The 144,179-nt window shown below is 31.2% G+C and overlaps 1 protein-coding gene across 1 annotated transcript; it reads right to left on the bottom strand.

Moving 5' to 3' along the window:
- Positions 1-91,702: 91,702 nt before the first annotated feature.
- On the bottom strand, positions 91,703-93,078 carry LOC140442317 (uncharacterized). Its single transcript, XM_072533392.1, has 2 exons — positions 91,846-93,078; positions 91,703-91,798 (listed from the first exon to the last, which is right to left on the bottom strand). Exons 1-2 carry the CDS (start codon positions 93,076-93,078, stop codon positions 91,703-91,705), a joined length of 1,329 nt encoding a protein of 442 aa, XP_072389493.1.
- Between the last annotated feature and the right edge of the window lie 51,101 nt (positions 93,079-144,179).

Below are 144,179 nucleotides of genomic sequence, written 5' to 3'. Positions count from 1 at the left end.
TTCTCGAACAGTATTTCCAATTCCAGAATGGAAAGGTAATTTACCAACATGCAAATTATTAGAACCGGAATCCCCTCTACATTATTTTAAAAAGATGATATCTACCAATATGCTGGAAAACATAGTAGAACAAAGTAATTTGTATGCACTGCAAAAGAATATAAATAAACCATTGAATATGACACTAGCAGAATTAAACCAATTTATTGGATCTGTTCTACTGATGTCAATATATGGCTTGCCAAGGACAAGATCATTTTGGCAGAAGGAAACACGTATTGCTCAAATAGTCGATACTATATCTAGGAATCGCTGGGAAGAAATAAAAACTAAAATGCATTTCAATAATAACGAAAATATGGTCAACAATAATGATAAGTTATACAAAATTAGACCATTCATCAACGGTCTATTTTAAAATTTTCAAAGTATTCCAATGAGTTAAAAATTGTGTATTGATGAACAAATGATACTCTCCCCAAACGAAATTTAAAAAATCTAAAAAAATTACTAGTTGTTGTAAATGGATATTTGAGCACATATACAAATTAAAACATTTTATAAACAAACAAGTTTACAAAAAAGTCGGCCAATAGAGGGCTAAGATATTTATATTTCACTATATGCTATTTGGTTTTCATTTATAATTTGCACCTATGACGAAATTTATAATATCTAAGATCTGGTGCTTTCATATGAAACTGGAATAAAACACTTGTTAGATAATATTTATTCGTTTTGAGTACACTTTTCTTAGAACCTAGTATATAAAAAAATAAATATTTGTCTGTCAACAAATTTCTTTATAAAAGTACGAGGCACTATTCTCATACTGTGAGCTTTGCTGCTCTGTTACTTTTATAACGCTTAAGCTATTTTTAATTTATTGTCAATATTTTTGAGGTGTGTTATCTTAAATGATCATTTTTAAGGTTAGTACGTTTGATTAAATGAAATTGACATTAATTTGATAGTTTCCATTTTATTAGTGCTGATGGTATATGACTAGCATCTGTTGGTACTATATATCAATTTCAACATGTGGAAGTGAGAGCACTCTCTTGTTAGTAATTTCAGCGTAAATTTTGACGAAACCAGAAATAACCCATATTATTCTCCCCGTGTGATCTTAGTATTTCCGTTGATAGTATAGGGTATCCAATATCAATATCTAATGTTGATTTTTAAATGCACACTTTAGATACTCTGTTTTTGTTTACCTTATTTTTAGACCTTTTTGCTCAAGCGCCCATCTCCATTGTCTCAATCATTAATTCAATTATCTCTCCTTATCTCTTACTAACACCACATCGTTAGCATACATAAGGCACCAAGGGATATCTCCTTAACATGTTTTCGTTAATTTTTCCAACACTAATTAGAAGAGATAAGGGATTAGCACTGACCCCTGATGCAATACTATTCTCAAATGAAATTTATCAGTCTTACCCTCACTTGTTCTAACATTAGTTTTCCATTGCTTGCCTTATGATAAAAATTGCATCCGTTGTTGATATGCCTTGCATGAATTTAAACTGATTTCCTAATATTTCTGTTTCTTCCTCTATCCTACTATCAATTATTCTCTCCCACAGTTTCATGGTGTGACAGAGTAGTTTTAGGGCTCTATAGTTTGTACAGAGTTTAACATCTACTTTGTTTTTGTATACAGGTACTAAAATGCTACTTCTCCATTCATCCGGTATTCGCCTTACTTTCAAAATTCTATTAAATAGTCCTGTTTGTGAGATGTAAAAGTAGTCCAGAGATGGAAGCCCCAAGGAAACAGAACAAGAGGAAGGCCCCGTAAAAGATGGATAGACGACGTAGAGAGGGATCTTAAAACCATGAACATCAGGCAGTGGCGAAGGAAAGTATCCGACAGGGCAGAATGGAAGAACATTGTTAAGCAGGCCAAGACTCACAAAGGGTTGTAGCGCCATTAGAAGAAGAAGAAGAAGAATAAATAGTCCTGTTAGCCAACTTGTTCCTGATCTTCCTAATGCTGATCATATATATCCAGGGATGCCATCAGGACCTATGCCTTTTCTTTTTTCATCTTATGTAGCTCTTGAATTACTTCCGCGGTCGTCATTTTCGGCACCATTGCTATTACTGTCTCTGTTGCCTCTATAGATGCTTTCTCAAACTCTTAGTTTAATTGGTCGTTAAAGAACTCCTTGTAGCTATTTTTTAGATCCTTTCCTTGCATAAATAGTTTAATGTATTTATCTCGTATACATTTAATCTGATTAAAATCTTTGGTTTTCTTTGCTCCACTTTTAACAATTTTGTATATGTTTTTTTCTTAGTACTCAGTTCATTGTACAGCTTTTCATGCGCTGCTACCTTAGATTGTGCTACCGCACATTTGCTTCCTCTTTATCTATTTGATACTTTTGATAATCTTATTCTGATATGTTTTTTTGTCCCTCCTTATATAATCTTCTCTTGTCTTTTATATTGTCTTAAACATCGTCTGACTATCTATATTTACCAATTTTTAAGTAAATTTTCTGAGATTTTTTCAAGTATTTTAGTTACACCCTCTTTAATAATTTTTGACACATTTCTCCAAATTTCATTATGACCTTTTTCCATATTCCAACACATTCTTTTTTTATTTCTGTTCTAAATTGAACTACTTTGTCGCTTGTTAACGTCAATTAATTGTTTTTGTGACTCTCCTCGATATTTTGGTTTTATTTCATATTTTACTTGTATATCTAGTACCAGCACTTTATGCTGTTGGCTTACAGTTTCACTAATTATTACTTTATAGTCTTTACATAAGGGATTGGCTTACGATCCATATTTGGAATTGATTTTGTCTGCTTTTAAATTGGATAAGTTGGCTTTCTCTTTTCTAAAAGCATGTACTAACAGTGGACTAGGTATGGCCACTGTTAGTACATGCTACTGCTAATTCCAGCATATTATCTGCCAGATTATTTGCTGCTAATAGCATTCTAATATTTCATCTATAGATTAAATCCGTATAACAAATAGATATTTTTCACTTTCTCGGAGTAATAATATTCTAACATACAAAATCCTATTAAATTGCCAAAACCTTCCTTGCATATTTTATTCACTTATAAGGGACAGCAGCAATATTAGTACCATAATAAGGGTATAGTCCTGGACTGGCTAATCGTTGGATAATAGGAAGCATGAGTGTAGCAGTTTTAATGTTTTCGGGACTGCTACCTGGTATGGGGGAGCAGAGATATCAGTACCAAGTTATTGCATATATGAATTGTTGCTTGAACTTTATTATTATTAAACAGCACTATATAAACAGCACTATATTCTATAACACAAGAAACACTGTTATAAAACAGTCGAATAATATACAGATTCTCAATTCAAATATTCAAAAAATTAAAGAACAGCTTACTAAAATAGAAATCGCCTATTTAAAATGCAATCCATTAATGGCCCAAAGTACCAAGCACTTCTAGCATATGGTAATGATATTGATCTCATAAGAAACTCTCTCCCGTCTGCGACATCTTCAACAAAGTGAAGAGAACACGAAAAATGTTTTACTTAAAATCAACAAAATGAAAAACAAATACAAGCGAATCAACAGAAGAGAGCAATTCAATCTAGATTGTGAATAAAACAAGTGATGTTTTTATCTAAGGGGACGTCATAGAATTTTTTTAGAAATTTTCTCTAATTTAATATGTCGTAAGCGGCATTTCGATTGACAAATACTACCCCTAATACCTGATATCTTTCGTACCCGTTGTTGATTTTTGCAACAACGGGTACGTTATTACATACTTTATAAGTATTACGAATAAAAATAAATAAGCAAGAAGAATGTAAGTGTACTATATTTAAACCAAGTGACAGAAAAAAGAATATTATACATACATGTACTTCTAAATTAAAAATTATATGCCTGACAACGCAAGATACAAAAAACAATGATTTAACATTGAAAACAATGATAGCTTGCACAAGCGACAAAGTATTTAAAACGATAAGGCCGAACATATTATATGTAATTGTAATAGATATGTTGGCTAAAATTATACCATAAGACACCGAAATATTATATCTATATGTTTATGTGTATCTAAAGTATAGTAGTATATTGAATTCCCTACATTAAAAAATCGAAATATTTAAATTAGACAGTAAAAAATTATAATTTTAAGATTGATTTATAAATTATTATAATTTAAATTTTACTGCTTGATGAAACAAATATTGTAAGTCATACACTATAGCAATCGAAACATCGGAAAGTACATTTATAATATAATAAATATTTCAGTGCCAATGTATTAAAAAAAATTCTAGTACATAAAAATGGACACTTGCCTATTCAAAGTTTATAATAGACACTAATTTCAGTTTATCTATAATTAAAGCAAGTAATATAAATTATAATTATTAAAATATTTAACTACATTAACCAAGTACGTATTTGTGAAATTTCTCGATGACTAAATTGATTGATATTTAAATAAATTTGAAGTTCCAAAACGTACCTGCTGTACAATTTAAAAATCTACGACTAATCAAATTATTGGCAACATCGGAGGAGTTTAGTTGGGTACGCAAAGAAATGTATACGGATCCCAAAAGTGTTTTAACCTATTACAGAGTCCACTTAATCCGACGTGTTGGTCGGAGTCCACATAAAGCGCTACCCAAATAATAATATACATGGTGTAGATTCGCCTGGAGTTAGTATAATACCGTTTTAGTACGGAGCTCTCATTAACCGCTAGATCTATATATAAATATATATATATATATATATATATATATATATATATATATATATATATATATATATATATATATATATATATATATATATATATATATATATATATATATATATATATATATATGTGTGGATATCTCTCAAAATACTTAATCGGAAATGATAGAACAAGGTTTGAACTTGAATTTAGGTTCTTGGTAAAATTAAAAATAAAGTTTTTTACTGGTGTTGAGCCTTAAAAATCGTAATTTTGCGTTTTTCTGTTATTCTGTCAGAATTATCTGAAAAATTAAAAAAAAGGCTGGGCCGACAAACTTGATTGTTAAAATTTGTTTAAAAAAAAATTGAACAAATTTTCACATGGGCAACCTCTTGAACCTTATTTTGGTGTATCTCATGAAAGTGATTATGCAAAAAAATCTTATGTGAACGTTTTTTCGAACGAGTCCGAGCTGTTCGCCTTGTCTAGTAAATATTTTTGTAAAACTAATTTTAAATACTTAACAACTGATAGTACAATAATTAATTTTAGATTCGAATGTAACATTGTTTTCAATCAATTTACTTTTTTTTATTCGGAAACAGCAAAAACACAACTTTGTTTTATTTGCAGTGGCAGTCCTTAGTGTAACTTAGTTTAGCGAATGAATATTTATTGTAATTCCATTTTACTTAATTATGATCCTAATTTTAGTAAAATCTGTGTAATATTCGTAATGTAAAGACAATTAAGAAACTTTTCAAATAAGTTGTCCCTTGACCTCGAGTTGTATTTAAACAAATCGTCAATTACGTCATTACTCCAACAATTACGACGTAATGTCCAACACTTATACCTACAGCAATGGATGGCCATTCAAACAAATTAAAATCAAAGTGTTTTAAGATTTTTTTTTAAAGTCGTCTATTTCTGAAATAATGATTTGTATATATTGAATTGTATATATATATATATATATATATATAAATATATATATATATATATATATATATATATATATATATATATATATATATATATATATATATATATATATATATATATATATATATATATATATATATATATATATATATATATATATATATATATATATATATCGTCGGTATACTGCGAAAACTAGGTAAATGACAAATTTTAAAATATTGAGTTAAGTATACCAAAATTCTCAGCTTTTTCCGCTCTACATACAGGTAAAACCAAATAAATGATACGACTTACCATTCAGCAGATAATTTGTGTAATAAACAAATAAGTTACACCTAATCAACTTTTCGTTTTCAAATAAAACAATATATCGCTACTTACTTCCATAAAATTAAAGTTCTGTTGCATGTAAAACAAAGTAAGCCCACATATTATATTATTATGCCGGACAACAATATATTTCTACTACTGCAAACCATATTCAGTAGAAAGGTGATAAGTGTCTTTAATACATTTTACGTGTATGATTTATTAAAATTTCTCTTTCATATCGACTAGTAAAAACCTTTAAGTACACTTACTTCATTCTACCTGAAAACGGGTTGAGTTAAAATTTAGAAATGGTTACTAAGCTAAACCCATAACTTACTTAATCAGTAGACCCATTTGTACCTTTCGGTGTTGGGCCGTTTAAAATAAAAATCATTAAATTACACTATTTGACGGTCTTCTGAGGTGTCCTAGCTCTTAACGAACTTTCTCCATTCCTTCCTATTGGATGCCATCTGTGTTGCTTCCTGCCAAGTCTTACCCTTACTCTGTAGTATCTGCGAGATGTCACTGTTCCATTCTTTAATGGGTCTTCCTCTTCTGTTCTTCCCTATTGGTTTGGCGTCCCACACTCTTTTAACTTGTCTATTATTGTCCATCCGGGTGAGATGTCCGAACCATGCCAATTTTTTCTCTTTGATTGACTCGAGTATCGGTTTGCTTTTGAGTCTTTCTCTTATTTCTTCATTTCTGATTCTATCAGTTCTTTTTACTCCTATCGTTCTTCTGAGGTATTTCATCTCTGCTGCCTGAATTCTGCTCTGATGTCTTTTGTTTAATATCCAATTTTCTGCTCCATATGTCACTGTAGGTCTATATATTGTTTTGTATATTGTCATCTTAGTCTTTGTTGATATTTCTTTGTTATTAAGAAATCCTCTATTTCGTGCTTGGAATAGTTTTCCTGTGTTTTCCATTCTGTTGTTAAGGTCATCCTCGATGTCTCCTTTGTTGTTGATTACTGTTCCTAAGTATTTGTATGAATTTGTCTGTATTATTTTTTGTTGGTCTATCATTACTTCTATTTGATCTTCCCTCCCTTGTTTCTTTGATATTTTCATTATTTGAGTCTTCTCTTTGTTTACGTTTAAGTTGTATTTGCTTGCTTCTAGGTTCCGTTTCTCTAAATTGTATTTCAGTTTTTCTGCAGTTTCCGCAATTAATACTATGTCGTCTGCAAATATACACATCTCAGCATTTATCATTTGCATTCTGTTGCAGCCAACGGATGCAGTATTCCTTGAATGTTTTCTTACATTCTTTCACTATCTCATCTATTACATTTATGAATAATACTGGGCTGAGACTTCCCCCTTGTCTAACTCCTTGGGTTGTTTCAAATGGTTCTGACTGTATATTTAACATTCTTACTGTAATTGTAGTTTTCATGTATATACTCTTTGTTGCTTCTATCAGTTCTTCACTTACTTGTTTCTTCTTTAGGCTTTCCCATATATCTTTTCTTTTGACTGAGTTGAATGCTTTTTCCATGTCTATAAAACTCAGATGTATTTCTTTATCTTTCTTTAAGGCTTTTTCTATTACTTGTTGCATGGTGAATATATGGTCTTGTGTGTTGTGTCCTTTCCTGAATCCACTTTGTACATCCTCTAATTTATGTTCTATTTCTTTTCTAATTTTCCTTTCTATTATGGTTTCGTATACTTTTGCTGCTACACATAGTAGTGATATACCTCTATAGTTCCTACAGTCTCTTGTGTTTCCTTTCTTGTATATAGGTATAATTACTACATTTGTCCTTTCTCTGGGTATTACTTTTCTCTTCCATATTAGGTTATATATGTATAACAATTTTTCTTTTGCTTTTACTCCTATATATTTCATCATTTCTGGTTCTACTTCATCGCTTCCTGGTGCTTTTCCAATCTTTATCTTTCTTATTGCTTCTTCCAGTTCTTCTTTTTCTATAGTTTCTGTATTTTCCGTGTTTTTCATGGATACTCTCCTGTTGTGGCTTTCCTTCTCCATTGTATTCGCCTGATTTGCATTCAGTAGCAGCTGAAAATGTTCCCTCCATCTTTCCATTATTGTCTTATCGTCGTTTATTATTGTTCCTTCCTTGTTCATTATTTGTATCAGTTTCGTTTCTTTGTTGCTTCTTAGGTTTTTCAGTGTTCTGTAAAATAATTTTACGTTTTCTGTGCTGTTTTCTTTCATTTTTTCCCCGAATTTTTCCCAACTTTTCTTTTTCTCTTTTTTAACTATCTCTTTAACTTTTGTTCTTTGTCTCTTATAATTTTCATATTTTTGTTGTGTTTTGTCTTGGATGTATTCTTTCCATAATTTCTTCTTTTCTTTTATTTCTCTTTTCACTTCATCGTTCCACCAATATGTTCATTTTCCTCTGTTGTTATTTCTTGTGGTTCCACATATTGATTTAGCTGTTTTTATCATCGCATTTTTAAATTTTCCCTATTCTTCTTCTATTGTTTCTGTTATTTCATGTTCATTATCCATCTCTTTCTCTAGTCCTTCTGAGTATCTTATTCTTGTTGTTTCTTCCCTTAGTTTATAAATTTTTATTATTTCTTTGTGTTTTCTGTTTATGTTCTCATTTCTTTTTATTTCTTTTCTTTTGCTTTTGAATGTGGTTTCTAGTAGATAGTGGTCACTACAAATTTCATAACTTCTTTTTACCCTTACGTCTCTTATCCAGTTCTTCTCTGTTTTTTGCACTATAGTATAGTCTATAATTGATTGTTCGTCTCTTGATTTGACTTCTCTTGTGATCTTGTGTATCCTTTTATGTTGGAAGTGTGTGTTCATAATCACCAGGTTATTGTCTAGACAGAATTCGAGTAGTAATTTTCCATTTTTGTTTAGTTTGTCCTCCCCATAAGGTCCGATGACATTGTTCCATTTTTCTGTTTCTTTCCCAACTCTACTGTTCATGTCTCCTGTGATCACAATTTTCTCTGTACAATCATTTATCACTTCTTGTAATTTGTCCCAGAATTCATTCTTTTCGTTTTTTGTTGCGTCTTCATCTGGTCCATAACATATGATTAGGTTTGTATTGGTTTCCTCTGTATCCATATCTATGTCTACTCTTAGTATACGTTCGTTGTAATATATCCAATTTTTTATTTTGTTGATACTCTCCTTCTTTATCATGCACGCTACTCCTGCCTGAGCTCTCTTCGTTTCTTCCACTCCACTGTATATTAGTAACATTCCGTTTTCTAATATTATTGATCCTTTTCCTTTTTTCTTTGTCTCTGTTATAGCTACTATTTCACTGTTCTTATCTCTAATTTTATTCCCCCAGTTCTATTTCCTTCCCATTTATACCTCTCACATTCCATGATGCCATTTTCCAAATTGTTTTGTAAACCCATAAATGATCTTTATAACACATACACAGATAGAATAACTGAAGACAACAGTTCAATTGTTGATGATTCTGAGAACAATAGAGTCTCAATGATGGAATCCATTTTTGATATTGACTTTTCAGATGTAGACCCCACATATCAGCCAAGTGAAGAGGGATCGCTCTCTCTAGGAAGTCTATATGATTTACACACTTTGATAGCCTAAATAATGAGAAAAAAGATACTGAAATAGGTGCACCCACGAACAATTTAGTGTCAACTGAAATAGCTAGTTGGATATTAAATCTACTTCTTGACAAAATATGGAAGGACCTACGTCCACTAAAACGTTGGAGAAAAGCTAACCCCAAAGATTGGGTAATAAATAAAGGAGGCGTGCTGAGGGTTTGCCTTATAGGATAAAAAAAAGACCATAGACCAGCAATGCCAAAACCAGTTAATTGTTCAGAGTGCTTTTACAAATGTGCCAGTTATTTCAGCGAAGATTACAGACAAAGACTATGTCGTGATTATTGAAAGTTAGAATATATAGGCCAGAAACATTTTCTTATTGCACGTATTAAAACGGAGCCACCAAAGAGAGTCGTTGCAGTCCGTTGAAATTTAAAAAACCACGTGCATTTTCCAAAAAGTGTTACTTTTCTTTGAATGGTCAAGACATACAGGTATGTGAGAAATTTCTTTGTAAGACACTTTGTATATCAGAGTCGTTAATACAAGATGTTGTAAGAAAAACTGATATTCTAGGCTGTTATGCAGATGCGGATAAAAGAGGCAAGCATACACCGCCAAATAAAACAAGCAGTAAAACCCGAAAAATCGTAAAGGCTCATATTGAGTCTTTTCCAACCATGGGCCCACATTATATTCGCCAAAGTTCAAAGCGTAGATATTTGGACAAAAATTTAAGTATAAGAAAAATGTACCAACTTTTTATAAATGACTATGTGCAGAAGAAACTGGAAGGTGTTAGCGAAATTACATATCGAAGAATATTTTCTAACGACTATAATTTAAACTTTTTGTTGCTAAAAAAGATCAATGTTTAGTTTGTAATAAATATGATAGGGCTAATCCAACTGACAAATCGGATTTAGAAGACAGTTACAGAGAACATCAGAAAAGAAAAGAAGTATGTAATCTTAAAAAACAAAATGATAAGAAAAGATCTAATGAACAAAGGGATTTTGTTTCAGTTACTTTCGATCTACAGGCCGTACTACAGATTCCAAGTGGATTGACTGGAAAACTATATTATTCTCGAAAATTATGTGTCTACAATTTGTGTGTATATGAAGCCGCATTACCAAATGCAGCTTACTGTTTTGACTAGTCAGAAATTAACGGTAGATAAGGAAGTTCTGAAATAGAAAGCATTATACTCCACTACTTATCAAAATGTGTTCCAGAATATGTAAGTGAAATAAGTTTATTTTCTAATACCTGCAGAGGACAGAATCCATTTAAATATTATTGAACACAAATTTTTAGATTCTGGACATTCCTATATGGAAGTTGACTCTATGCAGAGTAGTAACAAAACCGCTAAAAAACACAGATCTATCTATGGGATGCCAGATTACTTGTCTGTTTTTCAAAATGCAAGAGGAAATAGAAATATCAAGGTTGATGATAAAAAAGTATGTATAGAACCATACAAATGTAAAGAATTTAAATACTACGACTTTTATGATTTAAAAAATGTGTCACACACTTTAATTAAAAACCGGACAAAAGACCAAAACGGCGAAAAAATAATGTGGTTGAAGATAAAAAGAATGAGATTCGTGAAAGGAGAGACAAACAGAATCTATTTTAATTATGACATGTCAACAAGCTTCAATTATTTCCTTACTGATACTGCACGGCAGTCAACAAGAAAAAAGCACGCCAAGTTATCAACTAATTCAAGCAATCTTGAAGAACTTAAGCGACTTTATGATGCACATTTGAAAATTAGCATAGCAAAAAAGAGAGATTTGCTACAGCTATAAGCTAGTAAGGGAGTGATACCGGAGGAATATCACGGGTGGTATCGTAATTTGAAAACGGGAAATGATGTAACAAACATCTTGCCAGAGCCTGCTTTCAGTGACGAATCGGACGAGGAAGCCTCATAATAATAATATTGTTATTATTATATTCGAAATAAATTTGATTTTTTCTATAAAACTGCCTGTCATTCATATAAACAATAACTATAACTACACACAGCTGTTAATAAAATTTTCAGGGAAAACCAGTTAAATGTCATAAATATCGACTAATACCTTAAAACATTGCTATTACCTAGTAAAAGCCTCATATCTCGATCACAAAACTGGACATGATTATACTTGGTTTATTATATTTGTGTTAAATATGTTATTTGAAGAGTAATTGATTTATCTAGATTTACACGTAAAACCAGTTAAGTGATAGCATTTCCAACTTAAATTTAGGATTAGTCAGATAGGTGTCCCAACTTTTTCAAACTAATGATAGAATATCATTTCAGATATATGCATCTTTCACTAGAATACCTAATATCAAAAACAAGCTGACTGCTTAATTCACAATATGAAACTAAACTTTAAAAACGTTTTTTCTCGATTTCGGTATTCCGACATTTACCTGGTTTTCGCAGTATACCGACGATATATATATATATATATATATATATATATATATATATATATATATATATATATATATATATATATATATAGATATATATATTTATATATATATATATATATATATATATATATATATATATATATATATATATATATAAATATATATATATATATATATATAAATATATATATATATATATATATATTTATATATATAGATATATATATATATATATATAAATATGTATACATATATATAAATATATATACAGATATATATATATAGATATATATTAATATGTATATATATATATATATATATATATATATATATAAATATATACATATATATATATAGATATATATTAATATATATATATATATGTATATATATATATATATATATATATATATATATATATATATGGAATGAATAATAGATTTGCTAACATCTTTAAGATTCCCCAATGTTTTTTTTTCCTGTAATTATAGTCATAGACTATACGGAATGAATTGTCAAACCAATGCAAATGTTTCTATTTAAAATTCGCACAGCCATTTAGAATTCTGCACGTGCCTCTTGCACATTTGTATACTTTATTGGCCCCATTAGACTCGAGGACAAATTTCAATTGAGCTGACGTGTACAGACTTTGGCCTTTTAAGTATATCCATATATATATATATATATATATATATATATATATATGTATATATATATATATATATATATATATATATATATATATATAAAAAATGTGCACTCGTAAGTGAATGTGATGTTTTCGGTCAATTTGGAGATAAAAAAGACAAGAGTTGTGCTACTTTATCTATTTATTGAAGACGTTTCGCCTATTGTTCAATAAGCATCATCAGTTCATCTAAAAGAGTGTTATTAGCGATACATCTAATATGAAAAAACAATTAAGTAAATGATCTTACCTTTAAAAGATCTGTAGCATTACAAAGTTGTTATTGCAAAGAAACATCAAAAAATTAATATAATAAATATAACAGCAAAAAATATAGAAACACAGAACGTTGGAAGATTCCCAATTTAACTAATTTGTTTTAAATTTCACTTTTGAAAACATTGATATATATATATATATATATATATATATATATATATATATATATATATATATATATATGTATATATATATATATATATATATATATATATATATATATATATATATATATATATATATATATAGATCTAGCGGTTAATGTGGGCTCCGTACTAAAACGGTATTATACTAACTCCAGGCGAATATACACCGTGTATATTATTATCTGGGTAGCGCTTGATGTAGACTCCGACCAACACGTAGGATTTAATGGACTCCGTAATAGGTTAAAATACTTTTGGGATCCGTATATATTTTTCCGCGTACACAACTAAACTCCTCCGATGTTGCCAATAATTTGATTAGTCGTAGATTTTTAAATTTTACAGCAGGTACGTTTTGGAACTTGAAATTTATTTAAATATCAATCAATTTAGTCATCCCGAAATTTCACAAATACTTGGTTAATTTAGATAAATATTTTATGGTGGTAATTTACATTACTTGCTTTAATTATTTTTAAACTTAAGTTAGTGTCTGTTATAAGCTTGGAAAAGGCAAGTGTCCATTTTTATTTATTAGTATTCTTTTTAAGCATTGACACTGAAAAATTTATTATATAAGTATACGTTCCGATGTTTCGATTGCTACAGTTTATGATGTACAATATTTGTTTCATAAAGTAGTAAAAATTAAATTATAATAATTTATAAATCAATCTTAAAATTATAATTTTTTACTGTCTAATTTCAATATTTAGATTTTTAAATGTAGGGAATTCAATATCCTACTATACTTTAGATACACATATACACATGGATACACTTATAAAAGATACTAAAATAATAAGGAGGCATAACACCTAATTTTGCTTTTAACTATAAATGTATCGTATAACGTTACGTAGCAATCAGTAGTGAATCATTACTCAGATAAAATATTTCGGTGACTTTGTGGTAATTTGATTCTAGCCAACATATCTATTACAATTATTACATATAATATGTTCGGTCTTATTGTTTTAAAAAATACTTTGTCGCTTGTACAAGATATTATTATTTTCAACTTTAAATATTTATTTTGTTTTGGTATCTTTCGTTGTCAGGCATACGAGTATTTTATTTTTAATTTAGAAGTAAATATATATACAATATTCTTTTTTCTGTCACTTATTTTAAATATGGTTCACTTATATTCTTCTTGCTTATTTATTTTTATTCGTAATACTTATAACGTACGTAATAACGTACCCGTTGTTGCAAAAAGCAACAACGGGTACAAAAGATATCAGGTATCAGGGGTGATATTTCTCAATCTAAATGCCGTCTACGAAACATTAAATTAGAGGACATTTCTCCAAAAACTGTATGGCAAACTGTAAACATCCTTTTATCCGCGTATATCTACAGAACAGAAGATTTTTCGTATCATTCAATGGTAAGATGGAGAACGCAGACAAACGGTCTCGCTTGGGGTAGCGTAATGGCACCTACACTGTATTACATTTACACAAATGATCAACAGATACCAATAGATACTAGGATTTTCATGTACATTGCACAACCAAAAACTTTTGTTGCTGCAGTGGAAAAAAATCTAATAGATGCCTTAAATATAATAAAAATAAACTACGATTTAATTTTAAGCCAAACCCCGAAAATCTTAGGAGCGCTCCTTTAATTTTCCCAACACAGGCGCTTTCACAAAACTGAACATCCAATAGTGTGATGAAAACCTTGAACTCTAAATTTCCTATAAATACCTTGTAGATAGTTTATGTTGCACGTTGTCAATCATAGAATCTTGTTTAAAACTAAAAGGCAAACTAAGGACCAGAAATAGTATGCTCCGCAAGCTTGTCAGCTAAAAATTGGGCGCACATCCTTTCACCCTTAAAACGTAAATGCTTGCAGTCTTCTTCTTGCTTAACTGTCTTTTTCCTTTTATTCCGATATACTCTGTACGAGTACTAGAAACCAGTTCGTTAAGGATTTTTGCATAGTTGAGGAGATATGTTGTGGAATGCAATTTTTAGATTCCCCATGTCTCTAATAACATCTTTATCAACGTCTGTTTTTCCTTGAAATTCTTCGAAGGCACATATTAAAGCAAAATACTGAATTTGGTTTCAAAAATTACTTTACGTTTTTTAACCAAGTTTGACATCTTGGCGTCTATGCATGTGTCCGATCTACCTTAAGCGATTTATTTTCCTAAACAATATATTTATAAAAGCTTTCTTTATTTAGTATGTGTTCTTATTCTATACGGATTTGTAGCAATATGATAATGAGGTTAAAAAAGATTTCTTATTATTTTTCTTTCAAATATTCGGAGTTCTTCCTTATTTGTTTTAGTCATTGTCCATGATTCGCATCCATGTATTAAAATAGGTCTGAAGTGAATTACGCTCTGTATTTCTTTAGTGACATTATAATTAACCGTGATTATTAATCTAAGATATTTAAAGTGTTCCATACTTTCGAAATTATAGTTGTTGACTTTAATATTTTATCTAGATGTATTGAATTGCTTTCTTCTGTTGATTCGCTTGTATTTGGTTTTTATTTTGTTGATTTTAAGTGAAACATTTTTCGTGCTCTCTTCACTTTGTTGAAGATGTCGTTTGCGGACGGGAGAGAGTTTCTTATAAGATCAATATCATTAGCAGATGCTAGGACTGCTTTGTACCTTGAACCATTAATGGATTGCATTTTAAATAGACGTTATTTCTATTTTAGTAAGCTGTTCATTAAATTTTTGAATATTTGAATCGAGAATCTGTATAAGTAAGTGTTTTATAACACACAGTTTCTTAGAGCCTATCTTCATCTCTGTTTTTTTTCTTGTTTAGCGTATCATTCTTCTTCTTCCTATGCCGACTTTATATTCCTTAGTATGTGTCCCAGGTATGCAGTCCTGCGTACTTTTATTGTTCTCAACAATTTTTTGTCTCGACCCATCCTTCTCAGCACTTCCTTATTGGTGACCCTGGCAGTCCATGGAATTCTCAACATTCTCCGGTATATCCAAAATTCAAATGCTTGAAGCTTCTTAACTATTTGCGCTTTTACCGTCCATATTTCTACTCCGTACAATAGTTGAGACCAGACGTACCATTCAACAAACTTCAGTCTCAGCGCAGTATTCAGATTTTTGTCACAGAACAATTGCTTGAATTTTAAGAACGCTGCCCTTGCCATTTCTATTCGTACCCTGATTTCTTAGTCTGGATCTAATTCTTTGTTGATGTAAGCTCCCAGATATTTATATTTTTACTCCCGTATCATTATTAACCATTATTAACTCATGACCGTCAAAACTAAAAAGTTGAAATATCTAGGACATATAATGAGAAATCCAGAACGTTACGGCCTTCTCCAGCTAATTCTCCAAGGGAAAGTGAATGGTAAGAGAGGACCGGGAAGAAGACGCATTTCCTGGCTTCAAAATTTGAGAAAGTGGTATAACACGACTACCACTGAACTGTTCCGCGCTGCAATAAATAAAGTAAAGATAGCCGTGATGATCGCCAACATCCGGAACGGATAGGCACTTTAAGAAGAAGAAGATCATTATTAAAAGGATTTTGCTGAATGTCGACCTAGGGAATCCGGTGGTATGTACATGATGTTTCCATAACCAAAACGTTCGAAAATTTGTCTTACTGTACAGTCATGACGATTTTACTAGGAAATAAAGTGCTGTTTAATAATAATAAAATTCAAGCAACAATTCCTATTTGCACTTACTTGGTACTGATATCTCTGCTCCCCGATACCAGGTAGCAGTCCCGAAAACATTAAAACTGCTACACTCATGCTTCCAATTATCCAACGATTAGCCAGTCCAGGACTATACTCCTTATTATGGTACTAATATTGCTGCTGTCCCTCATAAGTAAATATAATATGCAAGAAAGGTTTTGGCAATTTAATAGGATTTTGTATGTTAGAATATTATTTCTCCGAGAAAGTGAAAAATATCTATTTGCTATCCGGATTTGATCTATAGATTCAATATAAGAATGCTATAAAATAATGCTATTAGCAGCAAAAAACGGTCTGATAGTAAGTAATGAGAAAACTAAATAAATTTTGAATAATTGATGGATTCGACCGTTACTTGATGGAAATTCATTTTATGTAATAATAAAACACTGAAAACTTTGTTTTCAAAACTTCCACAAGATTTATTTTAAATTCTTATCACTACAGCTATTTCGGCTGATTGCCTTTCTCAAGTGATCTGTTTTTAGCATGGGTTTAGACTTTATAGTCTCTAATGAAACAGGTTGAGGAGGGGAGAACTGTTTGTCTCAAGCTGGTCATTCAGAATTATATCTGTGTTTTTTAATTTGTTGATTTCCATAGATTCTAACAAAGATAGGTTAAGGCCTTTATTTTGAATGTGGAGAATTTTAAATTCGTCATTAAAAGAATGATTATGATCTAGAAGGTGAAGTGCGTATGTAGAATCTGTTTTTCTATTATTGAAAGCCCTTTTATATTCTGCTATTCATTTATTAAAATTTCTACCCGTTTGACCAATGTAAGTTTTTGAGCAGTCGCCACATTTGTACACACCACTGTGTAAGTATTTTTTATGTTGACCCTTGTTGTTTTTAATATATTTGCCTAGGTTGTTATTTGTTCTGAAAGCTGGTGTTATTCCTTTCTTTTTTATGTGTTTGGCTATTTTTGTTGATATTTTCCCTGTATATGTAATCGAGCAGAAGGTACTGGGTTTTTTCTCTAGTGGTGGAAATACTAAGTTCAGGGCTTTCTTGTGTAGTTTTTGATTTAACATTTTATTAATTGTTTGTTCGTTGTATCCATTGTTTACTGCTATTTGCTTAATGATATTTAATTCTGTCTCAAAATTGTATTTTGACATCGGAATTTCTGTTAATCTATGTAACATACTATGATAGGCTGCTAGTTTATGTTGTGTGAAATGGGATGATGAATTGTGAATAGTCGTGTCAGTATGGGTAGGTTTATGAAATATAAATATATATATATATATATATATATATATATATATATGTTAGTTTTGATATTTCCGCGGGAGCTGTATGTTATATCAATGGTATTCCGGGTTTGACTCCGCGTTAAATGTTGTTGGTTTTGATGAAAACCATTTTGACGACGTTTCGGCAAGATCTCACTTGCCATTTTCAAGTCTCTCTGGATGGTCTGCTTCTTGTCGATGTTCGAGTGGAAGTGACGCTACGGGTGTTAGGCAGCTGGCTTTTATAGTTACTGCGTGTTGCGCGCGCTCTTGTAATTGGTCCGGTGCGCAGGTCAGTGGGAGGGGTCTTGGTCGATTCCGTTCTTGCGTTATTCTTCGGGATAATTGTTTTCCATGTTTTTGGCAATCTTTGGGCATCGTCTCGAGAATTTAAATTATTTTCTTGTTTTTCTATTTCTATTGCTTCTCTGATAATTCGTTTTCTCTTGTTTTCGACATTCGCTAACATTACCGTATGTTTGAGGTCAATTTTGTGTCCTGTAGCTAAGGAATGCTGGGCTAGGGATGACGTCGTTTCTTTTCGTTCGATGGCATTGCGATGTTCTTCTTGTCTTACTTGGATCCTTCTATTTGTCTGTCCAATATAGGCTCTATCGCATTCTCCACAGGGAATTTTGTATACTCCTTGGTTTTCTAGGGGAATCTTTGTCTTGGCAGATGGTAATATGTTTGCGATTTTTCTGTCGGTGTTGAAGACAGTCTCTATTTTGTGTTTTCTCAGGACCCTGCTTATCTTCTCTGTTGTGCCTTTAATATACGGTAGAGTGGTTTTGGCAATCGGTTTTTCGTCTTCTTTTATTTCTTTTGTTGTTTTTTGTGGTCTTCGTGCCTTTTCGATTCTGTGTGTGGAAAAGCCGTTGTTTTTTAACGCTTTTGTAACTTTCTGCATTTCTTCTTTCTTGTGTTCTTCGTCTGTTAGTCGTTCAGATCTTATAGTCAGAGTTTTTATGACCGAATTCAATTGTGCAGGATGGTGGTGTGAATCTGCATGTAGGTATCTGTCAGTGTGAGTTGGTTTTCGATACACTGTATATCCAATGTTGCCGTTTTCTTTCTTTATTATTAAGACGTCTAGGAAAGGTAGTTGTTGATTACTTTCTAATTCCATCGTAAACTTGATCTTGGGATGGATACTGTTAATGTATTCTAGAAATGCAGTAAGTTTGTCTACTCCATGTGTCCATATGATGAAAGTGTCGTCCACATATCTAAGCCATAGTTTGGGTTTATATTCTGCTGTTCTTATTGCCCGTTCCTCTATGTCTTGCATAAAAAGATTTGCTATCACGGGAGATAGCGGTGAACCCATCGGTGCCCCTTCAACTTGTTTGTACCGTTGATCACCATATATAAAATAAGTGTTGTTTAAGCAGTGCCTCGTCAAATTTAGGGTATCTTGCGGTACTGGGTATTTTCTGCTTATAATTTCCAAGGATTCATTGATGGGAACGTTGGTGAAAAGTGAAACAACATCGAAACTTACTAACAAGTGTCCCGGCCCAAGAGTAACATCTTTTATACGCTCGATGAAGTGGCCTGCGTTCTTAACGTAGGAATCAGCTTCTTCTGCGTAAGGCTGTAGCTTTTCAGCCAGGAACCTTGCCAGTGGTTGTAACGGTGATCCGATGGAGCTCACTATTGGTCGTAGTGGTAATCCATCCTTGTGAACTTTTGGTAGACCGTACAGTTTTGGACATCTCGATGATTTTTCCCGTGGAATAAGTTGAAAATGATGTTCTTTATTAATATTGGATGTTTGTATGGAACATTTTAGATACGCTCAGCAACTTTCGAGCAGAGACAAACGCCGACTTAACAAAAACAAAACAAATTAAGAAGTTCGAGAGACTATCATTAGAACAACAACCGAGAGAAATGCCACAACAAGATACCTGTAAACTAGTTTATAATTTTTCGAACTTCACACTAGATGAAGCCACAAAGAGTGTTCTTTCGAAAGGTTTTAATTTCGCAGTAGCTCCTGCACGCATACCGATTGAAAATATTATATGCGAAGTGGAAAGTTCAATAACCAATATACCATCCGACACGGCCGAGACTATACGCCAAGACGTGTCACGCATATTACGAACAGCCAAACCGCCAAAACGAAACTTAACACACGAGGAAAAAGAGGCATTAAATTCATTGCGCAAAAATAAAGAAATCATTGTACTTCCAGCTGATAAAGGCAATGCTACGGTGGTTATGAATGTCACAGACTACGATCAAAAGATGAAAGATATTCTAGACGATCCATCATACGAGAAGATATCGACTGACCCGACAACATATCTAGAAAAAACAACAAAAGCAAAAATACAAACATCCAATATTAATAAAGAACATCATTTTCAACTTATTCCACGGGAAAAATCATCGAGATGTCCAAAACTGTACGGTCTACCAAAAGTTCACAAGGATGGATTACCACTACGACCAATAGTGAGCTCCATCGGATCACCGTTACAACCACTGGCAAGGTTCCTGGCTGAAAAGCTACAGCCTTACGCAGAAGAAGCTGATTCCTACGTTAAGAACGCAGGCCACTTCATCGAGCGTATAAAAGATGTTACTCTTGGGCCGGGACACTTGTTAGTAAGTTTCGATGTTGTTTCACTTTTCACCAACGTTCCCATCAATGAATCCTTGGAAATTATAAGCAGAAAATACCCAGTACCGCAAGATACCCTAAATTTGACGAGGCACTGCTTAAACAACACTTATTTTATATATGGTGATCAACGGTACAAACAAGTTGAAGGGGCACCGATGGGTTCACCGCTATCTCCCGTGATAGCAAATCTTTTTATGCAAGACATAGAGGAACGGGCAATAAGAACAGCAGAATATAAACCCAAACTATGGCTTAGATATGTGGACGACACTTTCATCATATGGACACATGGAGTAGACAAACTTACTGCATTTCTAGAATACATTAACAGTATCCATCCCAAGATCAAGTTTACGATGGAATTAGAAAGTAATCAACAACTACCTTTCCTAGACGTCTTAATAATAAAGAAAGAAAACGGCAACATTGGATATACAGTGTATCGAAAACCAACTCACACTGACAGATACCTACATGCAGATTCACACCACCATCCTGCACAATTGAATTCGGTCATAAAAACTCTGACTATAAGATCTGAACGACTAACAGACGAAGAACACAAGAAAGAAGAAATGCAGAAAGTTACAAAAGCGTTAAAAAACAACGGCTTTTCCACACACAGAATCGAAAAGGCACGAAGACCACAAAAAACAACAAAAGAAATAAAAGAAGACGAAAAACCGATTGCCAAAACCACTCTACCGTATATTAAAGGCACAACAGAGAAGATAAGCAGGGTCCTGAGAAAACACAAAATAGAGACTGTCTTCAACACCGACAGAAAAATCGCAAACATATTACCATCTGCCAAGACAAAGATTCCCCTAGAAAACCAAGGAGTATACAAAATTCCCTGTGGAGAATGCGATAGAGCCTATATTGGACAGACAAATAGAAGGATCCAAGTAAGACAAGAAGAACATCGCAATGCCATCGAACGAAAAGAAACGACGTCATCCCTAGCCCAGCATTCCTTAGCTACAGGACACAAAATTGACCTCAAACATACGGTAATGTTAGCGAATGTCGAAAACAAGAGAAAACGAATTATCAGAGAAGCAATAGAAATAGAAAAACAAGAAAATAATTTAAATTCTCGAGACGATGCCCAAAGATTGCCAAAAACATGGAAAACAATTATCCCGAAGAATAACGCAAGAACGGAATCGACCAAGACCCCTCCCACTGACCTGCGCACCGGACCAATTACAAGAGCGCGCGCAACACGCAGTAACTATAAAAGCCAGCTGCCTAACACCCGTAGCGTCACTTCCACTCGAACATCGACAAGAAGCAGACCATCCAGAGAGACTTGAAAATGGCAAGTGAGATCTTGCCGAAACGTCGTCAAAATGGTTTTCATCAAAACCAACAACATTTAACGCGGAGTCAAACCCGGAATACCATTGATATAATATATATATATATATATATATATATATATATATATATATATATATATATATATATATATATATATATATATATATCTACGGTATAAAGTAGACTCCGCCCATGTTAAAATTAAGGTTCAAGTGAGCTCCGTGGTGAAGTGGACACCGATATACGGAGCTCACTTGACCATTCCGTAATATTGGATCTGTCGATTCGTTAACATGTATATAGTTTCATAATTTTTAAAAATTTTGTATAGTCCATAAGTACCCCTGTATCATAAATGTATATCGCTTAGTTCACGTGTATATATTATAGGGGTCGTTCAGATCTTTTTCACTGTATATTGGAACCATAAGTATATCGGTACTTATAGAATCACTTACAGAACCATATAAGCTCTTATAGTTTGGCAACTATGCGATTAAGCCGTATATTTTTAGCGTCTATTCTAAACGGTTTATACGGACTCCTTAATCATTATTTTTGTTATCATTCATACGCATTATAGTATGTAATAGATATGTATACTACCAAATACCTGTTTTTGGTAGGTACGTGCTTTTCTAAAAATGGCTTTATAGATACAAAAGGATTTCGTTACCAAGTTGGATGTTTTTTTTATATGCGGAAATTTCCTAATGCATTTTGTTAACGTTAGTATGTCTTTATACGTTTTATTTAAGAATCCGATTAATATGAACTTGTTTTATTTCATCCATCTATTGTTTTACGATATCTTGTAGCTTCTTTATTATTTTATTTCTGGTTTTGTTTTTATACTACATATAATTCTGAATCGGTTATCTTAAAATAAATATTTAAGTGCTAAAGTAGATATTTTAGTAGTTATATATTTGCAATGATCTATATAAGCAATAGCTTACTGACTATACTTTACATGTTCAGTTTAAATAATTAAATCGTCTCCCTTCAGAAAAGAGCAATTTAAATGGCAAAGTCAACTAAGAAGGTGTGAAGAATCTTTTACCACCCCACATTCACACAAGTTAACCGGTGTTTGCAGGTAAGAGTCCTCCCGAGGGTTCAGATGGCGAGGATTAGCTTATTTTTTTTTTGGTATATCTTTCACATGTGTTGATCTGGCCAGTTTTTTCTCGATTTTAGTCGTAAAATGGGCTTGTATTCGTGAAGTACATGTTGCGAATCTAATTTTGTTTCTTTCGTTCTTTAGCTACTTATCTTCGGATATTAGGTGTCTTGGTCTCTACGATATTGTAGAGCTTATGTATGGATGTGAGTCTTAATATCCGCTGAATTTGGATGACTAATTTATAGCTAAATCTACGTGTTAAGTACGTGTTGGTGTCATTCATACTGGCAAGGTATATTCGGCAGCAGAAACATAGAATGCAAGCGTTTACGTTTTAAGGGTGGAAGGATGTGCTTCTCATTTTTAGCTGACAAGTTGGCGGAGAATATTACTTCTGGTCCTCAGTGTGCCTTTTAGTTTTAAACAAAGTTCTGTGAATGACTAAGTGTAATACAAACTATCTTCAAGGTATTTATAGCAAATCCAGAGTATAAGGATTTCACGACACTATTGGATGTTCAGATTTGTGAAAACGTCTGTGTTGGGGACATTAAAGTAACACACACCCGTTTTTCCGGGGTTTAGCTTAAAAATGATTTATAGTCTATTTTTATTGTGTTTAAGGCATGATTTAGATTTTTCTTCACTTCAGCAACAAAAGTTTTTGGTTGTGCAATAATAGATGTGTCGTATACATAATAAAAGTCCTAGTTTTTACTGGTATGGGTTGATGGTTTGTGTACATGTTATACAGTGTAGGTGCCATTACGCTACCCCAAAGGAGACCGTTCTTCTGCGTTCTCCATCTGCTATTCTTACCATTGAGAAATACCAAAAATCTTCTGTTGTGTAGGCATACGCTAGTAAAACAAGTAAGTTTATTACCTAAGGAGATATCATATAGATTTTGAAAAAATGCCCTCTTATTTAAGGTGTCGTAAGCTGCAAATTGCTGCTTAGATTGACAAATACCACTCCTCATACCTGATATCTTTCGTACCCATCTCTGCTGTGTTGGGCAAGATTTAGTATTTGTGACGTACATGATCTTCCCTGTCTATAGCAACTTTTGTCTTTTAATTTGAGTTTTTCTTCTGTTTTACCTCTTGAGAAATATTTTGTAAAGCTGACAAAATAAATATATTGACCGATAGCTTTTGGGTCGTTGGAGTTTTTGCCAGGTTTAAGCAAGGCAACAACTTTGTCTTTGCTTTGTTTGTCTGCAGACTTTGGATATCAGTAACTGTTGTATTTTTGGTCCAAATTTTATAATAAGCTTTGTGCTCAGTTCTTCAGTCAGTGCAGTACTATTTTTTATTATATACGTAGATAGTGGATCCAAGCTCAACATCGTTAAAAGGTTCCTTCAGCTGACTGGTTTTGTCCTCTCTCATTTTAAGTTTTTCTTTGCTTCTTTGCCGGCAGAGATAGCACTTTCACATTTATTATGTGATTTTCAGCGATCAGCTTAATACCGAATACACTATTTTTTGCCCTCTATGTATTTTCTGCACTAGAAATACGTCACATTTGTGCTAAGCGCAACTTAGGGGTTGTCACTCCCGAAGGTACTTTTTAAAAAGCCCCTTTTAAAAGTACAACTGACAGAGTAACAGCACTTTATGTAATATAATTACAACTGGTTTTAGAATAAAAATTTACAGTATTTATATGAAATTAATTGATGACGACCTGTCTGCAATATGTGTCGAAACTGCTGATCGGCTGGGCTATTGAACTGCAATACTGCTGACAATCGGGGTTAATGTATCGTAATTTCTCCATCCCCTGGGGAAGTTTTGTGAGGAATGAACAAAACTCTGTGAACTGTTTCTGAGGACTCTTGGCTTTGGTCAGGGATGTCTTCTGCTGTGGTTGGATTCTGCTCATCTTTTTCTTTTTACAGTTTGCGTAGCTTGAGAAAACCAAAAATTAAAAGGATTGCTGCCAGGATATATATCGGTGGTGTCCATATGTAGCTGTGGTCCATTTGTGTTGGAAGGATGGATTGGAACCTTTCTTCTTCCTGTGATAACTTGTGTAGTGCGTCTAAAGGAATTCTGTCCAATTTTAGGGGTTTGACTATTGGGTGGTTCTTCAGAATAGTGGTGGTCTTGACTTTTGGTAATGTTAGTGGTTCTTCCTTAATTGTTGTTTTGGAATTCATGTAAACTTCATTATTGGTTCGTAGTTCACATCCTGGCGGTAACTCAATTAGATAGGTCCCTTCGAGTACTTCTATTTCAGTGGTGGTGCAATGGGTAGATACTTTCGTAGCCTTTGGAAAAACGGCAATGTAGTGTGCATCGGATACTTTTTGAATGATCGTTGTAGTGACAGTGACGGGAACACTTTGGCATTGGGCAGCATCATTGATTAACTGGAGAATTTGGATGATGCAGTCATTAGTCTGGTCATTCTCTTGTGGAAATTTCTCAGGACAGATGAATGATTTGGATTCGCTTCTTTTGCATGGTACATCCATATATTGAAAAAGGTCTGAGTTGTGGCCTAGGTATGGACCAGGTGGAATGATTATTGTGTGATTATTAGTTGGAAGGGAGTATAAATGAAAGTATGTGAACGACTTGGAATGAAGAATAGGAAAATGTAAAATGAAAACAAGGGTGTGATTCGTGTAGTAACCATCAATGTCTATGATTTCATAGTATTTGGTTAAGTCTTCTTCCTGAATATAGGGAATCTGTGATGCAGGGTGGTGTTCAAGCATCTTTTGCACGGTCCATTTTATTTCTTCAGGTTTAATGAGACCGTTGTGTAAAGTTTTAATTCTTGCAAATGTAATTGCGGTTTGTAGATCATCCAGTATTTGTATAATTGTTTGTAAATTTAGATTTATCTGGTCAAGGATATTTCGAACTTGCATATAATCATTAAAATCGAAAACGAATTGGTTCATCTCTAAGCTAATTTTGCTTGTCTCTTCAGCTATGATTTCTTGATTGTGTGTAAGTAATGAAATTGTTTGGTTAAAATTTGTCATTATTCTCTTATTGAGACTGAGTTGGCTATTGATGTTGGTAATAATGTTCTGTTGGTTATTTTCAAGTGATTTAATGGCAGCGTTGTATCTTTCAGCATCTTCTTGATCTAGATTACCAGAAATAGATTTTATTACACTTCCCAATCCGTTTATAAGTCCTCTTTTGCTTCTGGATTTTGTATATATTGTGTCTAGTTTCTCTTTTGCTGTTTGGAGTAGGTACTGTACAGTTTTATCAAAGTTTTGTAGGCTGTCAAAATATGGTTGACTAAGTCCATTTTCTATTGCTCTGTTGGTGGTGATATACTGAGATTCTATGGATTCAATCTCTTCTGCGGTGGGTTCTAGATGGAAATAGTGGATGAAGTCATGAGTGCTGGTCTGTATCCTCGCTTGTCCAAGTTTAACTGGGAGGATTCCTGGATTGTCCTTTAGGTTTTGAATTTGAACTTGTTGGGCTGCTACTAAGGTACATCTGTAAAGCAGTTTTAGCGTTAGTCTTTGGCTGGTGTTTGATGTTCTTTTTGTGTATTGACGTATCTTGAGTGTCTATTGTTACGGGATTATTATTTTTCACAATGCGGGAAGAAAATCTCGGAAGAAGTTTGTTTCTTTTTACTGTTTTTCTAGTGTAAACTTTTGTGCTGGGTTTATAAGTTATTGGTGTTTATCTTTTTTGATTTATTTTTTCAATATTTTTCTGTTTGGTTTCTTGTAGCTTTTTGTTTATTTCACTGTAGATTTCTTTTGTCTTTAATCTGTGGCTCTGTGTAAAGTTATTTATTAGAGTTCTGTTAATATCGATGTCAAATGGATCCTGAGGATCGATGAATGGAATTGTTGTATCCTAAAATAGCATACAACATATGTTCTTTAATACCCAGAGTCTTCCTTTTTTCTCTAAGTATTCTTAGGTGTTCCAAAATTGTAGAGTGAAAACGTTCTATCATTCCGTTCGATTGTGGATTATCTGGTGTTGTGTAGTGAATCGAAATTTTGTGTGTATCGACAAATTCCTGAACAAGGCCGTTTTTGAATTCGGTTCCACTATCTGCGATTATCATGTGTGGAAGTCCATGGTGGGTTATAAATAGCATGAAGGCATTAAGGACATTTATTGCGTTGGATCCTTCTATGGGATATGCTTGGCCATATTTCGAGAATGCATCAATTATTGTAAGGAATTTTTGTCCGTTAGCTTGGAAGGTGTCCATATGAATGATTTCTAACGGTTTTGTTGGAGTTGGTGTTACCATAAATTTCGGCTTAATTGGATTTCTGTCATACTTGTTAGCTTGGCACGTATCACAAAGGTTGATAACTTCTTCGATGTCTTTCTTTAGCGTAGGCCAGTAGTAGCGTTTTCTTATTTGAGCTTCGGTTTCGTTAATTTCTCTGTGGTTAGTCTTCCCTTGATGGTAGTTCTCTATAATTTCTTTCTGTCTCTCTGTGCTGTTTATATCTTCTAGGAGGCTGTTGCATTTGACAAGATCGAATGCGGAATTTTTAAAAGTTTCTCGTAGAATATTGCATAGGGATTTGTAAAGTTCATCATTCTTAAACAGAATGGCGTACTTCTTTTTCGGATCTATATAGTTCTTGAAAAACTGGAAAATATCGTTGTGAAGATCATTTTTTCCCAATTGGACATACATTCTCTTCTTTGTTACAAAACACTGCTCTATGATTGGTTTCGCCGGGCTATAGTTTACTATCTTGAGAATTATTTGATTATTGTAACAATTTAGTGGTTTCTCGCTAATTGGAATTCCCATTATTGGATTTTCTGCCGTGGAATGTTTGGTTACATCTGTATCGTTATCTTCTTCTAAGTATTTGGAGTTTGATAGCTGAGCTTTAGATTTTTGTTGTTTGCTGTCTTCATGTAGGATTTCGTCTATTATCTTTATTTCTTCGGGAGTTAACGTTGCAGTTTAATTTTTTTGGATGATTTTATCTAAGTCACCTAAAGGGGTTGACGGATTAAAAGTTTTTTGAGACTCTTCGGCTGGGTCGGTTAGAAATTCTTCCAGATCGGATAAGGAACTGGGGTGGTTAATCATGGAGATATCATTGTCATCTTTTGAGAGGAGTTTCATTATTTCTTCCATATTCTCGTCTACACTGTTTAATTCTTTCGTGTGAATTTTGACACGGGATAAAGCATCTGCATTGGTGTTGGATTTGCCTTTTTTATATATTACTTCGTAATCAAATTCCTCCAGCTTTAATCTCCATCTGACAAGCTTTGAGTTTGGATCTTTAAGTGAAAATAGCCATTGTAGAGGTCGATGGTCAGATAAAATTTTGAATTTTCGTCCGAAAAGGTATGGGCGGAAGTATTTAGTGGCCCACACAATTGCTAACATCTCCTTTTTGATAGTCAAATGTTTCAGTTCTGTTTCATTTAAAGTTCTGGATGCATAGGCGATAGGTTTATCATTTCCTATTGGACCTTGTGATAGTATGTCTCCTATAGCGAAGTTGCTTGCATCAGTCGTGAGGTTAAAGGGTTTAGTGAAGTCTGGATATTGCAGAAGTGGTTCATTAATCAATAAGCTTTTACAGGTTTTGATACAGTTTAAGAATTCTTCGGTGTGTTCAATTTTTGCATCCTTTTTAAGACATATGGTAAGTGGTTTTGTAATTTTGGCAAAGTCCTTTATGAATTTTCTATAGTAACCAAATAATCCTAAAAATCCTCGAATTTCTTTTGTTGTTTTTGGTACAGGATAGTCTATGATGGCTTTAATCTTAGTCGGGTTTGGTTCAATTCGCTCGCAGGTTATGACGTGACCTAGAAAATCGACTTTTTTCTAAAGGAATTCACATTTGTTAACTTGTATCTTAAATCTTGTTTCTCTTAATCTTTCAAAAATTTTCTTAAGATTTACCATATGTTCTTGAAGAGAGGTTGAAAATACAATAATGTCGTCCATGTAGACCAGACATATTTTTCCTATTAGTCCTTTTAGTACGTTCTTCATTACTCTCTGGAATGTTGAGGGTGCATTTTTGAGTCCGAACGGCATTCTCATGTATTCATAGTGGCCATTTTCAACGTTAAATGCAGTCTTCTGGATATCTTCTTCGGCCATTTCAATTTGATGGAATCCGCTAGCTAGATCTAGGGTTGAGAAGTATTGGCAGCGTCCTAGTTTGTCCAGAATGTCTGTTATATTTGGAATTGGATATCGGTCATCGATGGTTTTCTCGTTCACCTTCCGGTAGTCGACAACTATTCTCCATTTAATTTTTCCTGGGGCATCTGGTTTCTTTGGAACGACCTAGATTGGAGATGACCAGGGTGATTGACTCGGTCTAAGCCGGTATAAGCAATCCCCCCACTTACTGACCAACGGCTTCGGGCGGATGAGTTGGTAAGTGGCAGGGCACTCTTTTGTCCTGGGGTTGATAAATCGGCCCCGAAGGCGAATGAACCAAAATTTGGCCAACGGCATAAGGATTTAGAAGGTAAGGGGAAGCCACTAAATTAAAGATCCACATGGATATCCCTGGAATAATTATCTTATATGTCGGACAAAAGTGAACCAAAGGCCCTCAGTTCCGGGCAGACCTTAGATGGTCCGAGGGTGCCAAGAATCCCCCGGGTTCGACTTAAAGATGTTATTCGTAAAGTAGCGACATGGAACATCAATAGTTTGTGCATCCCAGGAAAGATAGATAACTTGCTCAAAGAAATGCGGCGCCTAGAAGTGAAGATAATGGGTGTAAGTGAATCGAGGTGGTCTGGCTCAGCTATTTCCCATAAAGACAACTTTACAATGTACTATTCCGGTAGCGACACCAGAGATAACTACCACAGACACGGAGTTGCAATAGTACTTGATAGTGGAATTGCGATGTCTGTTATAGATTACATACCCATTTCAAACAGAGTAATAATAGTAAAGTTAGCAGGCCAACCTATTAATATCAACCTAATCCAGGTTTACGCGCCTACAGCTGATAAACCTGAAACTGAAATTTTAGCTTTCTATAAAGACATACATGAAGCATTAAAGGTTACAAAGAAAAACGACATTAATATCATAATGGGCGATTTCAACGCCAAAGTTGGTAAGGGTAGATGTGGCGATGCGGTAGGTAATTTCGGTCTGGGTAATAAAAATGAGCGGGGAGACTTATTAATTGAATTTTGCGAAGAACATGATTTTGTCATATCCAATACATCGTATTAGCTCCCACCAAGAAGATTGTATACATGGCGAGCACCTGGAGACAGGCCAGGTCATATTATACGAAATCAAATTGATTACATCTTGATAAACAAAAGATTCCGCAACTATATAAATAGAGTGGCTGCTTACCCTGGTGCAGACATTTCATCTGACCACAACCCCCTAATCGCAAATGTAAGGCTTCGACTGGCGAAGGTTAAAAAACCATCAAATAAAAAATATATAAACATGAGAGAACTAATGAGCGATGAAGAGCTTAGAACTACATACGGCAACCACATCAACGAGAACCTGAGAAATATACAAGTAAATTGCATAAAGGAAACCTGCGAGAAAATAAAAATGGCTGTAGCCAATGCGGATGAATCAATCGCAAGTAAAATAAAAAGAAATCACAAAAACGAATGGATGACGGAAGAGATACTTGAGCTAATGGAGCAGCGCCGACAGTACAAAATACATCAGAACCAACGTAAATACAATGAAACTCAACGTACGATAAGAGCAAACATTAAAACCGCAAAGGAAATCTGGATGAAAGAGCGTTGTGAAGAATTGGAATCACTACAAGAAAAGGGGGACAGCTTTGGACTACACAAAAAGGTTAAAGAAATTTCGAATATATACAAGAAACATCACGAGACAAACCTGCAAAATGATCAAGGCGACTACGTACATACCCAGGAAGAACTAGCCAAAATCTGGACAGATTATGCTTCGTCCCTCTTTGCAGACAACAGACCGATTCTGCCAACTACTAACCTATCTACAGAAACTTTGTCCGGTCCTCCGATTATTCGCGCCGAGGTGGAGTACGCTATAAAAATAGCAAAACTGGGCAAGGCCCCTGGACCGGATGGCATTACTACGGAAGCCCTAAAACTGTTGGATGATGACAACATCGACACTCTGGTAACAATCTTCAATGCCATATATGACACCGGCCACATTCCAACGGATTGGCTTTGTTCAACCTTCATAATGATCCCTAAATCACAAAGAGCGACAAGGTGCAAGGACCACAGACTGATTAGCTTGATGAGTCATTTACTTAAAATATTTCTTCGCATACTCCACACAAGAATGTTCAGAAAACTAGAAGAGCTGAGCGGCGAGACACAATTTGGTTTCAAGAAGGGACTCGGGACGCGCGAAGCATCATTCTGCTTGAATACCCTGGTACAAAACTGTATGGACCAACGAAAAGATATAGTCATCAAATTCCTCGACTACGAAAAAGCTTTTGACACCGTAAAACACGATGAAATAATAAAAATGCTACCCAATGCTGATATTGATGAGAAAGATATAAGAGTTATCCAGAATCTCTATTGGAATCAAAAGGCACGTGTGAGGCTGAACAAATCAACAAACACAGAGGAATTCGAAATTTTACGAGGGGTGCGACAGGGGTGTATTTTGTCTCCTATGCTGTTCAACCTCTATGTGGAGAATGTTTTTGCAGAGGCACTTGAAGGCACTGATTGTGGTGTAAAGGTCAACGGGTACCCGATAAATAACATTCGTTACGCTGACGACACCGCAATAATCACAGATAACGAACATGATATGCAGTTGATACTAAATAAAATAAACACCACAGGAAAAATATATGGCCTGAAGATAAATGCTGGAAAAACAAAATGCATGACAATAAGAAAGGGCGCATTTTTCAGAGTACAACTGCACGTAGATAATGCTCCAATCGAGCAAGTGAAAACATTCAAATACTTGGGAATGATGGTGAATGACCAATGGGATCCTCAACAAGAAATAAAATGCCGTACCGAACAAGCAAGACAAGCTTTTCTTAAATTTAAACCGCTACTTTGTAACCGCAATCTTTCCTTCAATCTCCGTTACAGAATGGTTAAGTGCTATGTATGGTCCATATTGTTATACGGCATGGAGACATGGACGTTGAAAATATCTTCCATTAACAAGTTGGAAGCCTTCGAAATGTGGACCTTGCGAAGAATGTTCCGCATACCATGGACAGATATGGTGAGAAACGAGGAAGTCCTAAGAAGAGCAAATACTGAGAGAGAATTGCTCAGATTAATCAAGGCACGAAATATTGGATACCTGGGCCACATCCTGAGAGGGGAAAAATACGCAATCCCTCAACTAATTATCCAAGGAAAGATTGAGGGCAAGAGAGGAGTAGGTCGCAAACAAATGTCGTGGCTGCGAAATATAAAGAACTGGACATGCGTAACTAACACTGGCGAACTTTTGCATGCCGCAAAAGACAGACGTCTGACCTTAAGATAATTCGCCAACGCACTATAGGTGCACGGCACCATAAGAAGAAGATAATTCCTTGATCAAGCATTGAAGTGATCTGCTTACGTACTTCTTCTTTATGGATGTGTGGATGCTTTATATGCATATGTATATGGTGCTTTATTTGGTTAGTAAATGTTAAAGGATTGTCTGGATGATGAAATATCTCTGCAAACTTCCTGCACAGTCGTCTAAGGTGAGATTCTTCTTCTGTATTAAGATGATCGGTTCTAAGGAGAGGATCGACATCTTTTAGATTACTGTCTTCGGTAGGTATGATATCTGACGTATATATATGATATTGATATATACAGGCAATGGTGAGAGTTTCTCTTAGGATGGCACCTTCGACTTCTTGTCTTGGGATGACGATTGTACCTGATGTTTCCTTTACTGGCAAGCGGACTTGAGTAATTGATTGGGGCTCTAGCTGGACTGTATATAATTGGGCTTTGTTTGTGACGTAGTAATTAATAGGAAGGATAGAATGCTCTGTAGTAAGAGTAGCTTGGGTAAAATAGAGATTTGCTTTTAGAAGTTTAAGATTATCGAGGCCGATAAGACCGTCAAATGTCTTGTGAAATTTGAAAAGATAAAGTTTTAGGTTAATATCGGAGTTAAATTCGGGAAAAATTGGGATTTCTACACAATAATCCTGTGAATGATTTTGAAAAATTGATAACGATAAATGGTTCATATTTAATATTATTCTTGTAGAATTTATTGGCTATAACAGGATTAAGGAAAGATTTAGTGGCTCCTGTATCAATAAGAAGTTTAAAAGGGGGATTTTGAATTTTAATGTAAGGAAGCTCTCTTTTGTCGGCATAGGAATGCAATTCTACTACGTTTCTTCTTTTTGTCTTGAAACGTTTGAAAATTTACATCTTCCTCATATTCTTGGCTTTCTTACTCATAATAAGTGTAATCTCTGTATGTGTCATTGTCTATACCTTCATCGTAATTATTTTCCTCTTGTTCGATATTAAAGAGTTCTTCTACGGTGAATCGGGGGCTGGCTGTTTGTTGAAAGCGGAAGTTTCTTTGAGATTGGGGTCTATTAAAGCCGGCTTGGCGTGTAGATACGCTTATAGGTGTTGGCTTATATGATTGAGATGGAACTGATTTATCAAAATTGGCTTGATTAGCCTTAGAATTTTGTGCATATAGAGTGAGTTGATGATTTTGTTGGAATCTAGGGGGTTGAAATGTCCCTCTTGGACTATTATTGAATGATTGTTGTTACACAGGAGTTTGATTTGGTCTAAAGAATGGCTGTGGCTATTGGGGCTTAGGCACCTCAGGCTGCCATCGTGTAGGAGCAGGTGTATGAGTTAAATTAGATCTCTGTGTTTGTGAAGTCGCAGATGGTTTATTAGAAGATGGCAAGGAATAATTATAAGTTTTTTGGAGATATCTAATGTTATTTTCTTCCTGAATATATTGGATAGCAAGAGCGAGATTGGGTGGTCTCATGGATCGAATTGTTGATCCTAGGGGTTCTCTTAGGCCTGCCAAAAATGTGGTTATAGCTTGTTGTTGGAAAAATTCTTTTTTACTTCTTTTAACTTCCTCGTTTTCCGTGTGTAATTCAATATGATTTGAAATGGTATTTAAAAGACTCATAACTTTTTCATGAAATTGATGGGGGTTTTCGTTTGGAGCTTGCCGAAGGTTGACTAAATCTCTAGTTAATGAGTTTTCGTTACGTTGATCTGCAAAATTTTGGACAACAATTGATTTTATTGACGGGCAGTCTTTACAGCCGTATACAGAAATAATTTCTCTGGCTCTTCCTTTAATTTTGTTCATAATTCCCCGGGTATGATTTTGAAAATTTTCGGGATTTGTATGATCCCAGAAATGGTTTAGAAGCATGGAAATAACATCAATAAAATTGTGGAGTTCATTTGGATTGCCGTCGTACTCTGGTACGATAGAAAGGTCTTTATTAACATCAAAAATCAAAAATGGGTGCCATATTAGAATTGTTTAAAATGGATGCTGGTGTAATAATTATAGAAGGTATTTCAAACAAATTTGTGGACTTAAAAATATGATTATTATCAACTAAATGTAAATCTGGTTTAATATTTTCACTAGATTCTATATTAGATTCAAAAATTGTTGAAAGAGAATGGCTTATTCTAAAGGATGATACTTGTGAATTGATATTAGAATTAGAAATAAGATGAAATTTGCTTACAGTAATAGGATGATGTTTGAATGCATTCCTTTTAGGTACAAGTTTCTTTTCTTCTTTAAGTTTCTTTTCAGCTTTCTTCATAAATATGTTTCTGTGCCAATTTGCCTGGAATCCGTGGGTTAAATAGCTGCAGTTTTCCCTGGATTTGGGTTCGGTAGCGGGTAAACGTTTGAAAACGACGAGGATCTTCTGGAGACTCTCCCACTAATCCTACTGACTGCGCTACTTAAGGGTTGTCACTCCCGACCTGTCTGCAATATGTGTCGAAACTGCTGATCGGCTGGGCTATTGAACTGCAATACTGCTGACAATCGGGGTTAATGTATCGTAATTCGCATATGTCTGATTAGGTTAAGTAAAGTTAAGTGTCTTTATCTCTAGATATGCCCTTAATATTTATAGACATAATAAGAATAATTGATCCTAAAAAGAACCGATTTGACAAAAATCATATTGAACGGGTGATTCTGATTAGCCGATTAATTAATTATTTATTACCCAGGGTACAACTGAATACGGTGGTCTTATTTGTACTCAAATTTTCGTAAAGGCTTCTCTTTTGAACCCCATAAGAAATGGCTAATTAACTTTTCATTAAAAATAATTTGACATACTGTTACTTTTCGACGATATTTCATATCAGATGTATAGTAATAACTATAGTTAATATGGAGTCTCTTTGTGAAAAGTAAATGAGTTTGTAATATCGGCCACAACTCATATATGAATGATAAGGACATAAACGGTTAAAATAAGTGCACAGAATTTTAACTAAATATATCGGCGCCATTGTTCAGGAGATGGATTTATCCCAGAGATTAAAAGTTACATGTACATTCCAGGTTCTATTTACGTATTTTCATTACTAAAAAAGTATATTTAAAATAAAGGCCTTAAGATATCTTTAGATTCTATGGAAATTAGCAAATTAAAAAATACAGACATAATTCTGAATGACCAAATTGAGACATACAGTTGTCTCAAGTATTGTTTATATTGTAAAGGTCATCGTCATAGTATAGTCAGAACGCAACAAGGTTCTATTGGCTTTTCTGCTTTTTGTTTCCTTATTCCTATTGAAAACTTAGCCACGTAAATAACGTTTTAAAAATATATGTCAATATTTCTGAAGTGCCTTTCCTAAAATAACTTTTTTAAGCCTAGCTCGTTTGATTACATGTAATGGATTTGATAGTTCCCAACAGATAAGTATTGATTGTAGGTTGGATAGCAGTTGGTTGTACAGGCATGTGTTGATAAATATGATGGGTCGGTAGGTAGTCCCAATATTCCTAAATCTGACTATATGTTACCTCCCCTGTTGATTCGTGGACGTCCTAAGGGCATTTTTTCTCTCGGGGCATTCTCCCAGTTTAACTTGGCAATGCAGTTATTAGAAAGCCTTTGGATATAGCCAGCTAACTTTGGCGTTGAGATTTAGTCTCTTGTATGACGTTGCTATCTTTATATATCTGTTAGACCTAGGCATTATTTCCGGTTCGGTATTGGTTAGTATTCGGACCTTTGTAAGTTGGAAAATAATTCTAATGGCTTTTCTAGTAATCCTGATCTAATTAATACCTAAGTTTTACTTACATTGTTTTGTCAGCGTTCTCGTCACATTTTCAGTCAATAGCACTGGTTTAATCACTGTTTTATATATCCTGACTTTAGGGATTTGTATTAGACTTCTGGATTTAAAAGTGTTATGTGGGTTACATCAGTTAGCTACCTGAATAGTCCATTTTATTTCTTATGTGACATCGTTATCTACGATACCTAAAACGCTGCAATCTTTCAAAATTATATGGGTTTATTGTTACGTTATGCCCTACTCTACGTCTTCTCTCTTGTATGTTAAAGAAAATTTATTTAGTTTTCTCATTACTTACTATCAGACCGTTTTGTGCTGCTAATAGCATTATTTTATAGCATTCTAATATTTAAACTATGGATTAAATCCGGATAGCAAATAGATATTTTTCACTTTCTCGGAGAAATAATATTCTAACATACAAAATCCTATTAAATTACCAAAACCTTTCTTGCATATTATATTTACTTATGAGGGACAGTAGCAATATCAGTACTATAATAAGACGTATAGTCCTGGACTGGCTAATCGTTGGAAAATTGGAAGCATGAGTGTAGCAGTTTTAATGTTTTCGGGAGTGCTACCTGGTATCGGGGAGCAGAGATATCAGTACCAGGTTAGTGCATATAGGAATTGTTGCTTGAAGTTTATTATTAATAAACAGCACTATATTTCCTAGTAAAATCGTCATGACTTTACTGTAAGACAAATTTTCGAACGTTGGTTATGGAAACATCATGTACATACCACCGGATTCCCCAGATCGACATTCAGCAAAATCCTTTTAATAATAATACGAGGGTAAAAATATAAATATCTGGATGCTTACATCAACAAAGAATTAGATTCAGACTAAGAAATCAGGGTACGAATAGAAATGGCAAGGGCAGCGTTCTTAAAATTCAAGCAATTGTTCTGTGACAAAAATCTGAATACTGCGCTGAGACTGAGGTTTGTTGAATGTTACGTCTGGTCTCAACTATTGTACGGAGTAGAAATATGGACGGTAAAAGCGCAAATAGTTAACAAGCTTCAAGCCTTTGAATTTTGGATATACAGGAGAATGTTGAGAATTCCATGGACTGCCAGGGTCACCAATGAGGAAGTGCTGAGAAGGATGGGTCGAGACAAAAAATTGTTGAGATTAATACAAGTACGCAGAACTGCATACCTGGGACACATACTAAGGAATATAAAGTATTCTGCAGGCCATCATGCAGGGTAGAGTCGATGGCAAAAAAGGAATAGGTAGAAAGAGGAAGTTATGGCTGCGAAATATTCGTTACTGGACAAACATGACTGTAGACGAATTATTCCACGTTGCAAAAGACAGAGATACTTTTAAAAATGTGGTCGCCAACCTCCGTTAATGGGGACGGCATAGGAAGAAGAAGGATTATACGCTAAACAAAAAAAAACAGAGACGAAGATATTCGCCAATAAACTCTGTGTTATAAAACAGTTGAATAAAATACAGATTCTCGATTCAAATATTTAAAAATTTAATGAACAGCTTGCTAAAATAGAAATAACGTCTATTTAAACTGCAATCCATTAATGGCTCAAGGTACAAAGCAGTCTTAGCATCTGCTAATGATATTGATCTTATAAGAAACTCTCTCCCGTTCGCAAACGACATCTTCAACAAAGTGAAGAGAGCACAAAAATGGTTCACTTAAAATCAACAAAATAAAAACGAAACGCAAGCGAATCAACAGAAGAAAGCAATTCAATACATCTAGATAAAATATTAAAGTCAACAACTATAATTTCGAAAGTATGGAACACTTTAAATATCTTAGATTAATAATCACGGTTAATAATAATGTCACTAAAGAAATACAAAGCATAATTCACTTCGGACCTATTTTAATACATGAATGCGGATCATGGACAATAACTAAAACAAATAAGGAAGAACTCCGAATATTTGAAAAAAAAAATAATAAGAAATCTTTTTTAACCTCATTATCATATTGCTACAAATCCGTATAGAATAAGAACACATACTAAATAAAGAAAGCTCTTATAAATATATTGTTTAGGAAAATAAATCGCTTAAGGTAGATCGGACACATGCATAGACGCCGAGATGTCAAACTTGGTTAAAAAACGTACACTAATTTTTGAAACCAAATTCAGTATTTTGCTTTAATCTGTGCCTTCTAAGAATTGCAAGGAAAAACAGACGTTGATAAAGATGTTATTACAGACATGGGGAATCTAAAAATTGCATTCCACAACATATCTCCTCAACTAAGAAAAAATCCTTAACGAATTGGTTTCTAGTACTCGTACAGAGTATATCGGAATAAAAGGAAAAAGACAGTTAAGCAAGAAGAAGAGTGCAAGCATTTACGTTTTAAGGGTGAAAGGATATGCGCCCCATTTTTAGCTGACAAGCTTGCGGAGCATACTATTTCTGGTCCTTAGTTTGCCTTTTAGTTTTAAACAAGATTCTGTGATTGACAACGTGCAACATAAACTATCTACAAGGTATTTATAGGAAATTCAGAGTTCAAGGTTTTCATCACACTATTGAATGTTCAGTTTGGTGAAAGCGCCTGTGTTGGGAAAATTGAAGGAGCGCTCCTAAGATTTTCGGGGTTTGGCTTAAAATTAAATCGTAGTTTATTTTTATTATATTTAAGGCATCTATTAGATTTTTTTCCACTGCAGCAACAAAAGTTTTTGGTTGTGCAATGTATCGTCTACATGAAAATCCTAGTATCTACTGGTATCTGTTGATCATTTGTGTAAATGTAATACAGTGTAGGTGCCATTACGCTACCCCAAGCGAGACCGTTTGTTTGCGTTCTCCATATTACCATTGAATGATACGAAAAATTTTCTTTTCTGTAGATATTCGCGGATAAAACGATGTTTACAGTTTGTCATACAGTTTTTGGAGAAATGTCCTCTAATTTAATGTGTCGTAGGTGGCATTTAGATTGAGAAATACCACCCCTGATACCTGATATCTTTTGTACCCGTTGTTGCTTTTTGCAACAACGGGTACGTTATTACGTACGTTATAAGTATTACGAATAAAAATAAATAAGCAAGAAGAATATAAGTGAACCATATTTAAAATAAGTGACAGAAAAAAGAATATTGTATATACATTTACTTCTAAATTAAAAATAAAATACTCGTATGCCTGACAACGAAAGATACAAAAACAAAATAAATATTTAAAGTTGAAAATAATGATAGCTTGTACAAGCGACAAAGTATTTTTTAAAACAATAAGACCGAACATATTATATTTAATAATTGTAAGATATGTTGGCTAGAATCAAATTACCATAAAGTCACCGAAATATTTTATCTGAGTAATGACTCACTCCTTATTATTTTAGTATCTGTTAAAACAAGTGTATCCATGTATAATATATGTGTGTCTAAAGTATTATAGTAAGATATGGAATTCTATACATTTAAAAATCGAAATATTGAAATTAGACAGTAAAAAATTATTATAATTTTAAGATTGATTTATAAATTATTATAATTTAAATTTTACTACTTTATGAAACAAATGTACATCATAAAATGTACATCATAAAACGTAGGAATCGGAACGTACATTTATATAATAAATTTTTCAGTGTCATGCATTAAAAAAAAGACTAATAAATAAAAATGGACACTTCCCTTTTCCAAGCTTATAACAGACACTAACTTAAGTTTAAAAATAATTATAGCAAGTAATATAAATTATCACCATAAAATATTTAACTACATTAACCAAGTATTTGTGAAATTTCGGAATGACTAAATTGATTGATATGTAACTCATTAACTGCCGGTCACGCCACTGTGGCGTGCTCGGCTATATGCGCCCTGTGCCGACCACGCCATAGGTGCGTGGTGTACATGTGTGCTAATAACAAAGTTTTTAAGTAGTCGGCACTTGCTTTATAGCTATCAGACTTCATCGGCACTTCGAGAAGGTTTATTGTGTCTCAAATTTCATATCGGTTCGAAAGTCAGGATTTTGTTTTGTAAGTAATTAAAAGTGTTTGATTATGGCTTCTGGCAATAACCCTGGTTTGTCTGGCGTTAAAAAAAGAAGAACAGATTTCGAATTGAAGAAGCCTTTAACGGATGAAGAATTACGACAAATACTGGAAGAATCCGATGATGACAGTTTTGATGATTATGAGTCGAGTGGAAGCGAATACGCCGACGATGAAGATTTAATAGATTTGACGGATTCGGATTATGAATCACAGCATTCTAACCATGAAGATACTGGCATCGCTGCTGAGGTACAGGTACCGATATTTACTAATCAAAATAATTATATATGGGACGATACACCTATGATCAAACAAAATATCATTTTTACGGAAAATTGTGGATTATTAGTTCAACCTGAAGGCAATAATCCGATAGATTATTTTAATCTTTTAGCAGATGACACATTTTTTCAACTTTTCGTTGATGAAACAAATAGGTATGCTGAAGAAATTTTTATAAGTTCTGCTGGAAAAGAGAAATCTAGAATAACGGAGTGGAAACCAATTACTATAGGGGAATTGCGTATATTTTTTGGTTTGGTTTTACATATGGGAACAATTAAAATTAACCGAATAAATGATTACTGAAAGAAACACAAATTGTTCAATCTTACTTGCCTCAGTAACTATATGGGAAGAAATCGTTTCCTGTTAATCTTACGTTGCCTACATTTTGTAAAAAATCCAAGTATTGGAGATACATTTCCTCAAGATCGATTATATAAATTGAGACCGATTGTCGATTACTTCAACCAAAAAATGTCTCAAATATATTATCTGTCTAAAAATTTATGCATTGATGAATCAATGGTTTTGTGGAGAGGCCGACTGCAGTTCAGGCAATATATAAAGAGCAAACGTCATAAGTACGGGGTGAAACTTTATGTTCTGGCTGAACCTAATGGACTTACTCTAAAAATAGCTGTGTATACTGGAGCAAAAGTTCAATCTAGTGAAAGGGGGCATACCTCAGACGTTGTTTTTCAACTAATGGAGACATACCTGGATAAAGGTCATTCTTTATGCATGGACAATTTCTACAATAGTTACACATTGTCGGTTGCCCTTCTCGAGCGGAAGACTTATTGCACAGGAACATTACGACTAAATCGTAAAGGAAATTCTCATGAAGTTGTAAGTTCTAAACTCAAGAGAGGTGAAATAATTCTAAAGTGTAATAACAATTCTGGTGTTCTTATGGGAAAGTGGCGTGATAAAAGGGATGTTTCATTTATTACTACAGAGTATTCTGGTGATTTCGTGACGGTTTCAAACAGAAGAGGTATTGAAAAAGAAAAGCCTGAGGCCATTGCACAATATAATAAAAATATGTCGGGTGTAGATCGTAAAGATCAAATGTTGGCTTACAACCCATGTGAGCGTAAAAGCTTAAGGTGGTACAAAAAAATATTTATCCACTTTTTTCAAGTAATGCTCATAAATTTTCATTTTTTATTCAATGCGTATTCTGGTCAAAGAAAAAATTTATATGATGTTCGTTTGGCCATTATTGAGGAACTTTTGGAGGGAGCCCAAACTAAAAATTGTCCCAAAAAAACTATAAAAGCAAACGAATCACACCATTTGCCGTCAAAATTTGAACGAACGGATGACCATAAACGGGATCGAACGGGAGGTTTTTATGTTCAAATTTTGTTTTGTTTAACTGTTTTATTTTTAATTAAACATTTCTGTGTGACTTGAATTATTCTACCCTAAAATACAGCAGAAGTAACTAAAACACCACTGTGGCGTAGCCGACACCTAACATGCAATCCTTTGTTCGGTGCTGACCACGCCACGTATGAGTGATGACGTAATTTGATAGTTATACCTCAATTATCAACTAGATACTACTCAATTAAGAAACTATTATTCAAAAGAAGCTTAAATACTAAAAATATGCCAACGGCACCTGAGGGTCCATTCAGATTTTACACCGGCAGTGAACGTGTTAAATAAATTTCAAGTTCCAAAACGTACCTGCTGTAAAATTTAAAAATCTACGACTAATCAAATTATTGGCAACATTGGAGGAGTTTAGTTGTGTACGCGAAAAAATATATACGGATCCCAAAAGTGTTTTAACCTATTACGGAGTCCATCTAATCCTACGTGTTGGTCGGAGTCTACATAAAGCGCTACCCAGATAATAATATACACGGTGTATATTCTCCTGGAGTTAGTATAATACCGTTTTAGTACGGGGCCCACACTAATCGCTAGATCTATATATATATATATATATATATATATATATATATATATATATATATAGATCTAGCGATTATATATATATATATAGGTATATATATATATAGGTCTATACGTCTATACGTATATATATATATAGGTCTAGCGGTTATATATATATATATATATATATATATATATATATATATATATATATATATATATATAGGGTTTTTATCGCGGTTCTCAAAGAATTAGTTTGTAAGCACTTTTTGGAATTATTTTAATTGTATCCATTATGAAACACACATATATAACTAACATAACCAATGTCTTATGAAACTAATTAAATTATATAGACAATGTAAAATTTAAACAAACTATCTTTAAAATTGAAATAATTATGACACTAACTAAATTATATTAACAAAATTTTGTACTTTTCTGTCACTGAATGCCTAAATGAACTGTTCTCCACTATATAGATTTTAATCACCACTCAATGTCTTCGTTCTCAGCCTCGGTTATCCTTGTTTTTGTAAAATTACTTTTTCCAATTATCACCTTCCACCAATTTAAAATATTTTTCTTCTTAACAGCATTTATATTTATTTTTCTTTTCAATATACCAATATCCAATCACCAAATATACTATATAATTTTAATTTACAAATAATACATCTTCCATTATCCAATCACCATTTATACATAACATAATTTTAATCTTTAATAATATTTTCTTTATTCTGTTTCTTAATCCTTATTGAACTCACTATATTAAACATTTCACCAACTAATTGACTGTATTCTATCTTGAACTATCTTGAAAATAGGACCGACTGACTTTATACTAACTTCATAACTGTAACTAACTTTCTTACTAACTGACTGGCTCCTTATACTGACTTCATAGTAACTGTAACTGATTCCTTGAATCCAAATCACCGGGTATTTATACCTTTTCAATGTTCCAGAACCATCTGGCAAGAAATCCTATTCGAATTGTTCCATTTCCTCCATATGAATGTTCTCGAAAAAGTATATGTTCGATTATGTCCATAGACATAACCATATTCGAGAAAGTTCTACCGTAAACAAAGGTTAAATTCTGTATTCTAGAAAATTCTTTTCTTTTCTATTGAGAATTTTTTTGACATTTAGGCTTTTCAGATCAGAATATAAACTTATATGTAATTAAAACAACCTAAATTAATAAACTACACTACCTCAAATCCGTAACTATATGTAAACTAAACATTTTAAATGACAAATAACCCCACTTTATATTCGTAATTATTATTTAAATGTCTGTCACTTTCAGAGTATGTATATCTGGTTGCCTATGCACATGGCTCACTTAAATACATTTCCAATATTATAATTATTAAAAAAAAACCCTTTACACTTGTTACATGCTAATTTCTTAAAAATGCCCTCACATAAATAATTTTTATAATATTCCCTTGTATATAACTTATTAAAATAACCAAATACTTTTAATTTCTAATATTATCTAGTATATAACTTATAAATTAATTTTTATACACTATTTTTCCTCCTCCTACGTCCAATATCATTTCAATAACCCAAAAATTAATTTTAAAATAAATGATTTACTTATTATTTTTTTAAATATTAGTTTTCTTATCCACATACCTTAGTAAATATAATAAATTAACTAATTTAATTTCTTATTTTTTTTTTATAAATTGTTCTATTAATTACATCCCTGTTATCTGTCTATGTCAAACTGTCATGTCAAATGAAAGTTTTTACAATGAATAAAGATAATCTAAGTGTCTATATTGTGTTATGTTTATTTATAGACAAAATCTAGGAATTGCTTCAATTCATTTTCCATCTTTCCGTACAAAATAACTTGTATCAATATAACTTGGTAACTTTTATACTTTTCATTATTATCTTTAGAAAGACATTTACACAATCAATTCTGTATCTAACCCCAAATTATGATTTTTAGGGCACAAACAATTTCCATATGGATAAGACAATAAATATGATGTCAAATTGATTCACAACAATGAAATCTACCATCTATTTAACAAATCAAGTCTATTGAATAAAATGGATATATCAGTGAACTGTTAGTGTTTTTATATTAGTGTTAAAGGTATAGAAAACATTATTTAATCTCTTCATAATATTTAAAAAGGTCATTGATATGAAAAATTCCTCTAGGTCTATTATCTGCATCTATTAACACATTTAATTATCTGCACCTATTAACACATCTATTAACTATTTAGTCCATTCTGATTTTCAATTCTGTATAGACCTTCAAACATTGGTTGTAATTTCTTACAACGGTTTTCTCTAACATTACTTTTTCTAAGTGAACGAATTAACACTTGGTCTCCTTTTTGAAATGTGATGGGTTTTTTTATTTTTCGATTTTGTCTTCTGATATATTTTTCAGCTTTCCTCCTAATTCGGTTATTCACTTTCTGTATTACTTGCTCTAACATATCCTGATTATATTCACTAATCCGTTTTCTGTTTCCTATATGGCCAAACATTAAATATTCTGGTACTTCCTCTGTATTTAAATTATGTGTATTATTTAAAAAATATTCTACTTGTGGTATATGTTGCTGCCACGTTTCATGTTGATCCTGGCATACTATCCTTAAATATTTTATAACTTTTTAATATATCTTTCTGCGGGATTTGCCTGAGGATGTCTGATATTTGTAAAATGAATGTTGATTCCCTTTTTCTCACCAAATGCCCGAAATTTTTGGTTGTTAAAATATGTAGCATTATCTATTATGCAATTTCTAAATGGTCCTATTTCTTCGAAAAATTGATTAATATTTATAATTTCAATGTTTTAACATTTGTTCTTGAGCAGGCATATAGTTTAATAAATTTTGTATATAAATCAACTATCACTAGTATATGCTTTTTTTCTGTTGAACTTGAAACTAAATTTTAGATGAAATCCATGGAAACTGTATTTAGTTTTTCATATACAACATTAGATCTATATGTGTTCTGGTTTTTGAAATTCTTTTCTTTGTTTATTTGACCCATTTGGCATTGAGTAGCAGTTTCTTTTGCTATACTTATTCTCATTCTTTGCAAAATAATTGTCCCTAAATAGCATCCGTAGCTTTCTTGAACCAATATGCATGTAATTGTTATGTAAATCTTTCAATATTTTCCTTGCCAAAGTTCTACTTATTACATATACTTCTATGCCATTTATTATTTTATAATAAACTCCATCTTTCCTAAGGACTTTTTGTTTTTCACTCAAATTGATCTGATCTCTTACAATTTCTTCTTTAGAATATAGTCCAGTGCTTTCTACTAACGGATTTAATCCAATTTTGATTGTTCGCTGCCCTTTTTGTGATGTATTTTCTAATCTTGACAAAGCATCTGCCACTATGTTGGATTTTCCAAAAATGTATTTGATTTCAAAGCTATATTCACTCAATATTAGACTCCAACGGTGAACTCTACTGTTTCCATATTTGTTACTTAATATAGATGTTAGAGCTTGGTGATCTGTTTCTATAGTAAATTCATTACCCAACAAATAAAATCTTAATTTTGTGACACAGTGTATGATACTTGCTAGTTCTAATTCTGAAACTGAGTAACCCTTTTCATGTGGCTTTGTAATTCTTGAAATGAATTGTATTGGGTATTCGACCCCATCATGTATTTGTAATAATACCCCTGATAATCTCTCTATTGATGCATCTGTTGTTAATATGAATGGTTTTGTGTAATCAGGATGGTATATTTTTAAATTTGACAGGAAAATGTTTTTGATTTCTTGGAATGCTAGTTCTCTTCTCTGATCCCATCTCCATTTTACACCTTTCCTCAGCAGTTCAAGTAATGGAATTTCTTTTATACTTAGATCTGGTATCATCCTTTTATAATAATTAATTATTCCAATAAATCCTCTTAAAGTTCTTAAATTGTGTGGTGTTTTATATTCCTGAATGACCTGTGTTCGTTCTGGATCTTGAAAAAATGTACATTTTTCTTGATTTATTTTTAGTCCAACTTTGTCTAATCTGTTGATTATAATTTTTAGGTGTTTCTCATGATTTCAGCCGTTTTAGAAAAAATTAATATATCATCAATGTAGTGAATTACAAAATGTTCATATTGATCCAGAATATCATGAAGACATCTACATAGAGCACTACAAGATGATCGAGGTCCAAATGCTACTACTTTGAATTAATATACTATTCCATCTATCTAAAATCCCGTATATTGTCTACTTTTTCTTTCTAGAGGTATTAACCAGAAACTATGCTGTAAATCGATTTTAGGGAAAAATGACATTCCTGTAAGTCTTCCTAGTATTCCATCTATACTCATTGGTGCTTCAAATTGCTTTTCAGTAATCTTGTTAATATTCCTTGCATCCAAACATAACCTGATTTCACCTGATCTTTTACGTACTACTACGATAGGGTTTATGAAACGTATATCTGCCTTCTCAATGATTCCATCTTCTAACATATTATTAATCGTTCTGTTTACTTCTTCTCTGTATTTATATGGTATTGGGTATGATTTTGTTTTAAAATCTTTTTCTTCTTTAACTTTTATACTATGGATATAAATTTGTGCAATTCTATTTTCTTAATTGACAAGTCCCTTGTATTGCTGCAATATGGAAACGACTATTGAATTATATTCTTCAGGCAATTAACTTTTATCACATCTTCTTTACAAATACAATTATTATTCATTATGTACTCATTATTCCTTGCTTCCAATTTTACGCACTCCACCTCGTAGGCATCCATCTGCTTAAAATTTCCATTCCTTAAATATTCACTACAATTATTCTTTACATTCTTTTGGGACATTTCCCTATCATTAAAATACATTTCTTCTTCATAAACATCATTATTTTCTTTTAATAATATCCTATCAACTCTGATACCTTCTTCCACCTCATCTTTCTGCATAAATTTAATTATTTGCCCTTCCAAAGTTAATATTTTATTTTCAAAATCTATCTTTACTTTCTTCTTTTCCAATTCGTCATTTCCCGTTAATATATCAACACATAAATCCTTGACAATAAATCCTTGCATATTAATTTCTTTATTAAGAATATTAATTTTAAAATTGGCTAGTTTATTAATTTCACCCAACTTCTTATTATTAGCACCAAAAATTTTAATCTTTATTATATCTGATAGTTTTAAGGTATTAAAAATAAAATTCTTCGAGACTAAAGTACTTTCTGAACCAGTATCTATCATAATCTTAATCATTTTATTTTTGGCCATAGCATTTATATAAATTAAATTAATATATTCAATAATTTTATCTTCATCTAAAGAAATAAATTCAGAAGGTTTTTCATAATAGCAATGGCCTAACTTGTAATTCAGAAAGTTTACTGAACAAAATTTTGATTGTTAGAATTGTCAGATTGTATCTGACCACTTGGATCTGATGTCATATGTCTTTCCCTACTATGACTTCTACTCACATTTTCTTGCCTTGTACTATTTCGTTCCCTGTCTTCGCAGCTTCTATTCCTTCGTACATAATTTACCTGTCTGTTGTAATTAGGTCGTTCTGTATTTCTTCTATTGTTAAAATCTTGTCTATTATTATTAGTATTGTTATTAAAATGTTGTCTATTATAACTCGTATTGTTATTAAAATTCTGTCTGTTTTGATTATTGTTATTATTATTAAAATTTTGTAAATTATCACCATATCTAGTATTATTGTATGATTGTCTATATTGTTGATTATCATTCTTATTATATTGAAAGTTATAATTGTTTTTTCTGTTGTTGTTATTATTACTTGTCATATTACCTCTTTGTATTCTTTGAATAAAATTAATAAAACTCTCTATTGTTTGAATATTTTGTACAGTTACTGTTTGCACGACATCAGCATCAAAATGTCTAGATACATTTAGGACTGTTTCATCCTCTCTAAGTGGTGGTTCTAAATATTTTGCAACCGTTATCAGTTTCAATGCATAATCTTCAAAAATTTATTTTCAAATATTTGAAGATTGTCTAATTCATTTTCAATACTGGCAAACCAAGTTGCTGCATTATCACTTAGTGTCATTCTAATATAATCTTTAATATCATTCACTAATCTTAATTTATGTTTTAAACTATTTATGTATACTCTAGGATGCAGATTTTTTATATTACCAGAGAATTTAATCCCAGTCTCATTTGTTAAATTTAAGTAAGTTCTCCCTATGTCTCTCATTTGTGAAATATCATCTACTCTCTGTTCCACATTTCTTAAATATTATTATTTATTTGGATATTTTGCTGCATATCGTCTAATTTTTCTTCTGTCTTTCTCCTGTCTTCGTTAATTTTTACTTCTAAGTTACATTTCTGCAACTCTATTTTCTGTTCTATATCTATCTGATTATCTTGAATAATCCTATTTAATTCTGTCCTTTCATTTTCTATCCTTTTCTTGTAGTCATGCCGTATATTTTTTATTTCATTTGCTACTTTTTTCTCTGCAGCTTTAAGTTTTTTATCTATTTGGTTTTCTATTTGTTTTACAATTTTATTATTATTATCTTCTATTTTCTTTTCTAATTTTCTATAATTCTCTTCCATTTTTTTCGTGTTTTCTTCCATTATTTTTCGTATTCTCTTCCATTTTCTTCGTATTCTCTTCAATTTTCTGTTCCATTTTTTTCATGTCTTCTTTGACTTCTTTTGAATTCTCTTCCATTGTCTTGTTCATCTGCATCATTAATAACATCAAAGCTGTCATATTGACATTTTCCTCTCTTTCTGGATTCATTTCTGCAGTATCTTGTGGTACTAAAATCTCCTCTTGTAGAGGTTGTATTTCTACTTCCACATCTTCTTCATTCCTTTTGCTTCTTGTACCTTTCTTTCCTTGAGACATTTTGAGACTTTACTTGTTCAAATATAATTTAAAATAAAATCTATAATTTTTTTTTCTTTTTAATGAAAATTAATTTAATTATATGAGAGCACTTATCTTCCCAAACTAATTCTTTTAACTAGAGAGCCACCGTGGTGGGCGCCAAATTGTGATGATGTATTATTTGTGAATGATGAGCAATGAGTGTTTTTAGCACTTTTTGGAATTATCTTTATTGTATCTATTATGAAACACACATATATATCTAACATAACCAATGCAAAATTTAAAATAAACTATCTTTAAATTGAAAGTCTTATGAAACTAATTAAATTATATGGACAATGTAAAATTTAAACAAACAATCTTTAAAATTGAAATAATTATGACACTAACTAAATTATATTAACAAAATTTTGTACCTTTCTGTTACTGAATGCCTAAATGAACTGTTCTTCACTATATAGATTCTAATCACCACTCAATGTCTTTGTTCTCAGCCTCGGTTATCCTTGTTTTTGTGAAATTACTTTTTCCAATTATCAGCTTCCACCAATTTAAAATATTTTTCTTCTTAACAGCATTTATATTTATTCTTCTTTTCAATATACCAATATCCAATCACCAAATATACTATATAATTTTAATTTTCAATTAATACTTCTTCCATTATCCAATCACCATTTATACATAACATAATTTTAATCTTCAATAATATTTTCTTTATTCTGTTTCTTAATCTTCATTGAACTCACTATATTGAACATTTCACCAACTGATTGACTGTATTCTGTCTTGAACTATCTTGAAAAGAGGACCGACTGACTTTATACTGACTTCATAACTGTAACTAACTTTTTTACTAACTGACTGGCTCCTTATACTGACTTCATAGTAACTGTAACTGATTCCTTGAATCCAAATCACCGGGTATTTATACCTTTTCAATGTTCCAGAACCATCTGGCAAGAAATCCTATTCGAATTGTTCCATTTCCTCCATATGAATGTTCTCGAAAAAGTATATGTTCGATTATGTCCATAGACATAACCATATTCGAGAAAGTTCTACCGTAAACAAAGGTTAAATTCTGTATTCTAAAGAATTCTTTTCTTTTCTATTGAGAATTTTGTTGACATTTAGGCTTTTCAGATCAGAATATAAACTTATATGTAATTAAAACAACCTAAATTAATAAACTACACTACCTCAAATCTGTAACTGTATGTAAACTAAACATTTTAAATAACAAATAACCCCACTTTATATTCGTAATTATTATTTAAATGTCTGTCACTTTCAGAGTATGTATATCTGGTTGCCTATGCACATGGCTCACTTAAATACATTTACAATATTATAATTATTAAAAAAAAACCCTTTACACTTATTACATGCTAATTTCTTAAAAATGCTCTCACATAAATAATTTTTATAATATTCCCTAGTATATAAATTATTAAAATAACCAAATACTTTTAATATCTAATATTATCTAGTATATAACTTATAAATTAATTTTTTAAACACTATTTTTCCTCCTCCTACGTCCAATATCATTTCAATATATATATATATATATATATATATATATATATATATATATATATATATATATATATATATATATATATATATATATATATATATATATATATATTATTGCGATATTTAAAGTCTTGGTGCGCCAAGCAATAATTAGCTAATTAATTTTTTTGATTAATTAAAATTATTTAAATGATATGATTATGACTCTATCACAATTTTTAATTCTTTTATCTCAGGGTTAAATTCGTGCTTCAATATCTATGCTATTACATGTGAAAGGTAAGGTCCAGAGAATACCGGAATAATAAAAAAAAACCATATGGTCTAACACTATATATTGAAATAAAAATAATGAAATAATTCACACTTAAAAGTTTTCAATAAACAAATCTCATATAAGGATTCTCAAAATTTTGTTCTCCGTACGTGAACAATCAAAATTTATGGTACAAACAATATTAATTGAAATCTCAAAATCCCAAACTATTCTAACTCTCCTAATCAAAATATTTATATCCTTTCTAAATTACGTGTAAAAATTGTGTTATCAATAAAAGAAAAAAAACTGCAGAAAACAAAAATATCTCTCTCTGATGATGAGTGGTCCAAATCATTGTTCCTTGTAGACTGTATTATCTCCTCTCAACCGCTCCCTATGTAATCAGCAATCTTACACAGATTGTTGCAAGTATATCGTCCTTAATGATCTCCTTCAAAAGCACAAATCATTCAAATTATGATAGCCTTTCTCCTCTCGATAAACTGAATCTCTCGTTGGCCCGAGTGAAAAATGACTCTTGGAATATCTTCTCTTTACGATAAACTGAATCTCTCGTTGGCCTGAACAGTGACTCTTGGAATATAAGTAGAGAAATATGACTTACAATATTTTGCTGCTTCAGCCTCTGTCAGATACACTAACTCCACAAAAACTCACTAACATTCAACACTACCGCTTGCTACATTTCAGGAACCGTCAGAGAACAATCACTGTTCCTCTTACAGCCTTGGAAACCAACTGCTGTATCTTTTCTCTCTCCTCAATCTCGCTAAACTTTTTCCTACATACTTATCCCACCTTTTTCAATCTCCGCCAATCAAAACTCGTCACAATTCCCCCATTTTTTCATTTCGATAACAAACAAATTTTTACCTATAATTATAAATTTCCTAAAACTTATTTACAAATAATATTTTTCTATAATTCTTAAAAACTAACAAAAACCTCTTTCTATAATCCCTTCTATTGTCTTTAATCACTGCATTAATGTATTTCAATTGTCTTTGGGATTTCACTTAAAATTATGCGGGTCACTCAAGTATAACAAAGAAATAATTTATGCAAAGCTTACATTTTGTTTAGTACAGGTAATTCAAGAAATTAATAACTCTCCTTCTTCGAAATGTTTGTTGGATATTATCCTACTTATCTGAATTATTTTAATGTTTTTTGAACTTTGAAATATTTTAAACAAACCAATATTTTTCTCGATTTTACATATCATAACAAATCCCCGCCATTTGATCTGCCGAAAACTCTTTGTTAAATTTTAAAAATGACAAAAGTTTTCTAGGATCAAATTATTTCACTATGTTATTAAAATCTACTTATGATACTGACAAATGTCGTGAATGTTAAAATACCCCGTATATTGCCTGTCTTTATACGGGATTGGATATATTTTCGTTTTAAATTTTTCCAAGTATTTTCCCTTAAAAGAAAGTTCATAATTTTTTACCACTTGATTTACTTTATTAACAAAATCTCCATGGTTTCCTAAAATCTTCTCTATTTCCTTCTCCATGTTTTTTCCACAATTTATTTTTCTTTCATCCACCTTTTGTTCACATGTATTCACTGTCCATAATACTTCTTCACAAAATTCTGGATTCTCGTCCATCAATGCCATTTTTTCTTCTGTTTTCTTTTTATCCTCTAATTCCCTTTGGTATTCCGAGCACCATGTTTCTATTCCTTTCATTTCTCTGATGATACCTTCTTTTTCTTCCTGCTTCCATTCTGTTTTATCGTCGGTTGCCAACAATTCTTCTGTACCTTCTATTTCCTGTTTTTCTCTGGTCTCCATCTTATTTTCCTGCTTTCTTTTCGAACTCTTCTTCTTTTTCTTCCTTCTCTTTTTCTTTTCTGTTAGATCTTGTTCTTGTACTTTCGGTTTATTCTCTACAGTCATATCGATTTCTTTGCGTTTTTCCTGTGCATTGATCCTTCCAGAATTTGTTTTCCTATCTGTTTGCTTTTCTTCTCCTGTGTTGTCTGGTTCTGCTCTGATTTCCAGTTTATTTTCCGAAAAATTTATGGTGATATATTTTTTCCTTAATTCATCAATTCCCGCTATCATATCATGATTTAAATCTTCAATCACCACACATTTCATAATATGGAATTTGTTTCCCACTCTTATCTGTACTCCCAAGAATTCGTTTACTGTCGTCAAATTTTTATTGTTTGCACCCACTAAATCAACCCTAGGAATCTTATACACAAATCTGTCCAAATTTAATTCTTTTACTAGTTTTTTATTGATTAGCGATATCTCCGATCCAGAATCAATCACAATTTTAATCGCTTTATGTTTTATAAATGCATCTAAAAATATTAGATTAGAATTAGAAATTTGTCTGTCGTTTCCTATTGCTACATGATTCATCTCCCTTCTATTTTGTTGTTGGAAGCTCTGGTTATTTCTATCGTCCCTTTGTTCGTTAGTATTCCTATTCGGAGGATTTTGTGCATCTCTATTCCTGTTGTGATTTTCATATGTTCTCTGTTGTGTGTCATTCCTGTTATCGTAATTTTGTTGTCTATTGTAATTATTGTAATTTCTCGGCCTATATTCGTTTGTTGATCTGGGATGTCGGTTTCTCTGGTCATAATTTGATGAATACCTTCTTTCCGGTCCATTATATTGGTCATGTTGTCTTCTATTTCTCATTTCTTTTCTTTTCGCTTCTTTTAATTGAAGGAATTGGCACAAACTATCAATATCTTGATAGTTTCTCAAAATCACGTGATCTTCCAACGTTTCCTCAAAATGTCTGCTGATCATTTCTACCAGCTGTTCGGTAGAATATTTGTATTCTAGATATTTTGAATTGTTATATATCTGCAAAGCATATCTTTCTTCAGATATTCCCATTTTTTCGTGATATTTTCCATTCTGTAGCTCTTGGTTGATTTCTCTCTGTTTATTTTTCCCCCAGAAATAGTTGAAAAATTTATTTTCAAAATCTGTCCAATTTTCAAACTCATCTTCCTTGCTTTCATACCATAACGCTGCTCCTTCTTTCAAATGGTTTCTAATTGTTTCTTTGCAATCGTCAAAATATCTAATATGTTGTAATTTGGTTTTCAAATTTTTAACAAACGGTACTGGGTGTGTTTTCCGAATATCCCCGCCAAATTGTATTTTCGCCTCGCTTGTTCCATGGATGACCATTTCCCTTCTTTCCCCTGAATTTTGTTCCTTTTTGATTTCCTCCATTTTTCTTTCTATTTCTCGCATGTCTTCTTGTAAAACGTTTTCAAATTTTGTTTCTAATTTTTCTAATTCCTTTTTCTGGACAGTCTTAATATCCTTCATTTTAGTTTCTATTTCTTCTCTCTGCATCTCTAGTTCCTTTCTCTGGCAATTTTGTATCTCCTTCATTGTATTTTGGATATCTTTAATCTCTGTCTCTTGTTTTGCATTCTTTAGGGTTATTTCTTCTATCTGTTGTATCAGTTCTTTCTTTATCCCCTCAACACATCCTTTAATTTCCTGTTCATAGTTTTCCAGACGCTGCTCTATATTTCTGTTATTTAGTTCTATTGCTTGCCTTGTTTCCCGTTGGTTTTCTTCCATTTTTAGTGATGTTTCATTCATTGTTTGTTTTGTTTCCCTTTGATTCTCTTGTATTTGTTGTGTCTGTAATTGCATTAGTTGTAATATTTTCTCTATTCCTGATAATTCTTTTTTCTCCTCAACTATTGTAACATTTCTTTCATTATCCGATCCTTCTTCAACAATTGTTTCCTCTTCTCTGTTATCCTCCTTCCTTTCTTGCATTTTGCTTTGACTCCTTGTGGTCGACATGTTGTTTCTTTTCGTTACTGTTTTTTGTCCCCGCCAAATGTGAAATTTTACAACACTCTATATGTTTCAGAACACGACAATATTTCCCCCCAAATGTATTAAATTTTCACGACAAATATCAAATATGCAATCAGTAAAATTCAAATAATTCAAAATAAATATCAAATGTATGATTGGTAAAGAAAATAAAATCAAATAATTCAATAGCAGTAAATATCCACTAACTACGATCAATCAATAAATCAAATTTATATTCCCTGGAAAAATTGTCAAAATACTTTCAAATTCAAATTCCCTCAATGTTATATGTTTTTATCTCTGGATCACCTGTACTTATTCCAGATCTCTTTCCCTTCCTTCAAATGTAAAGCTGCGATATTTTCAAGCCCCACGTTGGGCGCCAGTTATTGCGATATTTAAAGTCTTGGTGCGCCAAGCAATAATTAGCTAATTAATTTTTTTGATTAATTAAAATTATTTAAATGATATGATTATGACTCTATCACAATTTTTAATTCTTTTATCTCAGGGTTAAATTCGTGCTTCAATATCTATGCTATTACATGTGAAAGGTAAGGTCCAGAGAATACCGGAATAATAAAAAAAAACCATATGATCTAACACTATATATTGAAATAAAAATAATGAAATAATTCACACTCAAAAGTTTTCAATAAACAAATCTCATATAAGGATTCTCAAAATTTTGTTCTCCGTACGTGAACAATCAAAATTTATGGTACAAACAATATTAATTGAAATCTCAAAATCCCAAACTATTCTAACTCTCCTAATCAAAATATTTATATCCTTTCTAAATTACGTGTAAAAATTGTGTTATCAATAAAAGAAAAAAAACTGCAGAAAACAAAAATATCTCTCTCTGATGATGAGTGGTCCAAATCATTGTTCCTTGTAGACTGTATTATCTCCTCTCAACCGCTCCCTATGTAATCAGCAATCTTACACAGATTGTTGCAAGTATATCGTCCTTAATGATCTCCTTCAAAAGCACAAATCATTCAAATTATGATAGCCTTTCTCCTCTCGATAAACTGAATCTCTCGTTGGCCCGAGTGAAAAATGACTCTTGGAATATCTTCTCTTTACGATAAACTGAATCTCTCGTTGGCCTGAACAGTGACTCTTGGAATATAAGTAGAGAAATATGACTTACAATAATTTGCTGCTTCAGCTTCTGTCAGATACACTAACTCCACAAAAACTCACTAACATTCAACACTACTGCTTGCTACATTTCAGGAACCGCCAGAGAACAATCACTGTTCCTCTTACAGCCTTGGAAACCAACTGCTGTATCTTTTCTCTCTCCTCAATCTCGCTAAACTTTTTCCTACATACTTATTCCACCTTTTTCAATCTCCGCCAATCAAAACTCGTCACAATTCCCCCATTTTTTCATTTCGATAACAAACAAATTTTTACCTATAATTATAAATTTCCTAAAACTTATTTACAAATAATATTTTTCTATAATTCTTAAAAACTAACAAAAACCTCTTTCTATAATCCCTTCTATTGTCTTTAATCACTGCATTAATGTATTTCAATTGTCTTTGGGATTTCACTTAAAATTATGCGGGTCACTCAAGTATAACAAAGAAATAATTTATGCAAAGCTTACATTTTGTTTAGTACAGGTAATTCAAGAAATTAATAACTCTCCTTCTTCGAAATGTTTGTTGGATATTATCCTACTTATCTGAATTATTTTAATGTTTTTTGAACTTTGAAATATTTTAAACAAACCAATATTTTTCTCGATTTTACATATCATAACAATATATATATATATATATATATATATATATATATATATATATATATATATATATATATATATATATATATATGTATATATATATATATATATATATATATATATATATATATATATATATATATATATATATATATATATATATATATATATATATATTGTCGTGATCTGCTTTATGATGTTTTTTTATTGATTAAGACTAATTTAATTAATCCAATTATTTAATTAATTAGTTCACTAACTTATGCAGAGTCATACAATTCAATTACTATTAAAAATTCTCAGGGTGCCTTTTTAATTTTACTTTAATCAGTTTACTTTATATATCTCTTCTAGTGGGTTCAGTATCTTCTAGTTGCTCATAATCGGGATAGAACAGGAAACGGAACTAACATTAAAACAACATAAATATGCACACAAATTATTATTTATTTTTAATAAGCAATACGGTGAATGTTAATAAATAACTTTTTGTGGGCAATTATCTTTCCCAACAAATTCCTATACTCTAAATTTAATTTTAATTAACAAACTATCTATTGATCTGTTTTATAATAATATCTACTAAAAAATTTACCATATAAAAAATATAATTTATTCACAAAAAAATAACTCTTTAAAACTTGGAATCTTAGTTCGTATGCTTATATTTGATTTTATCTTTAGAATGTCTTAAAGTTTTCTTTCATTCAAATTATTTGACTGACCTTTATTTTTTTTTTACACCAATGATGTCTCCTCTCGATCAAACCACAGTTCCTTCCTTGATTGATTATGTCCGGCTACCATCAAATCTTTCCCGTTCCCAGCATCGATCCAAACCGCATACCAGCAAACTACTACTCCGAAAACACAAGCCCAAGCCTCTTTTGACCGGTACTCTTTATTCACAAATTCTCCTTTCTTTCTCAATTAGATCGCGTGGACTATGCAGACTCAAAAGAGGTATTAATTTTCTCGTTTTTGATCTGCTCTCAGCTTCCACCTTTTTCACTAACGAACGAAAAACACTCTTACTCCGATTGACTTCACAAAAAAAAACACGTCTTCTCTTCTGGTCTGCCGGTAACATAATACTCCTTTCAATCTCCCCAGACAACCTTCTCCAACTCTCTCATCCCCCATCATTCCTTTTTAATCAATCATAAGCATTCATCTTTCCCACTAATTTTCGATTCAGAAAATTTCCAACATAATATTTAAAACAAATAAACTAATTTCACTCAAATTACTTTTCAGAAACCATTAACAATTTTGCCTTTTTCAACCGAAATAAGCTTCTAAATTCTTGTTATCTCATATCTAAATCTAATTCTTATTTACTTTCGAAAAATGTCCACCGCAAAATACAATTACAAAGTTTATTCCTTAAATATATAATTACACGAATTCCATTGTCCTTTCACTATTCACTTAGTCCTTCAAGGAAAAACTAGTCCGTCACGGAAACAATGTCTTTTCTTATGCTAACGATTACAAATAAGTACAGGGTTGTATTTTAACTTATATGCCCGCTATATATTAAAATAATAAAAAAAAACTCTTTATTCTATTTTTGATCGATAAACTGATCCATAACAAATCCCCGCCTTGTTTTGAGATACAAATATTCTTTTTTTTTAAGTGTAACCAAAAAAAAATATTATTTTCTCTCAACACAAACTTTTTCTTTTGTAGTCATTTTATCCTATCCTAAATTTTTATTACTCCATCTTAAAATCTATACTATTTTTATTCATGGTATTTGTACACATCCTGGATATTGTAAACTCCTCGTATCTTTTCTGATTCTACATGTCTAAGAACATAGCTGTTTATTCTATTTTTATTTTGTATGATGTATGGACCCTCGAAAATAGGCATTAGCTTTGCACACACGTCCTTCGTGAGATTTGATACTCGTAACGCCCTTACAAGCACCTTTTCTTCCTTCTAGAAAGTCACTGGTCTTCGTTTTCTATTCTGGATTTGCCTTTGGAGATATTTTTCATTACTGCGCTGCAGCCTACTTCGAACAGTTTCCAATACTATTTGATACTCTCTCTGCTCCGGTTCTTCCCATGGCCGTACTGGCATAATACCCTTCATGACATATTCCGGCGTCTCTTTTATCGCCGTACTTGGAGTGGTGTTCAAGTAGTTTTCGATTTCTGCCACTTTCCTATCCCATCGTCGATGTTGTCCAATGGCAGCAATGCGGAGGAATTTTGTAGTCTCTTGTATAAAACGTTCTGACGAATTACTTTTAGGATGTCGGATGCTGACAAAATTTGTCCCTATTCCCCTGTCTTGCAACTGTCTCTTGAATCGGTCACTCCGGAAATACGTAGCATTGTCTAAAAGAATTTTCCTTGGTGTTCCTACGGTGGCTATAAAATTGTCTATTTTTCTCATAATTTCTTCCCCCTTTGTCGTACGGCATGTGTATAGCTTTACATATTTCGAAAAAATATCTACCATCACCAAAATATGTTTGTTCCTCTGCGTGGTCATTATCAGATCACTTAACATATATATTGCTACAATGTCTAATTTTTGGTGGGATACAATATTTTTAGCCACATTTTCATTTCGGAAATTTCTGCTTTTATATTTTTGACATGTTTCACATCTTTGGGTAACTTCTTTTGCAATCCGGTAATCTTTTCGGCATATATAGTTTTCGCGAAAAACCAGCCAAACCTTCCTGCTGCCGATATGTCCATTGTCCTCGTGTAATTTCTGTATGATCCTTTCTGCCAATGTCTGTGTTATCACGTATAGTTCCTTTCCATCAATTCGTTTGAAAAATATACCGTTTTCACTCTCCGCTCTTCTTTTTTCTCTTTCTTCCAGGTCTTCTTGATTTGTTCTAATTTTGTTTAACGAAAATACACCTTCCTCTTGTGTCAAAATGTTCAGTCCTACATGAAAAGCAATTACTTCCTTTTTCCCCGAGTCTTCATCCCTTGTGAGAGCGTCAGCTATAATGTTGTCTTTTCCTTTTATATATCGAAACTCAAAGTCATACTCCTGTAGTAACAAAATGCCTCTATGTATACGATTGTTAACCAGACGATTTTTCATTATATGTACCAAAGCTGCATGATCAGTTTCGATTGTGAATTTTGCTCCCAACAGATAAAATCTTAACTTATTTACACAGAAAAGTACGCTAGCAAACTCTAGTTCAGTCACACTGTATTTTCTTTCGTGTGTTTTTGTCACCCGGGAAATAAAACAAATCGGCACTTCTTGATTGTTTTGTATTTGCGACAAAACTCCCGCAAATTTTTGTATGGATGCATCAGTTTGTAGTATGAAAGGCAAATTGTACATGGGATGATATATTTTCGTTCCTTTCGAGAATTCCTCTTTTAAAATTTGAAAAGCTTTCTCTTGTTCTTCTTTCCAATTCCATTTAACACCCTTCTTCAATAATTTGATCAGAGGAATTTCCTTCTGGCTTAAATCAGGAATTAGTTTTTTAAAATAGTTGATCGTCCCGAGAAAACCTCTCAATGTTTTTAAATTCGTTGGTCTTGGGTATTCATCTATGAGTTTTACCCGGTCCTCGGCTAAACTAACTGTTTGTGTGTCCAATTTAAATCCCAAATATATCACTTCTTTTTGAAAAAATTGACATTTTTCAATATTCAGTTTTAATCCGGCCTTGTCCAATTCTCCCAAAATAATCTTTATGTGTTCCAAATGACTTGATGTATCTGGTGAAAAAATGAGTAAGTCGTCGATGTAGTGCACTATGAAATCTTCATATTTATTTAATATTGTATGGAGAGCTCTTACCAATGCTGCACATGCACTTTGTAATCCAAAAGGTACTACTTTAAAACGGTATACAATACCATCGATTGAGAAAGCGGTGTAATTTCTACATCTCTCTGCTAACGGTATTAACCAAAAACTATGTTTCAAATCAATTTTAGAAAACATGTGTGTTCCGGTAATTCTCCCAAAAATAGCTTCGATGTTGAGAGGTGATTCATATTGAGATACCGTGTGTTGATTTACATTCCGGGCATCCAAACAGAGCCTCAATTCTCCACTGCTTTTTTTCACAATCACGATTGGGTTGATGTACGGCGAGTCACATCTCTCTATGATTTGATCTTCTAACATTTTTTTAATTTCTCCTTTCACCTCCTGTCGGTATTTATATGGGATCGGATAAGTTTTCGATCGAAAATTTCCTAAGTCTTTAACTTCAAATGAATGTTCATACTTTTTGGCTACTCTGTTTTCTTCATTTATTAAATCTTCATACTTTCTCAATATTACACGCAATTCCTTTTCCTTTTCTTCTCCACACATCAATTTTCGTTCTTTTTCCTCAATTTCTTTGCACAAATTTATCTTGTATTCTGCCTCCTCCATTTCGCATACCTCTTCAAATACCACTGTTTTAATTGTACCTCTTTCGTCTTCTTTTGTTAATCTTTCTTCTTTTTCTTCTTCTGGGCTCATCTCTTTTTTTGAGGACACCCACTTTTCACTTTCTTTTGCCAATCTCCTCTTTGTTCTCTGTCCTTGCTTCATTGCCAAATTCATTTCCACCGTTTGTTCTTTATCTAAATCAATTTTCCGTTTCTCATTTTCCTTTTCCATTTCCTTACTGTCCTGTTCTTCTTCTTTTTCCTCTGTGATTTTCATCGTGTTATTTTTGAAATCTATCACCACATGTTTTTCTGCCAACTCATCCACTCCTACGATCACATCATGCAACAGGTTTGGCATCACAACACATTGTAGTGCATAAAATTTCTTATCCAATCGTACTTTTATTCGTATTCCTTCATTTATCGTTGCCAAAGTCCGTTTATTTGCGCCCACTAAATTTACCTTGGGAATTTTGTAAATCAAATTCGTTAAATTAACTTCCTCTATTAGTTTTCTGTTGATCAGTGTAATTTCCGATCCAGTATCAATCATAATTTTAATCGGTGTCTCGTTGATAAAACCATTTACAAATTTCAGATTTGCTCTACATGTTTTGTCCTTATTTTCTGCCAATTTAATAAATTCCTTCGGGTGACAAAAAATTCCTGTTTGTTTCTTTGTCTTTAGTGAGCGCCTTCGTGAAAAGACGCTTGCTGTTCTTGTTCGCTTCTACTTCGGTCGCTTTGTCTCTCATCCTCACATTCCTCTATGTGTGTGTTGTTGACCGCTCTTCTATTTTCTCTTGGTCTCTCGGACCCGTATCGGTTTCCGCGATTTTCCGGTTCATTCGTTCTATTATTATTTCGGTTTTCCTGATATGTGCGAGTGTTGTTTCTATTCTGGTTCTCTCGATATCTGTTTTCGTTCCATTGCCGATTTCTTTGTTCATAGTTTACTCTTCCGTTGTCTCTACTTTCGTTTTCCCTCCTCGGGACAAATTCTCTTCTCGTGTACTCTCTCCTAAAGTTTTGTCCTCTATCTCTATAGTCTTGATTTTCTCGTTGTCTATAATTTTCTTGCGTTCTCCTCATTTTTCTTTCTCTTAATTTTGCTTCTCGTATTTGTAAGAATTGACATAAACTGTCAATATCTTTGTAGTTTTGTAGAGTTATGTGATCTTCTAAGGTATCTTCAAAATGTCTGGCTATTAGTTCCACTAGCTGTTCGGACGAATAGTTGTAATGTAAGTGTCTTGCATTGTTGTATAGTTGTAGGGCATATGTTTTTTCTGATATACCCATACTATCCTGGTATCTCCCATTTTGTAATTCCTTGTTTATCTCTATCTGTTGTATTTTCCCCCAGAAATAATTCAGAAATTTTTGTTCAAATGTTTGCCAATTTTGCAATTCTTCTTCTTTGCTATCAAACCATAAACTTGCCTCATCTTTAAGATGGTTCCTTATCGTTTCCTTTGCTGTTTCGAAATTACCGATATGTCGTACTTTCTTTTTTAAATTGTTGATGAAAATTACTGGGTGTAATTTTTTTACGTCCCCGCCAAACTGTATTTTTACCTCGCTTGTTCCATGGATAACCATGGAGTTATGTGATCTTCTAAGGTATCTTCAAAATGTCTGGCTATTAGTTCCACTAGCTGTTCGGACGAATAGTTGTAATGTAAGTGTCTTGCATTGTTGTATAGTTGTAGGGCATTTGTTTTTTCTGATATACCCATACTATCCTGGTATCTCCCATTTTGTAATTCCTTGTTTATCTCTATCTGTTGTATTTTCCCCCAGAAATAATTCAGAAATTTTTGTTCAAATGTTTGCCAATTTTGCAATTCTTCTTCTTTGCTATCAAACCATAAACTTGCCTTATCTTTAAGATGGTTCCTTATCGTTTCCTTTGCTGTTTCGAAATTACCGATATGTCGTACTTTCTTTTTTAAATTGTTGATGAAAATTACTGGGTGTAATTTTTTTACGTCCCCGCCAAACTGTATGTTTACCTCGCTTGTTCCATGGATAACCATTTCCCTTCTTTCCCCGGAATTTTGTTCCTTCTTGATTTCCTCCATTTTTCTTTCTATTTCTCGCATATCTTCTTGTAACGCGTTTTCAAATTTTGTTTCTAATTTCTCTAGTTCCTTTTTCTGGCAATTTCGTATCTCCTTCATTGTATTTTGGATATCTTTAATCTCTGTCTCTTGTTTTCCATTGTTTAGGGTTATTTCTTCTATCTGTTGTATCAGTTCTTTCTTTATCCCCTCAACACATCCTTTAATTTCCTGTTCATAGTTTTCCAGACGCTGGTCTATATTCCTGTTGTTTTCTTCCATTGTATGTTTTGTATCTTGTTAATTTCTATCCATTTTATCCATTTTCTTTGATGTTTCATTCATTGTTTGTGTCTGTATTTGCATCATTGCTAATAATTTTTCTAACATCCCTGTTTCTTTTCTTTCCTCCCTTATTGTAGCATTTCCTTCATTATCCGATCCTTCTTCAACAATTGTTTCTTCTAATCTGTTATCTTCGTTTCTTTCTTGCATTTTGCTTTGACTCCTTGTGGTCGACATGTTGTATCTTTTTGTTACTGTTTTTTGTCCCCGCCAAATGTGAAATTTTACAACACTCTCTATGTTGCAGAACACGACAAATATTTCTCCCCCAAATATTATCAATTTATCACATAAATTTTAAATTCATCAAAAAAATAAATCAATCAAAAATAGAATAAATGTAGAATTGTACCTAGATAAATTAACTCAAATTATTTCATAAATTTTCAAATAAATATATCAAATTCTTTCCGACGGGCAAATAAATTCTCTCAATCACCTGTTTTCCGTTTCTGATCCTTCAAATTCATAACTAGAGATACTTTTAAGCCCCACGTTGGCTCGCCATGTTGTTGTTGTGATCTGCTTTATGATGTTTTATTATTGAGTAAGACTAATTTAATTAATCCAATTATTTAATTAATTAGTTCACTAACTTATGCAGAGTCATACAATTCAATTACTATTAAAAATTCTCAGGGTGCCTTTTTAATTTGACTTTAATCAGTTTACTTTATATATCTCTTCTAGTGGGTTCAGTATCTTCTAGTTGCTCATAATCGGGATAGAACAGGAAACGGAACTAACATTAAAACAACATAAATATGCACACAAATTATTATTTATTTTTAATAAGCAATACGGTGAATGTTAATAAATAACTTTTTGTGGGCAATTATCTTTCCCAACAAATTCCTATACTCTAAATTTAATTTTAATTAACAAACTATCTCTTGATCTGTTTTATAATAATATCTACTAAAAAATTTACCATATAAAAAATATAATTTATTTACAAAAAAATAACTCTTTAAAACTTGGAATCTTAGTTCGTATGCTTATATTTGATTTTATCTTTAGAATGTCTTAAAGTTTTCTTTCATTCAAATTATTTGACTGACCTTTATTTTTTTTTTACACCAATGATGTCTCCTCTCGATCAAACCACAGTTCCTTCCTTGATTGATTATGTCCGGCTACCATCAAATCTTTCCCGTTCCCAGCATCGATCCAAACCGCATACCAGCAAACTACTCCTCCGAAAATACAAGCCCAAGCCTCTTTTGACCGGTACTCTTTATTCACAAATTCTCCTTTCTTTCTCAATTAGATCTCGTGGACTATGCAGACCCAAAAGAGGTATTAATTTTCTCGTTTTTGATCTGCTCTCAGCTTCCACCTTTTTCATTAACGAACGAAAAACACTCTTACTCCGATTGACTACACAAAAAAAAACACGTCTTCTCTTCTGGTCTGCCGGTAACATAATACTCCTTTCAATCTCCCCAGACAACCTTCTCCAACTCTCTCATCCCCCATCATTCCTTTTTAACCAATCATAAGCATTCATCTTTCCCACTAATTTTCGATTCAGAAAATTTCCAACATAATATTTAAAACAAATAAACTAATTTCACTCAAATTACTTTTCAGAAACCATTAACAATTTTGCCTTTTTCGGCCGAAATAAGCTTCCAAATTCTTGTTATCTCATATCTAAATCTAATTCTTATTTACTTTCGAAAAATGTCCACCGCAAAATACAATTACAAAGTTTATTCCTTAAATATATAATTACACGAATTCCATTGTCCTTTCACTATTCACTTAGTCCTTCAAGGAAAAACTAGTCCGTCACGGAAACAATGTCTTTTCTTATGTTAACGATTACAAATAAGTACAGGGTTGTATTTTAACTTATATGCCCGCTATATATTAAAATAATAAAAAAAAACTCTTTATTCTATTTTTGATCGATAAACTGATCCATAACAAAAAATATATATATATATATATATATATATATATATATATATATATATATATATATATATATATATATATATATATATATATATATATATCCTCTAAAATAACAGCTGAACTGGTAGATAAAAAAAGGTATTGAACTAATCATCTTCACATAAGTCAATTAATAACATTCGATATTTGGTAATTCTGGTACTTAACCTTAATGACAGTTACCGAACTAAACGTTGTGTCTGTTTTATTTTTAATTTTAATTGTGTTTGTTTCTTACATTTTAATTTGTGAACGTAAATTATAAAACTAAATGTTACATGTCGAAGATAGCTACAATCAACATTGTACCAACAAAAAAATTTTTACTTGATGTTATTAAAATAAATCGCACTGCCATTAACCTCAATCAAGTAAGTATATAAACAACAAACTATTATTAAATTGTATTTTACCAAGCTTTAAATAATTGTAGCTCTCATCTGATGATGTCAATGAAAATGGGCGAAATATAATGAACTGTTGAACAGAGTACACTTGGCTTTCAATCAGCTGTATACCCAATTAACCTTAACCCCTTTATATATATATATATATATATATATATATATATATATATATATATATATATATATATATATATATATATATATATATATATATATACATCCTACTATCATTTTCGCATCGATACATTATGCTTTAACCATCAATTTAGCATCGTCTTGCAAAGTAGCATCGACGCTACTTTACAAGACCTTAATAACTGTTTTCCCGTACTTGTTACAAGAATTTTAACCATGTCATTGATTAGAGTTTTAATACCGTGTTGGTATTTTAAAATATCCACTTTCTCTTTTTATCCCTTACTGAGTTATATAAGTTTATTCCAGAAAATGTTTGAGTCTAAAATGATGGTACAGTGAAAATATTATATATATTTAGTTCAGGGTTTTAGCATTTACTCGCTGCCATTATATACATGGAAATGTATATCCCACTTTCATTATCAATCATTTTAGCATCAGAAATTTGGCATCGCTGTTGAATATAATATTACCCACAAGCAAATAGTAAATTTAGGAATATATATATATATATATATATATATATATATATATATATATATATATATATATATATATATTCATCCACAAATCATTCTGGCATCATGTTTGGTTAAAAGTAACGGGTTATGATATATTGCAACTACCTATTGTATCTTCGCTCCAATTCGTCCAGTCGCGACGTACAGCCCGTCAAATGATAGGATTTAACCAATAAAATACAATAAGACAGAAAAATCAAATATAGCAGCATGTCAAAAAGGCCTTAATTATATATCTTCCTTTCTATAAGTCCAATTGTGACGTACAGTATCTCAAATGACAGGATTTAACCAATTGAAAACAATGAAATAAAAAAATTAAATACAGCAACATGTCCAAAGGGCCGTAGTCACGTATCTTCGGTCCTATTAGTCCAATCGTGACGTATAGTACCTCTATGATAGGATTTGACATAAATAATACAATGGTATAGAAAAATCAAATGCAGAACAATGTCAAAAGGGCCTTAGTTGTGTATCTTTAGTTTTATTAGTCCAATCATGACGTGCAGTACCTCAAATAAAAGAATTTGACAAATAAAATACAATGAGGTATAAAAATTAAATGGAGTAGCATGTCAAAATCGCCTTAGTTATGTATCTTCGGTCCTATTAGTCCAATCGTGACGTACGATACCTCAAATGATAGCACTTAATCAATAGAATACAATGACATAGAAATCAAATACAACATCACGTCAAAAGGACCTTAGTTACGTATCTTCGTTTTTAGTGGCCCAATCGTGACGTACAGTACCTCAAATGATAAGATTTAACCAATCGAATACAATAAAATAGAAAAATAAAATATATCAGCTTGTCAAAAGGGCCTTAGTTATGTATCTGCGGTCCTATTAGTCCAATCGTGACGTTTCGTACCTCAAATGATAGAATTTAACTAATAAAATACAATGAGATATAAAAATAAAATAGAGTAGCCTGACAAAAGGGCCTTAGTTATGTATCTTCGATCTTATTGGTCCAATCGTGACGTACAGTACCTCAAATGGTACCATTTAATCAATAGAATACTACGACGTAAAAATCAAATACATCAACACCAAAAGGACCTTAGGTATATACCTTTGCTCCTATATATGTTATGTCAAAAGAGCCTTAGTTGCGTATCTCCGGTCCTATAGGTCTAATCATGACATATGGAGCCTAAAATGATAGGATTTAACGGAGATAATACGATGGTGGAGAGAAATTAAACATGGCGGCATCTAATAACAAGTTAAACTGGCAGCAATAAAACGAATTAACGCACAGAAGTGTGTGGCATATTACGTGACAGGATTATTAGCGAATACCATACGATTACGTCATACATATCTTTGCATACGTCCACTTTTAGTAAACTACTTAGTATGTATTCAGTACTTTGCTTTACGGTTGTTGAGGCATGGACTCTTAAACAGAAGAATGTTAAAAATCTTGAAAGCTTTGAGATGTGGTGCTACCACCGTATACTAAAAATAAGTTGGGTGGATAAAATTACAAATGAAGATGTAATACGCAGAATAAATAACGATCCAGAAGTTATACTGAATATAAAAAAGAGAAAACTTGAATAGTTTGGCCACCTAATGAAAGGACAAAAGTACACATTCCTACAAAATATAATGCAAGGAAAAATCCAAGGACGCAGAAATTCCAGGCCGTAGAAGAGTGTCCTGGATGAGAAATTCAAGAGAGTGGTTTGGCTGTACCACTAACGAATTATTCAAAACAGCAGTAAATAAAATTAGAATCGCCCTAATGATATCCAATCTCCGATTGGAGAGGCACTCAAAGAAGAAGATATGATAAACTCGAAAAATCTCCAACGTTCACTGTTAGACATATGCCTCCCGTTCAGTGCACACATTTACTGCTCCTTTACGTTGTGACGAGAATGAGATAGGATTTAACAAATAGAATGACAGAAAACTAAACAAGACAGTGTGTCAAACGTGGAATGCGTCGCAGAACGTGAAATATTAGCCTAAAATTATATGATGGCCATAGACGGTTCTTTAATACCCAGCAAACGACTCGCTTTGTAAAGTTACATAGCAGGGATCTGTGCGAGAAAAAGTGGATCATTCGTTTTATAACCCAAAAGGGACCATAAAATATTCAACGTTAAAATGTGACATAATGTAACGGTATGACAAATCTTTTTGCTCCCGCATGTGCATGCCTGTGTACCTATACAAGGGGAGTCGTGCATAACCTTTAAGTTGATCGTAATACATAACTGCAACAACAAGTATGTTGACGACTTGGGTTAGTATATACAGTGCATTCCGTACGTTTTTTAAACATGATGAGAAAATTGTTGACTGGAGGCTATTAAAGAAGTTCTTAAAATTTTTGCGGGTCACCGCCTTTTTTGTAAATGGAGTGAATATTGTTATCCATTTAATTTTTTTCCTCAGTTGAATAATTCCTGCTAGTATTTGGTCTAAGCTTACTACTTTTCCCCATTTAAGCTGTTTCATTTCCTCTTTATAGTGCCCTGTTCACCTGTTTTGGTATTTTCGGACTATTTCATCTCTTATAACATAAAACAGTTGTTTCAGATATCTTTATCGCGTTTATTATAAGCAACAAAAACACGTAAAGAGACCTGAACAATACAACCCACCAATTAAGAAAGATGACGTTAGTTGAGGAAGATCAGACCAGGAAAAAATGTCAACATTTTCAGAATACCAGATAATAATGATCAAGCAATAGAACATTGAAAACTTTTGTTTTTAACTGTACGCCCGTGAATGACTTATTATTTTTTAAATAACACTTAATATTGCACTTTTTTATTGTATTTTTTTCATCTTTCAAGATAATTCTTATAGGAATATATTTATTTATAACATACGGTCTTATAGCTTTATTACGGCTTTAAGCTTCTTCTTCTTCTAATGGCGCTACAACCCTTTGTGAGTCTTGGCCTGCTTAGCAATGTTCTTCCATTCTGCCCTGTCGGATACTTTCCTTCGCCACAGCCTGATGTTCATGGTTTTAAGAATTCTCTCTACGTCGTCTATCCATCTTTTACGGGGCCTTCCTCTTGTTCTGTTTCCTTGGGGCTTCCATCTCTGAAATACTTTTACACGGCTTTAAGATTATACGACCTAAATGTATCTTGTACCGCACTGCTAATTAAAAATTATGTTTGTAATGCGATAAGAGGTCCGGATATACGAGACACCAGTGACTCATGCCGCAGTGATAAAAATCCGACAGGAATCTGCATTTCTATAAAAAAAAATAGATTAATTTGTTTTGTGTATTAATTTAGTTTAGGCCGAACAAGAGTTGCAGTAAAAGATTTTTCTAAATATAGAATGTAAACCATATTTCCAATGCTTTGTGAAAGAGAACCAGTTTATAATATTCCGGACGACGTAATAAAACCTTACTTTAGAATATTGGAAGAATATTGATGAAACGATGAAACTTAACCCCATTATTGATTTTACAAGTAATAAAATGGGTCGACAAAAGACTAGTTTTAATTCTTACAACATTTAAACATAATAGTTGTATCTTGGTTTAATCAAATGAAAAGAAAAATTATACACAAGCACTAAAACCACAAACTATTCTCGATTATAACTTGGTGAAAAAGAGTGTTGATTTTAGTGATCAAGTGGCTTCTTACCAAAGCCCAATACGCAAAATTCTGAAGTGGTACCGGAAAGTGGCAGTGGAATTAATATTTAATACCGCATTTAATACCGCAGTAGTCAATGCTTAGTTGCTAAATAATAAAAAACGTAAAAAAAGCGACAACCTGTCCTTGAGTTCAGACTGGAGTTCGCGAAGGTATTTGCAAATAAAGAAATGTTGTAAACCTCACGACCAGTTACACCCAAAAATACCATCTCAGGCAAAGTGATGTAGATAATACAAAGAGAAAAAAGTGTACAAGATGTAACAAAATTTTAAGAAGAAGCATGACTAGTAGAAAGGACGATAGAAAAGTTAAAAAAGTTAAAACATACTCTGAAGAATGTGATGGCAAAACTGGAATATGTCTAGTGTACTTCAATGAAGCACATTAAAAAACAATTTTACTTATACAGGAACTATTATTGAGTAAAAACGTATTGTACCTCAAGTGGCCTTATAGTATTGGAAGTCGTAAGTTGATAGTTTCTAGTAGAAAGTTTTTATTGTTAATTACCTCCGTAAAAGTGAGTTATAGTATATATAAAAAGATGGATGTAAATAATATGCCTTTGACATCTAAAAAAGCTAGATGTGAACATAAACGTAGATTGACCACTGCTGAATTACATTCATTGTTAGAAGCATCTGGCGAGGACGATGTAGATTAAATGAATGGTGGAAGTGACTCTGATTGACTCTGACGCAATATTTGCACAAAGTCGTTCAGAAAAATCGAGGATTGCGTTTTGGAAAGAGACAACACAAACAGAATTTAAGACTTTTCTTAGACTTATGTTCCATATGGGGACAATTAAGATGAACCGTCTGAATGACTACTGGAAAAGTATGGGTAACTTCTATAATAGTGTTGACTTGACTAGATAATTTCTCATAGCCCATATTAATAAATAAGCGAATAGACAATCCTCACTTGTCAAAGAAACTGAAAAACGTGAAGTGGTCTAAAAACTAAAAAGTCCCCTATTCAAACTGGTTTTTAATAAAACATTTAATAATATGTTAAAGTTTTTTTAATATAACCTAAAACTGAAAGCGCAAAGAATCAATTGCAAGTTACAAAATACTTATAGATTCATACATACTGTTTGGACAAGTACAGTTGTTTAAATAATCGCTTTCTGTCATAAACAAATTGAATAAATTGTAAAATATTTTTTGATCTGCTTGATATTTAGCACACTTTAATAACTCATCAATTGCCATAATTTCAAGTAGCTATATTTCCTGTCGTTAGGCAAAAAACAAAGTTATTAACATTTATAAATTACTACAAACATAATATCTTAGAGTTTACGGTTTTTTGGAATTATATCAATTATTTATATATTTAAATTTGGTATTTCTCTACATAAAAAACTTTTTATGGTCTACAACTTTTATTTGAATTATTTTTCTTTAGATTGTATAGAAAACGTTTTATAAGCAAAAAATTATTTTTTTTGCCTTTGAAGATTGTTTAAAAAAACAAAGCAAAATCAAATGTACGTCTTTACGAATTTTTTGTCAGCTACCTCTCATACTATTTAGAATTTAAATTTCTGTATAACATTTTTTTAAACTATTTAGCGAGGTTCCGTGAACTACTTTCTTATGGCATGGTCAAAGTCAAATATTATTTTTTTATGTGATTAAGCCACAATTATTGGTCGTTATTGAGATGAAAATTACATTTTTAATTAACTAATATTTAACGTTTTGATTTCCACTATTATTTTACAATAACTTTGTTTATTGTACTAATTATGTAAACATGTGTATACACATTTTGTACAGAAAAACGTTTTTTGAGAACGATTTCCGGAATGGAAATCAAAATTTCAAACATTAACACAATCACAACCAATAATTAAGGCCTTAATACCATAAAACCATAATATTTATCTCAAACTATTCATCGATAGCTTCGACTAAACAGGTTGTAAATTGAAAATTATGTAAAATATTTCCCTACACGATTCTCTGGGCAAAAATATCTGGGTTGAATAAATATAACATCTAAACGAAGAAAAAAACCTGTTGAGACTGCAACTTGTGAGCAGGTAGTTTCAATGTCATTATTCGAACTTGACCCAAACCGATCGATATTTAGGTATCTAAAATATTATTTTAAGGATTAATACCGGCAACATCTATTGGCTCTAAAATGATGCCAAATACAGTGATTTTACCGCTCGATGTTAAAACGTAGGTTTGATGTAAAAAATTAAATATATAAAAAAAATCGTAATATTGAAAAACCGACAACAGTGCCAAGCCTACAAAGGTGCCCTAAACAAACATACACAATTTATAAATAGAAAATGATAGCAATTCTTGGTGATGCTAAATTACTGCAACGTGAAAAGAGTTTAAAAGGATAGCGGGATGTATATATATATAGATATATCTATATATATAGGTATATATATATATATATATATATATATCATAATAATTTATAAAGAGTGTCACAAAAATATTAATTGATTCACAAGAGGTATTTATGTAGTACCTATGTATAATATATTTAATTCAAAATACATTTGACTGTTTTCAGACAACGGACAAAAATGCGTATTTGACAAATAAACATTTCTTTTCGCTTAAGTTAATTGTTTAAACTGTCACCCACTACACATCTCTTGACAGCATTTGAATCGATGAAGAAAATCTTCTTGAATATTGTGGATCATTTCTGAAGTGATATTACCAATTAACAAACTAAATCTGTTTTTTGATAATTCGTAACTTTTGTGTGCGATCCAGATCATGCTCATTGATTTCTTAAAATGTATTGAATTAAATGGGAAGTAAATTTGTTCTAATTTTGTCTATTATTATACTCGAAATAGTTATTTAACCAACAAGTGTATTAATAAGGGCGATTAGCAATTGAGATATATTAACGCGCGAGCGAAGTGAGTGCGTTAATGTTCGAGATTGTTAATCGCCATTTTAATTCATGAGTTAGTCACAAAACTTTTCCGTGGACCGTACTTTTCAAAAATAAAGATATCTTAGTTTAAATATTTATTTACTTAACGATAAACAACAATTTTTTCAGCTTTCATTGACTTTATTCAAAGTTTCCGTAGTGGTAGTTTTATTATAGTAAACATTAATATTCGAAATGGTACAATTACTGAAATTAAAGGAAGATATTGATAAATAATTATCTGCTGTATAGCATTTTGACAAATTTATATTTAAGTCTTCTTGGACCTCTGTAAATTCTGTGATAGAAGAAGTTAAATTCTGGTGGAGTTAAATTAAACTCTTCGTCAATATCCATTCTTTGATTTTTCAAATACACAGAATTTTAAACAATAAAGTAAATAATGACATACAATGACAGATAGTACTAACATCGGCTACTTCATTTTAAATTAATTTTTTAGTGGGTTTATAAATAGGTATATGTTTGGTTGCCTACACCACAGGTCACTGCCAATCTCAGAGCGTTTAATTAATTTATGCAAGCAATGTATGTTGTGTTGCCTATAATAAAATCGTTCATTAATAGAAAATCATTCATTAATAGGGGTCATTAATCAATGATTTTGAGGGTGTTAAAATTGATCATAAATGGACGGTCAACGGAAAAAGTTTATTAATAAATGTTTAGTACTTACGTTCTTTCTACTATTATGAAAAAAAAATATAAAAATTTAGTCCAAAAATTTTTAAAAAATGTTTAGGGTGTAGTTCACCCTTATTACTAAGGTTTGCAAAAAATTGATTGTAAACTATTGTTATATCTACCGAATACACATATAAAATTTCATAAAAATTGGTCGAGCCGTTTCGGAGAAGTATGGCAAATTGATGTCTCCACCTCCTCAGTCGAGCAGATTCAAATTTGAACTTACAAGGTCCAACTAATGTCTTCAAAATACTTCCCTCTTTTAGTGGTTAGCACACTTCAGTGCCATCTGCTTTACCGCGAGGTAAGGAAACGATTTAATAAAACCGCTTTCTGTTCCTCTGGCTATCTGTTAGGACATTTTTCAGCAAATTAGTTTAGATAAAGCCTGTTACATGTCTGTGCGTTTTCTGTTCAAGATCATATAATCTGACGGGATCAAGTCGGCAATTTGACAATATTGACATTAATCGAGTAATATCCAAGATGACGTCATGTTTTCTAGTATTCACCAATTCACATGTTGTAATAAGTAGTTTATAAAGTAGTAGTTTATAAAAGTTAATATATAATTCTATTTACTCACATAAAAGATAATTACAGTCCACACCATTAATAAATTTTATCTATCATAAGATAATCCAACACTATCAACATGTGCACACGATTAGATTCAGCAAAAGTTTGCTAGTGGGAAGTATATATACATATATATATATATATATATATATATATATATATATATATATATATATAAATATATATATATATATATATATATATATATATATATATACTATATATATATATATATATATATATATATATATATATATATATTATATATATATATATATATATATATATATATATATATATATATATATATATATATATATATATATATATAATAAATTAAATGGCCAAATATATGGCCTAGGAGGACAAATTCGTTATCAATAAAGTGTTATGATCACCGATTTATTGATACCGATTCGAGCACGGGAAGTTTAACGAATTTGTCCTCCTAGGCCATATATTTGGCCATTTAATTTAATAAAGCGATAGCGGCTCTCGCTAAAAGATTTTATCTTTTACACACATATATATATATATATATATATATATATATATATATATATATATATATATATATATATATATATATATATATATATATATATATAATACAAAACAATATATAGACTTACAGTGACATATGGAGCAGAAAATTGGATATTAAACAAAAGACATCAGAGCAGAATTCAGGCAGCAGAGATGAAATACCTCAGAAGAACGATAGGAGTAAAAGAACATAGAATCAGAAATGAAGAAATAAGAGAAAGACTCAAAATCAAACCGATACTCGAGTCAATCAAAGAGAAAAAATTGGCATGGTTCGGACATCTAACCCGGATGGACAATAATAGACAAGTAAAAAGAGTGTGGGACGCCAAACCAATAGGGAAGAACAGAAGAGGAAGACCCATTAAAGATTGGAACAGTGACATATCGCAGATACTGCAGAGTAAGGGTAAGACTTGGCAGGAAGCAACACAGATGGCATCCAATAGGAAGGAATGGAGAAAGTTCGTTAAGAGCTAGGACACCTAAGAAGACTGTCAAATATTGTAATTTAATGAATTGTATTGTAAACGGCCCAACACCGAAAGGTACAAATGGGTTCTACTGATTAAGTAAGTAAGTATATATATATATATATATATATATATATATATATATATATATATATATTATATAAAAATATATATGTATATATATTATTATATATAATATATATATATATATATATATATATATATATATAATATATATATATATATATATATATATATATATATATATATATATATATATATATTATCATTATTACCTTTGCCTCATCACTATGCAAAGTCTTCTTCTTTCTTCAGTGCCTATTCAGTCTGGATGTTGGAGATCAGCATGAAGATTATAATTTTGCTGGGGTATGCTACTTGCCGCCGCTGCTTTTTAATGTTTATTCAGAAAGAATTTTTCAAATGAACTTTCTGAAAAAACAAGAGATAATAATTGTGAATGGTGAAATCATCGATATAGTAATCAATAATTTGCAACATGTGGATGACACAGTACTCCTAGCTTCTACTCAAAAAGCCCTACAAATATCATTTGACAGTGTCAATAAGAGCTGAAAGGAAACAGGTCTGGATCTGAACATACAGAAAACCATACTTGTGATAAGTAGACAACAGAGTATAAAACCGGCTTGATATATAAATAGTACGAAATTAGAGCAAGTTGATCAAATTTTTTACTTGGAAATTAGTTAAATTGTAACGCAGAGAGTCACGGTGGTAATATTTCCAGAACTAGGGAGACTAGAGCCGCTTTTAGAAGGATATCCAAGGTAATATGTAACAGAGACCTAAAACTGACTTTGCGAATCCGCCTACTTCGCTGCTACATGTTCTCTATTTTCCTTTATTGCGTGGAGTCCTGGACTGTGATTAAAAGTAATCCAAATCACCTTAAGGTTTTTGAAATGAGTGAAAAAGATTCGAAGTTTCTTAATACCAGAAAGTTTTAGCAAGGCTACTCAGATTATAAAAAGCATAAAAAAGAGAAAGCTGGAGTACTTTGGACATATAATGAGAGATCCCAAACAAAGGTTTGGGCAGTCTAGGACGAAGAAAGTCTAAATGGTTGAAGAACTTGCGAGATTGGTATGATATTGATAGAAGCATGATATTTAAGGTAACAGGGAATAAAATTAAGATAGCTATGATGGTGACCAACGTTCTGAAAGGACATGGTACATGAAGAAGAAAAAAGGCTCGGGCTACCGATTTAAGTCGTGCAAAAGGTCATCGACCAAGCGAAAGGCCTTACTGGATATACCACAATACAACAAAATATACTGCAGCGAAAAATTACCACATAGCGGGTTGAAATCAATATTTGTAACTATTTCCAAAAAAAGTAATGCTAAACAATGTAGCGACTATCGACTTATTGGTTGAGTTACATACTTAAAACTTCCATAACAATATTGTATTGTTGAATATATATATATATATATATATATATATATATATATATATATATATATATATATATATATATATATATGTATATATGTATATATATATATATATATATATATATATATATATATATATATATATATATATCTACGGCATAAAGTGGACTCCGCCCATGTTAAAATTCAGGTTCAATTGAGCTCCGTGGTCAAGTGGATACCGATATACGGAGCTCACTTGACCATTCCATAATATTGGTTCTGTCGATTCGTCAACATGTAGAGTTTAATAATTTATAAAAAATTTTTGGAGCCCGTAAATACCCCTGTATCATAAATGTATATCGTTTAGTTCACGTGTATATATTATAGGGGTCGTACAGATCTTCTTCAATGTATATTTGAACCATACGTTTATCGGTTTAAGTAAGCTCTGAGAGTTTGGCAACTGTGTGATTATACCGTATATTTTCAACATATACCCTGAACGGTTCATATGGGCTCCTTATTTTTATCTACTGTTCGTAGACAGTGTAATCTAATACGCATTACACCGAGTAACAGAGGATATCTTATTACCTGATATAACTACGTACTGAAAGGTAACTGGTTCTTTAAAAACAGGTATATAGATACAAAAGGATTTGGGCTTATTATTTAATGTAATATTCGGTTGCATAGGAAATTTTATTTTGTCTGCATTTTTAAAAATGTTGTTCTTTTATTTAATATAATTTTATTAGTTCAATGCCAAACTCGATGTTTTTTTTAATTACAAAAATTTCGTAATATATTTTGTTTACGTGAGTATGTCTTTGTACGTTTTATGTAAGCATCCGATTAATAAAAACTAATTTTATTTCATCCAATCTTCTGCGATATCTTGTATAAAGCTTTTTTATTATTTTAGTTCTGGTCTTATTTATGTACAACATATGATATCTCGATAAAAGTTTATCTCAAAATAAATATGTCTAACATAATAATATAATAATTTTTCTAACAAGGTATATTCGGCAGCAGATGCATATAGTGCAAGCGTCTATGTTTTAAGGGCGGAAGGATGTGCACCTCATTTTTAGCTGACAAGCTTGCGAACAATATTATTTCTGGTCCTCAATTTACCTTTTAGTTTTAAACAATAATCTGTGACTGACCCCGTGCGATACAAACTATTTTCAAGGAATTTATAGGGAGTCTACGTTCAACAATTTCATGACATTATGGGATGTTCAGTTTTGTGAAGGCGTCTATGTTAGGGAAATTGAAGGAACACACACGAGCTTTTTAGGGGTTTTGGCTAAAAATTGATTCATAGTTTATTTTTATTGTGCAATAATAGGTGTATCGTCTATATAATAGAAGTCTTAGTATCTACCGGTATGGATCATTCGTTTGTGTAAATGTTATACAGTGTAGGTGCCTTAATGCTACCCCAAGCGAGACCGTTCTTCATCTGCTATTTTTACCATTGAGTGATATAAAAAATATTCTCTTGTGTAGGCATACGCAGAAATTATAAGTGAGTTTGTTATCTAAGGGGATACCATATAGTTTTTCAAAAAATATTCTGTAAGTTAAGGTGTCGTAAGCGGCATTTAGATTGAAAAATACCACCACTGATACCCGATATTTTTCGTACCCATCTTTGATTTAGTATTTGTGATGTACATCACTTTGAATAGCTGACAAAATAAAGATATTGGCCGATAGTTTTTGTGGTCGTTGGAGTTTTTGCCAGGTTTAAGCAAGGTAACAACTTTGGCATGTCTCTAGACTTTGGGTATCTCCTAATTTGAATACAGTTGTTCATCATCTGGATAAGCCATTGTAGTGTTTTTGGTCCAGATGTCGTAATAAGCTTTGTGCTCAGGTCCTCAATGTCGGTATTTGTATTATTTTTCATTAAATATATAGATGGTGGATCCAAGCTCAAAATCGTTAAAAGGTTCTCTCAGCTGACTGGTTTTGTCCTTTCTTACTTTGAGTTATTCTTTGCTTTTTTTCCGATAGAAATAATATGTCTATATCTATAATGTGGTTTTCAGCGATCAGCTATATACCAAATACCCTAGGTTAGGCCCTATATGTGTTTCTTGTACTAGAAATTAGTCAGATTCGTGTTTAGCTCATATGTCTGATAAGTTTAAGTAAAGTAAACTTTCTTGATTTTTAGATTTACCCCCTTAACAGTTATAGATATATGTTATTAGAATAGTTGGTTCTAAAAAGGACCAATTTGACAAAATCATATTAAGGGGGTGACTGAAGAATTAGCCGATTAATTAATTAATCATTACCCGGGGTATGCCCGATTGCGGTGGTCTTATTAGTACTTCAATCTACCTAAAGGCTCGTTTTTTAAACCCCATAAGTAATGCGTAATCTTTTACTTTTTATTAAAAATTTAAATTTTACATGCCGTGTATTACTTTTTGAAGATATGTCGAATCAGATTTGTATAGTAATAATTTTAGGTTCTAAAGAGCCTCTTTGTGGAAAATAAATAAGTTTGTGATATCTGTCACAACTCATATATAGAGAATAAAAAAATAAACAGTTAAAATAATTGTAAACAATCTTAACTACATACATCGGCGCCACTGTTCAGGTGATGGGTTTATCACAAATATCAAAGGTTACATTTTAATTCAATGTTCTACTTACGTATCTTCAATATTAAAAAAGTAGAAAAAGACATGTTTATGCTTTTATTTTTTTAAATCTATTCTATTTTCTTTCTAGAGTTCCGTCTTTTTTAAACGATCTGTGTTCTTTTTTCAATTGGGCACTTGTCCAAAGCTATGACAAATACTCTGTCCTCTGCTATTCTACATTAATATGACATTCATTATTTTCTCTAAACACTCTGTCCTCTGATATTCTACATTAATATGACTGATTTATTTTATCTTTCTTGCAACTATTTTAATGTTTATCCTGTGTATCTTCTTCTTCTTCTACTTTTTCTTTTTATATAGACATAACTCTGTCTGTTTTTCAATGTGCCTCCAGTAAGTTGCCTTTCCATTGTTTTCGTGGTCGTCCTACTGATCGTCTTCTTATGGGTTAACCGTCTCTTGCCGTCTTTATTGTTTTATTTGTTGTCATTCGGCTTATACGATCGTTTCATTCTACTCTTCCATTTCTTGATGTTCTTCACCTTGCGTCTACGTCGTATATCTGTACTTCTAGCTCTGTCCCATAGTGTCTTACCATCAATTTTTCTAAGTGTTTTCATCTCTGCTGTTTCATATCTTTTTGGTCATCTCTGTGTCAGATCTTGTTTCTGCCGCGTATGTCATTATTGGTCTGATGACTGTTTTGTAAATTCTGCCTTTCGTTTCTTTTCCGATATTTTTATCTCTTCATAATGTTTCATTTAGGCAGCCTGTGGCTCTGTTTGCTCTATTCACTGGGTCTTCCACTTTAGTTTCGAGCTTTCCGTAGCTAGATAATGTGATGCCTAGATATTTAAGCTCTAACACTTGTTCTATTATATGACCTTCCAGCTCCAATTAACATCTTAGTAAATTTGCTCTTGTAACCATGTATTTTGTCTCTTTTGGGGAAATTAACATGTTAAATTTTCTGGCGGTTATATGAAATTGGTGCAGCATACGTTGTAAATCATTTTCACTGTGAAAGAGTAGTATTGCGTCGTCTGCACAGCAGATTATTTTAATTTGTTTTTCTTCCATTTGGTATCCCTTTTTAATTCTTATTTTTTATTATTTCATCCATAATCAGGTTGAATAATAGAGGACTCAGGTAATATCCCTGTCTTATCCCATTGTCACCTTTAATAGGGTCGGTTAGTTCTTCTTCTACTTTTACTTTTATTGTGTTGTTTTGGTATATATTTTCGATCGTTTTGATTTTTCCTAGAGGTATCTCTCTTGCGTACAATAAGGGGATAACGTTTTTTTAATTTGTGTATCTTCTGTTTATCATTATTTCTTTTGTGTACTAAAAATTAAATTTTGGTTATTATTTCTTAAGATTCTCTTAACGTGTTTATTAATTGTCTTGTTTCATGTGTATCAAGATATGTGTGTCATGATAGATTGTAATGCATATTTCATTTAATGTAATTAAAGTGCTCTTTGTGTTTGCCAATTACTTTCTCACTTCCTCAGCGATAGGTCTTTTTTTCCTCATCAATAACCTTATCCTCGCTCAATACAGCTATTTTAGCCCTCTATAGCCCCGTGTGTACTCAAGGCAACAAAGGAGTTTTTGATGCAGAAAACTTTTTTAAAACAATTTACGACTCTAGTATGCCCTCTGTTAATTTCAGGCAACATTTGGTTATACATTTTAATACACTCGATGAACCTATGACAAAACCTATATGGAAATGTTTAACAGTATGTCAAATGGACATGACTGCCTTATTAGTTTGTATTTTCGATCGTGATTTATTGTTATAAATTGTGTACAATATATTTTAAAATACATACAGAGGCATTATATCAGCATTTAGATATTGATTACCGTTGACATTTGTTTATTTTATTGTGTTGTTTCAGTACTGTGATAAAAAACAGGTATGTTGCTTAGATAATAAGAAAGTGATAATGAATTTTCGAGGTACTCAGATATCAATCGATCCAGGATCAAATAAAATGGAAAATGAAGATGATTTGTACGAAGCAAATTTAGACCAGGATACCAATTTAGATTTGGACCAAGATGAAGATGAGGGCGATACCGATAAAACAGAAAAACACACTGAACAAAATGTGCTCAAAAGGTCAAAAATGATCGTAAAAAACATTCAGTGGAAGAGTGGTTTCCGAACAGTATTTCCAATTCCAGAATAGAAAGGTAATTCACCAACATGCAAATTATTAGAACCGGAATCCCCTCTACATTATTTTAAAAAGATGATATCTACCAATATGCTGGAAAACATAGTAGAACAAAGTAATTTGTATGCACTGCAAAAGAATATAAATAAACCATTGAATATGACACTAGCAGAATTAAACCAATTTATTGGATATGTTCTACTGATGTCAATATATGGCTTGCCAAGGACAAGATCATTTTGGCAGAAGGAAACACGTGTTGCTTAAATAGTCGATACTATATCTAGGAATCGCTGGGAAGAAATAAAAACTAAAATGCATTTCAATAATAACGAAAATATGGTCAACAATAATGATAAGTTATACAAAATTAGACCATTCATCAACGGTCTATTTTAAAATTTTCAAAGTATTCCAATGAGTGAAAAATTGTGTATTGATGAACAAATGATACCATTCAAAGAGGCACATTCTTTAAAACAATATATGAAGAACAAACCCAAAAAATGGGGATACAAGGCATTTGTTTTGTGTGATAGCAACGGTATTGTTTATAACTGGGAATTATATACAGGAACTGTTAAACATCCTCTTCATTTGCCTAATGTAGACACCAGCGGTAATGTAGTAATAAGATTGTGTGAGATAGTCAAACCAAACAAATACTATAAAGTATATTTTGACAACTGGTTCAATAGCATTCAGTTGCAGATTGAAATGGAAAAACGTGAACTGCAATGTTTGGGAACTGTTCTTCCAAACAGATTGCCTTATTGCCATTTTTCTGATGACAAGAATATAAAGAAACAGAGCAGAGGTACTGTAGAAGAAAAACACGCTACAGTAGATGGCATAAGACAAACAGCGTTAAAGTGGTACGATAATAAACCGGTTCATTTGCTTAGTACATTTGTTGGTTCTGAGCCTACTTCGTTAGTCAAGATGTGGAATAAGAAACAAAAATCAAGAATTATTGTATGCTGTCCAAATTCAGTGCAATTTTATAATAAATTTATTGGAGGTGTCGATCTTATGGATTCACTAATTGCTTTTTACCGAACAGACATAAGATCTAAAAAGTGTTATCTAAAAATATTTTTTCACCTTCTGGATTTAGCTGTTGTTAACAGCTGGTTGTTGCATCCTCGTGATTGTGATTACCCTTGCTGTCGTGATTGTAATTACTTTGAAATTAAAAAGAAGTTGCCTTTGTTACAGTTTAAGTACCACTTATGTAGCGTACTGTTAGCAAGCAATGACCAGATCAAAAACAAAGGACGTCCCAGGCTCAGTGAAATTGAGAACGAAATTGTAAAAAAACAGAGGAGAGGATCTACTGCTATTGTCCTACCAAAGGAAGTTAGGCTTGACCAAACCCTTCACTGGCCAGTAATTTCTGAAAAAAAGGGAAGATGCGAAAAACCAGGATGCTGTAATACTTCTAAAGTAATGTGCGATAAATGTAAAGTTGCTTTATGTTTTTACAACTACAAATATTTGTTTTTTTGAATTGCATAATAAATAAGTATAAAACTTAATTCGTTAGTTTTTGGTAAACACTCCCAAAACTCTCCCCAAACGAAATTTAAAAAATCTAAAAAAATTAATAGTTGTTGTAAATGGATATTTGAGCACATATACAAATTAAAACATTTTATAAACAAAAAAGTTTACAAAAAAGTCGGGCAATAGAGGGCTAAGATATTTATATTTCACTATATGCTCTATCATTTGGTTTTCATTTCAAATTTGCACCTATGACGAAATTTATAATATCTAATATCTGGTGCTTTCATATGAAACTGGAATAAAACACTTGTTAGATAATATTTATTTGTTTTGAGTACACTTTTTTTAGAACCTAGTATATAAAAAAATAAATATTTGTCTGTCAACAAATTTCTATATAAAAGTACGAGGCACTATTCTCATGCTGTGAGCTTTGCTGCTCTGTTACTTTTATAACGCTTAAGCTATTTTTAATTTATTTTCAATATTTTTGAGGTGTGTTTCCTTAAATGAAATTAAATGAAATTTACATTAATTTGATAGTTTCCATTTTATTAGTGCTGGTGGTATATGACTAGCATCTGTTGGTACTACATATCAATTTCAACATGTGGAAGTGAGAGCACTCTCTTGTTAGTAATTTCAGTGTAAATTTTGACCAAACCAGAAATAACCCATAATATTCTCCCCGTGTGATCTTAGTATTTCCGTTGAATAAATAGTATAGGGTATCCAATATTTCAATCAACGGTATGTCAGAGTGGTTTTTATTAATTTTTATATATATATTTGCAAAATGAAAAAGAAAGTTCAGTACAGGCAGTTAAACAGCTGATCTGTCAATTTAGAAGTAAGAGCAAGTACCAACTTGCTGAAAAGTATACCCATACACAAAAGTGATGATAAAATGTACTGCACAAACTGTAGCGGTAAAAGCTATATATAAGCTATATATTAATAATTAGGATATACAGTATTTTTTCTAATACACCTGGAACGATTGAGTGAATAGGTGAACTATCAAATAGGAGACCATTAGTGTGGAATTAGAACAACTTAATAAATCGTTGATCAATTATTCACTATTAGGCAGTTAAAACATTAAACATTAAACTAGTTATTTATAGATTTTAAACAAACACATGATATAATCATAAGAATGAAACCATAGAATACTAATGCCGAACAAGGCTTACCTAAGAAATTAATTTTAACAAGGAGTAATCTACAAGTAAAATAAATATGCTTTTACAGAAAACTGGACAAAGTGCTTTAAAAAGGTGAATGAATTAGCGTAGGTAACAGCTGTTTTGAAACCTAAATATTATGAGAACAATTGGGGATATTATATTACATAAACTAAACCGCTTGTCTACAAAAATTATCAGGAAAATTTGATACGACAGGACAGACTAATGACTTTACAACTAATTGCCACATAAATATCACTTTACACAAATAGGATGATTTTGTATAATATAAGACAATTCATATATTATAAATTATACCTATATAGATACAAATAGTAAAATAAAATTACAACTATTATACACTATAGTAAATACTTATTTAGATAAACGTAAAATATTCCACAGAACGTTAAAAATAAATGTTATAAATAAAGGTGCTTTTCAATTCGCGGTAAAAGATTTGATAGAGTTCAGCACACAAGATAAATTCGTAACAAAATTCATATACCAGTAAACGGTACTCGATACAGCAGCAAAGTAATTTTGGCAATAAATATGTAGGTTGTACTTTATCCCATTGGAATCATAGCACCCGCTATGGAAAATGGTGTCTTCTTTGACATACAGCAACCACAAATGTGAAATCAGGAAAGATTAATGTGAAGTTAGGAACATTATATACTTAATGAAAAATGTTATGGGAAATGAAATGGGAATAAAAAAACATTAAGCTAGTTATTTATAGATTTTAAACAAACATATGATATAATTATAAGATTGTAACTAAAATGCTATGGAAGAACTAGGCATACCTAAGGAAATAACTGTCAACTTACTTTCAAATGTACAGTTACCTCAAACAGGAAGATGCCGTATCTCCAATCGTGTTTACGATCGTTTTGGAAAGCATCGCCCTGAAAGCTAATACAGAAAATCTCACAGTTTAATAATCAAGGTCTTCAGATTATACAGACTTTCGAGGATGAGTTTAATATAGTAGCGAGTATAATTATTAGTAACAAAAAAACATTAATACATTCAATAGAAAAAGCGCAGAAAAGGGTCCTCCAAATCAACGATAATAAAAAAATATATGGCTATCATAAGAAGAGCACTACGAAACAGAATAGGACATAATATTTTAATAGACCAGTACAACTTTAAAATGGTTCATCAGCCTAAATAGTTGGGATTTAAGAGCAATTTTAACAAAAACACTACAAAAGAGAATAACAGAATACAAGCTGGCAATGCTAAGTTTTAAGCAAAAAAATTAAATCCAATCTTTATTTTCCTGTTTGACCTTAGCATTAGTTCCCGGTCGTAAAACATTTCTGGGGCTTTTCTTGTGAGTTTTACTTACATTGTTTTTTTATATCCTGATTTTAGTAGTTTGTATTACACTTCTGGATTTAAATTTTCAAACCTTTCAAAATTATATGGGTCTATTGTTACGTTATATGCCCTATTCTACATCGTCTCTTTTGTCTTTTAATGAACATTTATCTGGTTTTCTCGTTACTGACTATTATACCGTTTTTTTTTTGCTGGTATGTAATAGCATTACTCAATAGTATTCTAATATTTAATCGATGGATTAAATCCGGATAGCGGATAGATAATCTTTACTTTTTTGGAGAAATTATATTCTAACACACAAAAAACCTATTAAATTGCCAAAACCTTCCTTGGCTATTATATATAATCGTCTGGCTGGTCGTTGGATAATAGAAAGCATGAATGTAGCAGTTTTAATGGCTTGCTAAAATCGGGAAGCAGAGATATCAGTACCAAGTTAATAACTCTTGGAATTGTTGCTTGACCGGCAAAATATTAAATACCAGAAGGTATAACGATAGCAGTCTCACTGCGACCTCGATGGAGAAGGCAAAGCGAAACAACTTCATTATTATTAAACAACATTATATTTTCTAGTAAAATCATCACGATTTTACAGTAAGACAAATTTTCTAATGTTGGTAATCAAAAGATCATGTACGTACCACTGGATTCCCTATTTCGGTATCCAGCAAACTCCTTGTAATAACGATACAGGAAACAAATAAATAAACCAGAGATCTAATAAAATACAGATTCTCGATTCAAATAAATCAAAAATGAACGAACAGCTTACCAAAATAGAAATAACGTCCTTTTAACACGTAATCCATTAACGGTCAATTAACAAAGCAGCTCCTAGAATGATGCTTATGATATAGATTTCATAGGAAACTCTCTCCCGTTCCTAAACGACATCTTCAACAAAGTCCAGAGAGCATGAAAAAAGTTTTACTTAAAATCAACGAGGTGAAAACCAAATACAAGCAAATACACAGAAGAGACCAATTCAATGAATTTAGATAAAACATTAAAGTCAACAACAACGTTTTTTAAAGTATGGAAGACTTTAAATATATTGGATCAATAATCACAGTTAATAATAAAGCCACTGAAGAAATAAAGAACAACTTCAGACCTATTTTAATATAGTGATGCGAATTATGAAGAATGACTAAAACAAATAAGGTTTTATTACTATACTGCTACAAATCCGTATAGATTAGGAACAGATACTGAATGAAGAAAGCTCTTATAAGTCCAGGAGAATTAATTTTATTGACTAAATTAGATCGGACACAAAATCGGATATCTCAAAAAATTAATATTTCATTTGATTGCAGATTCATAGAAGACCGATCAACGTGGAGAAAAGTTGTAGTTAGCGAAGACTCACCCAGTGTTGTAGCGCTATGTAATGATGACGATAAAAAGAAAGGGCAAATAAAAAAGCAACAAAAATGAACCAATGGTGCAGAGCTGCTTAAAAATCTTGATTGGAAATAATTAATAATGTATATGTATAGGTCATTTCCAGAGCCAATGTGCTAATTGTGCGTAAAATAAAACTTTTTAGACTAAATCTGCTACAGGATTGTGTGACCCAAATACATCCATAGCTAAAAACTATCGATGTTTGTATGAAAGATGAAAATTTCATTTTTAAATGCTAATTACAATAAAATGGTAAATTTATCGCTACGGGACATACCGATGTCGCGGTGTCTACCCGCGAATTTTATTAATCTCTTTTAAAAGAATATTGGCACGTACACATAATCACATAATTGTAGACGGTATCTTGTACATAAATACTAAGAAGGTTGTCGTTGTTATCTAAGACTAAGTTTGACAATTTACAGGAGAACCATGTTGGAGTACTATTACTCAGGACTTCCACATGAAGAACATTTAGCTGATAGTTGTGCTCCTAAAGCGCATAAGAGTGTTATAGCTCACAAAATGGGTTTAAATACATTGCAATTTTTTAAAGTTTTTGTGATAAAATGAAGTGATTGATTGTTGTTTTGAAAAAGCAAGTTGTTTTTTTATTTTTGTATTCCTATCATTATATAAATGTACCTGATATTGTAAAACCAACAACATTTTTCATAATCTAGTCTGAAATGGGCTTTCTCTTACTGATAACTATCAAAAGTTTTATTAACTTCTCGTTAATATAATTATGTAGGTATTTAGATTTTTATCTTGTTCTTACTATAGTGCTAAAACACAAATGTAGTCATAGTCTACTGTATTTTTTTCGTAGGTTTCATAGTTTTTAACTGTGTGATAGCCTATGTGTCTATAATAACTTACGCATAGAAAATAATAGAATTTTGTACCTCATAATTTATGTTTATTATCCTTTGTTTTTTTTGGAACATCTAAAAGTATAGCAATACATTTTAATTATTAAACAAAAGAGAAAATAAAAACACTTTTTGTGGTGTGCCACTTAACCTTACACAAAATCGTACACAAATAGTCAAATGGTAGTAAAAGTTTCCGATACAGGCAGACGGCAGAGGCATCGCCGCGCACGATGTCCATACTATGACATGTTTTTCATACGGTTTTCGGATCGATTTTTTCAAAACATCAAATATAATCTATTTTTGCCTTTCTTTATTTAGGCTAACCGCTACTGTTTTTTTCTTCAGCGTTTCTTCTTAATCTAGATTAATGTTATATTTACAATTCTTTCTGAAACGAGGTATAATTTTTCTCAAATATCCATATTGTTTGGTTAAGGCGCCTTACGGTTTAGCATGCTGTGTCAGATGCTCTTTAAAGTCTCTTTCAATATTAATATCGTTTGAGAAATTTTTCCCAGATACTTATATTTCGTTAGCTAATCTACCACTTGAAGTTCAATTTTCTTTTAATATTAGTTTAAATGGTCCAGTAGTGTATTCGAACAGTTCAGTTATAAGCAAAATTAGGTGTTGTTGTACACCTAATTCTTTTAGTATCAGTCATAAGTGTATCCATTTGGCTCTGTCGAACGCTTTACGATAATCTATAAAACAAATCTATAGTGGGATATTAAATTCCCTAGACTTTTATACTTTTTTTGGACTTTTATAATAATATCTTTAAAATTAAATGTTTAGTGAAAATCTCTACGCGACTTTAATGCATTAAATATTTTAATTAAAAATCGACATACCTATTGAAATTAGACAGTAAAAAATTATGTCATTAAAGATTGATTTATAAATTATTGTAGTTTAAATTCAACTACGATATGAAACAAATATTGTATGTCATAATCTACAGTAATCGAAAAATTACAAAGACCTTCCTGTTGTACAGTTTTCTTGAATTAATAGGGTAACAAACATTATAATCCTACCGAAGGGGCTTCTACTTTCATAAACTGTTACACGATTACTCTATCCGATGTACGTACATTTATGGACTAAATGTTTCAGTGCCAATGCATTTTAACAAAAAATACTAATTAATAAAAATGGAAACTTAACTTTTCCAAGTTTATAATAGACACTTTATTTTTGAAAATATATAAAGCAAGTAATATAAATTACCGTCTTGTTTATTAAAACTAAAAAGTAAACTAAAGTTATGTGTCGGTTAACAATTTATATTTAACTTCATTAGCCAAATAATCCTGAAATTCCTCCATGACTAAATTAATGGATATTTAAATAAATTTCAAGTTCCAAAGTGTACCTGCTGTAAAATTTGAAAATCTACTACTAATACAATTATTGGCAACATCGCAGGAGTTTAGAAATGTACACAGAATGGTAAATACGGATCCCATAAATGGTTTATCCTTTTGTGGAGTCCACTTAATCCTACATGTTGGTCGGAGTCTACATAAAGCGCTACTCAGATAATAGTATACACGGTGTATATTTTACTGGAGTTAGTATAATACCGTTTTAGAACGGAGCTTACATTAACCGCTAGATGTATATATATATATATATATATATATATATATATATACATATATCTTTAAGAAATATGACCGTTTAATTTAATATAAAAAAAGTGCACTCGTAAGTGAATGGGATGTTTTCGGTCAATTTGGAGATAAAAAAGACAAGAGTTGTGCTACTTTGTCTATTTAATGAAGACGTTTCGCCCACTGTTTAATGAGCATCATCAGTTCATCTAAAAGAGTGTTACTGGCAATACATCAATATGAGAAACAATTAAGTAAATGATCTTACCTTTAAAAGATCTGTAGCGTTAAAATGGTATTAATGTGAAGAAACATCAAAAATGCAAACATCAAAAATTAATCTAATAACTACATCAGAAAAAAAAAACACAGAAACACAGAACGCCGGAAGATTCCCAATTTACGTAATTTTATATTAATTTTTTGACATTTTTAATTTAACATGATTATAAAATCTATCAAAAAATGTACTTGTCAATTTTGAAATGGTATATTAACAACGGCACGGCTAGGGTTCTTCACTGTTATGACCATATCATGCAAAATGAAGTATTTGAAAGCTCGAATGTCAGAACTGACAATCAGCTGGTGAGATTGAAGGAAAAGTTTTGTAGATGCCAACATAAAGGTTATGATATAATAAAAGAAACTGAAGAAGAAACCAATAATTAAAAGTAGAATACGGAAAAATCAATTTTGTAGTATTAGTGCATGGTAAATTTGGCTTAAGTTCCTGATATCAGTTCTCTTATTTAATGCATTAGGTTGTTTCAAAATATGACACATCTCCATAAACTGTCTCTTATTAAGGTTACGTTCTCTACAGAGAATTCTAACATCATCAAAATTCACAGTATGGTTGGTGTTGATTGCATGTTATGCAAAGGCACATGTATGTTTAGAAAGTTTAATGTCACTACGATGTGAAGTAAGGCGTCCTTTAAGGGAACGGTCCGTCTGACCAATATTACATGCATCACATTAAGAACAGGGTATGTGATAGACTACTTCACTTGTTCCAAAAAAAAAATTAAGAAGCTTTTCAGTAACATATGGGAAATAGGGTAGTGAAGAGTAATGGGTGGTGGAAGTTGCAATGTTAGGAGAAAGTAGAGTACTCTTGTTCATAATATTATTAGAAATCATCCGTAGTTGATCACCATCAGGTGTAAATCATCAATAGAAGACCCAAAACTTGTTGAAAAAAGGTATTTATTTATGAGAGAAGTAGGGTAAGAATTGTCAAATAGTATACTTCTGAGTAACAAAAGAGAATCCCTTTTGTTATCAGGATGTGTTAACCTATGTAGCCTACAGCTCAGTGCTTTTATAACATTTATTTTGTATTTGAACGGATGGCAAGAATAATAGTTAAGAAACCTATTACTAGCCATAGGTTTCCTGTACCAACTTGTAGTTAGTGTATTGTCACTATTTCTAAAGACACGCATGTCTAAAAAAGGAATACTATTGTTAGAGGGATCCTCAAGTTCATAAGTGAACTGTAAGTGAGGATCAAAACCATTAAACATCGATAATGTAGACTCTACTTTGTCGGGGGTAAGGCTAACAAAAGGTCATCAACATACCGTTTAACAAAAGGGATATAGAAATCTATAAGACCCAAACATTCAGATATCAAGTCATCAAGGACAAAGTTAACAAGAATGGGAGATATGGATGAACCCATTGGTGTACCAAAAATTTGTAAGTAATATTTATCATTGAAAACCAAAAAATTAGTGTCAAACACCAATTGCAAAAGCTCTACAAACACGTCCCAGGAAACGGGGGAGTTTGGTTGGATAGTGTTCCAATGATTCCTTAAAGAAGTGAGAACACTAAAAAAAGGAAGGTTAGTGAAAAGTGATACTACATCAAAGCTCACCAAAGTGTAATTAAGTGGTAGTTTGAAATTATTAATAAATGCACTAAATTGAAAAGAATCAAAAATATTATAAGAATTGTGATAATCACAGGATTTAGATAGAATATCAGTTAGAAATTTAGCAATGTATATATTTGGTGAATTGATAGAAGAAACAATAGGTCTCATACTAAGAGTTGGTTTATGTATTTTAGGTAGACAGTAAAATCTCGGTGAATAACCATCATAGTTATGCAGAGATTTAGCTATGGTTTGGTTTATGACCTTAATATTCTTTAAATGCGTAATTAACTTGTTTATTCTATTAGTAAACTTCGAGCAAGGGTTAGAGGGAAGAAGTCGATAATAACGACTATCATCCAACAAGGACTGGCTGAGAGATATGTATTGATCTCTATCCATGAGAACTGTGGCAGTAGCCTTGTCGCTAGTGAGGACCAAAAGGTTTGGGTGATTTTTTAAAAAAGATACTGTTTCCCTATATACATTATCAATGATCGATATGGACTGCTTAGTACGTTTGGTATAATTTAATAAAATGTTATTGGAAGTAGACCTAAGCGATAAAAGGTCTGCGTCATCTGCATATGAGAAAATATTCTCAACATCAGCAAGAATGCTACTAACGGAATAATCCCTGAAAGATGGTTGAAGGCCAAATTTTGGTCCCAAAGATAAAAGTTTAAGAATCTCTTGAGGAACATCAACATTGGAAAAATTTTTAATCCATTTAGGATTGAAAGGAATTTTGTGAAACTCCGGGTTATCTAAATTATCTAACTTCTTTTGAAGGCATAAGATTGATTTCTGGTAATAGAAATTGAACTGTCTGTGTAAAGAAGTTTCAAAAGTGTCCAACAAAGGGACAGGAAGAACATGGTCTAAAAACACAGTGATATTTTTAATTTGATTAGTAATGAATTTAATGTCTGAATGAACCCCAGAAATATGAAAATTAAGCAATCGTGCCCTGACCTGCCTGTTAAGTGATTGACTCAGGTGTTGGATAGTGGGACTAATGGTCCCCGTGGTACAAGAAAGAATTATAGACGTACAATCAACGATAAATCTAGGAATATTCCGTGTTCTTCTACATTCTAATAAGAACGTTCTTCTTGCTTCCGCTGTAGCTAACTTTTCAACTAAGTTTGTCCACCTCTTGAGTTTCTTCACTGTAGTTTCTCCATAGATGCGCTTGGTCTTAGCATAGAAGCCCTCTGTACATGAAGACATCTTTAAGGAATATGATTCCACATGGAGCACAGTGGATAACAGTAGAATAACAGTAGAATCGGAAACACAGAAATAAAAAAAAAATTAAGAAAAAGCCCAGAAAAGGTATAAGTAAGTATAAAATAAAACAGTTAAATGATTTTTTTAAGAAGACAAATTTTTTCAGAATGAAAGAAGAGAAAAAAAGTAACCATAATGATAAAAAAACTACTAAACACATTATTAGGCAAAAGTAAAATTAGGTGTTATTTCTTTACCATCAGGTAAAGAAATAACACCTAATACTAGTTAAATGAATCCAAAAATAAAGCAGACATATTAAAGAAAGAATTATGATACGCGATGAGCACTATGCGAAATAAGAGAGCCTAAGAGAAAGATAAAATAGTATTAGTCATAACAAACTGTATAGGACCATCCTTAAACAAAATGCTAAAAATTATTTTTAATAAATGCGTAGAAATATGTGAAGTACTCACAGCTTCCCTAATTGATTTCATAGTATTGATATTTAAAAAAAGGAAGTAAATGTAAATTAGAGAATTATAGTTCAATCAGTTTGTTATTAATAATAAACCGTGAAAATAGGTAACGTAACACTATGAGAAACAATAGTAGACTACAAGAAGGAAATCTACTCCATAAAAATATATGCTATTCTGTATCCCTACGGCAGTAATAGAATTGATGACCGATTAATCCAAATTAATTAGACCAAAATCATTAAGTATATTTATGAAAATTCAGCATCCTAAGTAAAATCAGAAAAAAAAACTAAAATAAATAAAAATACAAAGAGATGTTAGTCAATAATATTTTAATATCCCAAGCTTTTTTACTTTAGCCCTGAAAGATCTGTTTTAACCTTTCATCATCATCATCATCTCTAGATTTTTAGGTAAGTCTTGGCTGCGGTTACTATTTTCCTCCACTGTTGCCAGTCTTGTGCAGTTAACTTTCTGGACACTCCTCCACTAGAGTGTCTAGCTTCTGATTATGTCCAGATTAAGTTCAAAGTTAGTTTTTAGTATAATATGTTTCCATAATAGTAACATTATTGCTTCACGCTGATATAGCGTCCTTTTTCGCTTCCGTACGTTATTGTAGGACAAATTATAGTTTTGCATGTTCTTATTTTGGGTGCTCTTAAGAGTATTTTGATTTAAGCACCATCGCTATGGAATAATATTCTTTGTTTTTTTAAATTGCCTTAGCTTTTATGTACATTTAATCGCCGGATAGTTTCGAACTTTTTAATGGATTTTATTTCTTCAGAAATAAAGAAGTGCCGATATATGACTAAAAACTAACCTTATTAAAAACTAAATATCTAACGAATGAGTTGTTATGATAGGTAGGATGGATAGATATGAGAAAATAATTTTGGAAAATTAAAATATAAAAAAGGTTGATACTTATGCATACTTAACACAAAAAATCGAAATTTCAAAGTAGAATCTAAAGGCCTATTTGAATTAAATATCTTTCTTAGTCTGGGTACCAGTTTTTGAAAAAACATGAACTCTAAATAACAGCATAATTCACCAACAGCAAGTCACTAAAGGTGCTATGGCATTTATACTGCTTAATATTGAACTCAACGATCATATATAACTAATGAGAAAATAAGAATAAGATTAAAGTTAATACATGTAATTTAAACAATTATTGCTACGTTAAAATTGAACGCAGTGGGAATGGAAGACATCCGATGTAAATTGTAAATGGACGTACTTATCGGATGCTTACAGCCGACGATGGATGGTATAGCTGACGATGATTATGATGATACCACCCAGTATTTTTTCTACAGATTACCAAATTATTTAAAAAGATACTGCTAATAATAAAACAATTATTATTTACTCGTTTATCCTGACACTTACTGGTCTTGTGGTAGAAGCCACCAGACCACTATGTGTCAGGATAAATCAGTATAAACATAGGTACATCAAAAAAAGAGACTTCGACAGATCACAGATATTTAAACATACCTAAGACAATAAAAACAGAGTACAATGAAAGGATGCATTAATAGTCATGCATGAAACATACATAAAAAGACAGAAAAATCAAAGAAGCAGCCCTCATCCTACTTAATGACGAAAAATGTGTAGCAAACTCAATGCTGAATTACCAATACTGAAATAAGAAGTCAACGACAAGAATATACCAACAATAGCGGATTTAGAAACTCTGACACACTCGTCTTCAAGCATACACAAAATATAGGCAACACACAACACACATTCACAATACACAAAAACTATTTCACACACAAAAGTGTATAGCGTATGTTAATAATGAAGAACACTTAGAATAATCAGAATTTGAAGTTCCATAGGGCAATTGCACACTCATATTATCTTTCCAGCCAAAGCGTGAATGATGAATATAATACCGCGGCCAAGTGTTTAAATTTTTAATTTTTCAATTTTATGCAATGACATATCCCCGTAAACAACTTTGGCGTTTATAGATTCCTTATTAATAAAACTCTAAAATAATCTTTTTTAATAAAGATTTCCGGCGTGAAAATCGAAACGTCCAATTTTTTGTTGTTAAAAACGTATTTATCATTACAATCAATTGTGGCTTAAAACCATGTAAACATAATATTTTTCGTAATAATATTAATTGTTGCTTACAGAGAACGATGTCTGTTTTGTGTTTTGTTTCTTGTCAACAAGTGAAAAAATTTGGAAATAACGTGTAAGTTGAACACAATAAATCTATCATTTTTAAGTATGATATTTTTGGTTTTTTATATTAAAAATAAATACCATATGTAAGCATGTAACTTAGAGATCGTAGTAACTATAATATTACTTACTTTGCTTTCTGTATTCTTTAAAAATTATTAAAAAAAAAAATCAAATGATAATGTAACAACCGTTGAACAAAAACTTATGAAAAAATACGAATGTCAAGAGTTGAAAAACAACTCATACACTCAAACAACAATAACCACCTCCGTGGTTATTGTTAGTTGTTGCCCTGGAAACCATCATGGTCTTATAACTCTAATGCCACAAACTGGTCGCATTGCTCCTTTAGTGATCCCTTTCCAAGTTAACATGCTCCTTTTTTAACTTGGCTGCACCGTACTGAGGACGACCAATAGTCAGAAATGCGTATATACGGTTGCCTTCCATCGATATACCTTTTTTGGTTTTCTTTTTTGCGAGACATGCCATTATATTTTACTTTTATTATTCATTCATATTATCCTTTTCCATTTGTTTTAAACGTTTCGACGTTTGGCATTCCTTTCCCCAGGTAGCTGTATCTTCCTCCGTGGTTATTGTTACTGGTTGCCCTGGAAATCATCATGGTCTTCTAACTCTAATGCCACAAATTGGTCACATTGCTCCTTTGGTGATCCTTTCCCAAGTTAACATGCTCCCTTTCTAACTAAAATGCTGTCAAATGTTAAGTTTATTATTAGATTTCTTAACACAATTAGATCATATCAGTTTTAAAAAGGATTTTAATTTATTTTCCAAGTAACATAATATTTCGTTATTGGTTTAGGAAACATTTGGACATTTTTTTTACATTCCTATTCTTTATTATGTCTTTATATTTTTTTCAGTCTTTTAATTTTTTTTGTAACATCAATTTTTATTAAACTATACATCTCGGTAAAATAGGGCAACTAGTATTTAGTTTATTTTAAAAATTATTAAAATAGGCTTAATACAGTAATTATCAACAATTTAAAAGGATCATCAACAGTAAACGAAGAAGACGAAATTTTAGAAGAAAAAGAATAGGTGACAAAAAATTAATAGGCGAAGACGTACAAGATGAGGAATTACAAAAGAAACATAAAACTTTTATAGACTACCTTTATTTTGAAATTCAGCTCCACCTTACACCTTAATATTAACGATGTCTTTCCCATATTCATAAATAATGTTTACATTTAAGTTTTGAAATAAACGCTACAATACATTCCTTTATAATCTTACCCCAACTTCCGTATAAAGCGTCATTCATCAAAACGTAAACATATTGATAATCAAAACAGATCCTGTAGGGTACAAAAATTTTTGCAACATCTTCAATAATCGCTCGAAGCGATTAGATCCTCCCCAATCAACTACAAGGTAAGCACAAACCGGAACTAGTTCCCACGACAAAAACCTTAGTTCTTTGTATTCAACCTGAAAGAACCCCCTTCTTCTGAAATGCTCCCTCCTTATACTTGCGCGTAATATTTACCTTTTGATATGCAGGATTCCCACAAGGACTCAGCGTGGGACCCGTTTGAAAAGGTGGTGACGAGCCGTCCCTTTGCTTGCATATTTGACTTGCGTTTAAATTCTTCAATTAATTTTGTGGACAGGGTTAGTTGTTATGTGTACAAATGTGATGTTAATAATCAAAAATGCGTTTGGCGTAGATAAATCTCCTATTTCCCTATGATAAATATTATATTATAATAAATTAAATGGTTTTAACAGAACAAATATCAATTTTAAATGCAAAATAGGATATTATGTCTATAATAAATGGTAGCTAAAAATAGTCAATAACATTCTTGTCTCAATTTAGTTATTTTATAGCTTTTTTAAAGTATCAGCATATTTTAGAAACTAATTATCGCATACATTGTTTATCTTTGTATTCACAAGTATAACACAACTATTGGTTCTAAAGTGTCATTTTTAAGTTATCACAAACCTATTTCAGATTATTTCTTTTATTATTATGGTTTTGTTGTAAAAATTTGGTATCAGACACAAATGGTTTCTCGGGTTGGTTATAAATAAAATTTGTAGAATTTTTAGTGATTAGAAATACTAAATCCACATATATCTTTAAAACAAATACTATCAAAAGTAAATATTTTTAAATTTTTATTTTTAAAAGGAGTTATCTAGAAATATAATAATTGTGTGAAAGCTGAGTGATAAAAAAGCTTCTTATCGATATCACGATTTCTAGGATTAAAAAGAGACGCTCGCTGTATATATATATATATATATATATATATATATATATATATATATATATATATATATATATATATATATATATATACACATATATATATATATACCTATATATATATATATATATATATATATATATATATATATATATATATATATATATATATTTATGTAATATTATACCAATCTATCTGGAAAAAATGTATATGAGGAGTAGCTGATGAAAAATCCGTGAAGGCTTATAGCCGATTTTGCTTTGTTTTTGTTTTAAACAATCTTAAAAAGTGAGAAAATCATTTTTAGTCTATTAATCGTTTCTTTTGCAGTTTAGAGAACAATGATTTAATAAAAATTGTAGATCGTTAACAGTTCTTTAATGTGCGAGTTAGTAAATTAAAATACATAAACAATTTACCAACAGTTGCAGAAAACCCTTAATTTTTCAGTAAGATATAAAAAATAATAGCTTTTTTTGCATAATGGCTCGTAACATGCCTATTTAAATTGTGGCAGTTAAGTATTTTGTTAATTACTTAATTTGTTTATCTCAGAGAGAGATTATTTAAACAACTGTACTTGCTGAGACAATCTCAGTCTTTAGTTCTGTAAGTTAAAATCAATTTTACAAGTGTTTTTAACGTATAACATTTTATTAAAGTTTCTATTAAAAAACAGTTTAAAAAGGGCTGACTTTTTAACTTATTACTATTTATAACTTTGAGCTTTTTAATGCCATACGCTTGTTAGTAGGCTTAGTGAAAATCTGGTGAAAAAAAAACACTTTCCAAAAAAAAGCAAAACCTTTTATGACTAATAGAAAACGTGATAGCATTTTTTTTTAAATCATATTTTTGTTGTTTTCTAAGATTAAGAGATGAATATTAAACAGATTATAAATAACGATCTAAATAACAAAATTATTATATATGTTTATAAACCTAAAATTCAACCATCTTAAAACTGTTTTTTAATAAAAGATTTAATAACATATTCAAGTTTGTTTAATTTACCCTTAAACCTTAAAGAATCGATTACAAAATACCTGTAGTCACTGTTCGTGACAAAACAATTAAATAACTTACAATTAAATAAACTTTATATATTTGATATTCAGCACACTTTATTAACTCATTAATTGCCATAATTTCAAGTAGCTATATTACATGTCGTTATGCAAAAAACAAAGTTATTAACATTTATAAATAACTGCAAAATGATGGATTTTTGCAATTATCTCTGCAAATTGTTTATGTGTTTTAATTTGTATACACTCAAAATTAGACCTTTTTATGATCTACACCTTTTATGTAAACCATTTTACCCTACAATATATATGAGAAACGTTCTATAGACAACAAAATATATTTTTTTTACTTTTTACGATTGTTAAAAAAAATACAAAGCAAAATCATCTGTAGGTATTCAGGGACTTCTTATCTGCTACCCCTCATATATCTTTTAGAACCTTCAATTATCCGTAAAAGATTTTTACGCGAAATCAGTGATTTTGATAAATAACTAACCGAAGTTATTTAAAAAAAAACCCTTACTTTTGCAGGAAGAATTGCTCAAAAGTTTTGAGCGAAAAATACTAAGACGAATATATGGAGGCATAAAAGAACAAGGTTTGTGGCGCAGGTGTTACAATTTTGAGTTGTATAGAAGATTTGGAGAACCTGACGTTGTAAAATTCATTAAGGTAGCAAGCCTCAGATGGATAGGTCATGTAATCAGACGAAAGGAAGATGCCATAGTCAGAAAAGTTTTTGACCGAAGAGGGCCGATCGGACAACGAAGAAGAGGAAGACCGAGACTTAGGTACCAAGACAACCTAGAAAATGATTTGAAGTCTATCGGAATTAGAGCATGGAGAAGAGTTGCCAGAGATAGGGGCGAATGGAGAATTGTTCTGAAGAAGGCTTTGGCTCATAAAGAGCTGTAACGCCACTGATGATGATGATGATGATGACTTTTGCAGTAATTTATAAATGTTAATAAATTTGTTTTTTGCATACTGACATGTAGTATATCTACTCAAAATTGTGGCAGTTAATGAGTTATCAAAGCGTGCCAAACTTCAAACGGATCGACTACATAGATTTATGTTATTCAATTGGTTTAACCCGGGGAGCGATTATTTAAGCAACTGTCCAAACTGTCGCTCTAGAACTCTAGAAGTATTTTGTAAATCGCAATCGATTCTTTAAGGCTTCTTTTTAAGGTATAATAAAAACACAGCAAGTTTTTGTTATATCTGCAATTAAAAAACAGTTTTTAGCTTAGAAACATTTATAATAACTTTGAAATTTTTTATGTCACACGCTTGTAGGTAGGCTCAATGAAAAGTTGGTGGCAAAACAAACTTAAAAAAACAGAACCAATAGAAACAAGATAGCTTTTTTTTGTTAAAACCATATTTTTATTGATTAATAACATTAGAGCTGAAACTTAAACAGGTAAAAGACAAACAATTCCTCAGAGGGAAGGCGGCCACTAGTGATTTATGACCGCTATAAACGCTCTGCCGCACTTGACAGCAATTGTCCCAGCTTGTGGGAATAAAATGAACATGAAAGCCAAAATAAAAACCAAAAAGCAAAGCAAAAAATAAATTATCTGTCCAGAAAACGCTTTGAAATGAGCCTCTGAGTCTAGAAATTAAAATATAAACGCAACAGATACAGAGCTACCTCAGCTAAATTTTAAAAACTATCAGATTCTTACAGGCAATTCTTTAGTATAGTAAGGCAACTTCAGTATAACTTCCAGTTATTATGAGAAGGCTCGATACCACCTTGATGCAAGAATTCTACGTATAACAGGGCCAAATGAAAGATCTATAAGGTGTTGGTCAAGAACTGATATATATACATATTAAGTAAATTACCTACAGTATGAATTGCATAGAAACATTGAACTTTGGATGACTTAAAAGGACAAAAAAATCTACAAAAACTTCATGGTATTGAGAGGCTTCGTGGATTTTGTTTTTTCGTTGACTAATCTCCATTCTTAAGTTTTGCTGGTCCATTGTTTAAAAGTTTAATGTTTTTTATTCTATGTCCATTTAATTTTAGCCATGTCATCTATAATGTGGTCTACACCAACATACAATCAAATTAAGAAAGACAGAGCCATCTATTCTATAATCCGAAATTCTATATTTAAAAATTAATACTAAAAGTTAAGTTAAATGGAAAAAGCAAAAATAGGTAACAAAAAAACATTTCGTAACACTGAAAACTGTACACGATTAGACTTCGAACAATTAATGAAAATAGAGACGATTTTACTATTCTAATCTCCTCATTGATTGAGACGGCATTCTCCGAAGAAGGAAACACTAGTTTTACGGAATTCTTCAATTAATATTTTTTCTTTCAGTAATATTTCTAACATTGACGTCTTCGGGGCAAGGATATTGTTGTGAAAATCCATAAATTTTTCGTTTCACGGAACAAGTGCTTTAAATATATAACACGAAATTTTTATTTATTTGATTTTGTAAAATTTTATTAAGTTTAATAAACAAATATATGGCTACTGTGATTATTATTTTAATGATGGATTTAATTAGCCATTTTAATTAAAGCAAAGTTACTTTCAGGTTACACTGATGATGGAATTTACATTCCGAAAACGTTCTGTATTTGTGATATAGCCCGTTTGGGTTTTTTATTTATACCTTTTACTAAAAATTTTGAAATAAAGCAAACATTTACTGTAAAACAATAATAATAAATACTAAAGTAAATTTCTCATAAATGTATTGCTCTCAAGCTGTTACTTAATAAAAAACTATTCGTTTAGTTCCATTACATATTGAAACAAGAAAGAAATTAACACTGCAAGAGTGGTATGAATTTGTTGCTAATGTACCAAAACCGTTTTTAATAGCAGGTGATTCTAATGCCTCAAGTCACTCGACACTGAGGAGTAGGCAGATTGAGACCTCAGTGCCGAGAGACAGTTCTTGCAATATAGAACACGATACTGGTACGTCTCGAGTGAGGGGAGTAGGCAGATTGAGACCCCGAACTCGAACCGAACCGTATCACTCTTGATAATGGCTCCAAAATGGGTGCCGAAACGTCGAGTTTTAAATTCTCAACGCGGTTCTTCCCGAGAACTCAGTAATTTTCATTTATCTGACCGCAGAAACTTATCCGAACATATATATATATATATATATATATATATATATATATATATATATATATATATATATACATATATATATATATATATATATATATATATATATATATATATATATATATATTGTGAAGATACTTGTCACCGAGGTGAGCTTATTTAACGTGGGAATATAAATCTGATGGGATATATAATTCAGGCAAAATTGGAAATTGAAACGTACCAATAGAGATGACAAAGTTTGCTACTTAAAAATAGGGGAAAAATAAAGGCTTTACCCAGTCCTTTATTCAAGGAATGAGAAAACTCAACACTTGACGTTTAACAAGATTGGTTTAAGAAAAATTCCAAAAAAATATCATATAGGCTAAATCCTTAAAAAAAAACCAAAATGCATACATTGTAAAAAAGAACTGACATTGTTCTAGCGGATAGTCGATTGTCGATCGGATAGCCAAGCGGGCTGGGCGGCTGGCTTCTCCTTCGCTTCAATGCGAGAGATGTCGGTTCAAATCCCCGGCTCGGTGAACAGAAAACAAAAAGGCTAACGCAGTAGTTTAAAATTCTAAAATGAATCTGCGGCTTAGTCTAGAATATGCTGGTATCTGATCGGCCTATGGTGGAGCAGTACGGCAAGAGATAAGGGCTTGCGGCTAGGTGATACTCCTCCATAGATCCCTACCGGAAGGGCGTGGAACGCCTAAATACCGGGTATATATATATATATATATATATATATATATATATATATATATATATATATATATATATATATATATATACATTGTTCTAGCGACAAGATGGATTGGCCTACATAGGGTGGCCACCATATAATAAATAAATTAAACTCCTACGCCATCTTGAGATAGCTCGCCGGATAATAAATATCACTCTTCCATGTACTTCCATCAGTTCCAATAGTACTTAGTTGACGTTGTAACGAGATCCATATCTCGGCATTAAGATATCAACTCTAAATTATCAATTCAACTCTACTATCTACTTTTGTTGTTTAAACTTTTTACAATCGACCTTGTCTATGGCGGTCAAATCTATTGTGCATGTGTAAGCCATGCCACGCTTGGATTGGTTATGCAATTATGAAAACTCGGATATTTATTGTTAAACTTGGAACACTACGTTTATGCCCAGTTCGGAATGAAAACAATATTAATTAAAGAATGATATAAATAAATAAGAATTTAACAATAAATCATTGATAAAATATTACGAATTTTTTTATCAATTTGAATATATCTTAGGAATAATATCACAACCAATATCTCCTGCAAGTATTTAGCAAAATCCGACACATCAGATAGAGAGATAGACGGGAAGAATATTTTTAACACCTTTTTCATTAAAATAAGTTTTGGCGTCTAGTTACCCTGCAAGTTGTTTATGATTTAGTATATAGTAATGCTAGTTACTTACAATTACTTAACTATTATAATCATTAATTTAGTCGAAATAAATCAGCCTTTAGAAAAGTAAGGGAATTATTTTCTTGTAGCATTTTAATATTATTTACTATCTTTAATGAGAATTTACCATAATTAAGTTTTTTTTAAACAAAATCTTTAAACAAAAACTAACTAAAAAAGACTAAAGAACTAAAAACTAAAGAAATAAATTCAGAAGGTTTTTCATAATAGCAATGGCCTAACTTGTAATTCAGAAAGTTTAATGAACAAAATTTTGATTATTAGAATTGTCAGATTGTATCTGACCACTTGGATCTGATGTCCTATGTCTTTCCCTACTATGACTTCTACTCACATTTTCTTGCCTTGTACTATTTCGTTCCCTGTCTTCGCAGCTTCTATTCCTTCGAACACAATTTACCTGTCTGTTATAGGTAGGTCGCTCTGTATTTCTTCTATTGTTAAAATCTTGTCTATTATAATTAGTATTGTTATTAAAATTTTGTCTATTATAACTAGTATTGTTATTAAGATTCTGTCTATTTTGATTATTGTTATTATTATTAAAATTTTGTAAACTATCACCATACCTAGTGTTGTTATATCTAGTGTTGTTATATGATTGTCTATATTGTTGATTATCATTCTTATTATATTGAAAGTAATTATTGCCTTTTCTATTGTTGTTATTATTACTTGTCATATTGCCTCTTTGTATTCTTTGAATAAAATTAATAAAACTCTCTATTGTTTGAATATTTTGTACAGTTACTGTTTGCACCACATCAGCATCAAAATGTCTAGATACATTTAAGACTGTTTCATCCTCTCTAAGTGGTGGTTCTAAATATTTTGCAACTGTTATCAGTTTTAATGCATAATCTACCATATTTGATTTTAAATTGTGATTATACTTTCCAAAATATAGAATTTCTCTAAACTTGGCTTGCTCTAGTTCACCCCAATAATAATTTAAAAATTTATTTTCAAATGTTTGAAAATTATCTAAATCATTTTCAATACTAGCAAACCAAGTTGCTGCATTGTCATTTAATGTCACTCTAATATAATCTTTAATATCATTAATATTATTCATTAATCTTAATTTATGTTTTAAACTGTTTATGTATACTCTAGGATGCAAATTTTTTATATTACCAGTGAATTTAATCCCAGTCTCATTTGTTAAATTTAAGTAAGGTCTTCCTATGTCTCTCATTTGTGAAATATCATCTATTCTCTGTTCCACATTTCTTATTTGATTACTATTTATTTGGATATTTTGTTGTATATCGTCTAATTTTTCTTCTGCGTTTCTCCTGTCTTCGTTAATTTTTACTTCTAAGTTACATTTCTGCAACTCTATTTTCTGTTCTATATCTATCTTATTATCTTGAATAATCCTCTTTACTTCTGTCCTCTCATTGTCTATCCTTTTCTTGTAGTCATTCCGTATACTTTTTATTTCATTTGCTACTTTTTTCTCTGCAGCTTCAAGTTTTTTATCCATTTGTTTTTCCATTTGTTTTACAATTTTATTATTATTATCTTCTATTTTCTTTTCTAATTTTCTATGATTCTCTTCCAATTTCTGTTCCATTTTTTTCATGTCTTCTTTGACTTCTTTTGAATTCTGTTCCATTTTTTTTTCTATTTTTCTCATGTCTTCTTTGATTTCTTTTGAATTCTCTTCCATTGTCTTGTTCATCTGCATCATTAATGACATCAAAGCTGCCATATTGACATTTTCCTCTCTTTCTGGATTCATTTCTGCAGTATCTTGTGGAACTTGAACTAAACTCTCCTCTTGTATAGGTTGTGTTTCTACTTCCACATCTTCTTCATTCTTTTTGCTTCTTTTACCTTTCTTTCCTTGAGACATTTTGAGACTTTACCTGTTCAAATATAATTAAAAATAAAATCTATAATTTTTTCTTTCTACTGATAATTAATTTAATTATATGAGAGCACTTCTCTTCCCAAACTAATTCTTTTAAATAGAGAGCCCAGCGGTGGGCGCCAAATTGTTATGATGTATTGTTTGTTTGAATGATGAGCAATGAGTATTTTTTAATAATATAGGGTTTTTATCGCGGTTCTCAAAGAATTAGTTTGTAAGTACTTTTTTAAATTATCTTTATTATATCTATTATGAGACACACATATATATCTAACCTAGCCAATGTAAATTTAAAATAAACTATCTTTAAATTGAAATTCTTATAAAACTAATTAAATTCTATAGACAATGTAAAATTTAAACAAAATATCTTCAAAATTGAAATTGTTATGACACTAACTAAATTATATTAACAAAATTTTGTACCTTTCTGTCACTGAATGCCTAAATGAACTGTTTTCCACTATATAGATTATAATCACCACTCAAATGTCTTCTTCTCAGCTTCGGTTATCCCTGTTTTTGTGAAATTACTTTTTCCAATTATCAGCTTCCACCAATTTAAGATATTTTTCTTCACAGCATTTATAAACCACCAAGCAAACCAGCAACAGCATTTATTTTTATTCTTCTTTTCAATATATCAATATCCAATCACCAAAATATCATTTAATTTTAATATTCAATTAATACTTCTTCCATTATCATCATTTATACATAACATAATTTTTAATCTTCAATATTATTTTCTTAATACTGTTTCTTAATATTGATTTAACTCACTATATTGAACAATTGTAACTGACTGACTGCCTCTAACTAATTTTCATACTAAAAAAACTCATAACTAACTGAATCGACTTTCTTACTAAACTTTCTGACTGCTTGACTTAAACTTTCTGACTGCTTTGAATCCAAATCACCGGGTATTTATATCTTTTTGGATGTTCCAGAACCATCTGGTAAGAAATCATGTTCCATTTGTTCTATTAAATACATGTCTGAATTTTCTGGAACAAACCATTTCGCAAACAAAGCCATCTCCGGTGATCTAGAGAATTCCTTACTTATCTATCGAGAATTTTGTTGGCATTTAGGCTTTTCAGATCAGAGTATACATTTAAATCAGTAACTTATATAAATTAAACATTTTAATTTAATAAATTACACATTTTAAACAACATATTATCATTATAACCCCACTTTATATTCGTAATTATTCTTAAACGTCACTTCAGAGTATGTATATCTGGTTGCCTAGTCACATGGCTCACTTAAATATATCTACAACATCATAATTACTAAAAAAATACTTTTTATATGCTAATTTCTTAAAAATGACCCTCACATAAATATATTTTTATTAAATTCTCTAGTATATAACTTCTTAAAATAACCAAATACTTGTTATATCTAAAATTATATAGTATATAACTTATAAATTATTTTCTTTAAACACCAATCATATCAATATATATATATATATATATATATATATAAATATATATATATATAATATATATATATATATATATATATATATATATATATATATATATATATATATATATATATATATATATATATATATATATATATATATATATATGTATTGTGACGATTGGGGTTTATAGAAAATAATTTATAAGTTATATACTACATAATATTAGATATAAAAAAGTATTTGATTATTTTAAGAAGTTATATACTAGAGAATTTAATAAAAATATATTTATGTGAGGGCATTTTTAATAAATTAGCATATAATAATTGTAAAAAGTTGTATTTTAGTAATTGTAATGTGGTAGATATGTTTGAGTGAGCCATGTGACTAGGCAACCAACTATACAAACTCTGTCTCCCAGTGACATTTTAGGAAATTTTTAAGAATATAAAGTGGGGTTATAATAATATATTGTTTGAAATGTGTATTTTATTAAATTAGAATGTTAAGTTACTAATTTAATTATATATTCTGATCTGAAAAGCCTAAATGTAAACAAAATTATTAATAGAAAAGAATGGAATTCTCTGGATCTCCGGAGATGGCCATGTTTGCGAAATGGTTTGTTCCAGAAAATTCAGACAAGTATTTAATAGAACTAAATAGAACATGATTTCTTACCAGATGGTTCTGGAATATCCAAAAAAGATATAAATACCCGTGATTTGGATTCAAGATGGAAGTTTTTAGTTAGAAGTCAAGCAGTTTATTATGAAAGTTAGTTAGTGAAGTCAATTGTTCACAGTTTTAGTAAGTCAGTCAAGCAGTTTAATAAGAAATATGAAAGTTAGTTGGAGTCAGTGAATCAAGTACAAATAGTCCAATTGTTTAATATAGTGAGTTAAATGAAGATTAAAAATTATGCATATATTTAATGCACATTTATAATTATACACAAATAATTATTGAAGATTATAAAAGTATATTAGAAGAATATTGGATGGACATTGGAACGAATTAAAATTATATTATGATTGGAGATTAGTATAAATCAACTTATAATAATTGGATATTGGTATATTGAAAAGAAGAATAAATATAAATGGTGTTTGCTGGTGGTGTATAAATGCTGGTGAAGAAAACTATATCTTAAATTGGTAGAAGCTGATAATTGGAAAAAGTAATTTCACAAAAACAAGGATAACCGAAGTACGAAGACATTCAGTGGTGATTAGAATCTATATAGTGGAAAACAGTTCATTTAGGCATTCAGTGAAAGAAAGGTACAAAATTTTGTTAATATAATTTAGTTAGTGTCATAACAATTTCAATTTTGAAGATAGTTTGTTTAAATTTTACATTGTCTATAGAATTTAATTAGTTTTATAAGAATATCAATTTAAAGATAGTTTATTTTAAATTTACATTGGCTAGGTTAGATATATATGTGTGTTTCATAATAGTTATAATAAAGATAATTTAAAAAAGTACTTACAAGCTAATTCTTTGAGAACCGCGATAAAAACCCTATATATTATATTATTAAAAATACTCATTGCTCATCATTCAAACAAAAAATACATCATAACAATTTGGCGCCCAACGTGGGGCTCTCTATTTAAAAGAATTAGTTTGGGAAGATAAGTGCTCTCATATAATTAAATTAATTATCAGTAGAAAGAAAAAATTATAGATTTTATTTTAATTATATTTGAACAAGTAAAGTCTCAAAATGTCTCAAGGAAAGAAAGGTACAAGAAGCAAAAAGAATGAAGAAGATGTGGAAGTAGAAACACAACCTATACAAGAGGAGAGTTTAGTTCAAGTTCCACAAGATACTGCAGAAATGAATCCAGAAAGAGAGGAAAATGTCAATATGGCAGCTTTGATGTCATTAATGATGCAGATGAACAAGACAATAGAAGAGAATTCAAAAGAAGTCACAGAAGACATGAAAAAAATGGAACAGAAAATGGAAGAGAATACGAAGAAAATGGAAGAGAATATGAAAAAAATGGAAGAGAACACGAAAAAAATGGAAGAGAATTATAGAAAATTAGAAAAGAAAATAGAAGATAATAACAATAAAATTGTAAAGCAAATAGAAAAACAAATGGATAAAAAACTTGAAGCTGCAGAGAAAAAAGTAGCAAATGAAATAAAAATTATACGGAATGACTACAAGAAAAGGATAGAAAATGAGAGGACAGAAGTAAAGAGGATTATTCAAGATAATAAGATAGATATAGAACAGAAAATAGAGTTACAGAAATGTAACTTAGAAGTAAAAATTAACGAAGACAGGAGAAACACAGAAGAAAAATTAGACGATATACAACAAAATATCCAAATAAATAGTAATCAAATAAGAAATGTGGAACAGAGAATAGATGATATTTCACAAATGAGAGACATAGGGAGACCTTACTTAAATTTAACAAATGAGACTGGGATTAAATTCTCTGGTAATATAAAAAATTTGCATCCTAGAGTATACATAAATAGTTTAAAACATAAATTAAGATTGGTGAATAATATTAATGATATTAAAGATTATATTAGAATGACATTAAATGACAATGCAGCAACTTGGTTTGCTAGTATTGAGAATGATTTAGATAATTTTCAAACATTTGAAAATAAATTTTTAAATTATTATTGGGGTGAATTAGAGCAAGCCAAGTTTAGAGAAATTCTATATTTTGGAAAGTATAATCAAAATTTAAAATCAAATATGGTAGATTACGCATTGAAATTGATAACAGTTGCAAAATATTTAGAACCACCACTTAGAGAGGATGAAACAGTCTTAAATGTATCTAGACATTTTGATGCTGATGTTGTGCAAACCGTAACTGTACAAAATATTCAAACAATAGATAGTTTTATTAATTTTATTCAAAGAATACAAAGAGGCAATATGACAAGTAATAATAACAACAGAAAAAACAACAATAACTTTCAATATAATAAAAATGATAATCAACAATATAGACAATCATATAACAATAATACTAGGTATGGTAATAATTTACAAAATTTTAATAATAATAACAGTAATCAAATTAGACAGAATTGTAATAAACAATAGTAATTTTAATAGACAACATTTTAATAACAGTACTAATAATAATAGACAAGATTTTAATAATAGAAGAAATACAGAGCGACCTAACTATAACAGACAGGTAAATTGTGTTCGAAGGAATAGGAGCTGCGAAGACAGGGAACGAAGTAGTACAAGGCAGGAAAATGTGAGTAGAAGTCATAGTAGGGAAAGACATAGGACATCAGATCCAAGTGGTCAGATACAATCTGACAATTCTAATAATCAAAATTTTGTTCAGTAAACTTTCTGAATTACAAGTTAGGCCATTGCTATTATGAAAAACCTTCTGAATTTATTTCTCTAGATGAAGATAAAATTATTGAATCTATTAATTTAATTTATATAAATGCTTTGGCCAAAAATAAAATGATTAAAATTATGATAGATACTGGTTCAGAAAGTACTTTAGTCTCGGAGAATTTTATTTTTAATACATTAAAATTATCAGATATAATAAAGATTCCAAAAATTAAAATTGTTGGTGCAAATAATAAGAAGTTGGGTGAAATTGATAAACTAGCCAATTTTAAAATTAATATTCTTAATAAAGAAATTAATATGCAAGGATTTATTGTCAAGGATTTATGTGTTGATATATTAATGGGAAATGATGAATTGGAAAAGAAGAAAGTAAAGATAGATTTTGAAGAAAAAATGGTAACTTTGGAAGGGCAAATAATTAAATTTATGCAGAAAGATGAGGTAGAAGAAGGAATAAGAGTTGATAGGATATTATTAAAAGAAAATAATGATGTTTATGAAGAAGAAATGTATTTTGATGATAGGGAAATGTCCCAAAAGAATGTAAAGAATAATTATTGTAGTGAATATTTAAGGAATGGAAATTTTAAGCAGATGGATGCCTACGAGGCGGAGTGCGTAAAATTGGAAGCAAGGAATAATGAGTACATAATGAAGAATAATTTTTTTTGTAAAGAAGACGATATGATTAAAGTTTTAAATTGACCTGAAGAATATAAATCAATAGTCATTTCCATATTGCAGCAACACAAGGGACTTGTCAATAAAGAAAATAGAATTGCACAAAATTATATCCATAGTATAAAAGTTAAAGAAGAAAAAGATTTTAAAACAAAATCATACCCAATACCATATAAATACAGAGAAGAAGTAAACAAAACAATTAATAATATGTTAGAAGATGGAATCATTGAGAAGGCAAACACACGTTTTATTAACCCCATAGTAGTAGTACGAAAAAGATCAGGTGAAATCAGGTTATGTTTGGATGCAAGGAATATTAACAAGATTACTGAAAAGCAATTTGAAGCACCAATGAGTATAGATTGGAATACTAGGAAGAATTACAGGAATGTCATTTTTCACTAAAATCGATTTACAGCATAGTTTCTGGTTAATACCTCTAGAAAGAAAAAGTAGACAGTATACAGGATTTCAGATAGATGGAGTAGTATATCAATTCAAAGTAGTACCATTTGGACTTCAATCATCTTGCAGTGCTCTATGTAGATGTCTTCATGATATTTTGGATCAATATGAACATTTTGTAATTCACTACATTGATGATATATTAATTTTTTCTAAAACGGCTGAAGATCATGAGAAACACCTAAAAATTATAATAAATAGATTAGACAAAGTTGGACTAAAAATAAATCAAGAAAAATGTACATTTTTTCAAAAAGAAGTCATATATCTAGGTTATAAACTTAACACTAAGGGAATCGAAATGGATCCAGAACGGACACAAGTCATTCAGGAATATAAAACACCACACAATTTAAGAACTTTAAGAGGATTTATTGGAATAATTAATTATTATAAAAGGATGATACCAGATCTAAGTATAAAAGAAATTCCATTACTTGAACTACTGAGAAAAGGTGTAAAATGGAGATGGGATCAGAGAAGAGAACTAGCATTCCAAGAAATTAAAAACATTTTTCTGTCAAATTTGAAAATATACTATCCTGACTACACACAGCCATTCATATTAAGAACAGATGCATCAATAGAGAGATTATCAGGGGTATTATTACAAATACATGATGGGGTCGAATACCCAATACAATTCATTTCAAGAATTACAAAGCCACATGAAAAGGGTTACTCAGTTTCAGAATTAGAACTAGCAAGTATAATACACTGTGTCACAAAATTAAGATTTTATTTGTTGGGTAATGAATTTACAATAGAAACAGATCACTAAGCTTTAACATCTATATTAAATAACAAATATGGAAACAGTAGAATACATCGGTGGAGTCTAATATTGAGTGAATACTCATTTGAAATCAAATACATTTCTGGAAAATCCAATATAGTGGCAGATGCTTTATCAAGGTTAGAAAATACATCACAAAAAGGGCAGCGAACAATAAAAATTGGATTAAATCAATTAGTAGAAAGTACTGGATTATATTCTAAAGAAGAAATTATAAGAGATCAGATCAATTTGAGTGAAAAACAAAAAGTCCTTAGGAAAGATGGGGTATATTATAAAATAATAAATGGCATAGAAGTATATGTAATAACTAGAACTTTAGCAAAGAAAATATTGAAAAATTTACATAACAATTATATGCATATTGGTTCAAGAAAGCTATGGATGCTATTTAGGGACAATTATTTTGCAAAGAATGACATAAGTATAGCAAAAGAAATTACTACCCAATGCCCAATATGTCAACTAAACAAAGAAAAGAATTTCAAAAACCAGAACACATATAAATCTAATGTTGTATATGAAAAACTAAATACAGTTTCCATGGATTTTATTTCAAATTTAGTTCTCAGTCCAACAGGAAAAAAGCATATACTAGTGATAGTTGATTTATATACAAAATTTATTAAACTATATCCCTGCTCTAGAACAAATGTTAAAACATTAAAATTATATATTAATCAATTTTTCGAAGAAATAGGACCATTTAGAAATTGCATAATAGATAATGCTACATATTTTAACAACCAAAAATTTCGGACATTTTGTGAGAAAAAGGGAATCAACATTCATTTTACAAGTATCAGACATCCTCAGGCAAATCCTGCAGAAAGATATATTAAAGAAGTTATAAAATATTTAAGGATACTGTGCCAAAATCAACACGAAACTTGGCAGCAACATATACCACAAGTAGAGTATTTTTTAAATAATACACACAATTTGAATACAGAGGAAGTACCAGAATATTTAATGTTTGGCCATATAGGAAACAGAAAGTGGATTAGTGAATATAATCAGGATATGTTAGAACAAGTAATGCAGAAAGTGAATAACCGAATTAGGAGGAAAGCTGAAAAATATATCAGAAGACAAAATCGAAATATAAAAAAACCAATCACATTTCAAAAAGGAGACCTAGTGTTAATTCGTTCACTTAGAAAAAGTAATGTTAAAGAAAACCGTTGTAAGAAATTACAACCAATGTTTGAAGGTCCATATACAATTGAAAATCAGAATGGACTAAATAGTTATGTGTTAATAGATGCAGAGAACAGACTAAGAGGCATATTTCATATCAACGACATTTTTCAATATCATGAAGAGATTGAATAATGATTTCTATACCTTTAACACAAATATAATAACACTAATAACTTACTGATATATCCATTTTATTCAATAGACTTGATTTGTTAAATGGTAGATGGTAGATTTCATTATTTTGAATCAATTTGACATCATACTTGTTGAATTTTGTATATATGGAAATTAATTTGTACCCTAAAAATCATAATTTGGGGTTAGACACAAAATTGATACTATAATTGCTATAAAAATGTCTTTCTAATATAATAAAGTGAAAAAACTTACCAATTTATATTGATGAAAGTTATTTTGAATGGAAATAATTCCTAGATTTTGTCTATAAATAAACAGAACACAATATAGATTATATTTTTAATTAAGGTTATATTTTATTCTCTGATATAGCATCCATTGCTTCATTTGTTTGACATGACAGTTTGACCATAGAATAGCCGAACTGTGATCCGTTGTTCTCTGCTTTGACATAGACAGCGAACAGGGATGTATTTAACACATTTTAAATAAAAAAAAAAAAAAAAAAAAATTTTGATTTATTAAATTTAATAAGGTATGAGAAAATTAATATTTAAAAAAATAATAAGTAAATTATTTATTTTAAATATTATTTTGGGGTATTGTGACGATTGGGGTTTATAGAAAATAATTTATAAGTTATATACTACATAATATTAGATATAAAAAAGTATTTGATTATTTTAAGAAGTTATATACTAGAGAATTTAATAAAAATATATTTATGTGAGGGCATTTTTAATAAATTAGCATATAATAATTGTAAAAAGTTGTATTTTAGTAATTGTAATGTGGTAGATATGTTTGAGTGAGCCATGTGACTAGGCAACCAACTATACAAACTCTGTCTCCCAGTGACATTTTAGGAAATTTTTAGGAATATAAAGTGGGGTTATAATAATATATTGTTTGAAATGTGTATTTTATTAAATTAGAATGTTAAGTTACTAATTTAATTATATATTCTGATCTGAAAAGCCTAAATGTAAACAAAATTATTAATAGAAAAGAATGGAATTCTCTGGATCTCCGGAGATGGCCATGTTTGCGAAATGGTTTGTTCCAGAAAATTCAGACAAGTATTTAATAGAACTAAATAGAACATGATTTCTTACCAGATGGTTCTGGAATATCCAAAAAAGATATAAATACCCGTGATTTGGATTCAAGATGGAAGTTTTTAGTTAGAAGTCAAGCAGTTTATTATGAAAGTTAGTTAGTGAAGTCAATTGTTCACAATTTTAGTAAGTCAGTTAAGCAGTTTAATAAGAAATATGAAAGTTAGTTGGAGTCAGTGAATCAAGTACAAATAGTCCAATTGTTTAATATAGTGAGTTAAATGAAGATTAAAAATTATGCATATATTTAATGCACATTTATAATTATACACAAATAATTATTGAAGATTATAAAAGTATATTAGAAGAATATTGGATGGACATTGGAAGGAATTAAAATTATATTATGATTGGAGATTAGTATAAATCAACTTATAATAATTGGATATTGGTATATTGAAAAGAAGAATAAATATAAATGGTGTTTGCTGGTGGTGTATAAATGCTGGTGAAGAAAACTATATCTTAAATTGGTAGAAGCTGATAATTGGAAAAAGTAATTTCACAAAAACAAGGATAACCGAAGTACGAAGACATTCAGTGGTGATTAGAATCTATATAGTGGGAAACAGTTCATTTAGGCATTCAGTGAAAGAAAGGTACAAAATTTTGTTAATATAATTTAGTTAGTGTCATAACAATTTCAATTTTGAAGATAGTTTGTTTAAATTTTACATTGTCTATAGAATTTAATTAGTTTTATAAGAATATCAATTTAAAGATAGTTTATTTTAAATTTACATTGGCTAGGTTAGATATATATGTGTGTTTCATAATAGTTATAATAAAGATAATTTAAAAAAGTACTTACAAGCTAATTCTTTGAGAACCGCGATAAAAACCCTATATATTATATTATTAAAAATACTCATTGCTCATCATTCAAACAAAAAATACATCATAACAGTATATATATATATATATATATATATATATATATATATATATATATATAATATATATATATATATATATATATATATATATATATAATATATATATATATATATATATATATATATATATATATATATATATATATAAATATATATATATATATATATATATATATATATATATATATTGTTATGATTGTTTATTTTGAGTTCAAACTTAGTTTATTGAGCCAATAAAAAAAATTATAACTTATCTGTTATCAAAAGTAAAATAATCCTTATATTACCTGTGTTCGATGGATTCAAAAGATTTTCTAGTTGTCTTTTATCGGGATAGAGAAGAAAGGATAATAATACAAATATATTTTATTACGAAGATTTACGTTTCTTTATTTTATATGAACGAATAAAACAATTATTAAATTATGTCGTTATCTTATCAATCAGCATACAAGAAAATAAATCAAATTATTATGATAATACGAATATAAAGCTACATACATTTATATTACGTGAAAAACCAATTTTACTTAAAATTTTCTTTACTTGAAAAAAGAAACCACAAAACTTTAAACTTTTGATTAGCCTAACAAAACCTCAGTTCTTAAATTTGAATGCTAATGACCATGATGTCGAAACGATCCTTCACAGATATAAAATTCAATTGTACAAACACTTACAGTTTATATTTCTTCTTGAGTTGTATGTTGGAACATACCCAGAAAAGTCCAGTCTCCTCAAAGAGGTGATCTCCCCTCTTTGGCACCTCGGCTCCTTCTGAACGTCTCTGCAAACCTCCTGCAGACTACACAAAAAACACCTGATTTACTTCTCCAAACTCCGCTACTTATTTATGACACCAGGACCTCCTTTTGTCAACTTGATGCCGTAAGAATACTTTCACATATACTTTATAAAATGCCCACGAACCACACCCTATCTTGAGACACACGACTGTTTCCTTTCGATGACCAAAATATGACTAACTTCTCCTCTCTCATGATCGACTCACCAAATTCCCATTTTAAAACGACCGTCCAATCAAAAAGCTTAAATTGTGTTTATCATGATTTTGGAAAAGCCTAATTTCGGTTTCAGAGAAAACTAAATAGCTTACTTTAAAATTGGTTTTTTTTAATACATCATTTATACATATTTCAAAAGATTAAAATATGGTCATTTAATACTCGACTATACAAACAATGAAAAGATTATTAACTTGCAGGTAAAATGTCTTCTAATTCTAAACAAAGGTTTTTTGATAATTTTGTTTGCAACGGAAACAGGTCGTTTGCCAAACAAATTTCTATTCTTATCTACACTAAATCTTATCTTAAATTAATATATACATTTTTGTTTATAATGATTTCTTAAAATTTTATTCCGATGGATATTTTATTTATTTTTCTTTGATTGGGAAAGAAAAAGTATGACAATATATATATATATATATATATATATATATATATATATATATATATATATATATATATATATATATATATATATATTTATGTAATATACCAATCTATCTGGAAAAAATGTATATGAGGAGTAGCTGATGAAAAATCCGTGAAGGCTTATAGCCGATTTTCTTCGCTGACTACGTTAGAAAACGGAGCTTTGAGGATTATTGGGATACGCAGCGGTGAAATAAGTGTACTCTTTTAACTGAGTTTCAAGCTTTCGAAAATGTTTATTTTCATCGTCAGGAAAAAACTAAAATAAAGTGCTAATGTTAGTAAAACATCCTGGAAAATTTTTTTTTTATTAAAAGATGTAAAAGTGATGCCGGTAGAAGTGATACTTCTATACACGCGTTCGTCGTTACATATTTATGTGTGAGTCAATCTGCACAATCATTACAAATGTAATGCTATATGTAAGAGAGAGCAGAAAGAGAAAAAGAATTAGGTATATAGGTATATGGTGCATCGTTTGCTGTATACAGGGTGGTCCTTAAATAATTGTACAAAAGAAACAGTAGATTCTACACTTTAAAATATTACGATTTAAGCCAAATTTCTTTGCTTTGGTGTTAAATGGTTTGGTGATTGATAAATTGATTTCTTTGGTGTTAAATCGCAAATTTAAAATTTTATTTTTCGCTATAACTTTCATGTTTGTAAACACTTATGTATAAAAATTTAGAACTAAGTACTTTTAAATATAAGAAATTATAATTTTATGCAAAAGTTGATGTAGCTAATAGAGGGCGCTACGTATGCCACATTTGTGGCAAAAATTTGCACTTAACTTTTTTTCTCTTTAAGTTACCTGTATTTGTGATAAAAATATTAAAGATAAATAAATATATATTTATTATATATTTATATATAATATAAATATAATATAATATATATATATATATATATATATATATATATATATATATATATATATATATATATATTTAAATATAATATAAATAAATATTTTGTAACGATAAGACTACCAAAGAGAATTGAAATACTATTGTAAAAATAATACCTCAATCAACCATGGGAGCTTATCGTCTATACCTTGCCTAGCTCAGTATCTCATGGGTGAGTTCGTCTTGTCTTAAACTAGGGACTGAACCTAAGTTCTCAGTTGATAGCAAATAAGACAAATTTTAACCAAACATATTTATTTAAATGAATAAAAAAAAACAATAATTAACCCTGCCAAAGCTTAACAGTTAATAAGTGTTACTTATTGCTTCGATGGGCTGCTTGTGTGTTCTAACTGTTGGGTCCTCCAATTAGAAGTTGTGGCTTCTGGAGAGAGAGCTGCAGTCACATTGACTGTATGTCCTAAGTTTTGGTGTCCAATAAACCAATAAATTCAACAAATCCAATTAAGTTTTGATGTGTCCAACAAACCCAATAAAATATCCAGTAAACCAATAAATTCAACAACTCCCATTAAGTTTTGATATCTCCAATAAACTAAAAGGATAAGAAACAACATGCATTAGAAACACATCAAAAAGAAAGGTTTAACTTCCTTGCCATCTTACAAAATTACACTTAAACAAATAGCATATGGCAAGGATAAAATGAAATATGAATGTTACTACTTAGTTAAATTCTGTTAAAGAGTCCTAATGCATATATCAAAAAAAAAAATGTGCTTTCGAAAGAAAGTAAGGTTAGAAATATTGAAAATGTGGTCAGAATTATAGAATAAATATTACAATGAAAGTACTTACCCCAAGAGAATTTGTAGACCATAAAAATGAGTCTTATAATAATTTTTGCCTTCTTTTATAAATTTCAAAAAGGGGCAAAAAATAATCCCACTACAGAAAAGTTGTTTTGACAGAAAGTGGGAGAATGAATGAAGTTAGCACAGATGTCATAGGATGTTGCTATAGATATCATGAAACTAGCTTGTCAGTCAACACGGAACAGAATAGTCTGCCGAACAAAAGTGAGAGGGCGAATATTTATTCTATGGGACAGAAAGAGAGAAAAAAAAAATAAAGACAGAGGAAGAAGAGAAAAAACATGGGGCGCCAACTATCTTTATAAATAAAAAAATAGTAAAAATTAAACTGAAGATAAAGAAATTAATAAATTAATAAAGAAATTAAAATGAAATAATTATTAAAATATAAATTAATAGAGATGTGACGTTTATAACGTTACACACTCCTACCACCAGGGGCGGATGGGCAAGTAAAATTCTACCGGGAGAATAAACGACGGCGGCCCAAAATTTAAATATATATATATATATATATATATATATATATATATATATATATATATATATATATATATATATATATATATATATATATATATATATATATATATATATATATATATATATATATATAATATATACACATGGGAGTTTTTTTGATTTTTTTAAACTATAGAAACTTGAAACTTGGAATATAAAATACAAAGTTTGCTCTAGAAAATTCTATATTAAGATATTTAAGATATATAAATAACAAATTAATGTGTTATAAGCTATAGGTGAATGAAATATCGTTTTACATATATAGCTATCACTAAATGGTAACCTATTATTTATTATATTAATACATTAAAGCGTCCTTCATTAATTTGGTTGTTTGACCCAAACGATTAATAATTTCATCATTGTTGATATCGCTCAGTATATCATTTTCAATATTCATCAGCATGAACGACTCGAGTCTATTATCAGACAAGGAGTTTCTTAATCTATTTTTGATAAATTTTAAAGTTGAAAACGATCGTTCACATGCCACTTGCGAGATGGGCAATGAAAGTATATATTGATAAGCCAATACCAGCGTGGAATAAGCCCCCTTAAACAAATTATATTTTAAAATTGAACCGTAGCAACAAATGACACAGTTCTGACATTTGTTAGATTCGATGCACACCCTTGATTTTGTACTCTGTTTTGTTATACAGTCATCTTCGTCTACATCTGACTGTGCAGAAGAAGAGTCGTCTAACCCCACATCAAGTCTAGCATAATTTACTTCATATGAATCTTCAATTGTTAATTTAATATGTTTCCAGTTGCTTGCAAAGCTTGCTAACTCTTCTTTCAACTTTGCAGGAGTTGCAGAAGAATCAAACTGTATTAATTTTTCTGACAATATTTTTAGAGAATTCTCAGGTAGCTCACCTTTGGCGATTTCTTCAAAATTATTTGGATCTAAAATGCTCAGATCCCTACATAATTCAGCGTTGTTTGCAAATCTTCTACTGATTGATTCTACTGCAGTATCCGCAATAACGTTAAAAAAAACAATTCTAAAATTTTCTTTTGGGCTTACTGGGATTTCATCAGAAGTTTTCTCATCAAAGAATTTCTTTTTCTTTTTTGATCGAAACTCGGGCAATTGTTCTTCAATAAAAAATTCGAAGTCTCTCCTTTCAAAAGAGAGTTTAGCCCACCCTACAAATTTATCTGCAGATGCTTCAATGTCTGGAAAATTTCGTTGCATTTTTTTTAAACTCAGTATAGAATCATTAACCATAAAGTTACATTTTAATAAATCTAACCCTGTTGTCTGAATATATCTTGATAAAGGGCCTGTTATAGAGAACAGTTTTAAGAATATGTGCCCAATTAAAATATTTTCGTATTTCAGTAATTGTGCTTTGTAATTTGCAGCAGTCGCTCTTGCATCTGGCTTAATTTTTTGTGAATTTTCAATTGTATTAAGAATGTCAATTAAATCAACGTACAGTGCTTTATTAGGTTCATTAAAATTACCAAAAATTTTACTGAGCGCTGCTTCCTTTGACCACCAACGAGTTTCTCCTATCAACTGAAGTTTCTGTGATCTAGCATTGTTGCCAATGTCCAACCAGTAACCCATGCGTTGATGAGATTCTTTAAAAAATGCTGCTATACAATTCAGTAATGAAAAAAATGATGCGGCCTTAATGTGGGATTTAAAAATGTCTGTCAGAACAAGATTTAAAATATGCGCATAACACCAAACATGAACATGATTTGAATTTTCCTGGACCATGAAACTGGAGAATCCCGAATATCTCCCTTGCATATTAGCCGCCCCATCAGTAGAGTCAGCAATACAATTTTTTTCATCCAAACCATTTTTTACCAGTATGTCATGAATCATGGTATGGAATCCCTTCCCTGTTGAATTGTGACAAGGAACAACTGCAAGAAGGCGTTCGTGAATTGTTCCGTTGTAAACATACCTGAAATAAAATAAAATAAGCAAAGGTGAAGATTTTATTATACTTACAATTTAACATACCTTGTTACAACTGAACATTGGTCTGTTACTGAAATATCTTGAGTGCTGTCTATTTCTATAGAGAACATAGTGGCAGTCTGTATCTCTGAAGAAATCTTCTTTTGAATAATTTCTGTGATTATGACAATGATTGAATTTACAGTAGTTTTTGACAAAAATGTGTAGAAATTTCCAGCTCGACGTTTGATTTTTCTATTGTGATAACTTTTGCTTTTTTTAACAATGGCGTCCAAATGTTTCTTCAAAATAACATCAAATTTCGATAAAAGTAAGATTATTTCCAAAAAATTACCATGATCTAGGTTTTCATTTTCTAGATTGTATGCAGCTTCATTTGCTGTGCCCCGATAAGAAAGTCCTCGTTTGCCAATTAGTTTTATAACATCAATAATAACATCCAAAACGTGCCGATTGCTTGCAACTTTTTTATTTCTCATTTCAACAACGTTTCCAAAAAGTATTTTTTCAATTGTTTGATTTTTAATATACATGAAATATGTTTCGCAGTTTTTTCCATGACTGATTGAACTTTCATGCTCATTTATTCGCTGATATACATGTTTCCAATCAGACATACCCCTTGCAAAAGCAGAACTTTGATCTTTATTACTCTCAACTGAATAAGCAAGACAAATTGTGCAGAAAAGTGCCTTTCTTTCTTCACTATAGCTCAACCATTTCCTTTTTGTTTTATTATTACGTGTAAACGCTTTTTCCACATTGAAAGGTATATCTTTTTGGGCGACAGGTACCTTTGGATGGAATTCAAAAAATAGCTGTAATTTATTGGGATCCGGACGGTCGAAGAAATTGCCAGATTCTGTCTCTTCCGGCTGTCCCAGCTTTAGTAGCGCCTCTTCGTCTTTAAGTGCCTTTTTTACATTAGCTTCACTATCGCTTTCATCACTTGTCTCTATGTCGTCGTCCGAGTCCTCTGACAGCTTTAACTCAGTTTCAAATTTAGTTTCTGAAACCGGTAAATTTTCTTCGGATTTTTGCTCTTGCTCTTGTTTTTCCGTGTTAATATCACTTTCTACCCCTGAAGTTGAAGGAACAGAATAACTGTTGAGCAAATTATCCAAAGAGTGACATTTTTTTGCTATTTCACATCTTTTTTTCTTCTCCCTTTCTAGTTTTTTTTCTTGTCCTCCTTTTCGTTTTGGTGGCATTGGTATTTGATTTTTTATTCACTTAGTATATTGGTTCTGACGGCTATCATACAAGCAGTTTTCGTCCTAACGTAACAAATTTCATAATTATTGAACAGCTAGAATAGGCGCTTTTTGAGCATGTTTATACAGAGTATTTCATAACTATACCTACAAACCTTTAAACGTGGTAGGAGACATCACAACCAACATTCTTGCTTTATAAACAAACGCCCAAAAACGATTTGTTTGCGAATTAGACGTAAAAAAACACTTGAAAGCAATAGATTTTTACAAAATTTTATAGTTTTTTACAGAACTTAACAATACTACAAAACACTAAAAGTAAGTAAATTTTTTGTTTGGGAAAGAAGATGAAACAGGATGTACGAGAATTTATTTTAATCGAATGATTTAAACAGAAAGCTTGCACCTGCCTAATTTATTAATGTGTTTATTTAAAAAAAATACGAACTTTTAGTACAGAATAACACCTTGTACTGTTTATCCGCGACTTTCTGGACACGGTGTATAGTGTTGAAACACCCTGTATAGTAAAAATTATTTTAAATAATTATTTCCTACCTTAAACTTCCACTCTAATAAATCGGCTTAAGTAATATATAACGTTATTGGTTAATTTAGAAGTAGGTAAATGTTTATTATTATCCTTCTACGCCACTATTCAACTAATCCCGAAGTAAAAGCGCACGTCACATAATAATTCGTGTCTTTTGGAACCGGAATAACTTCAGTGAAACAGTCAGAATTCGTGGCAAACAGTTGGTCAGTGAGAGAACAATAATACAGTCATCAGTATTATCCTCTTTACTCGTGCTGATCGACTTTCGCTGAGAGTTTCTGACGGTTCGTCGGCTGGAACAAACCCTATAATAAATACCACCTACATACTTTGTGATTTAAACCATTGGCGTACCAGAAAAATAAAATAAAAAGTTTTTCTACAGACAAAAATTGAAATAAACGATTAATTTATAAAAATATGTTATGTACATAATAATGAAGAAAATAAAATAAAGAATAATGGTTTATTGGCCTTTACTAATGCTAATAATTCGGCTCTAACCATATCTTCTGTAAAGACTATGCCAGAATTCATGCAGTTGAAAAATTAAGGGTTTAGGTCCGCGCGTGGCAGCCCACAAACGACGGCCCACCGGGAAAATTCCCGGTATCCCGGTGGGCCCATCCGCCCCTGCCTACCACCCATCAGAAAAATTTCGAACACAACTGAGAACTTTTTCTCAAAGAAAACAAGAACACAATGTTTTACCTAGGAATAAATATATGCAGTAGTAATCCGTAGTAACAAATCAAAAATAAATACTTTATAACAAAGCAATCAAGTTAATGAATATAATAACAAAAGAATGATCATAAAAAAAAATTTAGAGTATTACTCAGGGAAATCGAATACTTCCCAACGAATTTTAGTATCCGTCAAACTAAAATTTGTTATGGTATTTAAAAAAAATATATAACAAAATAATTAAATTAATGAATATAAGTAATTAAGTATACATTACAATTCATAAAAAATTTAAAGTATAACTCAAATTTGCTATATTTAAAAAAAATAACAAAATAATTTTCAGATGTTAATCTGGGGAAAATAAAAAAAAATTACCCAATGAATTGTAGTATTCATCACACTAAAATTATTGATCTATTAATAAATTACTACAAAGAATATCTCTGGAAAAATAAAAAAATTATTCAATGAATTTCAGTATTCATTAAACTGAAATTTAATAGGTACTGTTATAAAGTAAGCAGTAAGATGGTGTAGCATAAAGTTTATAATAAAAATTTAATAATTATAATATACAGTTTTTGAGGGGAATGCTCAGGGGAATATAAATGCATATTACCCAATGAATTTTAGTATTCATCAGACTAAAAATGAATGGAGAATATTAATTTAAACTAATCAGGTATCTGTAGACTTTGGTACTGTACATGGACCCTACCAAAGGATCAATTGAAACCATGTTGGTATGAACGCAGTAGCTCATAGCCCACGGTTAAACCACGACAGCGCTTCTCGGAGACGACAGCCCTATGTGCCAAGAACCCCCCTACGCCATACCCTGGAGACAACCCACCATTTAAGGAAGATCCAGTGGTACGAATGTACATCTGCATCAAAGCTCAGGCCCACAATAACAAAAATAATAATAACAAAGGGGCAATGCATCTGATATATTCAGATATACATTGTTGAAGAATTCTGTCTTCAGAAATTCTTCTTAGGAAGTACAACAACTTCCTTTGCAAAATAGCATTCTATACACATAGTATGAAGTCTAGTTAATAATCAAAGTCAAAGGTAAGTATACAAAAATAAAGACAAATAAGCAAAGTCAGGTAAATACATAATATAGAGATCATATCTCACAAAAATGAAGAGTTAATGGATACTGCTAATGAATGAACCTCAAAAAAAATTAGTACTCAGGATAACTGAGTACCTAAAGTAAGGTAACAATAATATCAAAATTATAAAATGAGTAAAAGCATGTAGGCATTGATATGCAAATGTAATTATTGATAAACAACTCAAAAAAGATATAAACTTTACTTGATATGTCAAATAAGACAAAGTTCTACACAAAAGAGATATAGTAACTGCATAAAACAAGTCTTAGAAGACTAAAAGTAAGTTAATAATGAAAATAAGATAATGATACATAAGAAATGTTATTCTCACTAAATATAAACCAGGGATCTACACAAAAGAATAAAGTACTGCATAAATATAGTTTACAAAAATAGAAGAAAACAAGTGAAAGTAGGTATACTACAATCAAACTTCAAAGCGCCATAATTCTACACCAGATTTCTAAAAGTAGATGCATAGAATTATTTTAACTCCAAAAGAAATAAAAAAAAACACATCATCCAAAAAATATATATATACCTACTACGGTATATTAATTGTCTCTAAAAGACCAAAAAGGAACACAGATTTATATAATCTGGCCCAAAATCTCCTTAGGATATATGTATCCTAGGAAAACTAAAACACCATGTATGCAACTAACCATGTTGTCATACATAAAGTGCTGGATGAGGCTTTTAATTGTATCAAAATCAAAAACAATTACCCAAAGTAAAATAATACGAATATATAAACAGTTAGGGTAATGTCAAATAAATAAGATTAATATACGAAAATGGTTGCGTTTCGATTTAATTTGAGTTTCTTACCACTCCCTGACACGTGTTTCTGGGTCTTCCCGTCATCAGAGAGAGCTTGTAAGAAAACTCAAACTAAACCAAAAACGCACCGACTAGTTTGAGTTTTCTTACAAGCTCTCTCTGATGACGGGAAGACCCAGAAGCACGTGTCAGGGAGTGGTAAGAAACTCAAATTAAATCGAAACGCAACCATTTTCGTATATTTATCGTCCTTACTCGACGCAATGAGTACAAGAAAGATGGTAATTTATATGGGTAAATTGTTGATGCATAGTGGAATATACATATTCCCAGCATCGCTCTTAATGGCTTGATTAAGCGTGAGTATACAATTTACTTTAATTGCTATCGACACATTTAACTTCATCTTTAAGATTAATATGTTTATCATAACTACAGAAATATCAAAATATAAAGAGATAAAATAATAAAAGATAATGCTTTACCATATTATACAACATTATTGAGACTCATCATCACTAGAATCAGTAACATCTAACTTAATATCTTGCACATGAACATTACCAAGGTCTTTACCATCTAGATCCTTAAGATTATATACTAAAGGAGATAAAACTTTATGTATAATACAGGGAATAAATTTGGGAGCTAATTTAGCAGAAAAATCATCCACAGCTTTTGAAAGGATATTATTTTTCTTCCAGACTTTGTCACCTACATGAAATTTTACATCACGTCTACGTAATTAGTGTTGGTATTGTATTCTCTTCTGAACTTCATTAAATATAGGAGAAATATTCTCTAAAGGCTTGGGATCAAACAATTTATTGTTAATATTACCAATATTATTAGATGTTTCTTTAATAGCACCAAAGAATGAACCATCAACAGGAACATTTCTAGCAAATGTTAAAAATGAAGGAGAAAATTGTGTTACTTCATGTTTAGCTAGACGAATAGCTTGGGCTATTTTAAAAATTTCATTGTCCCAATCTTTATGATTGTCGTGAATAAAAAACCTAATTGCAGTAATTGTCTTATTAACTCGTTCAGTAGGATTAATCTGAGGAAAGTATTTAGCATTATACCAAATTTTTTGTACCTTGTACTTTTCCATCAAAGTTTTAAAATCTTTGGAAACAAATTGTTTTCCAATATCAACTGCAAAGATCTGTGGTACACCAAAAATAAGAAAAACTTGATTTTCGATAAACTTGACAATAGCTTTAGAAGTAGCATTAGCCAAAGGATGTACAAACATGAACTTTGTAAACCAGTCAACAACAACTAAAAGATAACGATTTCCATTTTTAGATCTAGGATATGGACCAAGTAAATCAGCAGATAGAAACTGAAAAGGAAAATTAATATCACGATATTGTCCGAATAAGACCAGCTGGAGGTAAGTTACTAGGCTTGCAAGAAGCACAAACTTTACATTTATGAACATAGTTCACCACAAATGATCTCATTTTAGGCCAGTAATACAATTCTGAAATCCTAGAAAGGGTTTTAAAGACACCTAAATGAGCAGCTGTAGGATCATCATGATATATTTGCAAAATTTCCTTCCTATGTGGAGAAGGAACAAAAATTTTCCATTCTGGAGAAGAATCGGAAAACTTTGAGCTAGAAAAAACATGTTTATAGAGAACATTATCCTGAACCTTAAAAGCAGGATATAAGTTAGGATTATCTGTAACTTTTGCTATCATATTCCTATACCAAGCATCTGTTTTTAAATTAGATAAATTCAAGAGAGAAACTTGAGATGCTTCAGGAATTCTTGAAAGAGAGTCAGCTACTACATTTAAAGAACCACTACGATAAACAACAGTAAATTTGTGACAAGACAGTTTCATTATCCATCTGGCAATTCTAGGAGAAGGATTCTTCATGCTATATAACCACTGTAATGAGGAGTGATCTGTAATAACAGTAAAATCATCACTACCTTCAATATAGCATCTAAATTTTTTAATTGATAACAAAATTGCTAACAATTCTTTCTCAGTAGTTGTATATTTTCGCTGAGCTCTTGTTAAAGTTTTGCTAAAGTAAGCAATAGGATATTCTAATCCATCATCTTTTTGAAATAATACACCACCAACACCAGAGTTACTTGCATCACAAGCAAGATAGAAATGCTTGGAAAAATCAGGACTTGCAAGAACAGGAGCTGTTGTAAGAACCTGCTTAATATTCTGAAAAGCTTCATCAGCTTCAGGAGTCCACGTAATAGGTTGACCTTTCTTTCTGCCTTTGAGCAAGTCAAGAAGAAATGGGACTGCAAATAGTAGCAAAATTGTTTAGGAACCTACGGTAATAACCAATTAAGCCAATTAACCTACGTATCTGGGTTGTATTTGTGGGTACAGGGTATTCCAAAATAGACTGGACCTTACCACGATCAGTTCTTAACCCTTGATCATCTACTACAAATCCAAGGAATTGCAGTGAAGATCTGCAAAACTGGCATTTCTCAAAATTAACAGTGAGATTTGCATCTTTCAAACGCTTGAATAGCATTTTCAGAGTTTTGATATGAGCATCAAAATCTGGGGTTACAACGATAATATCATCAAGATAATAAAAAACAAAAGGTTATAATAAAGGACCTATAACTAAGTCCATGGCTCTACACATAGCTTGAGCACTATTATTAAGACCAAAAGGTAAAACATTAAAACAAAATAAACCTCTATTTTGCACAGAAAAAGTAGTCTTTAATTTAGATTCTTCATCTAAAGGAATTTGATAAAAAGCCTGTTTAAGATCAATAGAAGATATGAACTTAGCATCTCTTACTTTAGAAATAATTGTATCAATTAAAGGCATAGGATAACTATCAGGAACTGTAACAGAATTGAGTTTCCTACCATCGAAACAAACTCGGTGTGAACCATCTTTCTTTGGCACAAGCCATAAAGGAGAAGACCACGGTGTACTTGTAGTTAAGGGTTCTATAACTTTAAGTTTTAGCATTTCATCTACTCCAGCATTTAAAACCTTCTGCATAGCAGGTGACAATGGATACTGTCTCTTTTTAATAGGTTTAGCATTGGCAGTATCTATATGATGTGTATATAGATGAGTTCTACCAATGGAATCTGTAGGACTTATTTCTTTAAACAACTTAACAAATAACAGAGTTGAGTTGTGATTGCTGAATGTCAGAAAGATTTTCAGAACTGATAATAGTATTTACTACACAAGTAGATAAATCTGTAGCCTTAAATGAAAAATTTGAGAAATCCAAAAAAAGTTTAAACAACTGAATAAAATCTATGCCTAATATCATTTTATGTGAAATAGAAGGAACCACTAACACTTTAAGTGATTGAGTTTTACTTAATAAAGTAACAGGTAACCAAACATATCCTAAAGTACTCTGAATGTTTCCATCAGCAGTAGTGAGTTGAACTGAGACATCATAATTAAGTTCTAAATTAAGATTTTTAAGTAAAAATAAAGAAGGAGAACCAATAATACTAACATTACTACCACTATCAAGAAGTGCAGAGATTGTCTCATCACCTACAGAAATAGAAATATATGGTCTATTATCGTTAGTATGGACATCTAGTAATGGACCAGAATTGAAAGGTACCTTGGAATTTAAAGGACCACTAGAAAGAACAGAAGTACTAGAAGAAGGTAAAGTTTCAGATTGTACTGAAGAAAAAGTACTTAAATTATCATTAGATATAAAAGAAGAAGCAATTTTAGGTATAACTTTCTTAGAAACGGTTACTGACTTTGGTTGTTTGAACGTTTTTGAAAAGTTTTCCCTGGGATGTTCTTGCCTTTGCTCGATGTTCCTGGGACAGACGTTTGGCTGCTTTGAGGCATGCTGTCTGTCGGAGCTTGAACTCGCAAACCGTTTTTTGAACATTTGCTACATTCATTTGTGGTGATATTCTTAAACCCACAACCATGACAAAACTTTCTCTTGGGTTTATTACATACTTGAAAAGTATGGCCTGTCATGTTGCAGTTCCAACATGTAGCAGAAGAAGAAAGAGACTCAACAGAAAATTTACTGCGAGACGAAATAGTAAGAGCAGCTTCAAATCTCTTACAATACTTTGTAAGGTCTGCAACTGATTCCACATCCTGGAAAGCAAGAGCCTTGACATAATCAGGAAGAAGACCATTAATGATTTCATCTACTTTTTCACACTCAGGAATAGATTTTGAAGACCGGAGCATCAAAGACTCCATATAAGAAATATATGCAGAGACAGGTTGTTTGAAAGACTGTTTTGTAGAACGTATTTGTTCCCACAAATTTCTTTCATAATTGTAAGGTAAATAAGTTTCCTTTAAGGAAGCAACTAATTCAGACCAAGAATTAAAAGATTTTTTTGTAAAGTGATTATGCCACCAAGTAAAAGCAGCACCTTCAAATAGGTCTCCTGCAGAGATGAATAAATCTTCATCAGTGCAGTTCCTAGAAAACTTTAAAGTTTCAATCTGTTCAAGAAATGGAATTAGAGGTTCTTTACCAGAAAATTTTTTAATACCCCATTTATAAACAGGAACAGACTTAACAGGTGAGACTGAAGATTGAGAATAATCGAGGTTTACTCTATCAGGAGTAGAAGCAACAGGTTGGTCTACCATATCAAGTTGATCTACAATGTCAGACAAAGTACCTTCTAATTTCAACAAATCATAGCGGATAGCTTTTTTCAATTTTTCTTCGTCTACAGAAGTTGGCTGTAGACGGGAGATTCTACGAGACAAATGAGTTAAACGAGAACTGAAAGCTTTGAATCTACTATCAGATTTTGTACCTGAATAATCAGATATAAGACTTAATAGGTCAGAAGAGGAAGCTTAAGCTTGTTGGTAATCAACATCAAAAGATAGATTAACAAAAACATCAGAAAAACTACGGTTACTGGCTTCCTGAGAAAGAAGTCCAGCAAGGATCTTTCGTTTTTCCTCTACTGTATTTGGGACAGAGACATTCCTAATAAGAATTTCATATGATAATTCATCTGTCTTTAAATGTTTAGGTAGCATCTTGAAGAAATAATTTAAAAAATTAAGAAAGTAATTAAAATACACTATCCACAAAAACTGGTTAAGTTAAAAAAAACAAACCACTTAAAACAGTATAAAAGTACCTACCATCAAAAAAAAACATATAAAAATATCTGAGTATAAAATATATAGCTGAAATATATAAAAATGGTAATACTTTTTAACCCAACATGTGAAAATATATAAAAACAGTCAAAAATATGGAAATATTAAAATTAACTGCAAATAATGATAATATGAACACACAAAAAATATAAATAAGAAAGTATTTATTAAAGTTTGTTATTTGCCACCAAACCAAAAACTCAGAGCACAATTCCCTTAATAAAACAAGTACGGTTGGGCGCCAATGTGTAACGATAAGACTACCAAAGAGAATTGAAATACTATTGTAAAAATAATACCTCAATCAACCATGGGAGCTTATCGTCTATACCTTGCCTAGCTCAGTATCTCAAGGGTGAGTTCGTCTTGTCTTAAACTAGGGATTGAACCTGAGTTCTCAGTTGATAGCAAATAAGATAAATTTTAACCAAACATATTTATTTAAATGAATAAAAAAACAATAATTAACCCTGCCAAAGCTTAACAGTTAATTATTGCTTCGATGGGCTGCTTGTGTGTTCTAGCTGTTGGGTCCTCCAATTAGAAGTTGTGGCTTCTGGAGAGAGAGCTGCAGTCACACGTGGCTGTATGTCCTAAGTTTTGGTGTCCAATAAACCAATAAATTCAACAACTCCAATTAAGTTTTGATGTGTCCAACAAACCCAATAAAATATCCAGTAAACCAATAAAGTTTTGATATCTCCAATAAACCCAAGAGAATTTGTAGACCATAAAAATTTAACAAAAAAAAAAGGTATACCTGTTAATAACTACAAAACTCAACAGTTTTTGAGATAATCGCCTTTTACAAATCAGCTGCATAATTCTGATTTAAGGCAATTACTCCAGGCAACGAAGGAAAAATAGACAAAAACATTAATACTTCTGAACTTTGTTATAAAAAACTAAAGTTAATAGTTAACGAAATATTCAATAAAATAAATATATTAGCAGGATAAATAATAATATGATTTGACAAAATAACAGAATAATAGGTTTTTACATCAAACATTTTACGTTTTATGTTAAATTAAAGTCGTAATCAAAACATTTTTTTTTACAAACCAAATTAAGAAATAGTTAAACTAAATAACATAACTTTTTGTTAAAGTAAGTGTTTGATATGTCCACCATTTTCTTTAATTCATTTGTCAATATATTCCATAAAAGATCGTCTCATATTAAATAGCATCATTGGTTCTAAAGAAACTGCAGCAGTATTTATTTCTTTCTATAGTTGGTTGCGAATGTTTATGGGATTCTTATAAACACGTTGATTTAATGCTCCCCATACACCAAAATCAAGCGGTTTAAATTATGGGCTACGTAGTGGCTATAATGTATAATGGATGAATATATTCTTTTGGCTACATATCCAAATCTTATGGTATGTTGTGGAACTACATCTTATTTGTCGCAGAGGTTAAATAATGTATTAAACTGTGATGTATCTCGTTCATTGGGTACTTATATACACACCGAATAACCTATCGATGACATTACTTATTTATATGATTACGTTACAGCTTACGAGTACCTAACTATAATTACATCTTACATAACGAACTAATATTATGCTGAACTAAATTGCCTGTGTGTTTACTCTGTAATGAATAATAAGTATTATTTTGGGGTTTTTTTTATGAATTAAATAGTTATATCAATATCTTGCCACATTGCCAAGGAATATGACTACCACGACCAATTCAACGTTCACAAAAGTTGTATTTAAGTATGGGTCACTGCCTTCTCTCTAGAATTTGGAGGTATACCATCTTGCATAAACCACATATTTTGGGTGTCCAGTATTTTACAATAGAAAAAAAGTAATACAACGCCAGTTTAGAAACTTAAGAAGCGATAGAAAAGAGAAAATTTTAAACATAATGACGGCCAACGTCTGAATACGGACACGGTACCTAAAGAAGAAAATGAAGATTCTTTTTTCTAATAAGACATTTAGCAGTCATAACAAAGCATTTTGTGATGTAACATTATCATCTTTAAGTTGTTTTAATAAGAATAAACTATGAATTATGCTTATAATAACTTATGCTTATAATATCTACAGATATTCAGTGCTTTACCGCACAAATATTATTATGCAGATGACTTATAAAATGCGATTATCTCGAAAACGGTTGAATTTTGAGGTTACTAACAAGTATACCTTTTCTTTGTACAAACAAAAGCTTATATTCTTTGCATTTTACAATGGTACAAGCACTGCTACAAGGAGATTTTCCTGCTCGTGAAAAATTCGCTAGATGGTTATACAATCAGAAATATAAAAATGAAGATTTTTTGAGATACATTTTGTTCTGCGACAAAGCTACATTCACAAAAATTGGGATTTTTAATGTACGTTGAACAATATTATTTGTATGTTGGTGACCAACGTGACCATGGTAATCACCACGTTGTTCAAGAATTTAAGCATTAGCATAGGTTTAGCATAAACGTCTGCATAGGAGTAGTTAACGATTATCTCCTTAAGCCTTTAGAATTTCCTGCTCGTTTAAATGGTGCTGATCACATTTCTGATACATTTTCTGTAAAATGGATTACCTGATTCGTTAGACGATGTGCCTTTAAATATTCAGCAAAATTTATGGTTTCTACATGACGACTGTCCGGCCCAATTTAGCAGGAATATACGAGATTTTCTTAATAACAACTACGAAAACCACTGGATTGGAAGAGGAGGTTCATTTTCTTGATTTTAAGCCGGATTTTAATCATTGCGATTATTGTGTTTGGAGATACATAAAAGACTTTGTTTATTCCGTTCCGATACAAAATCGTACACAACTCTGGCTAAGGATACAAGATGCTTGCAACGAATTTAGAAATAACTTTGACATTTTTGCAAGAATTCGGCGTTCTCTAACCAAAAGGACAAATTTATGCATTGAGACTAATGGTCATCGCATTAAGAATACCTACATATTTACTTTGGATACTTAAAAATATTTAAATAATATTTTGTCTCAATTTGACTTTCTGCTTCTTTTCCCAAATTTTTTTTACTAATTGCGTGCTACATTTATTAAAACAAAAGATAATTTATAAAATTAGTTAAAATACCTATTAATTTAACTTTCATGACCAAAAAAAAACAAAAAATTTTCAAATCGAAAATCTAAAAATTAAATAATCTAGTATAACGAACGCTTAAAATAATGCATTAAAATAACCGTTGACCTGCCCAAAAGCCTATGACTGGTACTAGAAATTCGAAATTGATGTAATCGATTTAAATCTAGATGATAAATAATCGTGCCAATTTTCGTTTTTCTAACTAGGAGCTTTCTGGAGGTATCAAAAAAAAACTAATTACGCGCCATCTTCCAAGAGCTCTGGCTCCCTTAGGAACCATTTTCGGATTAGATAAATTCGGTTAAATTGTCTTAAAATTATTTGAGGAATCGCCCGTCTTCGTTTGTTAGGAGAGTTTCTGGATACCCAGTACAGTATTTCTTGGGTTTAGGTTCAATAAATTATATTAAAATTGGAACTATATTTTATTCTCCATAGAAATCAACGTTTTGGCAGGAAACCAATGCGTTTGTCGAGATTCTAAAATGTACAAGATTAAGAACAAACAGTTAATTCTTCTCATTTTCAGGTTTTGTAAGCGCAGTGACGTTGTTCTTGTCATATCTGTGAGAACGAATTCTGGATTGAAACAGTTGACTGGTTTGCCGATATAGACACCTTCACTGTTAATACATGGTATCTCGTAAGCAACATGTGATTTTTTGCTGCTTCAACACAGAATTAGTTCTCACAAACATGACAAGAACAACGTCACTGCGCTGACAAAACATGAAAATGAAAAGAAGCATTAATTTGACTTGATTTAAAAACAATTTCGAATTTTCCATCGATTATTTTTGTTAAAGCTGCTTCTTCTGCTCACTGAAAGTAAATTTTTCTGAGTCATCTCCATTCTTGTTGAGAACATCCTTTAGTCGTTATTGAAGAATCTTTGTGGATTCGCTGCAGTCTTTATCGTGTTCTTCTAGTTGCTCACGCAACTGTTTTACTAGCAGCATCTTTGGCCAGGCACACACGAACTTTCCAAATGTTCTTTCTATCAAAAATCAGTACCAGAACTACGAGGATGTTTGCGACGTACAATACTTTAAGAGTGTTCTAAAGTCTTTTTCAAAATTCACTGCTGAATTTATTTTTAAATAAATGAATTATTCCACACCTGACACCACTGTGGCGTATTTAGTAAAACGGTTCTAATTTAGGTAAATATATTTATTTATAAGCTTATATTATGATGATATCGACTAACTAAACTGATATCTGAGGGGCATATATATATATATATATATATATATATATATATATATATATATATATATATATAAAAAATGTGCACTCGTAAGTGAAAGGGATATTTTCGGTCAATTTGGAGATTAAAAAAGAAAAGAGTTGTGCTACTTTATCTTTTTATTGAATACGTTTCGCCCACTGTTCAATGGGCATCGTCAGTTCATCTAAAAGAATGGTATTAGCGATACATCTAATATAAAAAACAATAAGTAAACGATCTTACCTTTAAAAGATCTGTAGCATTAAGATATTAGTATGGTGAAGACACATCAAAAATTAATTTACTAAATAAAACAGCAAAAAACACAGAATGCCGGAATATTCCCAATTTAAGTAATTTTATATTAATTAGTTTTATAATTTAACTTTTAAAAACATTGATGGATTCTAAAATCTATCAAAAAAAATTTAATTGTCAATTTTGGAATGTTATATTAACAACGGCAAGGCTAGGGATCTTGACTGTCATGATCATATCATGCAAAATAAAGTATTTGAAAGTTCGAATGTCAGAACTGACAATCAGATGGTGAGATTGAAGGAAAAGTTTTTTAGATGCCAACATAAATGTTATGAGATAATAAAAGAAGTTGAAGAAGAAACCAATAATTTAAAAGTAGAATACGAAAGAATCAATTTTGTAGTATTAGTGCATGGTAAATTTGGCTTAAGTTGCTGATATCAGTTCTCTTATTTAATGCATTAGGTTGTGTCTTCACCATACTAATATCTTAATGCTACAGATCTTTTAAAGGTAAGATCGTTTACTTATTGTTTTTTATATTAGATGTATCGCTAATACCATTCTTTTAGATGAACTGACGATGCCCATTGAACAGTGGGCGAAACGTATTCAATAAAAAGATAAAGTAGCACAACTCTTTTCTTTTTTAATCTCCAAATTGACCGAAAATATCCCTTTCACTTACGAGTGCACATTTTTTATATTAAATTAAACGGTCATATTCCTTAAAGATATATATATATATATATATATATATATATATATATATATATATATATATATATATATATCGTTATGTACTAGAATATTCTGGAATAGTCCACCTCTATTCTCGCTTTTATAAACGCCTTGATTTGTCTTTGTCAACCAGTCGATACATCTATTCCAGTCGTCAGAGACAAAAATGGCACTGAACCCCTAAAAATTATACGAACAAGCTGAATTTTGCCGAGAATTTTAATTTTAGGACCCCAAAAAAGATGCAAAAAAATTTTACCACTTTTACCCTCAAGCTTTTTCCTAAAATCTTCCTCGTAGAGGGAAGAAAACGGAAAAAATCGATTTACTAAGAATCTAAACATAGAAAAATTATTTCAAATAAAAAATGTAGTCAATATGTGTTTTAAAGTTAAAGAGTGCAGCTTTTGTACGCCATTTTTTTATTTTGCCGCAACTAAACGGAGTTTTTTTAAAGGCGTTAAATAAATAAACGTGACGCGATTTTTGCCAATTTTTATGATTATCATGGGGTTAATACAATTTATCCCTTTTATTAACCGGCCACTGTGGAGTTTTGATAACTAGAACCTAATCTTTAAAACCTATAGCATGAAATTTTAATGTGAGGCGTTTGAAATATTCTTAAAAACCGCTGAATTTAAACTTTCACATTACAAACGTTCTAAAACATTTAAAACTGCCCTTTTTCAATTACACTATACTATAATTCACATTCAGATGGCAGCGTTCCAGAGATATGCCTGTACTTTCTATATGCCAGAAATAACTACATTGTTGTCAGTTTTTAATCGAACCTACAATCGTACGTTATGGGCCGGCTCCTATAAAAGAATTATAATTTCGGAAATATTTATGAATGTGAAACGGAAAAATACTACATTTTTTTAATTATATAATTTTTCTGTTGGTATTTTAAAAATAGAAAGTTATATTTCGGAAATCTGGTCTTTTCGGAATTATATCTTCTGTTCAAAATTGTTTACAATTCGTGAAAATGAAATAATTATTTGTATAATCCGTTTTTGATCTTAATGTCCTTTTAATGACACACTTTCTCTACCTGCATTTACAGTTACAGACATTAAAAAATAATTTAGAATTAAAAAAATATACCTATTTATAAATTCAAAATTATTGTCTAATGCCAGCAATTAAAAATTCAGGTAAATACTTGAGAGTCATTAAAAGAATTTTCAGTTGATATCAGACGTTTGTGTCGTGTCAGTGTCAAAATGGCCGCGAGTGTAATAAAATTCAAAAACGGTAATTTGTTAAATAGTGAATGCAAAAAAATAGTGTTAAATGTCTTTAACTATTTATCAAACAGTAATAATGATAAAAGTGTATCAACAATAGTGCGGGAAGTTTCTGCTATGACTGGAGTCTCTGAGCGAACGATATTCCGATATAGAAGTGAAAGTAAAAATGGTCCACTCGTAACTCCTATAAGAAAAAAAAGAACCGGTTATTTGAATAGTCGTGAGAATAGATATGATGAAGCAACTCGGTCTAGAATAAGACAAGTAGTGCACGGTTTTTTTATGGACAATATTCCTCCAACCCTTGACGTAGTACTAGAAAAAATTAAGCAAATGGAGCATCTTCCGAATTTTTCCAAGAGTACGTTGAGAAGACTATTGCACGACATGGGTTTTATATATGGCAAACAAGGTAGAAATTCAATATTAATAGAAAAACAAGAAATAGTCGCTTGGAGGCGTCACTATCTCCGGGAAATAAAGAAACTGAGGAACGAAGGAGCCAATATCATTTATATGGACGAATCATGGGTTAATACTGGAATAACCAATGGGCAAGTATGGCAAGATACAACAATAAAAAATAGCCGACAGGCTTTCGTAAATGGACTTACCACAGGTTTAAAAACTCCGATCGGAAAAGGACCAAGATTTGTTTTAGTCCATGCAGGAAACAAAGACGGATTTGTTGAAGGTGCTCACATCACTTTTCTTGCCAAAAAAGGTGCTGAAGATTACCATGAAGAGATGGACGGAGATCTATTTGAAAAATGGTTTGAAGAGATGTTAATACCGAATCTCCCAAAAAATAAAAAGAATGTCATTATCTTGGACAATGCATCTTATCACTCTAGGAAATTAAATTTTCCCAAACAATATTGGGTGAAACGTCAAATTAAGGAGTGGCTCTATGAAAAGGACATTTATTTTGAAGAAGATTACTTAAAAAATGAACTTCTGGAAACTGCTAATGTATTTAAAAATATTTATGACAAATACAAAATTGATTGTATTGGTGAAAAATACAGGAATCACAGTGACGAACAATGCCGCGTAGATGTACATATCTTAAGACTTCCGCCTTATCACTGTGAACTGAACCCAATAGAAATAGTGTGGAGTGAAGTGAAACGGTACGTGTCCTCTAAGAATTCAAGTTTCAAACAAAACGACGTTAAAACATTGATTTATGAAGGTTATGATAAAGTACAGAACAATGGACATTGGAAAAATTACGTCAACCATGTTATAAAATTGGAGAATAATTTTTGGACAGTAGACAACATTCAAGATGACATTGAACCTATTAGAATTTCATTAAACGATGACTCTGAAGATGAACTTGATTATGAAAATGAAGATGATTGAAAATTGTTTTTCGGGGGTATTCTTTTCTCAGTAAAGGTAATAAAATATTTAGTTGATCTGGTTGAAATGTAGCACACTTAAATAACTCATTAATCGACATAATTTCAAGTAGTTATATTAGACGTCATTATGCAAAAAATAAAGTTATGAACATTTAATAAATTAGTGCACAATTGAGGCCCCTAGAACACAAGGGGTGTAAGTGCCAATAACAAAGTTTTGAAAAATCTTTGTTCAAAGTTCGATATAAATTTAAAAACCTAGGTAGCACTTTTTCAGTTTTCAGCATGTTTTCAATGACATGTAATTTTTGATGGTGTTATTGTTGTTAATGTAGAAAGTTTGAAGCCAAAAGTACGTGCCTGTTGTTAGATATCAGTTGCTAAGTGATAAGCAACTGCACTTACACCCTTGTGTTCTAGGGGCCTCAATTAGGGGTTTTTTGCAATTATCTCAGTCATTTGTTTATGTATTTTAATTTACAAACTAAAAAATTAAAAAACTGTTTAAGATCTGCAACATTTATTTGAAACATTTTTCCCTAGAATGCACGAGGAACAAAATAGGCAAAAAAATGATTTTTTCCAAACTTCATCTTTCTTTAAAAAATAAACAAAGCAAAATTGGCTGTAATTCTTCAAGGAATTATCATCAGTTATCCCTTATCTACCGTTTAGAACATTAAAAAACCTGTAGAATATTTTTCATATTTTTTTCCCTATTAACTGCGGTATTATGTATAAAAGCATTTTAGGAATTATTACCATTTATTTCATTCACGAATTTTCTATTAACAACTTTAGCTTACCTAAACATATCTTAGTTTACCGTGAGTTTGGCCCTGCTTATTTTACAAAAGTAGCAAAACTTACAATGGCAGTAGAATTGGCAACGCTGTTATCCTATATCCGTACACTGCCATCTCAACGTGACTTTATCTAGAGTACATTTTTCAAAAACTACCTCTCTTCTGCTACAAACTACTCTCAAAACCATCTTCTTGGGGACATTTGCGTGACGTGCGATCGTTTGTAATGTAAAAGTTTAAATTCTGCATTTTTAGTTATATTTCAAATGCCTCATATTTGTTGCCATAACTCAAAATTCAAATTTGCAAACGAATAATTCTTCACCTTTAAAATGCATTTGCATTTTGATTTTTGTCGTTAAAACACTCCGAATAAAAGATCTCGAATTTTTATGCGTCGACTGGATACATATTTTATTTTACATTGATTTCGCATGCGCAACTGATTTCGCATGCAAAATGGCCGGTCGCTTCAAGCCTTGTTTTTGAGACAACGGTACATACTCGTAAAAAGTGCTAATAAACATTTTTGTTCAAAATCATCTCAACTACATTATAAAAAATTTTTCTAGTTTTTTCCAAATTGATATTCTCAACAAAATTCAGCTTGTTCTTATGATTTTTAGGGGTCAAATCTTTGACGATTGGACTAATCTTGAAGATTCAAAATGCATCGACTGTATCAATTCGTGAATTCGTATTACGTGGAAGAAAAGGAAAATTGGATGCGGAGAAGAGAAAGCTTCTATTTTAATTCAATATTGAAGACTCCAACCCTAACTTCTCACGTGTACCAAAATTACGATAAATGATCTTCAGTTTTCTCCCCTATGACAATGGCGTAGTTGGGTGGAAATTAAATAAAAACATAATACAAATATCTTCGTTTGAAAAAGTTCTAAAACGATACATAATAAGTTGTGTAATTTAAAGTCAAACCAAGTTAAAGGATACACAATAAGATGTGTAAGTAATAATTTAAAGATAACAATAAAAACAAAGCACAGAATCAGCAAACAGAAAATTTTAATCATATTTTTGTAGTAGCAATAGACATTGTGATTAATATGGCAAAAATATGAATATTTAACATAGCACCATTTAAAAATATAACACCATAACAACCTGACCTAGAATTCTTGTATCAAGGTGACATCGGTCCTTCTCACAATAACTGGAAGTTCTGTTGAAACTGTGTTACTGTACTAAAGATTTGCCTGTAGGAGTCTGATAGTTTTTAAAAGTATAATAAGGTAGGGACTTAATCCACAATAGGTGTTGCCTCTCTTCTGTTACGTTTATACTTTTGTTTCTAGACTTACAGGAGTCACTCATTTCTAAGCAGAACATTTATTTTTTGTTTTGCTTTCACATTCGTTTTATTTCCACAAGTTGCGATGATTGCCGGCAGACACGGCAGCGCGTAACAAAATCAAAATCCAGTAGATGTCACCTCTTCTCTCTTGAGAGTTGTTTAAACACATTTTTTTTCCTTGTGCTACGCATCCAATGGATATCATGGTGGTATATCTGGGGATAAGAACTGGGGACGAGGATAAGAATATTATACCAGGAGTTCTACTCAGTATACAGTTCCCTCCCATAATTCCTCACATCAGTACGGATCAATTGAAATACATACTTTTATCCTTTAATAATTTATCTTTTAATTTTTCACCAAAATGAAAACTGATATAAATTGTTACTACTTCACGTATTAATATAATAAAATAAGTTTGGTCTTTATTCCGTGGAGATCATGTTTTTATTATAATGAATTAAAATTATGATTAATTATATTATTTAATTATAATTAAATAAAATAAAGTTCATATTTTTTAATTCAGTCGTCTTCCTCTGCCGACGCCCTTGTTTTTCACCCTCGGTAAGGACACATCTTGCAACTTGCTTTGTACACGTAAGGCGGCTAGGGAGTGTTTTGTTTCTCTTCCCCTTTACTTGCCCATAGCAAGTTCTTCGTTCCGTAAAGGAAAAGGTTCTTACAACAGGACCAGTTTCAACTACGTTGGACATTTAGTGATATGCAGCTGGCGATCAAAGCCATTTGTCAGATATATATGTACGATACGTAAGGTTCAATAGATCAGTCACAGGGGATTTATTATTGTTTGATTACTATTATTAACGATTATTTTTTAGTAAATTCATCAGGTGTTTCATTTACTACCTGCAATAAAATATGGATTGTATAGAGCTACTGAATAGAAAATAAGTTCATGTATACGTAAATATTAACATTAAAGAGTAAGTATAAAAAAAACTAATAGCACTAAAATATCTGGATAATCCATTTTGATTTATTACATTATGTACCAAAAATAAAAAATAGATTAAATAAACATTTTTATTTAACCTTTATATTGGAACTGAAAGGTATCATAGCAGATATAAAATTCAAAACAGATACGAGGAGAAACTAGGTCATAGAACTAGTAACTAGAACGAACGTGTACAAACTCATCACTTTATAGCCCCCCCATAAAATTATTAGATCCTCCGAGATATAGTAAACTGATCACTGGCATCCTTTGAAGATAAGTAAACTTATCACCGCAAATAGGTAAACTCATCACCAGCATTTTTGCCCCAAGGCCAGCGCCAGTTTCTAATGCGAAAGATTGCCAGTTACCTGTTACTCTTCTCGTTTATGTCTTAATTTATTAAATTCAGAAATTATTCTAAACAAATTGCTTTAAAATAGATATTAATATCGATTTTTTTACGGTGTGGCCTATTCGAAGTATTTGCCAATTTACGAGGATAAGAATATTATACCAGGAGTTCTACTCAGTATACAGTTCCCTCCCATAATTCCTGTTTTGAGATCTAAAAATTCAGTTGCATAGGTTTTCGATAGTAACTTATAATGCAAATATTTATGAGCATGTGCTGTTTCTGTTTATACCGGAAATAGTCCTCAACTTACTAACTAAGTAGAAATCTATTTCTTATGACAGAATGAATCAAAATGCTTAAGTACAGTCTCTTGGCTTTTATAAACGTTAAAGTCTACTTGAAGAAACATTGTCCTGTCAAAACAGGACAGGTACTCGTACATGTAAACTATGCAGTTTTATGTACACCATTGTTTAGTATTGTAGAAGCGTAGATAAAAAAGTGAGGATATTCGGATGAGAATGGTAAAAATGGTTGGAAAAATGGGAATGAAAGGATCCGGATGGATTTGTGGTGAAATATATATGGCTAGCCTGGGATGCACAAACATTTAAAGAGAAAAGAGACTCATTACTTTCTTAGTTCTCTACCATATAATCGGGCATTTTCATAAATTAAGGCAGGTTAGGGATATCCGCATGAAATCGTTGACGAAACAACTGCCTACTCGTTCTGGGTCCAAAAATGGCCAGCCAAATAAGTGGTGCAGCTACTTGCCGTTGGAATCTCCCCTCTTGTAAGTGGTTACCAAAACCAAGTTTTTGGATTTTGCGAAACCAACTTTGAGTCAAGTGAAATACTCGTAAACACCAAATTCGGTTCACAGATGGTCGTACGTCAATTACGAATTCAGCCATAAGACTTAATGGACTTCAAATGACCCCAACTTCTTGGGAGCAACAAATTAAATGAGTAATACCCATTTAATAATCTATGGATGGTAAATAATTGCAAGACAAATTTTGGATCGTATTGAAATGTACTATCCAAGTAATATGCCTCTGTTTTTGCCAAGTATCGTAAATTCTCAAGAATGCCAAAAATATTAATATTTTGTTACTAATTGTTATCCAACACAAAATATGAGGTCCGTCTTTAGATTCATCTGTTGGATTGCTTGATGCACTTTCCCATTGTCGTGGGTACAGGTGTCTCTCTCTCACCGAAAAGTCCTCTTGAGCTTTCATCCTAAATTAGTTGCTGATGACTTGACGGCTTAGTTTTCGAAGGTCGCTTACATGATTGTGTCCTAAGACGCAGTGCAGAATATTTTCCACAACTAAAGTAATTATACGTTATAGAACAAAAGTAAAAGATGCTGTCGAACTGGCAGCTAAACTGAAATGGAAATAGGCTGGACATAACGAAGGTCTTACGGATGGCCGATGGAATAAAGAAATCGGGAATTAGCCGCCATCTGAAGCCAAAAGACCACGAGGAAGACCGCAAATGCGATAAAGGGTAATGCAAAACTTATTATAAGAATACAATTGCAATTCTACACAGAAATTAGTTATTTATACTAAATGATTTTCTAATCCTTACACTTTGAATTCTTAACAAACTTTAAAGAACGATATTGGCATACATTTGTATTTAGATTTAAACCTCTAAATATTCAGGGTGTTTGACTCTACCACCGTTCACGAAACACGAAAATTATGTCAAGTAAGAAAACTCTAGAATTAAGTGGTCTATCACCAAAAATTATTTTCGGCTATACAAAATATTGCATGTGGCATGATTTAGGTAGTTTTTAATAGAACACCATCTTCAATATTTCACTGATTCGCACTTATTATTATTACCGTACTTTTCTCAAATGGATAATGCATAAGTAACATACAAATTATATATACATACTTTG

Source organism: Diabrotica undecimpunctata, chromosome 5 (genome assembly GCF_040954645.1).
Source record: "Diabrotica undecimpunctata isolate CICGRU chromosome 5, icDiaUnde3, whole genome shotgun sequence".
NCBI classification, from domain to species: Eukaryota; Metazoa; Arthropoda; class Insecta; order Coleoptera; family Chrysomelidae; genus Diabrotica; species Diabrotica undecimpunctata.
The sequence above is the reverse complement of the archived record's forward strand: the minus strand, read 5'-3'. Positions and strand labels throughout refer to the sequence as shown.

Excerpts from the sequence above, each read along its gene's own strand:
- LOC140442317 (XM_072533392.1), bottom strand. The coding sequence starts at position 93,078 with ATGTCTTCATGTACAGAGGGCTTCTATGCTAAGACCAAGCGCATCTAT. Across the intron at positions 91,799-91,845 it reads TACCACTTAATTACACTTTG|TGTTCTCACTTCTTTAAGGA; the intron begins GTGAGCTTTGAT and ends TCCTTTTTTTAG.